This window comes from Paramormyrops kingsleyae, chromosome 12 (assembly GCF_048594095.1).
Source record: "Paramormyrops kingsleyae isolate MSU_618 chromosome 12, PKINGS_0.4, whole genome shotgun sequence".
Taxonomy (NCBI): domain Eukaryota; kingdom Metazoa; phylum Chordata; class Actinopteri; order Osteoglossiformes; family Mormyridae; genus Paramormyrops; species Paramormyrops kingsleyae.
Window position 1 is genome coordinate 24,474,773 of NC_132808.1, and position 144,179 is coordinate 24,618,951.

The 144,179-nt window shown below is 42.9% G+C and overlaps 5 protein-coding genes and 1 long non-coding RNA gene across 12 annotated transcripts in view; 3 read left to right on the plus strand and 3 right to left on the minus strand.

Annotated features, from left to right (window-relative positions):
• Positions 1–7,963: 7,963 nt before the first annotated feature.
• guf1 (GTP binding elongation factor GUF1) lies at positions 7,964–15,481 on the plus strand. 2 transcript variants are annotated; one of them, XM_023822218.2, is made up of 17 exons: positions 7,964–8,408; positions 8,552–8,663; positions 8,788–8,936; positions 9,162–9,242; positions 9,495–9,572; positions 9,736–9,819; positions 9,902–9,966; positions 10,352–10,555; positions 10,811–10,950; positions 11,065–11,188; positions 12,753–12,885; positions 12,980–13,123; positions 13,508–13,641; positions 14,207–14,308; positions 14,611–14,730; positions 15,011–15,047; positions 15,141–15,481. In XM_023822218.2, exons 1-17 carry the CDS (start codon positions 8,214–8,216, stop codon positions 15,273–15,275), a joined length of 2,037 nt encoding a protein of 678 aa, XP_023677986.1. In that variant the 5' UTR covers positions 7,964–8,213; the 3' UTR covers positions 15,276–15,481. The 2 variants fall into 2 exon arrangements, with proteins under 2 accessions (XP_023677986.1, XP_023677987.1); XM_023822219.2 differs by having other exon boundaries at positions 12,980–13,063.
• gnpda2 (glucosamine-6-phosphate deaminase 2) lies at positions 15,399–18,791 on the minus strand. Of its 2 annotated transcripts, XM_023822221.2 has the most exons (7): positions 18,675–18,791; positions 18,292–18,462; positions 18,073–18,174; positions 17,566–17,748; positions 17,165–17,349; positions 16,573–16,747; positions 15,399–16,321 (listed from the first exon to the last, which is right to left on the minus strand). In XM_023822221.2, exons 2-7 carry the CDS (start codon positions 18,413–18,415, stop codon positions 16,257–16,259), a joined length of 834 nt encoding a protein of 277 aa, XP_023677989.1. In that variant the 5' UTR covers positions 18,416–18,462; positions 18,675–18,791; the 3' UTR covers positions 15,399–16,256. The 2 variants fall into 2 exon arrangements, with proteins under 2 accessions (XP_023677989.1, XP_023677990.1); XM_023822222.2 differs by lacking the exon at positions 18,073–18,174.
• Positions 18,792–20,081: 1,290 nt separating this feature from the next.
• On the plus strand, positions 20,082–50,948 carry LOC111849390 (BTB/POZ domain-containing protein KCTD8-like). Of its 2 annotated transcripts, XM_072697753.1 has the most exons (4): positions 20,082–21,513; positions 21,765–24,624; positions 49,060–49,488; positions 49,874–50,948. In XM_072697753.1, the coding sequence occupies exons 2-4, from the start codon at positions 23,823–23,825 to the stop codon at positions 49,945–49,947; spliced, it is 1,305 nt and encodes a 434-aa protein (XP_072553854.1). In that variant the 5' UTR covers positions 20,082–21,513; positions 21,765–23,822; the 3' UTR covers positions 49,948–50,948. The 2 variants fall into 2 exon arrangements, with proteins under 2 accessions (XP_072553854.1, XP_023677988.1); XM_023822220.2 differs by having other exon boundaries at positions 20,082–24,624.
• Positions 50,949–80,448: 29,500 nt separating this feature from the next.
• Positions 80,449–115,512, minus strand: LOC111848730 (interferon-induced very large GTPase 1-like). 2 transcript variants are annotated; one of them, XM_072697754.1, is made up of 5 exons: positions 115,378–115,512; positions 115,140–115,203; positions 114,950–115,011; positions 89,794–89,844; positions 80,449–89,184 (listed from the first exon to the last, which is right to left on the minus strand). In XM_072697754.1, the coding sequence occupies exon 5, from the start codon at positions 89,012–89,014 to the stop codon at positions 82,004–82,006; it is 7,011 nt and encodes a 2,336-aa protein (XP_072553855.1). In that variant the 5' UTR covers positions 89,015–89,184; positions 89,794–89,844; positions 114,950–115,011; positions 115,140–115,203; positions 115,378–115,512; the 3' UTR covers positions 80,449–82,003. The 2 variants fall into 2 exon arrangements, with proteins under 2 accessions (XP_072553855.1, XP_072553856.1); XM_072697755.1 differs by lacking the exon at positions 114,950–115,011.
• LOC140577675 (uncharacterized) lies at positions 92,044–99,724 on the plus strand. The gene is made up of 2 exons (XR_011981826.1): positions 92,044–92,644; positions 98,514–99,724. It is a non-coding gene; the product is annotated as an uncharacterized lncRNA (long non-coding RNA).
• Positions 115,513–130,235: 14,723 nt separating the features above from the next.
• The window catches only part of LOC111842474 (interferon-induced very large GTPase 1-like), a 100,911-nt gene continuing 86,967 nt past the window's right edge, over positions 130,236–144,179 (minus strand). For 2 of the 3 annotated variants that reach the window (XM_072697757.1, XM_072697756.1), the window contains exons 2-3: positions 142,903–143,019; positions 130,236–138,533 (exon numbers count right to left, since the gene is read on the minus strand). In XM_072697757.1, coding sequence (XP_072553858.1) covers positions 131,791–138,533; positions 142,903–143,002 — 6,843 coding nt within the window. In that variant the 5' untranslated portion in view covers positions 143,003–143,019 and the 3' untranslated portion in view covers positions 130,236–131,790. Of the gene's footprint in view, positions 138,534–139,851; positions 142,843–142,902; positions 143,020–144,179 lie in introns of those variants that run through there. The other variant, XM_072697758.1, reaches the window with a different exon arrangement.

Consider the following 144,179-nt stretch of genomic DNA (forward strand, 5'->3'; position numbering starts at 1 on the left):
TGTAGGAATATTCACGCACTCAAGTTCTCAGCACTGCTGATATTAATTACAGAGATGTTCCTGGTATATAACTGAGCATTAATCACCTCTGTTCATGCTGTGACGCCTGTATGCCTTGATTTGGACATATACCAATACATCCTAAGTTACCTCACACTGCCGTTCATGTTTTCTGATTCATGATGCCATCACCCACCCACAGGTGAGACAGAGAGGTCGTCACATATTTAGGCAACTGAACTTCACGCTCATAACCTCTCTGGATAATTTGATGAAAAATCTGGGGCTGACAAGCTAATATGAAGAAGCGTCCAATGGGCCATAATTGAATCACCGTGCTGATGCACCTAAACCACGAAGCAGTGCTTGTCCCAGGATGAAAAGAGGCAGCAGACTCTTCACAGGGCTGCTGAACTGTAGCTATTTTCACGCTTCATTAAAGTTATAATGGGCGAGTGGGTGTTTGTTTCGTGATTCCTTTCGAAAGGTAGAACATGTACTTCATTAAGCTACACCCACACCAAAGATATTTTCTAATCGTTTCCTGAGTGGGTTCATTCGCCGGCTCTCTGTGAGAATATATATTTCTATGGGTTTCTAGCCTTCTTTGGGTTTATGAAATTGTGCCCTGTGCCTCAGATGAGAAGGCACCGAATTCGGGCTGACCCCCCCTTCAGAGCCACTTAAGACAACTCCAGCCTGACACCCAAGCATGTCTGTTATGCATAATTCGGTTCTCCGTGGACAGAGCTCTGCATTTCATACTGCGAGACAGAAGAGATTCTGCTGGGGTTTTTTTTTTGTTCACAGTCTTGCCTTCAACCTCCTGGATTTTGGACACTTAAAAGGTAACAGGGAAATGCTTTTCCACTCCAACACGCCCACAGTAGGATGAGAAAAACAGTAGTAAAAACAATGATATTGTTTTGGACACACTTATAAAGTGGGTACTGTGTTTACCTCCAGAATAGTGTGGAGAGGCCATGTCTTATCATCCAGGCATGATGAATCAATTCAGCACTATTCCATGGCCCCGGACGATACAACATCACTGTTATTCAGAAGAAACAGGGAAGATAAAGATGCCTTGAAGACTCTATTTGCATATAATACAAGTATATGTATTTAATTACTTCTTATTTTGTATTTATTAACCATTTCATTGTCTCATCTTGTGTCGTTTCAGTCTCCCGTTGTCTCCTGAGGGCTTAGCTGTGATGACTACTCTCCGTTAACATCAACTATGAATGTGTTACATTGTAAAATAACAAAGCGGAGGTTTCACAAGAAGCTCTGCAGACAGCTTGTGTTACTGTGGTATTCCTTTGTGCGTTTGGAAGGTGCCAATGACAATAAATAAATACATTTTTTATTGACGTTCTTGAACTTTAACACCAGCTATATATATTTCTCTTCATTTTCCCTTGTGTCAGTTTAGAAAGTATAATCTGTTTGTTCCGGTCTTCTCCTATCTCTTTATTCTGGAACCAGTATGTCCTGAAAACAGAAGAAATTTGAAAATTATGATAAAAAATATTCCAGCAGACATTTTATGTAGTTTCATACCAATAAAATACTGCAATACAAATAAAATGATAATAGTATTTTTTATTACAAGAAAAATGTTGCTTACAAGATTGTATTAAACACAAAATTGTAAATTGTTTTATGAAAAAAAATTTGGATTATATAACATTTTTTTTTTTGTCTTTGCACTATACCATATAGTATGTTTAAGCTAAACTTACTCTACAGTTAATCTCTGCAGGGTGGTAGGGTTTCAGGGGAAGATTGGGCAGCCCTGCACTATACTATGCATATAACGCCAATCTCTGCCAGGTTCTGCTACATATATTCCATATTATCTTTTATTAAGCAAAATAACTTTACTATTATGGTATTTATATACTCAAGTGAAGTGCCAGACTCAGTTTTCCACAAACCCTATGTATAAAAGAGTAGCATGGATGACACCAAAATGCTCAGTGGGAGGTTTATGGAACAGCCAAGTGCTGACTGTGATCAGCGCACCAGGAAGCAAAACACGATGACGCCAGTGTTATTGTTTAGAAGAATGTTCAGTTGAATTGGTTTCACGTTAAAACTGAATCTGTGTTGCCACTGGCCACTTGCTGGCAAGTGTATCAAAAGCAGGTCACAGCCTTAATTTTTGCCCAGTGGATTGTCTTTACCTGGGGAAAGTACTTTCCTTGAGAGTACTACAGCAAGATACTTGTAGTGGTAATCTTCAGGAATCTTCGTTCACATCCTATGTGTATGTGAATTTTTTCGTTAATACGCTTAAATGGATCATTTTTGATCATTTCGATAATTCCACATGCTTGAATAAAGGAATTAACATGGCAATTAAGGATAGACTCCAAACTGACTAAGGAACGCATGGATTTGGAAGCAAACACTTCACAATACTTTAAGACAATCTTCAGTTGGAATTACAGGTAAAATCAAAGTCACCTATACTGGAAATTGCACAGATTTTCCCCCCCCCACCTTATATAAGTAAATGGAGTACTGGTAGACTCTCTCAACGTTGCTTTCGTTTTTTACAGCTCGTTCAGTCAGTGTCACGCGGCTATTTGCATTTTATTGATCTGCAACCCTACCGCAAGCCTCGAAGCGCTTATGCGGCCTTGCCTGCTTTACCCAGTAATGTGGGGCTGCCCTCGGTGCTGACAAGCATGCCGCAGTGCAATTTTCCTCTCCATTAAGGCTACTCTCCTTCCGTTTACAGACTTGGCATAAGCGTAGTGCACAAATAAAGAGACTCTGAGCACATAAAGGGCTGGAAGCTCAGGGAACCCAAAAGCTGCAGTCACGTTCCCCAGACCCGGCATGGTCGCTTCTGCAGCTCCAGACTGCAGACATTGATACTATGTATTGTGATTGTGACAAACACAGACTATTACCAAACTGTCAGATACTGGGTTACGTGTAAGTAATGTTATAGCTAAGGTTTGATCTATGGTTAGAGGTAGGGTTAGGGTTGACGTCAGGGTTGGAACTAGGGTTTATCAGGATTAGAGCTACTGTTAAGGTAGCTATTAGTATTAGTGCTGGAGTTAGGCTTAGATTTATGCCTAGGATTAGGCTTTGCCTTAGCCTTGGACTGGCTATTTTGGTTTTGGAGAGAAAACATTGGAAAGGTTGGGTTTAGGGAAGTTATAGTCTAGTGCTAGGGGTTAGGTTTAAGGGTTAAGGATTATGTTTAGATCCAGGTGTAATGGCTGGGGTTAGGTTTAGGGCTAGGAGTTGGGTTTAGGATTAGTTTTAGGGCTAAAATAAGGGTTAGGCTTATATAAGTGGCTCAATTCTGAATCAGGTATCCAGGTTCTCAATCCATTTGCATTCCCCAGCTTCCCTTTTCTATTTAGCTGAACTTATTTGTATTTCTGGTCCTGAAAGTCCTGCTTATGTTCTACTCCCTATCTAGACAAGTGATTAACCAAGTGCTTGTTTTTGTTCTGTTTATCATATAGACGTTGTTTCAGTCTTGTCTTTATTGTGTTGCCCCAACATACATTTTGTCACAGTGTGTACATGTAATGACATACACGAAGGGTATTTTTTGTTTCCGAAGACATGCTTTGCTAGATGGGAACATCTTTACCTGCAACAACAACAACAACAACAAATTTATTTTTGTATAGCGCATTATCACAACATTACATCGTCTCAAAGCGCTTTACAGCATCCCCACCCAAAGCCCCCAGTGAGTAAGCCATAGGCGACAGTGGCAAGGAAAAACTCCCTAGAAGGAAGAAACCTTGGGAGGGACCAGACTCAAAGGGGGAGCCCATCCTCCAGGGGCCGGCAGGGAGAGTCAAATACAGTAAATTTTGAGACACAAACGGGGAGCAGGGGGAAGTTGGCAAGCCGGTGCCAATGCTCCCTCCAATCGCCAGGCACCTGCACTGAATAGGAGTCTGGGTTGGTGGAAGTTTCTGGTCCATGGAAGGGAATCTATTGGGGGTAATGAGGAGAATTTTGACATGACCAGGAAATCTTGTAGATTGTTATTTTTTCTGTAGGGCAAAATTATTTTGCAGTTGTTCAGTTGTGGTTGTGTGAGTAGGTTGAGTTTAACGGTATGACTTGTTTGGAGTCTGGCACTTTGTGTTGCTCCTCTCCTCTAAGATTGTTGAGTGTGGATGCTTTAAGACATAGTTTTGGTTCCTCTATTATTCCTCTGAGAAAAGGCAGTAAAAACAAGTGAGTTGTGATTTAATTAGACATTTGAATGTGCATTTTGGATGATAACGATTTTTGTGAAGCGGGGACATGTATCATTTTGTAGGCTGGTCTTTAGTAGTTTATGACCCTTTTGGGGATCTGCAAAGTAAACTGTGTATCCAAAGAATTACCGGTATACTTTTCAGTGCTGCATTTAACCTTAATGAGTGTATAATGTGTGTATTTCCTGTGTCTGAGAGAAGAGGGAATGTCCATGTGGCCAGACTGCAGGTACCTGTACTACATGAATGGAAGATGGGTGATTTTTCAGTCAGCCATATATATATATTAGAATTTGCTGGGCCAATTTTCATACCAATAACTGTTCTCTTTGTCCGTGAATAGGCTTGTGAATCAAATTGAAAGCCATTTTTCATTTATAGTTAGGGTTAGGGTTGACTTAAGGGTTATCCCTCACCCTTGCTGTTACACTAATAGCAAGCCTAAGCCTATTTGTAAGCTCAGGCTTATCTCTAAGCCTTAGCTTTAATCTAATCATATATTTTAGCCCAGCTCTAAGCCCAAGTCATAATCCTAACCGCAACCCTAACCCTAATCCAGGCTTCAACCCTAAAGGAAATCCTAACCCCCTAAACCTAACCTTAACCCTAATAGCAACCCAACCCCAAACCCTGAACCTTAGCTCCAGCCCTATTAGCAATCGTAACCCTGATGCCATCCCTAGCCCTTTCTGTAATGCCAAACCTTCTATCTTAGATCCAACACTAACGTCATCTCCATCCATAATGCCAACCCTTAGCCTAGCTTTAATTACTTATATATCATGCACTCTAAATGGAAAAATAAAATAATCTGTTTATTATGAATTCATGTGTCCAAGTGTGTAGCACTATTAAATCACACATTTAATCCCAGCTTCGCTCTTTATATGTTAACTTGTTAAGCGTACATTTTCTGTCAGTGCCATAGCAACTTTCTACCCCAGTTGTGCCTAGAGTAATTTTTTTTCCAAAGGGTAATAACAATAAAGGCTGTATACAGGAGTTCAGTCTGTCATTACTTATTTTTGTTCGTGTGCTACACTCAGTTCCCTCTCATTCCTACACATAGTGCCTGGTTTGCCACTTATAATCACCACATCAGTTACAAATGGTATCTTTCACTGTTACCCTCTAATAAGCAAACTTTTTGTTGAGAAATGGAAGTATGGTGGCAGTTTTGATGCAAATAATATGTTAATATACACTTATCATTCTGAAAGTAAAATTGCCTTATCTGCATATGGATGAATCTGTCTGAAAAATAATGAAATTCAAGTGATCCCTCATTTGAACAAAATTCAGTACAATTTAAGTTTTAACTACAGAAAACTCGATGATTTATACAGCTGACACAACAGGAGTGATAACCAATAATGTATCCCATAATACATATATGCAGACTTTGCGAGATGGACATATTTCTCATTAAATCAGTCAGTCATTTATTTTCCAGCTAACACAACTCATTCTTATTAAATATGGATACAATCTTTAATAGCAAGTGAAGGTTAGCATACTCTCTTGAAATAGCACCTTATGTAGAAGTGTTGAAGTCGTAGCATGGAAACTGTAGACCCATCTCAATCAAAGTTGACGTACTCTGCTCACCCACTGACTTACTGAACACAGGCTGAATTTCACACATCCAAACATATCCTTCTAATCACCTTTTCATAATATTTCCATTGCAATAAAAATACACTGAGATGGCCAAAGTTCCAACCTCAAAAACATGTGCGAAACGAGAAAAATTTTAAAACTCAGTCACCAATTTTAACTCAGTCATCTATCAACGACACACGTTATTGTAAACACCTTCAGACTCAGCCCAGCTGCTATATATCTATTCCGCATTTGAACTTTACCCAAAATGCAGCTGGCTGTCCTTTGCCCATTGCAGGTATTTGGCAGAGATGGAAGGTCCAGGTGCAGAAAGTACAAATCCAGACCAAGGTTTTGTTTCAACCAAGTAGTTGGTTGACTCTTTATACTTACCTGGTTGGTGGAAACAAAACCATGGCCTGGATTTGTACTTTCTGCACTTGGACTTTCCACCAATGGTTGTTGTTAGCTTCTATATAATTTACCCATCTACAGTATCATACCTAGATGATGTATGGATTATGAATGTCTCTGAAATGTGTCTTAGTTTCTTGGTGTAATACATACAGGTCCTCAGAGGCAAGTATGGACCACTATGCACACTTGGTAAGAAAAGACTAATGTACTGAACCACACATTTCTTTTCTGAGAAAGCTTATAATCAGATCAAAGACTCCATTTTAGCACAAAGCAGTCATACCAAAAAATAACAGTGTACTGTATATGAAACAATAAAGGTTAAGCATTGGTTTAAAACGTGAAGAAAATGGTTTCTGGATATTTTTTTGACACTAAGACACTAAGAAATGTGTTTGGTTGAATTTAAGCAACATGGTGTACTACATTCATTTCATTATATAAATACTGTTAAAACACAGTTTTTAGGCTGATCTAATACCCATCGCTTTGCAGAGGGCGACATCGTGTGGACAGGACAGATATTGCAAGATAAAGACTGCAATATCCCGTTTAAAGAATGTAACTTAACTGAATGAGAGCTAATTAGAATGTACATGCACAAATCCCTTTGGACAATTAGACAGTGTCATTTACATGCACAGTCCTAAGTTTAATGTACTTGCGTAGCTTAGTGGGTCAGACCTACGTGCTCATGATTTGAAGGTTGTTGGTCCGAATCCTGTCACCTGCAGAGTGACGACTGCAGTTTGGGCTGAACCCCAACTGATACAGGGATGCTGGCAGACCCTGAGCTGTGACCCCAAAACTGCCATGAAGGGCAAGATGGTAACCGCCTTACTAGAAAGAGAAATGTCATATCGTCATGTCATTGTCATTATATATGAAACACAGATGAACATTGTTTTCTTCTCATCAATATAAAAGCCAATCACCCTGTTAAAGATGATCTTAAACTGAAAAATAAAAGACCCTAATATATATATATATACACACACACACACATCATAGGATTTATCATTTAAAAAAAAACTAAACGAATCCACTGCCACTTCAGAGTTTTTAAAAATATTAATATAAATATTTAACGTGGTTGGATCAAGGCTTGAACACTAGCATCAGAAAGCAAAACCCAAGGTCACTGACTTTTTCCTATCACGTGAACTTATATGTCTATGAAATTTAATTGACCATTCATATAATTAGTGCAATGAGAAAAGAAATAAAACGTAGTGTGTCTGCTCCTGCGTTTCCTTTAACCATAACTTTGTGTAATGTTGCACTCTTTGTTCATGGGTTTTGTCTTGAAAGGGTCTTTTTAAACAAATAATTTTCAAAAACAATGATTTCCAATTGGAGCTTTCATAGAAGTACACGTTTTACTTATATTTCATGTTAAAATATTCTTTAAAATGAAAAACAAAGCAGAAAGGCATGCACGCATTTTATCCATATGATGACTACTAACCATATACTACTACGCGTTCCTTTGCTATGAACTACTCGTCCCAGAGTGCAATGCTACAGAGAACAGCCAGATGGAAAAAAAAGCAATTTAAATGTATATGTCGTTTTCGTATTTTTAGTATAATTTGACTTAGTATTTAGAATTTAAGAATAAGAAGTCGGTACCGAAATATACAGCAGACATTTAATATAATAAATTACAGTGTAACCTTTGACCCCAAGATGGCTGCGCCCACGGTAGTGTCATGCAGTCCTAGTCGGACTTTGATGAAGTACGCTGCTGTACGCTTAAGGCTAAGCAGAAAGATCCAGAATTGAAGTAACCATTTAAATGCATATTATACAACAAAACCCCAGTCTGTCATCCTAAGGAGATGCGTAAGGTTGGAAAAGGTCCAGAGTATCTACTCGCAAGATTACTGACTAGTAATCGCGGTTGACAGACTACTGTGGATTTACCTGCCGAACTCCAAGATGCGTCTGCCATTAATAACATATCAAGGGCTTGGGTTCCCTTTAGTCGAACGTCTTTTGGATTTAAGGACATGCAAAATACGAAGGAAGCAGTTATACAGCACGACCTTCACTTTAATTAGGCATCGCTGGATGAGAAACATACCTTCAATATGTGCTTTCACCTCCAAGCAGTTCAGCACACAATCAGAAAAGGTAAATTATGGAGGCTCAGTAATGTATGGTTACAGCTGGTGTCATTTTTTCGAATTTAAAGGGTACCTCTTTAAGTGTATATATAGATGTTTTCGATTTTTAATGGTAAACTGTATGCTTATCGAATGTGTTTTCCTCTTCAGGATAAAATTGATATGTCCAAATTTCCCGTCGAAAACATAAGAAATTTCAGCATCATCGCCCACGTTGACCATGGTAAAAGCACTTTGGCTGACAGATTATTGGAGTTAACAGGTATGTTGTGCTAATTAATGAACTTAATGTAAGGACATTTCAGACGAATGTCAGCAGTTATTTAATAAATGGGGAAAAAATACAGCACCCCTGGCTTAGAACACTGATATTCCTGTTATTGCAGGAGCCATTGCTAAGACAGACCGCAACAAGCAAGTGTTGGACAAGCTGCAGGTGGAGAGAGAGAGAGGGATCACCGTGAAGGCCCAGACAGCCTCTCTGTTCTATACTCACCAAGGCCAGACATATTTACTCAACCTCATTGACACGCCTGTGAGTTCTGCCCACTCTGTGTTTTGCCAGGCATTACAATATTATATGTTTTATGTAACATATTTTATATATTTTATTATTCGTATATGTGAGGGTGTGGGGAAAACAGTTGCCATTTGTTTTTATTTAGTGTTCATACCTTCATAATATGTTCTCTCATATCCCCCAGTTTTTTTGTTTTTTAACTACGTTAAGATTGATTTTGGGTGTATTTCTCTTATGCAGGGTCATGTTGACTTCAGCTATGAAGTTTCCAGGTCGATCTCTGCATGCCAGGGGGTTCTGCTGATAGTCGATGCAAATCAGGTAAGATTTATTTTCTTTTGTGGTCAAATGGGCAAATCTGTCTCCACATTTGTTTATTATAGAACATATTCGAACAATGTAACAAACAGAATCTGTTAGATTCCCTTTTAAACAATTATTTTGGGATACTATTGAAAATTGTTCTTATACAGCTGCACGTCACATCAGACATGACGTTGACTGCTGTTTGGTTGACTGCTGTTAATTAAACTAATGATGCGCATGTGATTGTTGTGTCCAATCAATTTGAAGGGGATTCAAGCACAGACAGTGGCCAATTTCTACTTGGCCTTTGAAGCTCATCTGAGTATCATACCCATTGTAAATAAGGTATGTGTCAGCTTGCTGTTTGTACACTTACTGTAGTGTAAATTAGTTATCCTACTTTTCTGAAAGAAAGTAGTTCCCATTTGCATTTCTTTGTTTGCTATGTTCTTATGGCCAAAAGTTCTGTAGATTTGTGTTTAATTTTTCTCTCTGCATAATATTTTAGATTGATTTGAAAAATGCTGACCCAGAAGGAGTCGAAACACAGATTGAAAAAGTGTTTGAAATTCCAAAAGAAGACTGCATACGGGTATAAATCTTCAGGCCGACCAGAGCAAATAGTGTGTGGTTTCATGGTACTTGATAAACTCAATGACTCCCTCTGTTCTCAGATTTCAGCCAAATTAGGCACAAATGTTGAACGAGTGCTGGAAGAAATCGTCAATAGAATTCCTCCGTAAGCTTGGTTATTCTTCTTCAAACCCCTGAATTCCCCAGATAAATTGATTACATTTAATTTAACACACAGATGCATGTTATTAATATGCATTATAGATTATTCTTTACAATTATGCATTATACAATATATATATTTTTTTTGAACTATTGTTTTTATGCTAATGTTCTTATTGTGTGCTCCCTTAAAGTTCTTGAAGTTACCACTGACGTGCAAGGATATTTAGACAAATCTGAACCATAAATACAAACCAGAGCTTTGGTGATATGTTGTTATGGTTTGTATGGTTTACACACACACAGAGTAATAGTGTTTGTCCAGTGCTGATGCTTGTCAGTATATGTGCCTATATTTAAAATCTTTCATTTCCCTCCCCCCATCTCAGTCCCAAGGCTAAGACAGATGACCCCTTTAAAGCGCTGGTCTTTGACTCTACCTTCGACCACTACAGAGGAGTGGTGGCCAGTATCGCCGTGTTTGGGGGGCAGGTGCGTAAAGGGGACAGAATCATGTCAGCACACCTGGGCAAGGTGTATGAGGTCAACGAGCTGGGAATTCTGAGGCCAGACGAGCACCCTACAGATAGACTGTAAGTTTGCCATGAGCTCTGGGGCACTTTGGCTGTGATCGGCATGGCTGACCGTAACAATGTTTTATTGATTAAGTACTTCAATTGCATAAAAATGGATCCAGATCTTCCTTCATAATCCTAATAATACCAAAGTTGTCTGTACTGAGCTTTGTACATTATTAAAAAAATAAAACCAGTCCTTATTGAACAGTAATCTATTGTTATGTTAGCCCAGATGTTTGGCTTCATGTGAGTAGACTTGTTGCCCTGCAGGCTCGCTGGGCAGGTGGGTTACATGATTGCAGGGATGAAGGAGGTGAAGGAGGCTCAGATTGGGGACACCCTGTTTCTCCAGAAGCATCCCGTCGAACCCCTGCCGGGATTTAAACCCGCGAAAGCGATGGTGTTTGCCGGTATGTATCACAAGCGCGATGACTGCACTTGGCTCTGTAAGAGATGACCAGTTGCGGATGTACAAGTCGGTTAAGGTGAGATGCCTGCCTCTCATTCCGCTTCTCCCTGGCCAGGCATGTATCCGACAGACCAGTCGGAGTATAACTCCCTGCGCAGTGCGGTGGAGAGACTGACGCTTAACGACTCCAGTGTGACGGTACAGAGGGATAGTAGCCATGCCCTGGGAGCCGGCTGGAGGTAGGGATCTGTCTGAAAAAGGTTTCACGTTGTGATGTCCGAGTCACTCCTGGCAGTGATGTCAGAGCATGCGCTGATTAGCACGATACTTTGGGTGTTCTCGCACTAGGTGATCCGTACCGTACCTCAGCACGATTCACCCCCAAATCCAGTTTATTCGATTAGCCTAATCGCTCCATACCGTGTTCAGGCCCACTTGAAGAGGCGGGCCCGATCACAGTTAGTAAGTATCACAATACTGGTACTGCAACAATTATGGAAAAAGTTAAGTATTTTTCATGGTAAATATTGCACTTGCGCATTTAAATTGCTACTGTTTAAATTTTCATTAATTAATTTTAATTAAGCTTCACTCCACTACTGCACATACCCTAATATTGCCAAGAATCGCATTATGATCGCTCTGATTCATTCAGTTGCAAGAAGAATGATAATACACTTTATAAACTGAATGGAATGTATGTCCTCCACGGATTGTTATGTACGTCTGCCTTATCGTTATTAAAAATGCATGCAGGAGGGACAGAGCATTGCATGTAAGCAGAGTATTGGGGGCTGGGGGGGCGATCACTATTTTGAGACGGCATTGCGCTGACGAATGGGAGAAAAAAACCCGCGGGCATGTAAAACGTATTTCTGCCGTGGTCAGACTCATCACCATTACTCTCCGCTGTAAAAAATAAATACATAAATAAGGGATCGGGTAATATGAGAGAAGCCCCCATAAATAAGGGATCGGGTAATATGAGAGAAGCCCCCATAAAGTTTACAGCAGTTTCTTTTGCTTTCTGCTGTTCATCTGCTCAGTAAACATATATAAAAATTCCCCACAGCACATTATGCTCGATTGATTAACTGATTGATTAACAGCGTAGCATAACATCCTGTAGGTATAGATGCTAGTATGATGATGTTAACGTAGCCTGTTTGCTGTATTATAAAGTCCCTTACATAAATCACTTGACGCTAAGCCGATAATTTTTAACTAGCTGATATTTTAGTAGCTTCACGTATTTTTATGCACAACACTTAGAGCAGGTAAATCAAGTTTGTATGATGCATGCAATTCCGACTTAGTATAGACCTAGGGTATAATTGAGTTTCGGCAATGGTTCGGACATACTGAGTCCATGATTCTGATTCGAGTTTTAACAGTGTTTGCAATAGTGTAATTAGTACTGGTACTAAGGAGTTGTAATACCGAACAGCTTTAAAAATTTGGTACCATTTCAGTACCAGTACCCCATATAACATATAATTTCCGTGCTGCATACTGGATAAATCTTTGTGTGTCATCGTGCCCAAAACTTCTCCAAGTTAGTCACACAATGAGGACATTAATCATGAATTCCATTGTGCACTTTTCTTCCTATGTCATCTTCAACACAAAAAGTTCCACGGGGGTGATGAAAGTGTGCTCAGGCCAGGATCGTTAAGCGCGATATGAGCACAGACCAGTAGGGGGTGATCATGCTTGGGCACAGTACAAGGCAACTGGGCCAAGTGCGAGTACAGTCTTGAAGTCATGCATTGGGTGCATTTTTTTTATTATCTCCATCTACAGGCTGGGTTTTTTGGGGCTGCTGCACATGGAGGTGTTCAACCAGCGTCTGGAGCAGGAGTACAACGCCTCGGTCATCGTGACGACGCCCACCGTCCCGTACAAAGCCATCCTCTCATCGGCCAAGCTCATCAAGGCAGGCGCCCATCCTCGGGGGGAGCTGCTGCGCATTACCTCCACTCAAACCCCTGTAAACAATCACCCTGATCATCTTCTCTGATCTAATACAGGAATATGGGGAGAAAGAGATCACCATCATAAACCCAGCCCAGTTTCCTGACCGCTCCGTGGTATCGGAGTATCTGGAACCCATGGTATTGGGGACCATCATCACTCCTGATGAGTACATTGGCAAAATCATGACCCTGTGCCAGGTGTCTACACAGGGGTCTCCTTGGGATTTTGGGTTGCATGGAATGACTATGGTTTAAGTTTACTAACCTAGTAGCCCTGATGAGCATGGATGCGCGGCCATCACAAGGCACACATGGACACAATCACATACTCATTGGGCGATACTGAGATGCCAGTTTATCGCACTTCCATGTCTGAGGTTTTCTGGAAGCCAGCCTACTCAGGAAATGTGCAAAGGGGACCATGAAAATTCCACACACTGCCCTGAAAGTATAATATCAGGATACACATGCACCGTGCATTATTTTGCTGGCTGATTAAGCACATTTACTCTGCGTTAAACCCAAAAAACCAGCCAGTTAAGTTCACACCAGTAAATAGTTTTGTCTGATGCATTCTCTCAGAATCACAGGGCCATCCAGAAGAACATGTTGTACATTGATGACAAGCGTGTGATGATGAAGTACCTCTTTCCCCTGAATGAAGTCATCGTGGACTTTTACGATCACCTAAAGTCGCTGTCTTCTGGATACGGCAGGCAAGATGCCACTTCTGTTTTCAACATTTACTAATTCTGTCACCTTACATATTAGCATAGTCACTGATCTCAAATTATATTTTCCCTGAAATCAAGAACTAAGTTTGAATCAAGTACAGTCACTCCTCAGTTAATGTCCCCTGTTTAACGACGGCGCAGACTTACGACCAGCTCTCGAATGCTGCACGAGAACTTTGGTCGTGGAAACAGCAGCGCAGAATCTCAGCGTCACCCTTTCTCAGTCTGTCTCATTCTCACAGTCGCACAGCATTCATTATATTACCTCCCACATATTTAAAAATAAATGTATAAATAAAATGTCAAAAATGGTGCAAAGGTGACATTAAAACAATATCTAAAGTTGGTCGACACAAATCCTCTACCAGTACAGTATGCTTGAAATACTGGTAAAGGACGGCTCGTCATTAATTGACTAGTCGTAGGAACGGAACTCGGTCGTCAAGTGAGCAGTGTCTGTATTGAATTGTATTGGTGATTGATAAAGAGGAAAACGGGTTTAATTACAATGGCATGTATGATTGTTTATGATGATTGCTCTTCGTAGCTTTGACTATGAAGAAGCAGGCTACCAGCCAGCAGACCTCATAAAGATGGACATCTTGCTGAATGGGAAACCAGTCGAGGAGCTGATCACTGTTGTCCACAAGTAAGGCTTCCACGAGATCGCTTTCAAGTCAGAAGAATCGAACTATGTAGGATTAGCGGAAAGCTGTCACCAGATTTGAAATAAAAATGTCAGACTGCTGTTTGTAGCCTTGAGACAGATACCAGTTCAGTAAAAAAAAATGTAGCTGTATCGTAGATAGAGTGGAATAAAATATTTGGTACTGTAAACAAACTATGATTCTGGTGACCCAAGACAGAATTAAAAAGACCGGATTCTGATGAACCTTTTTAAAAGGAACCGGAAACTGTAACCTCAGTCTGTAAACATTTTTTTGTTTCTAGAGATAAGGCATACTCTGCTGGCAAAGCCTTGTGTGAAAGGCTGAAAGACTGCATACCCAGGCAGCTGTTTGAGATAGCTGTACAGGCAGCCATCGGGAGCAAGATCATCGCAAGGGAAACGTGAGTATTTGTATATACACAATGCATATCGATGTGTACATACACTAGTGTTTTACCGTTTTTGGAATGGGTGATGCACGGGTTAAATAACTATGATTTATTTGTAGCAAATGAATGCAATTACAGGTTTATTCACTTACCAGCAAAAGTTGCCAGTCAAATTAGTAAGAGGTTGTCTGTTCATACTATGAGTGAATCTGCACAAGAATTACATTTGGACTTTTGTATGTTTTTTTTTCTCCATAATATAGTCAAAACTAATCTATATGCCCTCCAACAGCATCAAAGCCTATCGGAAGAATGTTCTTGCGAAATGTGTAAGTATGGTTCCTTCTTAATGATCTAGCTCTTCTGGAGAGCTGGATACCATCCTCTGTCCAAGGCAGTGAGTGGTGATATGTTTTCCCTAGTATGGGGGTGACATTACTCGGAAAATGAAGCTGCTGAAGAAACAGGCAGAGGGAAAAAAGAAGATGAGAATGATTGGGAATGTGGAAGTCCCCAGAGACGCCTTCATCAATGTCCTAAAGAGAAAGGACAAGTAAAGAAGTGGGTTCTAGCACAGAGCGAGTCCATAAAGAAATTCTCTAATTTTCACACCAAAGTGGAGACTAGATGGTCTGATGATACTTGAAGCTGAAGATCAACATGTAAATAAACAGTATTGGTAAAATACAAGAATTCTTTTTTATTGTAAGGACAGCTCAGTGGTCAGGCGCAATCAGCGAATGACATTCTCTGTGTCATGCAGCCTAATTGGCCAAAAGTCAACACAAGGAAGGCCATGAAAAAGGGGTGGAGGAGAGAGGATTACAAAAAACGCAAATGGTCCCCTGTGTGCTCAGAGAAGATTAAACAGGTACACATGCACAATGTTGGTAACAATATCTCCCATTTCACTTGCTTACTGTGGTCTCATCATGAACACAGAGGAAAGGCAAGAGTCTTACCTCCCAGGAATAGAATTAGCAAAATGTAAGACAGATATCAAATGCTGTTGTGTGCAGTATATTAAACAGGAATGACCAGACTGCACCAGCTTAGGAGCGTAGAGTAAATGACCTCACCATGACACTGAGCACCATGATACTGAGCACAGTGCAAGAAGGTTAATGGTAATATGCCAGGGTATGGACATACAGTACTGACGCCTCAGCACGTCCTGTTACAGAGAAAGGTGATGGAGTGTGGAGACCCAGTTCTGACAATCTGAACCAGTAACAGATGTGTAGTGCACGAGCCCTACCACTGGCTAAGTATGTTGAGGTCTAGCTGAAGAGTTGGACCTACAAAGAGATTATAAATGAAAACATACCAACTTGCTAAATGTCTTTTTTTGAACTAAATGTAGAAAGATGTGCAAGTCTGAGCCTCAAACAGATCTCAGCACCTTCACAGTGACTGAAGGAGTCCCTTCTACAGTACAGAATCGTTTGTGTTGACAAAGTGACTGATATGCATAGGTCATAATGCGCCTTCAGACGTCTATAGAGTGTTTCCCATTGGCCAGCCTTAGGTGCACTTCTTCAGTCTTTGTAGGCCCTGATGCTGTGGAGAGGATCCACCAACTTGTTGTGCACGTGCATCAGCCCTTAAGGAAGAATGACAATCAAGGTAGGTGGAAATTCTTTTAAAAAAAATATTAACTACATTCTTATCTACACTCAATTTTTAACTTAATATTGACCATCGGAACCTTGAAAGGGGAACGAGACTTTGAACCTGCAAAGAAATTCTATATATTGAGTCCTTTAAAAAAAGAAAACAAACTTCAATTGGAAATAGAACAAAACACGGGGATTATTTCATGAGTTTTGTCAATTATGCCCTTTGTCTTCTCACCTTGAAAATACTTGACGGTCTTGACTCTAAGTTCAAGGGTTGCATCCTCATCGCATACAAAGATGGTCCTTGGGTGCTGCTGGAAGGCAGAGACTGTCCACATATGATTCACTCCCTCCTCTATGGCCTTATACAGGGCAAACGCTTTGTGGGCTCCTGTGATCAGGATCAGAACCTTGGGGGGGGGGGGGTACACTGTTTACATGCAACAAAACTATTTGCAAAGAGAACAGCCTTATCTAGACCAGCTTCCATTGCAGGAAACTGCGTCTTAAATATTTGAAGCATGTATAAAGGAGCACAGTAGGGGCATGGATACCCTGGCAGATTCAGGGGGCCCAGCACTTTACTGGGGCCACAGTAGGGGCATGGATACCCTGGCAGATTCAGGGGGCCCAGCACTTTACAGGAGTAAGGTGACATTTTGTTCTAGGGTCCATAATTTCTACCTAAGCTCCTGCATGTGGAAACAAAGGGCAATATTACCATCCCTCCTGGGAAGTGAACCCAAACCCTAGAGTTGACAAGTTCCATGCCTTTATATTACACCTGTTGCTCGAAACGTTTATCAAAACAAGTAAAATAGTTTTACCTCTCTAGCATCCATCACTGTTCCGACCCCCACAGTCAAAGTCATAGTGGGGACTTTGGATAGATCATTCCCAAAGAAACGGGCATTAGCAAGTATGGTATCCTGAGCCAGAGTCTTCACTCGAGTCCTGGACACAAGGCTGGAACCAGGCTCATTAAAGGCAATGTGCCCATCAGGTCCAATACCTGCAAAGCACATGTCACACTAAGGGCCAGCAGAAAGCTAAGCAGGCAGTACATTTTGTTTAACTGCACAACTAATGCTGAAATCCATGGGCTGTAGAAGGTGACAAATAAGACAGTTTCATCATGTGACTCTAAAAATCAACATTCAACCTGGAATACGCCATGACTAACCCAACTGCAACCTGGTTTATTAATGATTTGAAACCTAAAACTCGCCTCCAACGAACAGCTCTATCCCTCTGGCATCTGCAATCTTCTGCTCAAACAGCTCGCATTCCTTCTGCAGGTCTGCGGCGTTGCCATCCAGGATGTGGGCATTCGCGGGATCAATGTCTATATACTTGAAGAAGTTGTTCCACATATAGGAGTGGTAGCTCTCTGGGTGGTCTCTGGGTAGCCCTGAGAGAGAGAAGGGAAGACTTTTCTTTGACATATTGCACAATGAGGTACTACTTTAGAGATTAAAGAACTAAGAAAAACCTAAAACCACATTTTTTTTTTAAATGCTTTACTTCAAAAGACATAGTATCTGCATGAGTCAGAATGAAGGGTGAGTCACGTAAATCTGACAGTGAGCAACCTGCACTTTGAAATGAGCTTAATAACAGATCCCTCTACATCCTCTTTCCACACCCTATGAGTCTATTCCTGAAAATTTGCTGACACACCAGTTTTCCCCCCTTCCTGTACCACAGCAGCTGTGGTCAGCACATTAAAACTTACCAACATACTCATCCATGTTGAAAGTTTTAACATATTTGAAAGACATATCCCCATTTTTGTGGTATTCGATTAACTTTTTGTAACAGCCAAGCGGGGTGCTTCCTGGGGGGGGGGGGGGGGAAAGGTACAATTTTTTAAATAATCATTAAATCTAGATTTAAAAAAAAAAGTTAGATCAGTTATTTGGTAAGCTACATTAAACAATGTCCACTCTTTTACCTGTAGGTAAACCTAGTGTAAAGTACCTATCGGCACTAGGCTTGAATTGGACAATGCGATTCCTGATGTACTTGGCTGCCCATTCACTGGCCAGGTCGTAATTGTCAAGAATTACCAGCCTCATTTTTCTTTATTCTTACAGCCAGCTGCTGGTGGAACGGAGTAAGAAAGCTGGAGATACAACGCATTCACATAAATCCGTTACATTACAAGGTTTGAAAACGCACACCAACTAGCTAGTCATTCAGCGAAATATACAAGTTATCTAAGTTAACAGGTTCCTATCAAAATTCAGAGGTCTCAATTGTAAGGACAAAAGATAAGGCTATTAAAATATTTGCAAATGCAATCACATTAACAGAGATCCCCGCGCAAACACTTACATGAGCCGCTTTCTTCCGGCTTTCCTGCCAACAAGCGGAGAAGAAAACATTCGCTCACGTGATAAACTTCCAGTCACGTGTCACCGGGCGATGCTTTCATTGGCTCGTTCACAAACTTTCTGCTCGCAATTTAAATGGTAGTATGTATGTAATCATTACACCAATTATAATAATAAAACCCAACGTTTTTTAGCATCGAAAATTTGTAGCGTGATTCATACTTATTAAAATCCCCGTGATGCTATTGAGTGAATATTTTTTAAAGATATTTGCGAACGTGGGAAGTTTGTAATGAAACATGATTTGCATTATCTTTTATTTTATTAACTATAACCAGGCATCTATAATGCAAACAACACAGTCCGCCATCCCCAAGGTTGCCAGTTTTAGTCCGCTGGCTGGAGTGAAACAAGTCCGCACACATATGCACACGCATCGACATGTATGTAATTAGTTTTATTACCTTGTAAGTATAGGTTTGCAAACATCCCCAGCGCTTTTGATGTTAATTGCTGATTTTAGGTTTATAATGGAATAATATAGATTTGCCGTAAGATTTCTTGCGTGAGCGTCTGAAAGCGTGAGTGTCACACCAGATGCGTGAGATCGGCAGCCCTTCATTCCTGTTATTGGGAAGCATCTATGTTTCGCAGAGCACGTTTCGTTTACCGTATTAGGCGTTACTGTGCCTTATAGAAACCCATGGATTAGTCGCTGTTAATAGTTAATACATCAATATACATTAGATGTGCTTTAAGAGAAAGCGAAAACTGCGCTGAACGTACGTTAATTGCCAGTAAATACATCCGTTAATGTTTACCCAGTTCGTCCTGGTAGATGGTCGCAGTCGAAGTGAATAATAATAATTTAATTGTTCTTACTTAAATGAAAAAATCGATAAAACATGCCCACGTGTTGTGTTATAATACATAACCAAAGGCTACTGTATTCTCTGCTTCTGAAGTGGGCGCAGTAGTTAATTAGGAAAGTGAAAGAACGCGCTGCTTGGGGAGTTAAGAAGGAACTTAAAGGTTCTTCCAGGTAAGACCGGTGAGTAATGAGCTTGGTGCTGTAAAATCATTTGCATTGAGGTTTATTGAATGTGGGTCATTTTTGGACGGACGGACGAACGGATGGATGGATGGATGGGTATAGGTGTCGCTCGCTTAGGGCTGCCGCTGATGAAAATAGAAGGTTAGATGGGAATTGATTTCTGTGACGAGGAGAGGATTGATAGTCTCCTGTAGGAAGCCCGTATCTGTGGTCAGTGTTGCTTTATTTCTCCATCCCCCGTCGTCACTCCGGGTTCACCCCACCTATCTTGATTTGTGCCTCTCGTTAAAGCAGCCCCAGATTGCTCAATTGTAAACTATTATGTTGTAAATATCTCTTGTAAAAATTGGCAGGTTTGGAGCAGGAGATAGTTAGGTTTGAGTGGATCACTATGCTAATTCTCTGGGTGTCCTTTTCCTTACTTGTGTTTAGAGTCTTAGGTACAAATTCTTTGTGAAATAATCGGTAGGCCTATATTCTTTTCCAACAAAATTAGTAGATGCATGGGCGTCGCCGCCATTAAATCATAATTTCATAATTATTCATTTGGACCTTTAACATAAAATATTAGTTCACCCAGTGCTGTGTCGTTCCCCCCCCCACATTCACAATGCTTCTGACACCCCTGAGTAAATGATAAAATGAAAGCCTACAAGCACAGATGATGGAACATGCTAGAAAAAATCCTGAAAATTATATAATTGCAATCGTGTGTAGCTGGGCACAAAGTGAGCCGCAATGTCATGAACGTTCACAGCATTCAGGTCTGGGGACTTTCTTTTACTAACTAAACGTTGTTTGTGGTATTGTACCTTGTTTTATAGACCCACAGAGAGACCAATGTAAACATAACTACAGAACAAGTGTTTTAAGAATATTAGCCCTTAAGGTACTCGCATAAAAATGTCAGACTTGTTGTGTAATACGGATTTACTGGTTTTATTTTTATCGAGCCATTGAAATGCAGTATATAGCCTAATAACATATTTCATACTTTACGGTGGTATCATTGTGAAAACAAATTACCACTGTTTTCGTATCTGACAATTCAAAGTGCATTTACATTTGTTTATTTTACAACTTTCAATTAAAACAGCATTAGAGGAAAACACATTCCAGTAATAGTGTCTCTGAGACCGATATCATTCTGCCACAGGCATCCTGTGAATTTTCGGTCCCTTAATACCTTGATGAATTATTCAGCTCCCTCAAGGCATACATGTAAGCAATCTCAGTCACTTGTGCATGAACTTCTGCTGTTTTGTTTCAACTGAGTAGAAAAAGCTCTTCATCAGCGATATCCATTAAACCTTATTTGACACATCGATAAAGGTTGTCTCTACAAAATAAGTCAGACATTGTTATTCATATAATATTGTCCCAGACCTCAATGCATGACAACAATGCCCCATCTAATTGTTAGAAATTAAGTCTCCTCATATTTGAAACAGTTAACAAAGACCTGAAACTATCTTGATGCTGAATATTTGAGGTGATTAATGATGCAGCTTCCTAAAAATTGTTTTTAATGACTAGGCCCAGTATGATGAATTTGTTTTAGTCTATCTAATTTGACTAGCCACATATTCTAGTAAACTGAACTGAAATGCATGTATACGTCCACAGACAGGGTGAAGTAAGTCAGAAGATGAACAAACTATGTCCTAATCCTGGATAAGATAAGTGTTTTCAGTCAAGACTGGTTGGACTTCACCCCCTCCCCCCCAGTGCAGTGTATTGACAGCGGTTTAATTCACGGAAGCAATATGTCCCATGGCTTGACAAGGTAAATCATCCTTGAAGCACCCAGAGTAGCAAAGTAGGTCTCGCTCCTCCCTGAATAATGTCATGTGTTAGAGTGATGGCTTCTGTTTCGTACCGTCATTGGAATCGTCGGGTGGACGGGTTGTGCAGGATACCACAGCAAGCTGTCACACTACAAAAAAAAAAATCACTATGACAACGTGTGGAGGCCGACTCTCCAGCCATCTGCATCGCATACGGGCCAAAATTAATTATTATTTTTTTTCTTTGCAGAAGTCCCTCTGTGGTCACTTGCATGAGTTCCTTCAGAAACTTCAGCTCAGTGTTTAAGAGGGTTATACAGCACAAAATTCAGCTTCAAAATTTAGCCTAAGAATGATATGTTATTGTGTTATTCATACAGTACTTTTAAAATACTCTCAGATTCTTTGCTAAGTCTAAACCAGAATATATATATATATTATTTGCATTATAATACATATATATTTATATAAAACGACTCTATATACACGCCTCTATAGCTAAAAAGTAGTTATCACCTTTGATTGCTGCACCATCTTTTGCATGCCCCATCCCCCCTCCCTATATATATAATGTGTGTATGTGTGTCATCAAATATATGCATTATATTGTGGAGACCAAATGTCCTCACAAAGTGATTTAAAAAAGCTGTTATTTTGACATTGTGGGGACAAGGGGAAATTCCGCCTTAAAAAATCTGTAACTGTGATGAAAAAACTAAAAATGGCCAATTTCGTGTATTTTATTTGGTTACCTATGGGTAATCAAAACAGGTTAGGGCTGGGTAGAGGTTAAGGGTGTCATTGTTGGGATTAGGGATTTGCCTATAGAAATCAATGGACGGTCCCCAGAAAGATATGAGTCAAGGTGTGTGTGTGTGTGTGTGATTACATTACTACACAGGGTAAACACACGTCAGCAACAACAAAACATAAACATGGAAAAAAGCACATCAGTGTGACGTGAATTTAACATACGCTGAAAATGGCCAGTGACGATCTTTAAGCATACTGGTGGGGGGGGTTGTGCCTTTAGCTATAATCCTCCAACTGTCATCTCAGTTTATGCACAAATGCATTATCTTAGTGGGAATTGTAAAGGAATTGGAGTGCAGAATGATATAAGTAAGGAAAAATCAATTTTACAAACATCATAATAGTGCGGTTCAGAATAGCACCAGCAGGTGGTGCTGTGGACCTCATCTAATTTTGGCAAAGTCGTGGATATTATTGAATACTACAGTATGTGCTGTATAGCATAATATTATGTGCTTGTAAAGTGTAATATTTAAATATGTGGTTTCACCTATTCACCTATCCCTGTTAAGCACTTGATATATGCTGTTCTCATAAAGGTTGAGATTTATGTCTCCTGTTCCTGTCTTATAAGGCAGATGGAATTAAACCAGTAAAGCTTGATCCATTTCGTGATTTTTCATTTAAAATAATAATATATATATTTTTTAATTATTCAGGTTTTATTTATTATTCATCATAATTGAGGATAAGAATCTTACTGTATGATGCCACCAGGGATTGGATCCATCAAATTCCCTTCTTATCCTACAGGCTAAGTGCTAAAGCCTGATTTCTGAGCTGAACCCTGCTGTAGTTGTGCGGTTGTGTTCAGTGTTACCCAACATTTATTTATGCAGTCATTGATTTCTGCCCACAGACCATTGTTCTGGACCTTGTATGTTTATTCTGTCCTAAATGAAAAGAATTTATCCTTGTGTAGCTGAATTATTTAAAAGCTGACCGCTACACACAGACCTGAGAAACAAAAGCCCCTTTTAACTGTCCTCTGTGGTCTGTGGGTTTAATACAGCTGGAGTGTGTCAGCTATAAAGGCGAGTACTGTTCCTTTAAAAGGCGGTGCCACACAGAACATTATGTCACCATGGCTTCCCCAGTCCTTGGACTAATGATGCTGAGAGTTGCTCAGCTTGGATTTTTTTTCTGCCTCTCTCCACTCCTCTGCTCACTCACTGCTAGTGTGACTTCTCTCCCTCACTCTTTCTGTGTGTCTTCCCTCTCTCATTCTCTCTGTGCGCCCTCTCTCTCCCTATCGCTCTCTCTCCCCTCTCGTCTCTCCTCCAGCAGGGATGTAGCACTCTTTCCCAAACTTGAGCCAGTCCCCCACACACCAGGAGATTCTCAGGCAGCCGCTTGCTGCGTTTTGGGGGCACTTTTTACATTTAGTTTGTGATTTCAGCAAAAAAAAAAAAAAAAGGTAAAGAAACTCCTCCATTTTGGACTTTTTGGTTTTCTTTCTTTCCTCCTGGGGGGAGGGGTGGGGGCAGGGGAGGTCATGGCTTTGAGGGAGAGCGTCCTGCCCATCAGCGAGGTGTCGGGCTCCTTCCCGGAGGTGGTGGAGCTCAACGTGGGGGGTCAGGTGTATGTCACCAAGCATTCGACGCTGGTCAGCGTCCCTGACACCACGCTGCACACCATGTTCTCCCGCCGGCCACTCCGCGACCTGCCGCGCGACAGCCGCGGCCGCTTCTTCATCGACCGCGACGGCTTCCTCTTCCGCTACGTGCTGGACTTCCTGCGCGACCGACAGCTCGTCCTCCCTGAGCACTTCCCCGAGAAGGAGCGGCTCCAGCGGGAGGCCGAGCACTTCCAGCTGGCCGAGCTGCTCCGGCTCCTGGCCCCACGGGTGCCCAAGCAGGGCTCGGTGAACGACGAGGGCTGCCTGAGCGACCTGGAGGAGAGTTCTCAGAGCAGCGAGCCGGCCCGCTCGGCCTCCGGCGCCGACCGGTGCTCAGGCTTCCTCACCGTTGGATACCGCGGCTCGTACGCCGCCGTCCGCGACGGCCAGACCGACGCCAGGTTCCGGCGTGTGCCGCGGATCGCCGTCTGTGGCCGAATCGCCCTGGCCAAGGAGGTGTTCGGCAACACGTTGAACGAGAGCCGGGACCCCGACCGACCGCCGGAGAAATACACGTCTCGCTTCTACCTGAAGTTCACCTACCTGGAGCAGGCCTTCGACCGGCTCTCGGAGGCCGGCTTCCACATGGCGGCCTGCAACTCCACCGGGACGGCCGGCTTCGTCAGCCAGCGGCGGGACGACAAGATCTGGAGCAGCTACACTGAATACATCTTCTTCAGTAAGTGCTGGGGTTCCTTCAATCTTCCAGGAAATAAGTGACAGTATTTGGGGCTCTTCTCTTCACATCCAAGCGATTTCATTCTGAGTTGTGAAAGTGGTCTGGATGGGATATGGGATACTGGGGGTAATTTTCTGGTGGGAATGAGAGTCTGGGTAAGTTGGGGGGGGGGGGGGGGGGTACGCGAAACATGGTGCGGGTGATCAAAAGTGATGTCTCAGTTTTTGCCCATGGAGGTGTCTAACCCCGCCCCCCAGGGCCATCCGCCAAAGCTACGCTCCACCCCCTCCCCGATCAGATGCCACATATCCAAACAGTCTTCTGTCTGCATCTGCTGCACCAACAGGTGGAGGAGGATGGAAAAGTGGGGTTGGGGGGGGGGGGGTTCACCTCCGACTCAGGGACCTTATTTCTCTGGACACGCTGCCACCTCACTTGCCCGTCGTGTTGAACTGGCTGGTTAAATGAACAGCCGACTCACTGCACTCACCGCACCTGTCTCACCTCACTGTGTGAGACAGGTGCAGTTCAGCATCAGACATACACTTCTGCTCTCCTTTGATGTTCAGGTTAGTCTCTTCACCATAATGGGAAGCAGGTCCTGGGAAATTAAAGCTCAATGACCCTGAAGGCATTTGCGGGCTCACAGAGACAAGCTCCGCTTCTCCTTCCTTCACAGCAGCCCTCATTCAATTCATCTTCACAGAAACGGCTTATTTTCTGAAGGCTTGGGAAAAACCAAGGGAAATTATAGACATTTGAGCACAAAGAAACTGTTCATAGGAAATAGGCACATGTGCAAAATGGCGCTCTTAGAAATGTGTGCGTCTGTGTGTGGTTTTCATGCTGCGTGCATATAATTTAGAACGTGATAAAACAATGGCATGACAGTCATTAAGAATTTGCTCTCGGTGAGTAATGCGTCCTCAGTTTGTTGCAGCTGATGTACAGAACTGTGCAAAAGATTTTAGCAGTCAAAGGAAATGTTTAGAGCTATTTATCAGGGTAGCAAGTGTATATTTCCTCAGAATTTGCTCACAATTTAACCTTAGAATATGTGCCATTAAGAGTAACACGATAAAAACTAGTAAGAATTTTTTCTGTTCTCCAAGAAGCTGCTGATATATAGTTGGATGGCTATATGAACACAGCTTCAGTTCCCTAACCTCTCCTCAGGGGCACCTCAGCCATTCCATATATTTAGTAAATTTCACCACCAGCTCATTTAATTAATTAATCAGTTTAAAAAGCCAATGAGATATTGATTAGCTATACGAGGTCTGCTAGCGGTTGGATGGTTGTTGCAAATTCTGGGTGACTTTAGGAAAGGTCCCAAAACGGCTAAGCTCACACACTTTGACGTAAGAACATAAGAACATAAGAAATTTACAAACGAGAGGAGGCCATTCGGCCCATCAAGCTCGTTTGGGGAGAACTTAACTAATAGCTCAGAGTTGTTAAAATCTTATCTAGCTCTGATTTAAAGGAACCCATGGTTTTAGCTTCCACTACACTAGCAGGAAGACTATTCCATACTCTAACTACACGCTGTGTAAAGAAGTGCTTACACCAACAGGAAGATCATTTAAACATTATTTTCTTTGACAGCATAAGACTTTTGCACAACAGTGTAGTTTTCTTCTTGATGAAGATGAGGATTCTGGGAAATTGCCCTAATATGAAACAAATTACATAAAGCTTTATTAGCCTTTTGTATAAGACCAGCTACTTTGAAATGTGTCAGTTTTTGCATATCCCATCTTGCTCTCATTTGAGACATATACACTCATACTGAGGTTAGAGCAAAGCTTGGGGTCTGAACACAGGGTCAGCCGTCCACCCAGTGCCCCGGAGCAGGTTTTGGGGGTTAAGGACCTTCCTTAAGGGCCCAGCAGAGATGTAGGTACTCTCCTGAACGTGGCATTAGTGTTTGAGAGAACCTTCAAGCTGGTGTTTAGATCTTTGTTTGTTTCCTGACCCGGTCTCTCTTCATCAGTTCTGGAACTTAGAGCCGTCAAACTGGCGGGAATGAATGACCTAGCAGTGTGTCCCCCGTTCACGCGATGTGGGACACCCATCACGTGAGGTCCCAGCAACCTCAGGGGTCCGCGGGTGCTGCCTGCTGATTTGAAGGCTCTGACCAGGGTGAGAAAAGTCAGTGGAATAGGGGGGGTTGCTTTGTTGCCTGGTTTTATTCCATGGGATGCTGATGTTTCATGAGTCCAGTGCTAGTTACCCCTGGATATGCCTCACGACTGGGCTTGTTTTATATGCAGGGTTGGGGGAGATAATTATTTTCAGTATCACAAGAATGAATTCCCTTGAGGAATCAGTTGATTTAATTGTCTCACACAGGCATTCTTCTTATATCTGTCATTTTGATTGAAATCATTTTGTATGACTGTGTATGCATGTGGAATGTGCATCTCCATGTGTACATGAGTTTTCATGTAAAATGACAATTGCAAAGTAATCATTGTAAAAAAGTCTCATTCCACTTCCCGTCTACTTCCTGTCCACTTCCTATCCACTTCCCGTCTACTTCCTGTCCACTTCCCATCCACTTACCGTCCACTTCCTGTCCACACTTTCCCCATCAGTCCTTTCAGCAGTGGTATTAAGAGAAACTGAAAAGCTTGTTTTCTTGTTGTGTTGTCAGCGATTCAGTACAGATGTCTGTCCTCCCTGCTCCCTGATGTAATTAACTCTCTTCACAAAGATGCTGCTTTTTTCGCTTGCTGGTTATGTGCTGTCCGTGACCCAGCGTGCCAAGATATTTCAGAAGCTGGCATGAAATAATCAAGAGCATCCTTTGGCGAAGCGAATGATTAAGCACATTTCGAGTGGCCAGTCAGCAAACCAACGGGATGCACATACCATATGTGTGGAGACCTGTCTTGAATAGCCAGGGATTTGCTTTCTAGGTGTTCCACACCATTAGATATTCAATCTTCCCTCCAGCAAAAGGGACTGGAGTAAGGCTATCAGGCTTGGGTTCCTCTCCCATTTATTCCTGTCCACCGTTCGTCACAAACTAAGCCGTGTCCTTCCCTCGTTCCTCAGGCGTTCATGGAAACCCCCACGACCTCATTTTAGAGCGTCCCACGGCAGGCCAACCGCCGGTCTGTCTCATATTCACTTGGCACTTGGCGCGGCCCAGAGAATGAGAGACACCAGAGGAGGGAAGAGCCTCGGCTCGCATCGATTTCGCCTCTGATTATGTCTGGAAAAAAAACTTCAGCTATGGTTGCCTTTGGCGGTCAATAAAAGCAGTTGATGTTGAAAAAGAAATAAATCTCTAGGATTCCAGGTTCTGAAAAAGGTGTCGATCTGGAGGTGATCTTCTATAATGACGACTGAGCAAGTAGATGGAAATGGTGGATGCTGATGAGCTCCGACTTGACCTAGTCCATCATTGTGATGTCCATTTTTGCATCAGTAAATGTGTCTTTGGTCTAACTTTCATGGTAGGATTACAGGGAAAAGCATTGTGCCAAAGACAGTGGGTAACATCCAACTGCATTTAATGCAGCTTAGCATCCAGTCACCTGGATAATGCTACAGCTGCTGTAACCCAACAGCAGATGTGAAGGACACACATCGAGGAGATCTGTTCTTCATGGGGGAAATGGCGCGTGACTCCTGCTGTTTCATTTGGGCGACATCTGCCAGAGCTGGATTTTCAAGCGAACAGGAAATCCAAAACAACCACCCAGTCTGCTTGACCCAGATTGACACACCTGTCCGCGTACGGTACTGTCACTTACGGGAAAATAATCAGAAGAGATTAGGACCCGTCTCAAGGGCACCTCACCCTTACTAAACCATTTACCTCCGCTCCCCCCAAAAGGAAAGAATAGATATCTAGGAACTGATGCTGCAAAACCATGTGAATTATGAATATTCTTCTCGACTGCCCTAATGTTGTCAAGGTGCAGCGTTTTAGACATAGCTGCCAAATATCAGAGCGCGTGGGTGGAGATGCTGGCTTATAATTGATCAGGTTATTACATACTACTGCTGTGACATCCCACTCTTCCTCTAAAGCCCACTGGCTTATGTTATTGTTCCATATTCATGAATAATTCATGAGTCAGCCTGCAACTGGTTATTATAAGAACATGCACTGTTTCCCGACCCAGCCTGAGCCTTTATCTGTGGCAACACACAAATACAACAACTCTAGTAAAGCAATTTGTTCCATTTTGTAGGTCTTTCAAAGTGGCTTTGGCAGCTGTGACGTTAGATAACACCCTGTTTCTCTGTATAGAAGAATAAAATATGTTCATATTTAAGGATGAACATGTACATTTGTGGATTTTTTTCAGTTGTGGTGTTAGCGTTCTTTGTGTGTATCTTTTTTTAAGATTCATGCTGAATTTGCTAAAATAGTCTTAGGAGAGCGAAGCAAGGGTCCAAAAATGCCTTCTGTGTGTTTTTAATTTGTTTTCAAGTTCTGCTTTTCTGTGGATATTAATTGGTTTCCAATACCTGTGTACGGTGAGGAAACTGTAGAATTTAATTCAGTGGCTAACACTGAAATTCTCATCAGTATGTCCCAGGGAGAGCCAGGTGTCTTTTGGCAGAAGGGGATGGGAAACTCTGTACTGCAGCTGAATGAGATGTTTGCTGGTGTAGGGTTGCTGAATTCATAAGAAGAGGAAGGTGAGAAGGTCTGAGTTGAGGGTGGGGTGGGGGGGGGCATTTAGGTTCATTTCTTTGTGTTCTTTTCACTTTTTCTGAAGTTTTAAAACCACTTCTGCTTCTGTCTAGAAATAAGCTGCCGGATGCCTGCGTTGTGGAGGTATCAGGCTGCGCTATTTTAATTACTGGCTGCCTTCCTTGCAGGATTTACCGCAGCCGTTATGTCAGATGTCTGTTTCATCATAACAGTGATATACCACTGGGGCTACCATTCAGCCAGTATAAATTCCCGTCCGACGAAGGTCACTGCTACAGGGACAGCGCCAGACAGGCCAATCTGAAAACCATTCTTCCTGAGACATGAGTCTCCGTTCATCCTGACTCCGCCTCCCATGGGATGCAATCATACATTTTTCATTCAATCCTCCTGGCTGTTAACAACTTAAGGCCTCAGAGGAAACCAAATGAAATTCTGCAAGAATATTATTACTCAACATTGGACATGAAGTGAAATATATAGAGACACTGCACATGAGACACAACAAAACAGTCCTGGCTTCAGGGTTGGGAATTAAATTTTCGAATTTAGTATGTTCAATTCCTTAACCTCTGCATGACTGTACAGGGAAAGAGTCCCTTCTGTATTTTCTGCCGACTTTATTAATCTCAACTTTGGATCCCAGTAAAACTGACAGCAGTATTTCAACACTCTTGGTGTTTGAGTCCTGTGGAATCAGTGTCAGTGTTAAATTAATTTCAGTCAGCGCAGTGTGTGGCTCATCAGATTAGACGTCTTTGCTTGTGAACTGAAAGTTGTCATTTCAAATCCCGTTACTGGAACATTAGCCATACCTCCATTGAGTCCTAGTGCAAGGTCCCAAATTTCTCTCCCCAATTTCATTAACTTAACACTGTCAGTTTTGCTTGCTGGTTACTTCGACCGACAGCCACAGTGGAGAGCAAGTTCTGCACAATAACATGCAGCTCATGAAGCCATAGCTTAGTTTCTCTCCAGTGTCCTGGAGGGAATTGAAATTTACATGCATGACCCATGAAGTGAAAAGGGAAAACACAGACAGGAGGCAAGCAAACAAGCGACAGTTTAAGCATGCAGTGACCTGACAGGTCGCAGTGAATAAATAAACACTGCCAGCAGTCCATGATAGGAAGAAAGATGCTTCATGAGGGATAGCAGCATTAGTCAAAAACTGATACGCCAGTGGCCTAAGCTAGGCTAACGTGTTAGCACTCTTATACCAGGATGACAAGGACAGCAGTGCCCTGACGATCATTCTACCTCAAAATAGCCAGTGAGAGACACTTGGACCATAACTGCTATCAGGCCGGAGCACAGTTTCCATGTCTAAGTATGATGGCTGCACTGTTTAAACAATAAGTAAATTCTCCAAGCTATTTTGACACAAATCCAATAGGGGAGGGAATTCAGGGGCTTTGGCTCCAGCTGAAAACTGATTTGCGCCCAAAGTGCCCCCTCCCCTATCATTCATTGATTCAAAATATATTATTGGCTAATGATAAGGTCGACTCCTCTCTATGAATTTTGGCCCTTTGGTTCGCCCCTAAAGGTGATTTTTCTCAGAGAAACTGGGATGGTGGTTCAGGGGGTCGTGCTTTAGCCAAGAACATCCAGGGTTCAAGAATGTATGTGTGGGATTTGCATGACTGCCCAAGTATCCTCTTACCACTAAAAAGCATCCACTTAGGTGCAGTGGTATCTTTAAATTGCCCATCATGTCTGAGTGTGTGCCCTGTAGCGGACTGGCATCCCACGCAGTGTGTGCCCTGTAGCGGACAGACATCCCACGCAGTGTGTGCCCTGTAGCGGACTGGCATCCCACGCAGTGTGTGCCCTGTAGCAGACTGGCATCCCACGCAGTGTGTGCCCTGTAGCGGACTGGCATCCCAAGCAGTGTGTCCCCTGTCTGCCCTGAGCTCCCTGGACAGGCTGCGAACTCAGCGTGACCCTGTACTGAAGTGCCATGGAAGATGCGTGGACGATCAGAGAAAGGAGAAAGCCTTTGGAGAATGCCAGCCTGTGCGAATACCTTCAAGGTGGTGCACGGATGGCAGATGTGTGCTGAGAGGAATGAGGAATTACAGGCAAAGATGCGTGTGTACTTTCAGTGGCTACAGTGAAATCAGACTGTATTCACGCAATGCTATAATGTATATAATGTGGATATAATGATTCTGGCAAAAAAATATTGTAATAACATTAAATGGAGGCTTTGATTAATGCTGAGATTAGCTTTTGGATTAGTATGTGTTCATAAGCAGAAACGGGGTAGTGGTGTGTCTGGCATGATACAGGGCCGATTTAGGGACACTAATATTTTTTGTTGTCAGTATAACAATATTGTCAGAAATTGTTGTATATTGTTAACAGATGTATCAGTAATACCTGTAGCCTGTGGAGAAATTACATACAAATGAGTGCCTTTTGCTGCACTATTTTAAAGGAGCAATTTGCATTTTTTAAGGATTGATCAAAGGCGGGGGGGGACGATGCACAGTTTACTTTCCTCTGCTGCTGTTTAATTGATGGACAATCTATCGTGTCTTGTCTAGAAATGCTTATTTTACGGTTTAAAAGACACAATACTGCTAATGGTGACACGGCGTGCTTTGTAGTCATTAGCCTGATCAAACGTTACAGGAAGCGGGAGATTTAAGATGCAGCACGTTTGGGAACAAATTAAATCAGCTATTAGTCATGGAAAATTACTCACTTCTCCGCTGAAAAACTTGAGTGAAAGACTTACACACTGTGATATTCGACTCATGAGTTATTTTACTATTGTTATATTTCTAAATGTTTTGTTTTTTATGTAAATTCTAGAAAAGGCATGTGTTTAACATAAATATAATTTGAGAAGCATCCATTCATCTCTAAGGGGAAAGTGGAAAAAATTGAATAGAAACAATTTTTATAAATTTTAATTTGCAGAAAGATGGTTAACTATTTGTGTGGGATGAGAAGGCAAGATTGTGGCATTTAAGACTGAAGTATTATGAATAATTTAATTTGCTGTCTCTGTGGTTACATCTGTTTATATGTTGTTGGTCTACCTTCCTAAAAATATTGCAATGATAAAACTAATTATTAATCCCACAAATAATTCAGAATGTGTGGTACGGATCCCCGTGCAACTGAGTCTCACACACCTGTTTCTGCACGTTGCACAGTGATTAGATATGCCCTTGTTGACAACTGGTATAGCCTGCATATATTGAAAAAATCAGTTATTTTAATGATCTTTTAAAATTAAGGTCAAGGGACCCTACAATGCTAAGCCCAAGGATTATCAATTACACCAGTATGTCTCCTAGTAAACAGCTATTGCTCTGGAAATCTAATTTCAGAAGCAGCGTCCAGGTCTGCTTGGGGTCCACCTCTTTCGAAGCTGCCATCTTGATGGATCTCTCTAGGGTAAAGTTGACTACCTCAGCAGTTATTGAAATTTTTGCAATGCTGCGGCAATAGTTAGCATTTGCATGCCAGGCGACACATTCACCTCATCCCGGCTAGTGAATGATTATGTCCAGGCTGGTGACTTGAAATTAAATGGGCTTCACTGGCGTTTCATCTCTTTAGCATGTAGCATTCTGTACCAGGAAAACCAGTCTCGTCCGGCTTACATTTACGTCCTTAGAAACGTGTTACGATGACTGCTTCGATGGTCTCAATTCGTTGCCTGTCTAGTATTTATTCATACATGATAATGCCACAGTTTGTCACAAAGATAAACAAAGGAACGAGCATTTGGGCAAAGGTGATGAATCTGAATGCCTGTTTTAGACTGAGCAACTGAGCAAGAATGATGTTACTGTGTCCCTCATACACATTATTAGGGATTGTATTATCAAACATATTAGTGCAGAGTCCTCCATTTAAAAAACAGGTAACGTTACTTTTGAAACATACATTAGAGCTGTTAGCCATTCAAAAATGCCACTATTCTCTCCATTCTTAAGTCTCATCACAAAAAAAAAATAAGTGGTATTTCTTACTGTGTAAATTGACAGAATCATTCTCAGTTGACCCAGGAACAAAATACATTCATCCATCCATCAACCCTGCAGCTGCTTATTCAGGACAGGATCATCCTGAAGACTGTCTGAGGAAGCATGAGGCACAAGGCAGGGGACACACTGAACTAGCTGACAGTCCATGACAGGGGACGCACACACACATACACGCACACACACACATACACGCACACACACACACATACACGCACACACACACAGGCACACACACACGCACGTACACACACATACACGCACACACATACATACACACACACACATACAGGCACACACACGCACATACATACAGGCACACACACACACACGTACACACACATACACGCACACACATACACACACACACATACATGCACACACGCGCACATACATGCACACACGCACATGTAGGGTAAACATACAGTATCCTTATGGGGACTGCTCATTCATTTCAATGGGAAAAATGCTAACGCTAACTATGACAACCTTAACCCCTACCCTGCCCTAACCATAACCATAAGTAACCTAACAAAATACAAGAGTTTTTGCATTTTTAGTTTTTTCATAGCAGTAACCGATTTTTATAAAATAGTTTTCCCTTATGGGGACCAGGAAACCGGTCCCCATATGGGAAAAAAATGGATATTTATCACGTTATGGGGACATTTATGTCCCCATAAGGATAGGTAATCCAGCTCGCACGCACGTACACGCACATACACGCACACACAAACATACGCACGTAGACACACGCACACACACGCACACACACACACACACACACACCAGTACACTCATAATCCCTAAAACGTCATGTCCTTAAAAATATTTATTTTTTATTGTTACATGCATGTCCTCCTGAGATTCGGGGAAATGTTTCTTTTAATATTGATTAAAATATTGATTTGACCAGAAGAAGATGTTGTCAAGGTCACTCCCCCACACCTGTGATGTCATCTTAAAGCCCTAACTGTCTTCCTTAAGGGACAACGGGACTTAATTGAGTGGCATGTATAGTGTGAGAGATACGAGCCGAGGACAGAAATCTCAGGAGAATCAAGTAATAACTTCAGCATCCAGGTCCATTCATTTCCAGCACTGCCTTCATCAAGAATGTGATAAATAACACCATACCAAGGAAAGATTAACCCCTCTGATCAGCTGAGTTTAAAATAGTCCTCGAGGGGCATCTTTTGTGGGTCTGCTGATCTTGGGAGACTTTCATAGCACCAAACCTCTTCTCCGTTTATAGTGAGCCAAATTATCTTGACATTTCCGTTGACTGAAATGATAAGCTGTAAATTAAATAACACCCATGAACTCATTACATAACACCGTTTCATTGGCAGGCTTTGCTTATGCACAACTTGAGTTAATAAATTCTAAATTCTTTAATTAATACCACTTAACTGCTAATCTGTGAAAAATTTAATGTGGAAAAAAATGGTTCAGTTACCCCCCTCCCCCACAGAGAGACCTATGAAGAGCACATTTAATTGCATGAAATAGACTCGGCATAGGCGGGATGCACAAGCGTCGATCAATAAAATGAATCAGTGCCACAATGGGAGCAAACAGGCCCATCTGATTGATGGACAAATCCTGGATGTGCAGTGCACATAAGAGTTCATTTAGGCAGTTCCAGGCAATTATCTTGGTGGGAACATCACAGCAGAACCACGGGACTTGGCAGCAAGGAGCAGGTTTGCTGGCAGAATTCACGTTTTTGGGGGGGGGTTTTGAAGGATGGAGTGAGGTTAGGCCAACGTGCCACAAATGTAGACGTGAAATCAGGGGACCAGGTTTTGTAGAAATTAGAAAATGCACCGAAAGGGCACTCGGTTAGGCAGGAGGAGAATTCAGACATTAATATGTACACTGTATTGAGAATGGAACAATTTAATATGAAAAAAATGGTTAGCCCAACCATAACCATCTCCTAACAGCCAAAAGTCAAATACAAAACAAATTTGGTAATTTAATTACATGTCAAAATGACCCATAATGACCCAAATTTCAATATTTTAGCCCTTAGTGTGACCACATGGTTCCAGGTCATGTGATCGCTTCCTGCTGTAAAGTATGCAGGTAGGAACGGGGACACTGAACTCGTGCTCGGATATTTCCTCGCGTGTCCTTGGTGACCGAATGGAAATGTGTGAACTGACATCTGTGCAGACCAGTCAGCTGGGCCAATGATGGAGATCTGCACGGGCAGGAAATGCGGCATCCATGCAGGAGTGCACTTTATGTCTGTCCCCTTTACTGCTTTTATGACTGTGTTGCCCCCCCCCCCCCAAGAAACAAAGTGCCATCTGCCTCCTCTCACACAGGATTCATGCCAGCGTCTCATTTAGCCGCGCTGCTGCGTGGAGACGTGCATGTGAGATCCGGATCCCACTGCGGATGCACAGATCAAATCTGGTGAAGATTAAAACACCCGACTGTCTCCTGTTAAGTTTGCCCCTCCTCCTCCTCCATCCCCCTTTCCCAGGCAGGGTGACTACCCTTCTGTCCTGGTGGCTTAAAACAGACGCCATGTTTAAGGTCCCATAGTCAGGGGGATTCTAGGATTTTTTTTAGGGTGGAGCCATAAGAGACGCTATAATTCATAAAAAGTGGCCAGGCTTATTATTAACCAATGATATGTTTTGAGTTAGTGAGTAACGGGAGAGGCGGCACTCTGGGAGCCAATCAGCTTTCATCTGGGGCCAGTGCACCTGAAGCCCCGCCCTTTTATCCCCCTGCTTCACAGTGCCAGTATTATGTTAATGGTGGGTAAGTATTTAGATGTGAATTCCATTTCCATTTACATATTTATCCAATGCTTTTATCCAAAGTGACGGACAAGCGAGGCAAATAGAACCTTGCAAACATTCATGCTGTCAAGAAGTCGGCTAGGCATAAGCTCAGCTAGGCCGAGCTTCCAGTGGATGCCCAGGTACAAGTGTAAGCAGTACTGAAGCAGGAGCTGCACAACATCTCCCAAACAAAGCGAGAAGCTAATAAGACTATTCAAGGACCATTAGTACAACTAAAGAGCATTCAAGGAACTTAAAGATGCATCAGACCCCCTCTGCACCTTCAAGAAACGCCTCAAGACCCATCTGTTCCATGAATTAACCTGATGATTGGATGTGGTTTGGCAGCTCATTCCACCATCAGGGTAGCACACGAGGACCTCGCAAATGAGTCCCAGCCATTTATGTATTTTATTCTCATTACCCCCAGAGCCTTCCAGCTATTGTTGAATCCTGCGGATTAAACATGGCAGGTTGATGGGAGATAATGTTCATCAGTCGTGTTTCTTTGGTCATCGCAGAGCCAGTTTCGTGATGATACTGCATTACGCCTAGCAGTAGCAACAAGGACTGAGAAATGAGTGACTAATTATTTGCAACTGATTTTGCCAAGTGAGATTTTGATACGTGCTAGTTTCGCGCATGACTCATAAGTCAATGTGCATATTATATTGACGTACTGCTGGAAAGTTTTATTTAAAGTTTTCCATTTGAGGATGTGAAGAGCAACGAGGGAATACAAATGACAGTAAGTCCTCCCTGAACAGTTCAAGATGGAACTCGTATAATCAAGGGAGGGCAAGTTTAAGCAAACACATGATGTATGCAAATAACTCGAGTTCACAGTCTAAGTAACACTTCATTGTCACGCAGTCACAAAGATAAATATGGTCTGAACACCATAAAATGCCCTAAAAATATGATTCCATGGACCAGGAGTAAGGTAGCTCATGGAACCCATGATTTTCAAGCAGACATAATACTTTGGTGTTTTAGTGCTATATAAAAGTTCTCATCTAGTCAATATCTTTTAATACATCTTGAAATCCCACTAAGTTTCTTCTCCTTGTAAGAAATGAATAGACGTTTTAGTCTTTGCTTTGTGCTGGTACTATTTCTTCATCATTCTACCTTTCATATAAGACGTCCTTGACCTCCCACAGTCAACATCTTCAGCCATTCTGTTACTGAAACATCTAATCATACCTCATTCTTCTCTGTGAGGAGCACAGTCGCCTCTCTTTTTACGCACTCTAGGGAATATAATTTGTTGTCCTTCTGAAGTTGTTTACCTGACATCTGTGGCCTGTACTACGAAGCGGGGTTACTGGCTTATCGGGGTAACTTGTCAGATTTAAGGTACCACAGTTTAAATGGACTTCGTATTGATTCACTTACATTTTGCCCAGACTACCTTAAATCCGACAGGTTACCCCGATAAGCCAGTGACCCCGCTTTGTAGTACAGGCCTCTGATGTTATTATTTCTGGGTCTTTGTTGTAATTTTTTCTCTTTGTCCTCCCTTGAGACTATTTGTTGCAGTGTGACTACAGGGAATGGAGTTTTCACTTCATGTTTTGACTATGCGCTGTACTGGAGCTGTGTGGTTTGAGTATCAATTTAAATGGTGTTTTGTTGTGGAATATGACTTTTGTGGGAGGAAGTTTGTAAACACTTAAACAAACATGAATGGCTACATACGCAGAGTAAATATTTGCTTTTGAGTCTTATGTCCGATGCAAATTTATGAAAAAGTATTCCATTAATTTAACAAAAAGAGTTTTATACACGCAGTAGTACAATGTAACAGTAGCAGTGTACATAGATTAAAGTTGGTCTTTAATATAAATTATTCTAGCTACATAAAAAGGCATAATTGTTCATCAAATATGATCTTCCCATTTTATGACTAGTTATATAATCCATGGAAAGTTTTGTCTGGAATTTTACCCTAAGCTATGCGAAAGCTGTCGCAGCCATAATAACACATAAACATGTTGCAAACATGGCAATTGCAAACATTAGGACATCAATCCCATGGAAATGGAAATATAAGAATTCCTTTATAATTCAATAAGAAATATGTGAACCAATAATTCAATCCCTGCTCTCTGGCTTCCTTTAAATAGGGTTAATGAAATAATGCTCAGGATGAGCAACTGGAAAGTGAATAGATGGATGGAACAAAACTTTAGGTGACCTGCATTAATCATCTCTATTTGCACATGGCAAACACAATGGAGCAACAATCAAATGGTTACAAAAAAAAAAAAAATTGTACATTTTCACTAGCCCATAATGTACAATGTAATTTTCAATCATAAAGGGACCCAAGGCCATCACATCTTACAATAATAACAGTTATTTTCAGTATGTCATTTATTAATTAAAGAGCACAATGAACTCATTCACTCATCATAAATCACTTTATGCTGTTCATTGAATTAATGTTGTCAGAAGTGTGGCAGAGATGAAAACGCAATGTAATGTGGTTTTTTGTTGCAATTCGACATGCATTTTCTTTTACTAGCCAGCAGACTAGTGTTCAGTTTTTTCCATTTGCCCTCTGTCTAAATTACTCTCCTCAGTCATGTGGTTGAGCTTAATTTCTAGCCCTGAGCATAATGGATACTTTGGAAGACAGTGTCCTTTTGCGCAGTTGTTTAGAGTCAATGGGCAGTAAGCAGTAATGAACACCAGCACTGCATTTCACATCCTTCAGTTCCCACACACACTGCAGCAGGTGATTAATCACAGCGATGGGGAAGCGCGTAAGATCTGCACATGAGGTTATCCCCCTGCGTGATGAACCAAGCAAAAAAACTGCCTGCTTGTCTCTCTGATGGTTAGCGTAAGCCTATTTGTATGCTTAGCAGAATCCTTCATCAAAAACATCGTACAAGGGTGGTTCCAGGGGGGTTGCCAGTGACCCCGCGACAAGTAGGTGAAAAGAATAGTTAACGGAAGAAAAAACAACATCTTGTGGCAGCAAACAAAAGTCTAAACAAGCAATCAGAGTGAGTTACGTATTTATTAAAACTGTAAAAGCATTGCATAAATAACTGTTTTCAAAAATTTATTTTGCTTCTTAATTCTGTCTAGTGTAAATAATGCTTGGAGGACATTAAGGTCAAATGCACCACACACCTGCCCCCCCTGCCAACAGAGCAACCGGCCCCCTCCCCTACAGTTGAAATGGTCTAGAACCAGAGCAGAGTTTTTGCCCATTTTCACAGAAGCAGAATTATCAAAACAATGCAGACTTAAAGTATCTTTGTGTGGATAAAAGCACCTCTATCTTTAGGCTGAACAGATCCCTGGGGCAGAAAGATCGATGCGTTGTGTGGGTCAATTTTATTGGCACGCTCAGAAAGAGAAAGACAAGGCGACCGTGTGACACGCGAAACAGCCGCTATTTAAAGAAGCTATATGAACCAGAGCACTGCCTTCCGACATCCCCTCTCTGACACACACAGAAGTGAACTCACTTTGTATTCTTTTGTCGTTCGTCGCAGGTGAGCCGTGAGCCTGAAGCTGGCTGTCTTTGGTTCGCCGGTCTGTAGGATCAGTTGGGATGACGAACATGCACGTGGTATTGGATGGGAGACACGGGAAGGTCATTGCAGTTTTGGGGTTTCACAAACGGGGAGCGGAATAGCACAGCCATGATTTCAGTTTTTAGCAAAGGGGGGGTGGGGGTGCAAGAAGGAAGGAAAAATAAGACAGGCATCCGGCCTACAAATGGGACACCCTATCTGGGTCCGTCCCTGGGCATCATTACCGTCTCACGCTCCTCTTATGCCTGAGATGATCTGCAGTCTGGGTTTTGGACAGGCCAGTATCATTGTTCTTCAAAATCAAAGCACCTTGCCAGTATAATATTAGGTCATATGAATGACAAGTTGAATTAACGCCATATTAGATTAACTGAATGCGAAAACTGTTTAAACGATTATTGTGGAAGGTTATTAAACTGGTCATGCGAAAATTTATTTTGTAATATGCTTAGGAACAATGCAAGAGTGTGATACAAAACAAAAGGACATAGCACACAGAAATATAGTGCAAACAGTACACATACTGTACACAGAAATATAGAGCTGAGTACATAGGGACATAGAACAAAGAATGTACACATTACACAGACACAAAGGTAAAATAGTACAGTACACAGACATGCAACAAAGAATACACATATCAGACAGAGATATAGACATTGTACATAGAGATTGAGAATGCATTGAGTACAATGAGTCAGTACACAGCAATAAAGAATGCACACATTACACAGACACAAAGGGAAAGGAGGACACACAGTACACAGACATACAAGAAAGACTATACTTAATATACATGGTTTTATATTGAACGCAGTTTATTCCCCCTGAAGTCTTACAATGGTGTTTACCGGGTGATTTCATATATCGACCCAAGTGATTTTGTGCATTTACGTGATGGCTGTTCTTCCTGGGCGCATGGGCGCTGCTCTGTTGACGATGCCGGTTACCGGGAGAGTAGCGCGTGCTGAGAATCACAGCCTGCACACCCCCCCCTCCCAGAGAGACTGCCCGTGTCTCTCTCAAAGAGCTCCAGCCACGGAACAGTTTGAAGAAACGCTTTTATGATTGCAATCGCTCCACTCCGAAAGGGAAAGGCGGAGTGAACCTTCCAACAGAAAGCCGTTAAAATAGCTATGGACAATCTGAAAATAATCACACTGTATTTCTGAATTGTGTTTTATTGCTGCCACATTTATAATTATAAATCACAATAGTGTATTTATTTGTTTGATTGTTTATTATAAATTACTGATTTATTACCCATTTCTTAAAATTACATACAGCCTTTTGCTGGATCGGTGTTATGGAAGAATGATGAAAGGATTACTGGTCTGATATGTATTTTGGGAAACACAAACACAGATCTACGTTGTGAGTGTGATGGAATGCACGTCTTTGGTGCCGCAGTGTGGGGGGTGGCACAAATGGCCAAATTCACAACTAAATATTAAGTAATTTCTGCTCCACATCTACAGTCCCCAGCAGAGTACACCTACACTCTCCTGCTCCCTGGCTCAGTGGTCACCATTGGGACGTGCTGCACTGTTCCCCATGAGATAATCCGTAATCGACCTATTTGATCTATTTATCGCACGTTCCTTGTCATTCAGTCCCATTGCTCATTTGCACAATCTTTCCCCACCTAAATAGAGGTTTAACTGTATTTATTATCATTTATTATGTTCATGTCTTAATATGTTATATGTTTATGTCTGACATGTTTATCTTCTATTTATAAAGCTAAAAAAACAACACATGTATTCTGCCATAAGACAGAGAAGTATATTAGTTCACCTTCTAAAAATTATAATTTATGATCCAAAGCTTGATATAATCAGGAGAGTGATTGAAAGACACATGAATAGACCCTAGATGATTCAAGCTGGAATTGAAATGCATTCTACACTCTCCATGGGACGCATATTAATTGCTGCACTTTATCGAAGCCAAAAGACAATTTGATATTTATCAAAGTGCTTATAATTAATTTTTGAATGGGAAATAAATAAATATATAGAGAGAGGGGAATTAAATTCTAAATACCACCATGCAGGGATGTCAGTCTGCTTTTGGTAAATGCTAATGAAGGCTAGTCTTTCAGAAATTCAAAAAAAACCAAACAACAACAAATTTAATACCATTAAGACAAAGAGCTGGTGATGGGGAAAACTGGAGAGAGGAGGACAGGAGGGACAGATGATGATGATCCTAATCTAGTGAGGTGATGTTGCATCCATGTGCTCCTCTATAACATGTTACATTTCAAAAGTAACTTTGCACGATGTAAAATAATCTTAAAATAAAAATAAAATTTTAAGCCTGCCTTTCAGGGAGAAAGATCAACACTCACCATATAATGGCTGCTGGACAAGGATGCACATCCATCCACCTTCCAACCTTGTCCTGATCAGAACGGGCCCAAGGCCGTGGCAGGATGCCAGCTCATTACAAGGCACATATAGAGTGGGACACTCAGTCACGCACTACGGGCAATTTAGAGAGGCCAGTAAGCCTGACTGCGTGTCTTTGGACGGTAGGAGGAAAGAGGAGGACCTAGAGGAGACCCACATAAGACCGGCAGGACATGCAAACTCCATGGGTGGGAATCAAGACCCGCCACTCTAAAGGTGTGAAGAAACAATGCCACCCACTGAGTCACCGCTGAACGAAGATGTATTTATGCATTTCCAGATCCCAGAATGCCTTATTCCACACTAATCAGTCTGTCTGTCTCGTGTCATTGGTTTTCTTCTTCAATGTATGTGATAAAGAAAAAATAAAATCACACCAGAACAGTTACTGCTGAAGAAGAAAAGTATGCAGGTGTACATCCTCGTACACTCGCATGAGAAATGGCAAAATTAGCCTGTCAGTTGCACAGTGCAGTGGCATATTGAGCTGTGGCAAAATTGAATTGAAGTTGCCCGCATTTAATCGCACAATGCATGAATTAACAGCTCCGGCATTGACATGCGTGAGGACATTCAGTGCGTGCAATTCAAAAGCTGGTGGGGGCTGTCGTTTTTTACAGAAAAAAAGGAACTCCAGCTGGAGGAAGTGAAGTGTAAAGAAAGATTTTTATAATCGCTGAGAAGAAAGTACAGCTATTGTAATAGTTGATGGCTTAAGAGATTTCACTGCAGCCTTATAATAACCTGCTTCACCTTTACCTATTCAACTAGCAATGAAATGAGCAAAAATCTGAGATAGCTTGAGTTGAAGTCAATTCTTTGAGTCTTGTCGGTGCTAGTAGACTGACCTATCATATCCATCATGTGGTAACCTCACCCACCAATGGCTGCAGCCCTATCATATCCATCGTGCGGTAACCTCACCCACCAATGGCTGCAGCCCTATCATATCCATCGTGTGGTAACCTCACCCACCAATGGCTGCAGCCCTATCATATCCATCGTGTGGTAACCTCACCCACCAATGGCTGCAGCCCTATCATATCCATCGTGTGGTAACCTCACCCACCAATGGCTGCAACGCCTTTTATGACTCATCAGAACTGTTAGAAATATGTGGCAATCGTCACACAGTGTTTTCTTTTATTTTTGCAAGGCTTATTAAAACCAAATCAACTGGTGTACTGAACGAATCTTCTAACAGAAGTTTCTGGAAACATTCACAATAGATTACTCCTCTCCTTCACAGGCGGACTGCAGTTTTAGGTAGATGCGACTGCTCTCGGTCTTCCACCATGAAATTCACACATTTAGTGAGCGCCAGTATTCTGGATAAATGTGTTATCTATTAAACTAAGTGTGAGAAAATTTTAACACGTCATGACGGTTAATGGAGACTGACAATTACACTTGAAAAATGCTTAATCCTCCAAAAACTTCTTCATACACGGCAATAGCTAAAATTTGATTGCTTTATATATCACAAGGTCCTAGTTTAGTTCAATCTGTGGGTTAGTATAAGTTCACAACTGAACACCCAAACAGCCATAAATCCATCCTATAACCACTTACGCAGTAAAGGCTCAAATGGAGAGCCAGAAGCAGAGGACACACGGCAGGAGAACATTCTGGATGAGGTGCCAGGCTTTAAAGGGCCACACACCCACATGCACTCAGACTATTAGGAGACACAGGGTACACGCAAATTCCATACTTCCAGAGCACCGTGGAACATGGTGTGCGACAGCAGCTGCATGCATGTATCCTATCCAGGGTATAGCCCCATATCTCTGGCTGGGATAGACATTTAGAAGATGGATGGATGGATGACATGTGGGGACCAAAACTGGAACAAGTAAAGGAGCCAGTATGGTGGGCTGTGTGTGTAGTAGAGAGTTGGTCAGTGGCTATTTGTTCTTCTGATCTGCTTTTTGTGAGTCCTTTGAAGTGCTGACGACTGAAGTGTCTCATGTGTGAAGTTGCTGCCTCACTTCTTGCCTGCTTCTCCGGAGTCTGAGTCCCCTGGGCATCACCATACTGTATGTAATGACTATCGTGGAAAACGGAAACACTTGCCAGGGATATCGGAGTTGCCTTCCGCCTGAGCTGCAGGAACACGCCGTAATGTCATGTGACCTCTTTACAGCCATTAAGAAGCTTCTGCCCTGACTGAGCATGTGGGCATGTTTTATCTTGGCTGTGAGGTCAGTGTTACTGTGATGTTAATGAGTCTGACCCCAGGTTTCCCGCTTTACCCCACAAGCCCCTCCGGCTTCCCTCACTTCCCTTCTCACGCACAGATGCTCCATGGCCCACGAGGTCAGTTGATCAAAACAGCTCAGGTTCCCAGACACGCTATTAATAGGTCCGAGTTTAATTAAGAAGAGCAGTGTTCTTCCAAGATTTTTCGCCAAGAACTACATTAATGCCAGACTTCCATCATAATGAAGAGCTATCAGCGTGCAGCCAGTGACTCAGTAGACATCACCGCTGTATCGTGAAGCGTCTTACGGCTGAGGAATTAAGTGCTGACCAAAGCACTGGGCCTTGGTGTCACAGTCTGGGCCGTGACAGTTATATTCTGTAGTAATTTAGGGCAGTATGTTCCTGATGTGTGTTTTTAAGTGAATAGTGCTTGTTTACCAGTAACTGAAGTCTTCCCCTAGAAGGAGGTATGGGTTACCGTCCTGGTTAACAGAAAGTGGGAAGCAAAATAGCAGTAACTTTATCCACCTGTATATCATGAGAATCAGTATTAGTTTAAAGTTGCTCTTGATAATCATAATAAAGTGCTGTGTTTGTTTTAATATTTATAAGATAATATTCTTTAATGTTTATTTTTAGGAATCGGCAATAGTACAGTATAGCCCAAGGGCAGAGCTGCTGTTATATAAGGAGGGAGTTGGGTAGGTTTTTATCTCTGTGTTCCGTTGGCCTTTGGATGCGCAGAGCTTTGCAGTGACGGCACCGACAGGACTGCAGTTAGGGTTTGGTTTTGTTTTGTTATTTTTGATGTACGTCTTTGTAATAACACTTTACTAGAGGGGCAGAAATGCGTAGTAGTAATTCAGTTAAGGACAAATATGATAGCTATTTAAGATAAAAGATGCGTCATGATTGATTAATCGTGAACAAACATGAGATCAGTGTTTCACTTGTGTTATTCATTACTTTTTCCTCCAGTAATTCCTTCAGTAGTTCACAATGATTTGCAGATATAGTAACAACTATAGTAACTGCTTGGGATAAAAGATGTGTCACAATTCATTGATGATGACTAAACATGAGATAAGTATTTTATATGTTATTCACTATTTGTTCCTTCAATAGTTCACAAAGGTTTACAGAATTAACAGATATAGTAAGAAATATAGTATTTGCTTGATAAATGATGTCACTATTCATTAATGATGAATGAACATGAGATCAGATGATGAGATGTAACTAAGACTTAGTTTGAGCTTAATTAACACGTACACAATAGCATAATATCACTGTAATTGTGCCCCCTCAAGCATAAAGTGTTAACATTTTTGTTAGAGGTTTGGTTATACAAAGTTTTTTTCACTTATTCTTTTGTACTTTGTGTTTAATAATTTGAAAATGGTGCAGTGGGAAAAAATAAATCACCTTGAGTAAGACCTGACCTCAGACTTCCTGCTTCTCCACCTGAAACTCTGGGTCCCATATTAACACAAAGCATCACAGCTGACATCCTTTAAATTGAAGATGCAGAAACGTGTTTTTCCCTATTTTATTTTAATCCATGTAGCCTGCCTCTTTGCACAGGTCTCAGTCAGATGGCACTGAAAGGCTACAGAGTTAACTAAGACTTGGGGGGTCAGGTGGGGGTCACATGCCATCCGCAACATCTGGTGGTCCTCCATCCAGGCCGGGTTACATCATCCAGGGAAGCTCCTCCTCTTCCATCACTGTGCTGGAGGTACTGTAGGCTGGGCTGAGGAGAGCAATCATTCATGAAGCGCAGCTGACTGATATATTTCTCGTTAAAAATAATGATCAGTTATGAAGGCTGCTGTATCCTAATTGCTAATCTGGTCTTAAAGGTGCAGGAGTTTTTGTCTTTTGGAGTCAAGCTGAAGGCTTCAGGTTTGGCCTAGAAGGCAGCGAACAGCTTGGGAGCTCATTATCTTCAGGACATCATCAGCCCCCACGAAGACACCAGACTGCCCCCCCTCCCCAACAGCTGGCCAGTTAATAGCCCCCGTCACCCAGCACTGTCCTTCCAAAGCTGCTTTATTTCCTTCCTCTATTACTACCATCACCGCAAAAGTAGGTTGAGACAGGAGCAGTGACCGGATCAGTGGGCTAAGCCTCTGTGCCTGTGATCGGAAGGTTGTTGGTTCAAGCCCTGGCCTTGATGGATCAGTCACATGTCCATAGGCCTTCGAGCGGGGCCATTAACCCCTGGCTATAAAGACTGTGATGGGGTATGCAAAGAGAAGAATCCCAGTGGCCCTCTACTTGTACAAATGGTAAATAAAGGGTTTGTCATTATAACACCAGTCTGCTGGGACTGGTGAATCATTTCTCCTGATGAAAACACATGCAGAATGTTCACCTCTCCTGGCTCTGGTCTGTTTTTGAACCAGAATTGGCTGCTCTGAGTACGACTGCTGATCTTTTTCTGTTTAGTAGATCCTTTCATCCAAGGGGAGGTACCTTTGAGAAGGCAGAGTCAGACAGTCCGTAGCCCCCTAATCCGCCCCCATGCTCACCCCCGTTTATGTTCTGCTCTGGCCCCTGCTCGGAGAATTAAATGCAGTGTAATGTACTGTAACCTGCAGACATCTGCCTTTCTGTTACACTTAGTGGGGCTGAACTTATTAAAGTGGGATGGAGTAAAGCAGAAGCCTGACTAGTCAAAATGCAACTGGCCTGGCTTATATGCAGAAATGAAGGATAACCTTGGAAACGACACAGAATAAAGAGGCTGAAGATGTACTAACAAAGATGTACTGATACTGACACTCAGATTTTGCTGTAGTTACTTCTGTGATCACACAGTCAAAGTCTAGCATTTGCTTCAGAGAAATATCCTGCGGTTTAACCCAAACTCTATCCGTAGCTCTCCGATGAAGATTGTTCCCTGGGAACCGTAACGTCTGGACCCTCAGTCCCACAAAGCTGCTTAGCACTTTGCATTGTGTTTGGTGTAAGATATGCAAACTGAACATTTCAGCCACTGACTGGCATAATACACAGACTTCAAAGCTTAGTAGGTTTTGTGTACCACGCTTTTTCAAATCCCACTTTTATTTTCAACTTATGGTTCATTCACTCCTTTGTTTCTGGTGGATATTTTGGTCTTTTTAAGTGTAAATTTAATTCTTTACTGGTTGACAGTCTGAAAAAGCATGTTGCATAACTTAATGTGTGTTGCTTATGAAAGCGACTATTGGCTCTGAGCTGAGAAGAGCATGAAGAACTTCCTGTTTCATCTTAATTACAATCCTTGCTCCTTTCAACGTGTCGATGTTATTGGCAAATGTGAAACACGTCATAATTTTCACTGAACATGAGCATTCATTTCAAATTCAGTCCGGTTGTATTCATATCCTGGAGTCATGAATCTCATGTTGGGTCTGGCAACCCAGTACACCTTCCGTACGTGTTAAAAATGTGCAACATTGAAATAGCATTTGTGTGTGTGTGTGTGAGAGAGAGGGGGGGGGGGGGGGGGTTATAACCCATTTTTGTTGACTACATTTGTGCTTTTGTTCACCTTGATTTCTGGCAGTCACCAGTCAGGCTTTACCGCTCTCTGCGAGCTACATCTACAGTTTAATGAGTGTTTGCGGCACCAAAGGACAGCCATTCTGTTAATCAGCAGCCTCATAATCCTCCCATTTCACTATAAGACGTTTTAAATCAATGTTTAAAGCTCTCCCTTGAGCAACCAGGCTGTCAGTGGTGACACTTCTGTTTAAAATCGCATCAAAGTTACTGCTCATTATCAAACCACGAGGAATGCCGTCATTTACGCTTCCCATAAAAGGACAGAAAAGACACAAATATGGTTTCTTAATGGCTGTATTTGTCCCCCTTTGGATGGAACCTGTGTTTTATGGCATGAAGCTGCAGTATCTGACTGTATTTCTCCCTGAAGTGTGCAGGTGAAAAATCCACGGTGAGCAGCGTACAGTAATGGCCTCATAATGGAGGCGTCTCTGGAGTAAATCACACGGCGTCGGCTTAATTATTCACTTTTGTTTCAGTGTTATTTTCCTTGCCCAAAGAATCTGATTTGCACCATCACATTGCTGCAGTCTGTCCTTCTTTCTGACCTTTACTGGAACATTGCTTACCTTTGAGCGAAATATTTCAAAATTACACAAAATACATATTTTCTATTTATTGTCTTTATATGACTTTTCCTTTATATGATGTTCCAGTGAATATGATGCTTAGCGTCTTTTTTTGAATTTCAAAATGTCCTTGTTATCGAGTCTGAGGAAAACACACATATTTACTTAAACTATTTTTTACCAAGAGCTGGAGTATTTCGCTTGCTGAAATCTCATCATTATTCCAGCAAGTCTACCTGGGATTAATTCTGATCCATAATGACTATCTGATAAGGTCTTATTTTGTCAGCATTTAATTTCAGATGGGAACAGGGCCCAAAATCATTTTAAATGTGAAAATTAGTAAAGAACTGGGTTTCAAACCCAGTGGAATGGCACACAAGAGGTGTTAGAAGATTATTTATCCACGTGACAGTCAAAATATAGCTTTAAATTAACGATGTCTATTTAATTGCGTCATTTAATTTGTTTGCTTGTTTTGCTGGTAACCATTAACATTCTGCCGGGTGAGTCATTGACATTGATTGGTGAAGGTAACAAGGTTTCATGGTTTCAATTTTAAGAATACATTTTATCTGAACAATCTACATGGAAACAGTTTAGATTTCATTTTTGCCACCATGTCTTCTTGTGCCAAAAACAGGGCCCCCCACCAGGACATCGTACCCCAAGCAGGAATCAGAGGAGCACAAGGACGGGAAGCTTCCAGCCAAGGGCAGCGAGAGCGGCGCCTCCTTGAACGAATTGTCCACCTCCAGCTCCGAGACGCACTCAGAGATCACCTCCCCCCAGGAGGACCCGGCGGACGGCGGTGTGCTGGCCCCCGGCCACGGCCTCCAGCTGGCCTCCCGGCAGCCGAGCACTCTCACCCTGGGCCGGCCCTCCAAGAAAGGCTCCGTGCAGTGGATGCAGCTCCCCGACAAGCGACGCAACAGCGAGCTCTTCCAGTCGCTGGTGGGAAACGGCAGCCCGCGAGAAGGAGGCCTCAACCGGCGGAAGCTCACCGAGAAGCTGAGCAGCGAGGAGGAGATGAAGCAGTGCATCCAGGACTTCCACAATATCAAAATCCCATGTGAGTTCCCCGAGCGTAAGCGCCAGTGGCAGTCGGAACTTCTCCAGAAGTATGGCCTATAGACCCTAACCCTCTGTCGTTGCTGTGGTCGTTGTGATGGTTTTTATCCAGTGAACAGCGGGGTATTCCATAAAAGAGGATTTCTTGCTTGGATAACTTCTTGGATTTAAGGTAGTCTGAGCTAAATGGACTTTATTTTCATTCCCTTACAACATCCAGCTAAGCAAGAAATCCTGCTTTGTGAAACAGCCCCCAGTTTAAATCAGGACACCCTACTACTCTGGTCCACTTTATCAGCTGTCACTGTATTAAAAATTAATTGATGCTTTATTGGCATAAGTAACCTGGATTTTTTTTGTTTGTTTCCACATACTTGTTTTCGCAGTTGAGAGTAAAGCTTGGAGCCAAATCACAGGGTTATCCATTTATACGGTGTCCCTGGAGTATTTCAGGGGTTAGGGGCCTTGCTCAAGGGTCCAACAGACAGGTGACTATTTTACCACCAACAGGATTTGAACCAGCAACCTTCTGATCACAGGCACAGAGGCTTAGCCTGCTGAGACACACACCACTCTGGCTTGAGGGCTGCTTCTGTCTGAAACTTCATCACAGTCAGATGTTTGTATTCAAGACCTGACTAATCATTTTACCACTAAGTTGTAGACCCGAAACAGAAACTAAGTATCAGTAACTGTGTGCAATTTTTGAAGGGCATGTTTCAAACAATGGTATACTGGATGTAAAATCTTTTGCATGAACAATGTCAGAAGACCGTAGCGATAAACCACAATAATGTGTTATGGTGGCAGAATGAACAGAAAGAACAAGTGTGTATAAAAAATGTGTTTACATTGTTAGGTCAAGACGTTTGTTTGGGACGGGAAGTGTGCAGGTAAATTGCGTAAATAATCCAATTAAAATTTATTTCTGGATGCCCAAGAGCAGTGTTTCCCAATCCTGTCCTCGGGGACGCACAGACTTTGTCCAAGTTTTTGCTCCCTCTCAGCTCCCAGTAGGAGAAATTTATTTATTTACTATTTAAAGGAACAATTTCATTTATTAATTAATTTCAGCAAAAATGTGGACTGTCTGGCAGGGAGCTGGGAGCTGGGAGGGAGCAAAAATGTGGATTGGCTGGGAGGGAGCAAAAATGTGGACTGACTGTGGGTCCCTGAGGACCGGATTGGGAAACAGTTCCCTGAAGTGCAAAGAAAATGCTTTGATTGTTCAAATATGTACTGAAGTGATAAACATTCATTTTACTTATATGTCTAAATTGCCATGTTCTGTCTTATTTAATCATCTACTGTTCCAATTTGACAGACTTGTTTTTTGTGTGATGTAATCAGTGTGTTATGGACCATGTAATACAACAGTGTCCTATTCTGAAGTGTTTTGCAATTGTGTTGCCTGTTAAAAATGCCAGTTTATATTAAACCATGATGACTAGTATGAAGCCATTCCGGTGTGACTGATGATTGAGCAATGGGATTTGTCTTATAACTGGTAATGATGCCTAATAATCTCTGGTAAAGGAAAGAATCTTGAAGCAAATGTAGTCCTCTGAATGTTTAAAATCATTTAGAAAAATTGGTGAAGTACAATATAGTTTATTGAGCCCCGAGGAGAAACTTAGGCTTGTAAAAAAAAAAAAGCTTCTCCAAAAAGATTATTTTCTTGTGGATTTATTTTTTACTTTCTTGTGGATTTCTTATTGCTTTTTAAAAAATTTAATTAACCATAAAGATGAAATCTCTCCCTGTTGACATAAAAGGCAAAATTCCAGCAAACATTCACACCCTATTGCAGAGATGATGGACTGATTTCTTGCATACTTATTAGCTAACTTTCAGTTCAGAAGTATCTCACAACAAAAGCCACCGACACTGTAAAATCCTCATACTGGGAATGAAATGGCTTTGTGTAGAGTTTGAGGATGAAAACATCCCAAGCACAGCCAGTGAGAGACACTGCAAATGTTTGTGTCATGTCCTTAAACATAGGCTTCAGTCTGGGAAAGTGGAGAGTCCATTAAAACTGAACGAGCCAGACAGAAAGCTCTACAATTCTGTTCCACAATAAGCCATTTTCAAGTATTTTCGGTCGTACACTTCAGTACAATTACTAGTGACAGTAGAGAGGACCAAGGACTTGAGTAGAATAAGCATTTTGAACTAGGTAGAACCCTAACATTTTAAAGGAAATAGCATTTTTCTCTTTCTGTCATGACAATAATTGTCTACAAGGGATGATCATGAAGTATTTCCATGTTGTTTATTCAAGCAAAGTTTGCTGGTGAAAAGTGAACAAGTTATATTCTTCGTTTGGCCGCAGTGGTGATTGCAGTCATCATTGTGATCACATTTAGTAATCAGTTTGCCTGAATGTAATCCCATTTATGGCTAAAGGCACTTCCATAATTTGCCCGTAGCATTTTCCATTTAACGTTTCTGAGAGTGTCAGTCAACCTTATGTTTTGTTTTACGAAACAGGAGGATATCTGTTTCACAAATATTTGCAGTGAGAAGACTGATGTATATCCGCTGTTACAGTATATCTCTGATTTTCTGTTGAGCCTCATGAAGTAATCATCACAAACAGATGCACTCGTTTGTTCTGCAGCTTGCAGCTGGCTGACACAGGTACTTGATCTTATGCCCAACAATTTTCTGCCTTCCTGCTACACTAACACTGAACACCTTAACACTGTACAGAGTGACATTAACTTTCTGAAGCCACTTCAGTCAGGCCCATCTCCAGTTACATTTTAGTAAATCTTATTATTAGTTTAGTTTGACAATTGCTGCAGAATGTTTTTCCACTTTGTCTGCCATTCGTCAAAAAATGAATTTTGTTTCCGTCCATCTGTCCAGTTTCTGAAACCGCTTGTGCTATTCAGGAATTTGTCTAAATCAGCACGTAATCACAGGTGATCTGTCCATCCATCCAAATTATCACTCTTTCATTTAATGGCATTACTTCAGAGATTATGTAATTTTAAAACGACGTTTGCACACACGTAATTAAAGTCCCTTATCTGAAGGAAGCGCCTGTATTGTTTCCAGATAAATGTAGATATTGAAACTTTAATTAAATGTGAAGCATTTGGTGTGTTCAAAACCTTTTCTCCTCAACAAAGCATCTGATAATATAAAGGATTTGAGAACAACAAATGAATGAGTCCCAGCAAAACGTATGTTTTTGTTTCTTGGACTCATGGTTTGACTCAGACAGCATATTGTAAATTTTTTGAATTGCAGATCTACCATAAACAGCCTTGAAACGGCCAACCTGTGTTCATAATAAGAATTATTTAAAGAAAAAGGGCATCTTATTGTAATAGGGATGTATGGAACGTACTTCATGCAAATCTCTAGTGTGATTTAAACTGATCACTTCATCTTGTACAGCTAAGTTTCTTTAAGTCACAGCCGCACATCTTTTAAAGGAGGTAACATTTATGGGATCATGATATTTGCCGTAAAAGTTGGCTTCAGAAGCTATCAAAACTTTAACGTGATGAGTTGCAGTTTATTCATGTTTTTATCTGTATTCTAGTTTCGAGACCAAGTCATGCATGGAAAAATGAACTTTACTGGGAATATAAAAGCATAGCTGCTGGATCCCCATTGTTTTCATTTCTAGTGCAAATAGAACTTCGAGGCCATGCGACAGGAGATGCACTGAGCTTGTGAGAATTAAGAAACATCTCGTATTTGTATTGTGTTAATCTGTCAGTTGACAGTGTAATTTGATTCCATGAAATAAATATGATTCATCCACGAAACGATCATTCTTCTGTATTCTCTCTAATGATGTTTAATGTATCACAACACATCCATGTAAAGCACCTTGGGACGACTCTGTTGTGAAAGGCGTTAAATAAAAATTAATTGAATTCTGCTGGTTCACAGGTGGGTTCTTATTTTAGCGAAGAAGTAAAATCTCCGCTGACATTAGCTAGCTTGCACACAGCAGTACGACACGAACGCTCTCTATGTTTCCCCATAGCAACCATGCTGAAAACATGTGAGAGGAATAAAAAAGAGCCTGTCGGGATTTAACTTCTATACCTGTATGTGACCAGTTCAGCTATCACTATAAGCCTAGCAGAGACATTCAGCTGCACATAATATTTAGAACTTATTTAAGGTCTCAAGAACAAAATTCATATATAAACTTTACACTGTACGCATACCTGTGCCAAAAATGTTAGTGAGGAAATGTACGCTAATCAGGGCTAACGCGACGGGTCTGCTGCCACCTGCTGGCGCTAATGGAAACAGCATGACTCTGTCGCAGCCCCACAAAGCGGCAGACAGCTTGAGCCCTCTCGCCGTGACAGTTCTGGCCTGCGGTGCTGCATGTGAAACTGTCACACTGCAGGCGATCAAACTGTGTGCGATATCTCAGGGCCTGCTAGATAAAGAGTGTGTATCAACAGCAGAACAAAAGAAGAACCAGAAACTAGTTTTATATTTATACGGTAGCTGTATAATTTATAGGTTTTTATAGATGTTATATATACAGTAAACATCATGAGTATAATATATAAACAGAATATTTATATATATATATACACACATGCAGTTCTGGAAAAAGAGCAGTGGCAGTGAGCAGTGAAAGAGACCCCAGCACAATTGTTGGGCTTCATGGGTCTTCAGTCCTGCTAGTAGGAGCTCAGATACAACCTGCCCTGCACTTCACGCCACTAAATGCTTCCCTGAGGTCATCCTCTGATTTATGAGGCTCTGCCGGAGAAGTGGATGGCCATCCCTGGCATTAAAAAGTCGCTTCCGCCCTTTACCTGGCTGGTTTATGGTCTTTCCCAGTGTCTCCTGCTTCGCCTTGTTCTTGTGCACTGCTGTGTTACAAATTTTGAACCTGGAAGCAACCATGCTGCTCAGCTCAGCCTTCTGCCAGCAGACCCGGGACTAAATCAGGACTAAAAAAAATGCAGATTTTGCACACACACACACACACACACACACACACACATGTTGAGGATCAGTCTGGAGGAGGAGGTATCTGACCACCTGGCACCAATCTGACAGGAAGCCCGGGATCCAGCTGCACAGAGAGCTGTCCAGGCTGAGAGCTCCACAGGAAGTTCTGTACCGTGTCCTCTCTTGCTCTCCCTGTACACCCACCAGTGCGTGGCCACAGACAGCTCCAACATCACTGCGAAGTTTGCGGATGACAAGATGGTGGCGACAACGGCAACAAGACCACAAACAGAGAGGAGGTCAGAGTGCTGACACATTGGTACCAAGAAACCTGCCCTCAGCATCACCGATACCAAGGAGCTGATAGTGGTCTTCAGGCAGCGGGGAGGAGTACAAACCCCCATCTCCACCAAAGGGACCTCCATGAGAGGGAGCTACTGCCCCCTGCAGGCGAACTTCACCAGGCGGTGCTGAAGGAAAGCTGTGAAAATCACCAGGGAGTCCAGCCACCTCAGGCTCACCCTGCTACCGCCCCCTGCAGGCCACCAACGGCAGGTGGTGCTGAAGGAAAGCTGCGAAGATCATTAGGGACCCCAGTCTCACTCGGCTCACCCTGCTACCGCCCCCTGCAGGCCACCAACGGCAGGTGGTGCTGAAGGAAAGCTGCGAATATCACCAGGGACCCCAGCCACCTCAGGCTCACCCTGCTACCGCCCCCTGCAGGCCACCAATGGCAGGTGGTGCTGAAGGAAAGCTGCAAAGATCATTAGGGACCCCAGCCTCGCTCGGCTCACCCTGCAACTGCCCCCTGCAGGCCTCCAACGGCAGGTGGTGCTGAAGGAAAGCTGCGAAAATCATCAGGGACCCCAGCCTCACTCGGCTCACCCTGGTACCGCCCCCTGCAGGCCACCAACGGCAGGTGGTGCTGAAGGAAATATGCGAAGATCATCAGGGACCCCAGCCTCACTCGGCTCACCCTGGTACCGCCCCCTGCAGGCCACCAATGGCAGGTGGTGCTGAAGGAAAGCTGCGAAGATCATCAGGGACCCCAGCCTCGCTCGGCTCACCCTGCTACCGCCCCCTGCAGGTCACCAACGGCAGGTGGTGCTGAAGGAAAGCTGCGAAGATCATCAGGGACCCCAGCCACCTCAGGCTCACCCTGCTACCGCCCCCTGCAGGCCACCAATGGCAGCTGGTGCTGAAGGAAAGCTGCGAAAATCATCAGGGACCCCAGTCTCACTCGGCTCACCCTGGTACCATCAGGCAGATGGTGCCACCGCATCAAGAGCCGGACCAGCAGGCTCTGGAACAGTTTTTTCCACCAGGTAACCAGGATGCTGAATTCTAACTGATATCAGCCATCCCCAGGTCATCACCCCCACTCCCCATAGGTTTAATTATAATTATATCTTTGTGGGGACTCTCCTTTCTATGGGGGAAACTCTAATCCCAACATGACGACCTTAACCCCTACCCAGCCCTAACCTTAACCATAAGTAATCAAACAAAATATGAGACTTTTGCCATTTTTACTTTTTTGATTGCATTCACAACTTTGTGGGGACCAGAAAAATGGTCCCCACTACATCAAAAAAACTAATTTTTATTACATTGTGGGATACACACACAGACACACACACACACAATGACCTGGTATATATTCAATGAATATATACAATGAAAGCTAATGAAATCAACATCGGTGAACAGAGTGACCTATGAGACCTGCCTACAAAGAAATTAAATATTTTTTCAATTTTCTTTGGTATCTAAACGATAAACAATTTCTGTTTTTACGCTGAATGTCTGTATAGTCTATATTTTGAAGAACTGCAGCCTGCACATTAAAGACTAAGATGAAATTGAATGACAAAATGATAAATGTACAATGAACGTGAAATTACAGACAGGCACTTCTTTGGTCAACTTTGCTGGGCCTTCCACTACAAGGCATGCGATAAGGGGGCGTGTCACTGGGATGCCAAAAGTTTGAATACGGCAGAAAGAGCAAGAGGTGTACTGCAGTCTCTCATGAACAACTGCAGCATCAGCTCTATTGTTACTGTTCCTAATGCACAGCCATCATTTGGAGAGTAGATGATGGTGTTTGTACCACGGTAAGGTTAGCCTCATATTTATTATTCAGGGTGCACTATTTGTTCTACATGGAGACATCACTGCCAAGGACAACCAAACTATTCTGGATGACCATATTCACTCAATGGTTCAAGCATTGTACCCTGAAGGTGGTGCCGCGTATCAGGTGATAATGCAGCAATACAAACTGCAAGACTGCAGACAGAGTGGTTTGAGGAACATGAAAGTGAAATCAATCATCTCCCATGGCCTGCACAGTCCTCAGATCTGAACATTACTGAGCCACTTTGGGGTGTTTTGGAGGAGCGAGTCAGGGAACGTTTTCATATTTTTTATTTGTCCTAATACTCATTCTATTCCCCACAACATTTAACCCCTTGATGTAACTAGCAGCCATTACCCTGTTGCAAACATGACCTGGTAGGAGACCTGTTTTATATGCGCATCGCAATAATGACCTTTTTATCAATATTCAGAGCACTAGTCATTATTTTTAACTTCCTATTGTTGAGAATAAAACTGATAGATTAATTTTGTTGCGGCAGATTCTATAAGCATATTTCTACATTTTAATAAGGCATTAATCACTTACATTGTCTCTGGAAACAAGTAATTATATGCCACAGTTTATCAGCTAGCCCAGAAAACCAAAGAGATGGTCTTAGAGTTTCCACCTCACACATCTTCTTATCCGCTGTCCTACATCTGTTTATCTAGTCCAGGGTCCTGACGCTCCTGCACCTTTCAAGATTCAAGATTTATGGTCATTTCATTTAGCAGATGCAAATATCACGTTACAAATATACGTGCTGTTGAGTGTTGATTAGGCATAAATGCAGCTAGGTTGGGATTCCAGTGAATGAACAGTTACAAGTGTAAGCAGTATTGGAACAAGAGCTACACATCTCACCAACAAAGCAAGAACCTAATAAATAAAAAAGTGCACATGAATGTTTGTTTGTTCAGCCACATTTCTTACAAAAACATTCAAGACAGTGCAAAACTACACAAGACAGTGCAAAACAACAATTAGTACAGATGACCCAAAACAGTACAAAATAGTGCAAAAACAAAACAATCTGCCGGCAAAGCGCAGTAAGAGTGTCAGGGGTGTGACTGTCACAAGAAATGAGGTCATTGGAAACGCGAATGGCTTCCAAGGATGACAAGGCAGGAGACCACCTGGATGGGACGGCAGCCCCCGCAGGGCACACAATCCTCTGTACGTCACACCGAATGTAAAAGGAATCCTACACTGACACGGGGTGAAGTCCCCTAATCACACCCCCAGGCCTGGAGGTGTGAGGCCACAATAAACTCCAGGTCGGCCTTCTACCTGACAAATTATTCACATATGTGCTACATAAATCGAGACATAAACTAATCTGAGTTCCATCTAATTCTGATTTATTTTGGTGATGCACATAAAATAAAACTCTACTGAACTACAGGCAGTTACAAATAAGATTCATTCCCAAAGTCAAATTTGTAGGTAAGTCAGAAAAAGTATTATTATTATTATTATTATTTGTGTACCTCAAACTGATGAATTGCTGAAGCTGCACAATATTTTCATGAGCCTCGCACAGTGAGTTCATTCATTATTACAAACCACTGTATTTAACTCGAATTTTTAATATAATAGGCTTTATGGCAGTCTGTTCAGAAGTACGACTTAAGTCGGATGTTCTTAACCTGGGGACTGCCTTTGTTTGAGTTCTTGCCAGCTAACGATAAAGTAACGATAATTTTAAACAATTAACATAAAGAAACTGAAAACGAGAAAGCTCAGTACAGGGTAACTGTCACCCATGAGTTGGGTTCAAACACCCAAAATTCATGCAGAATTCAACGCACTTCATCTTACAAACACAATTTTGCAGTATCTTGTGTTACGCGCAAGGTCAGTCCCGCCCTTAACTGTGTATATACTCACACTGTAAATATACTTATAATGAATTATGAAATTATTAAATACTTCATTAAGGTTGCTGCTTGTTGATGGTTGATGATTGTCTCGGATCATTGCAGCTCCACAATAATAAGCAAAAGGCAGTCATGTAAAAAGGAGAAATGTCAGTAAAGATCATTATAATTACTACATTTATTAGAGGGAAATAAGCAAAATGGTTCCCAGTCCTTAATTGCTTATCCAGATGGAAAATGTGGCTTCAAAGGATAATGAAATTTTCCAAGGCTTTTTGTTTGTTGTTTAAATTCCAATGGAAAGGATGAAATCAATGTGGCGTAAAGAATATGTAACCCCCTTTAAGGCCCCCCATGACAGAACATGGTATCATTGCTAGGTTTTGGAACAATGTTTATTAAAATGAAGTGAATCTGACCTCACAACTAAAGCTAATGATTTCCATGCATTATGCATTTTATGCATTGTTATGTCAGAGAGCCAGGATATGTGTGCTAACCTATAATTAAAATGTATAGGGCTTATATAATTCATTACTTAGCAACATTAATGGGTCTCTAGCAATGCTTAACACTTAGAAATATCCATTTCTTGCATGACTATTGTAACATCTGGTCAGTGTGAAATTAATTTAACTTTCAGTTTTCGCCATAATATGAGTTCTAAAGGTTACTATCCCACTGTGTTTAAGTGAAGCATAGATCTGACTTTATTTCATTAAGGCATCATTAGTAAGGCTACTAGCTGCCATATGTCTACACAATAATAGCTTGTCTTTCTTGTTTCAAACGCTGTGTGAGTTGTGGATGTTGCTGATAAAAAGCCCGGCACCGGCCTGACAGCCCGGTGTCGGACGACGCGAGAAGCCAAGGCTGCGACGGCGCTGCTGATGAAGGTGCTGCCAGCGTCCATGACCTGCGTCCATAAATCACGAAGGACGACTCCATTCCTGGAGAGCCGTGGGACGTCAGAGCTGCCACACGCACCTCTCTGCATCGCCTCCCCGAGCGAAAAGAGGAACTTCTCGCACCAACCTGGACAAGTCATTTCTTCTGTGGAACATCTAGAAGGCATTACATCATTTTAATGCTTGTATGTTAACCGGCAGATGTTGAACCCAAGCAGATAACGGACGCGCATCCTGTACTTTCACACCAAAATTATATACTTTCGGAAATTTCCCCAGAAGTAACGTGACAAATGCAAAGGATGGCATTTACTCTGCACTTTGCAGTGTTAGACCCAGTTGGATGTTTGCTCATTTTGGATTTTAGATACATCGCCTACATCCTAGAATATCCTCAGCGTAATTAGAGCTGCAGAAATGTGCTCATTATCACATTCATTATCCTGCAGGACAGAGCAGTGATTACACCGCTATTCAACAAGAAAGCAGGAATGATTTATGGACGGCATGATGATCAGTCCTATTGGATAGAAAACCAGTGCAAAATCTGTTAATTTATTTCCTAACACACACACTGCGTGACGCTTTGAACAGCTCTATATATCCGCCTTACACACTATCAATTTAAAAATGCCATAATTAACTATTAACATTAATGACTAACATGTCATCCTTTTACATTAATTTCGGTAAATATCTTTAATGGTACAAAAAGGTTGGAAAACATCACATACAAGCATTAAAAAATTACTTTAATGCAAATTCCAGCTTTTATAGTCTTTTATTCCTTTCATGGCTGATTTAGCTGTATGTTTTATTATTCTTGTGAATCATAGCTATATATATTCCTTCTGAATCTCTAGTTGTGGTCTCACGCGTACAGGGCTGCTTTAGCTCTTAGATGCCTGCCAATTTTTTTTTCCCCATGGGACAGCAGGACACACCAGCTGAAAAGCATGTACTTAACCCCAAATTTAACAATGGCAGTTATTCAATAAGACAATAAGAAAAGATCTCAAAACTGTTTCATTTATTTCTCCTAGACAACTACTATATACAGTTATCAATGTATTGATAACTTGGAACTTGAAAATTTGCAACTTCCCACTTACTGTAAAAACGTACTATAGAACAGCTAAGTTGAATGTATTTGTAATACAAATATATTTCAGCACAGGAATGCCTCAAATGACACCAAGCGAAATTAAAATGTCACCATTAAAAGAAAAAATCTAAATTTAAGTGAATCTGCTAATAGTTTTCTCAACTTCTTCACCAAAGGAGCAATATACTGAGATTCGTAAATGAAGCCAAAGGTCAGATTCATAACTGCATGACTGATCAATAAGTAACACAAGTATCTAGCAGATGCACCAGCTGATTGGTCCACATTAGCAACCTTGCTAAGACTCGTTCAATGATTAAAACTTGACATATACTGTATATAATGAAGAGGAGTATTACAGTTCTTTGTCAAACCGGTAGAGGTACACTGTCATAATACTCAACATACTGTATCCTCTTTTTATAGAGACTGGTATAAGTGCATATGAAATCTGTCCTTGGGTATGATGCATTACATCATAAATTGGAAACTGTCAATTCATCTAAGAAAGCCTAGTAATAGTTGCGATTATCATAATCATTACATACATCCATCTTAACATTGTAATGACGTATTGCTTTAATTTCCCAACTGGAAGATGAATCATTTCTTATGTGCAAGTACTGCTTAGTCACAAAATGAAATGGATCTGCTGGGATGAGGCATCGATGGTATATCCTTGTAAAGGTGCAGCTATAAATTGAAAGGATGATTAAATTCCACCAAAATTAAGCAAATTCAATGCTGTGGATGAGCTCCCAGAGGAAGCCTCTCGTCCAGGGACACTCCAGAGGCCTGTCAGAGCACGTCCATCCTAGCAATAACCAACCCATTTTACAGCCTTGGAGAGATCTCCACTGATAACACACTACTGTTTGAAACATTGTATTTCTTTGTAATTTATGTCAATGTAGTTATTGACCCAGCTGACCCTGAAGAGCATAAGCTCCATAACCACATGCCATCTTCACATCATAGAAGTTTGAATTTACACCGCGAGTCTTCCTCGGTGCCACAGCTTGAGACTTCGGCCGGCTGTTCAAACAGTCATATCACCGCGAGTCTTCCTCGGTGCCACTTCGGCCGGCTGTTCAAACAGTCATATCACTTGGAGCATCTTGCCATCATCTATGGAAAAAGTGCACAGGAGCTTAATTTCTTCATAAACCCTCCCCTAGAGTCAGTCGCTGTTCTGGTGCATCATCAGTCTTCATTGTGCACCGCATAAAGTGCACCATGTTTTTGCTGATTTGAGCTCTTCATGGCGGATTTAGAATTAGCAGATATTTGCAAATATCAAATAGCTGGAAGGAAACCAGACATCTATACCGGGCTTAAAAAGAAGACATGAGTCACTTTTGCAGTAAATGTAGATGCTGCATTTGAGGAACTTCTGCTGAAAAGACAAGCATCAAATAAAGGAATTAAACATCTTGTTGACAAAGGAATGTTCTTGTTGACAAAGGAATGTGAATGAGGTCAGATTTCCAATTGATGCAAAGGCCTTTGTCCTGTGTTAGTTATCCCAGTGCCAGAGTGAGGCTTCATTCATGGCTGACACTGATACTGGGCATTCTCCCAGCCCGCTAAATGGAAGTGGCGTCACCAGACTCTCTCTGACTGAGACTTTAACCAGCCTCCAGGGGTCACAATCACATGAAACTTAGTCACATCTGCTTTGGATCCCAGCTGCCTTTTATGCTAATTCTAATAAAAGACGGTAGAAAGATTTAACACTCTGCTCTATTACAGATCTTATGCAGAAAGCTGCAGCTCAGTCGTCAGCATCTTCATAACCGTCACAGATGTGACGCACAAATCCCGTAAACTATGGCACATTCACTTTTTGCATGGCTAAGTGCTTTACGAGTCTAAGCCTGCTCTGCTTAGACTCACAGTGGTGCTGGAGTAAGCATAGTGCTTGTTAACAGCAGACTGATTTTTGGTCTTGTCTATGAACATGTAGTTCGGCTAAAAGGATAAAACTCCTCACCAGTCACCCTGCTGGAGGCTTGCATCCCACCTCCTATGTGTGAAGGTCCTGCCAACCAAGGTCAAGTAGTTGGGTGCACTGGCATCTTTAAATTGTCCACAGAGAGTGCATGCCCCAGGATGCACTGATACCCATCCCAGGGTATGTCCCTGCCATATGCCCCATGCTGTCTAAGATTCCACATTTACACATTCCCACATTTGGTGCAGTGGTTAGCACTGTTGCGTCACATCTCTGGGACCTGGGTTCGAGTCTCCGCCTGGGTCACGTGTGTGGAGTTTGCATGTTCTCCCCGTGTCGTTGTGGGGTTTCCTCCGGGTACTCTGGTTTCCCCCCAAAGACCCAAAAACATGCTGAGGCTAATTGGCATCGCTAAATTGTCCTTAGGTGTGAATGGTGTGTGTGTATGTACCCTGCAATGGGATGGCCCCCAGTCCAGGGTTGTGCCCTGGATTCCATTATCAAATTTACATTCATTTAGTAGATGCTGTTATCCAAATTAAATACAGAAAGCAGGCTCAACCTGTGACATACTCAGGGAAGGGCAGACCCACAATGCAGTATTTTCGCAGGTGAAATCCTACGCGGGGCAGTTTATTCAAGAGGGCAGCACAAGCACAGGGGACCGGGCAAGCAATAATGACCAGATTTGTGAGTACAGGCCTAGGGAGCACTGGACCTAACACACAACAGCTGGGAGTAATTAACTGGGGGGCAGGGACGTGTGATGAGGCTAATAAACCCCGGGTGGAGACCTGGGGGGCAAGGCTGGCCGGAAGGGCTGGGCGTGACAGCCAATGCCTGGAGGGATTCTGGTTAAGGGCCTTTACTCAAGGGTCCAAGGGCAAAAACACACTCCTCCATCATGAGAGGAACTGAAGGTTTAACTTTAAATTCAATCCTAGCTGGGGAAATGTAGCTTTTCCTTTTCTTTTATAACTAAATGCCTTTTTCAGTCATTTCTTCTGTAATGCATTGGCCTGTAATCTATCTGTTTGCTTGTTTGTTTCTGGATTTGTTCATTCATACAAAAAAGTGATTTTTTTTAGGCGAGGCAAGGAATATTGATTGCAATTTCAATTTTACCGGTCATCTGTATTTTATACTGTACAGGCCTATGTAATGTTACTTCATTTTCAGCATTGGCCAGGTTCTCAGGCAGTGTAAAAGTTTTTTAATCTATTTTTTTTCAGTAACTTTATTATGAAATTTGAGTGATAAAGTACCTGCCTGTTTCCAGTTAGAATGATGGAACCAAGAACATAAGACATTTCGATTTAATCTGTTCATAGTTGACAATACTTGGGTACTGTCAAAGACGCACTGAAACGTTTGGAAGCGCAGAGGCATTTTGCCACTAGGGGGCAGACTTACTCTTTTATGATTCTGCACTCTTCATGAACTGATGCCCCATCATGCCTTTAAAACTGCTGTTAGATAAGCAAAGATGGGAAGTTAATGTGCTGTATTTATCAATTCCTGAGCCACTGTGAAGTAAAAAAGAAGGCATCTTATTAAACAGAAAAAAAACATCAAAAAAAAAAAAAAAAGGAATTAAACATAGAAAACGTAACACATCTAATGATGAAACATGCTTAGTCATCTGGACAGCAATAACAGGCACAGGATCAAGGACTGAAGGGTAGGTACAGAGATTGAATTAGCATCCTTGGGATGTGAAAGGCAGGTACAATGAGCACAATATATACAAACCAGATATTATGCTCTCCAGCTCAGGCAAAAAACAGAAAGCCATGAGATCTGGTCGTTGCTCCCCAATCGTTCCCTCTGTAACACATACAGTATAACATGCTTGCTTTGTACTCTTGGTTACAAGTGACAAAGTGTTTTTTTCTACCCCAAATCACACCTATTTTCTAACCTTGGGATTTTTATAAGAATGTGTCTCAGTAAAACCAACCAAGAGTCAACCAGCCGGTAACTTTCACCAAGGGGCCAAGTAACTAGTCACTCTTCTGCCAAGCTAACTGAGCCCTATGCTAATTTAGTTCCCTTGGCCAAAAACAGGAGAGGGAAGATAAACGAATGAATCTGTGCCGTGAGGAGGTTGTGCTCTTTAGGCTTATGGATCACAGACCAGGCTGCTTCAGTCTCAAAGTGTGACCGTGCTTAAGGAGTCTGAGGGCGTGTGTTCTGAAAGTGGCAGCTGTTTGTTAACAATGGGCATCTCAAGAATGCATTAGGTCTTAAATTATGTAATCTACTTTTCCGAAACTAGATTGAAGTATTTCTTGGTGATTATTGGAATACATAGACACTGGAATGGCAATTTAAGGGAAAAACAAACATTTAGAAAACATTTGTTTTTTTATATATATATAGTGACACATGCCCAGCTATAGTGTTTTATTTAGGGTCCTTAGTTTATTATAGACAGCATGTAAATATGTGTCAATACAGTGTTTGTGGGTTGGTTGTGTATCATATTTTAAGATGTTAGTTGTTATTTTTATCATTGATGATTTAATGCTTTTGCTTGGGCAACATGGGTAATATCTCTCTATAAAATTCCCATAGAAAATCACACTGATTTTCGTAATAATTGTCACTGTTGGCAAAGAGCCGGTTTGAGATCTTTCTGACTACATCTTGTCTTCTGATTTACGCATCTAAGACCTTCTTGTAAGATTTATATATCTAAGAGCTTCTGTCAGAGACATGCATCATCAGTCTTGTCCCCCAATTTCAGCTCGAAATAATTAAGTTAAACAGATGCGACTCATCCGATCATTACATTGTCTGTGGTTCATTAGCTGTATAATCTCATTTAGAAGAGGCTCTGGGAGAGCTGTTAATGGGTATTGATCAGTTTTTTTAGCAGTGAAACAACAGAATTTCTCTTTAATGAATGTGCAGTGGCAATTCGTGGATGGAGATGTAAGTGGAATATCTAGAGAATCACGGGCATCTCTTCAGGTGAATGACGTGGAGATTTATACGCCACCATTAGGTTTTTAAATTTGTATTTTAAAATCCTTCAACCTTTAGGCTGATTTAAGGAAACTGTTTTTGGGAAGAATGCATATCTCCAGTTAAATAAAACTCAATGTTCAGCAGCACAGACTGATGTTCGGTGGAAGCTTTCGTTGGTCAGAAGCAGGCGTGTCATCACTTCTTCTTCTTGCTTCTCCTGGCATCCAGGATGATGCCGTCGCTGCATCCCGGCTCCGTACCACTGAGAAAATGTGATGCTCAGCAGTGAAACGAAGAACACGGCCCATGACAGCTAAAGAGGTACGAAAGCTGAAATATGATTGAATACAAACATTGATTCATGATGTCATTTCCTCTTAGCAAAAAAAAATAAAAAAATACATAGACAGAGGCAAGTAGCCTCTATTGAAGCTGTCCTGTGTGGTCTCTCTGGATATGCAAACAGGGGAAAGACCGATGTAGCAGATAAGGCTCGGCTCAGGACTGACTGGCTAATACAATGACGACATATTTTAAGGCTGTCAGAATGCTTAAATTTCTAGGTCTCTTTCCAAGGAAATGAATGCATTCCAACCCAATACTCTTGATGAATGAGTACATGGGAAACTGTACACTCTTCAGAATGAGTATACAGTGCTACTGCCAAAATGTTTTTAGTCCGGTTCTGCTGTAACTGATGCAAATTAAATACATCACAATCACCATTTGTAGTGACTAATAACTCTTTGGGGATCCCCTAAAAATCCTTAAAAACTATCCATCCATCCATTTTCTTCCACTTATCCGAGGTCGGGTCGCGGGGGCAGCAGTCTCAGCAGGGAAACCCAGACTTCCCTCTCCCTGGCCACTTCTTCCAGCTCCTCTGGAGGAATCCCGAGGCTTTCCCAGGAGTAAGCTCATTTTGGCCGCTTGTACTCGCGATCCAGTTCTTTCAGTCACTACCCATAGCTCATGACCATAGGTGAGGGTAGGAACGTAGATTGACTTTTAAATCGAGAGCTTTGCCTTTTGGCTCAGCTCCTTCTTCACCACGATACACCGATGCAGCGCCCGCATCACTGCGTACGCCGCACCGATCCGCCTGTCGATCTCCCATTCCATCCTTCCCTCACTCGTGAACAAGACCCCAAGATACTTAAACTCCTCCACTTAGGGAAGGACCCCCTCCCCAACCCAGAGAGAGCATTCCACCCTTTTCCGTCTGAGGACCATGGTCTCGGATTTGGAGGTGCTGATTCTCATCCCAGCCGCTTCACACTCGGCTGCGAATTGTCCCAGTGAGAGCCGAATGTCACAGTCAGATGAAGCCAACAGAACCACATCATCTGCAAAAAGCAGAGACCTAATCCTGATGTCATCAAACCGGACACCCTCAACGCCCTGGCTGCGCCTAGAAATTCTGTCCATAAAAGCTATGAACAGAATCAGTGACAAAAGGCAGCCCTGGCGGAGTCAAACCCTCACCGGAAACGAGTCCAACGTATTACCGACCATGCGGACCAAGCTCTGACACCGGTCATACAAGGACTGAACAGCCCTTATAAGGAAGCCCAGCACCCTATACTCCCGGAGCACTCCCCACAGGATTTCCAGAGGGACACGGTCGAATGTCTTCTCCAAGTCCACAAAACACATGTAGACTGGTTAGGCAAACTCCCATGAACCCTCCAAGACCCTGCTGAGAGTATAGAGCTGGTCCACTGTTCCACGGCCGGGGCGAAAACCACACTGCTCCTCCTGAATCCGAGGTTCGACAATCCGACGGACCCTCCTCTCCAGAACCCCCGAATAGACCTTACCAGGGAGGCTGAGGAGTGTGATCCCCCTATAGTTGGAACACACCCTCCAGTCTCCTTTCTTAAAGTGGGGGACCACCACCCTGGTCTGCCAGTCCAGAGGCACTGCCCCCGATGTCCATGCGATGCTGCAGATGCATGTCAACCACGACAGCCCCACAGCATCCAGAGCCTTGAGGAACTCCGGGCGGATCTCATCCACCCCCGGGGCCCGGCCAATGAGGAGCTTTTTAACCACCTTAGCAACTTCCGCCCCAAAGATAGGGGAGTCCACCCCCAAGTCCCCAGACTCTGCTTCCTCATTGGAAGGCGTGTCAGTGGGATTGAGGAGGTCTGTGAAGTATTCCCTCCACCGACCCAAAATATCCCGAGTTGAGGTCAGCAGTCCCCACCATAAACAGTGTTGATGCTGCACCGCTTTCCCACCCTGAGACGGCAGACGGTGGACCAGAATCTCCTCGAAGCCATCTGGAAGTTGTTTTCCATGACCTCACCAAACTCCTCCCACACCCGAGTTTTGGCCTCAGCAACCGCTGAAGCTGCATTCTGCTTGGCCTGCCGGTACCCATCAGCTGCCTCTGGAGTACCACAGGCCAAAAAGGCCTGATAGGACACCGCGACAGGCACCGACCACCTTACGGCCACAGCTCCGGTCAGCCGCCGCCACAATGGAGGCAGGGAACATGGCCCATTCGGACTCAATGTCCCCTGCCTCCCCTGGAACATGGGAGAAGTTCTGCCGGAGGTAGGAGTTGAAGCTTCTCCTGACAGGGGATTCCACCAGACGTTCCCAGCAGACCCTCACTATACACTTGGGCCTGCCAGGCCAGGCCGGCTTCCACCCCCACCAGCAGAGCCAACCCACCACCAGGTAGTGATCAGTTGACAGCTCTACCCCTCTCTTCACCCGAGTGTCCAAGACATGGGGCCGCAAGTCCGATGACACAACTACAAAGTCGATCATTGAACTGCGGCCTAGGGTGTCCTGGTGCCAAGTGCACATATGGACACCATTATGCTTGAACATGGTGTTCATTATGGACAATCAGTGATGAGTACAGAAGTCCAACAACAAAACACCGCTCAGGTTCAGATCGGGGGGGGGGGCGTTCCTCCCAATCACGCCACTCCAGGTCTCACTGTCATTGCCCACGTAAGCATTGAAATCCTCCAGCAGAACAAGAGAGTCCCCGGGGGGAGCGCTCTCCAACACCTCTTTCAAGGACTGCAAAAAGGGTGGGTACTCTGAACTGCCGCTTGGTGCATAAGCGCAAACAACAGTCAGAACTCATCCCCCCACCCGAAGGCGAAGGGAGGCTACCCTCTCGTCCACTGCAGTAAACCCCAATGTACAGGCACCCAGCCAAGGGGCAATAAGTATATCCACCCCAGCTTGGCGCCTCTCCCCGTGAGCAACTCCAGAGTGGAGGAGGGTCCAACCCCCCTCAAGGAGACTGGTTCCAGAGCCCATGCCGTGTGTCGAGGTGAGTCCAACTATATCTACTCGGAACTTCACAACCTCACACACCAGCTCAGGCTCCTTCCCCGTCAGAGAAGTGACATTGTCCCTAGAGCTAGCTTCTGCAGCCGGGGATCGGACCGCCAAGGTCCACGCCTTTGGCCACTGCCCAACTCGTACTGCATCCGACCCCTATGACCCCTCCTATAGGTGGTGATCCCATTGGAGGGGGGACCCACGTGCCTTGTTCGGGCTGTGCCCGACCAGGCCCCATGGGTGCAGGCCTGGCCACGAGGCGCTCAACATCGAGCCCCAACCCCAGGCCTGGCTCCAGGGGGAGTCCCCGGTGACCCGCGTCCGGGCAAGGGAAATCATGAATCCAATGTTTTTCTTTTCATAAGGCGTTTCCTGAAAAACTAGCATGCTGCTAAAGTTTATTTCTGATTGGGGATTTTTAAGACCATTGGGGTAAATGTGGGCATTTGGGAGGAAAAGACGCATGATTTTATTTCCACACAGAACACAGCAAGGTCGTACTTCTCATATCCATCTCATGATGTAAAGTTCGGAATAGCCCAGGTACCATGCAGCCACTGGTATAACCTGTTATTCAATCAGTAATGACATTGCAAAATCAATTTATTTTGGTGTTTACTATTCTGCTAAGGCAATAATCAAGTGATTGAGCGATTGAGTTTTCTGTTGGGGATTTTTTTCTTGAGCCGGTTTTGGGGACGTCAAACCAGCTCTTGCTTGATACATCGCCCAAAGCTTAAGCTTGTTAAATCCTGCTGCAAGTATTTCCAGCCAACAAGATTTCTGTAAGTTAGACACAACGGATCCAACAGCATGGGAAGAGGAAGATAAGCCTTCCTGTCATGTTTGTCATTGATTTCTTTGACTTGATTCCGTCTTTCGTTTTTTTTCCATTACTCATATTGACATGTCCTTTGTGGTATGTATTAATGTTTGTCCTTGGTTTTAGTGGATCTACGGATCTGGTTGTATCCTGGATGCATTATAGTAAATATTTGTGATTAAATTGCAGGACACAAACTTTGCTTTTGAAGAAGCACAACATGGAAACATGAAAAAGTCAATGTCAGAGCAATTACCTATAGGAAATTCTGTTTTATGTGTGAATAAAGAGTCAATAAAAAAACCCAGTGGACGACTATAACAAAGTTTGATATCTGAACACCGTTCCTCTCTCTTAGGAATTGTACGTTTCCATGGTGGAAATTCAAAGCATAATTTTTCATGATTTTTGATTGGCTTTGGTTGTAACAGTGCACAGCCCATTCACTAGACTACATACAGTATATAACTGGAAATTTTCTGAGAGCAGACTGATTACCTCATGACAAGCACCATGCAGTATAAAATCTTTGAGAAGGACTGAAAGCAAATTACGCTAATCACACAGGTGGATCAAGTAAGTATTTCTTAGGCAGGAAGTTGAAAATATCAGTTCACCCCACATAAAGAGTGGTTGTTGCATGGCTTGATGCAAAATTAGATATATTCTTGACCAAGTTGGCATATTCAACATCATCTGACTGAAAATTAACCATGTGAATATATTCAAGCAAATTATCAGTCATCTTTCTAACTGAATTTTCCTCATTACTCTCGCCTACTGTGCCTATCCCCTTTGTTACATTACATTAAAGTCTGAAAGGTTTTGAAGCTGTTTTTGAATTACACTTCATTTGCTCCGTTGCCAAGCACATTATAAATGAAAGAGATCTACCATAGAGAACAGGGAATGTGTGGGAACATGGAATGTCAATGAAAATATAATGAGGGGCTGAACGCATCCAAAATGTAGAACTAAGTTAAATGATATCTCCAAATTCCTTTTGCACTTCTTCCCATTGCTCTCTGATGAAGAGCAAATAGTTGCAGGAAGTAAATTTGAACCCCTGTGTTAAATGTCTCTTTTCACCAAAATTGGTAAAATAAAATAAACATTAATTTAACTAACAATATAAAATATTATAATTGCCACGCCTGGGTGAAGAAGGGGGTGAGGATGGGACATGGATGGGGGGACTGAAGCACAGGACAGAATATAGGGGCAACATCTATGACTGGACTGGGGAGCACCTGACTGTGAGGCACTTTATAACATCACTGATGAGGGAGCGAACGAGGAGCAGCTGGAGTGATTAACATGAGGGCTGAAACGAGAGGTAGGATGAAACAAGCAACAGGTTTGCCTCAGAGTCACACTAGGGAGAGAGTGAGAGGGGCAGGGCATGGCAGTAATAACATTTTCTAGAAACAGATCTAGGGACACTGCGGTCATTGTCTGTATAAAATCTATTTACCTAAAACATTGTTTATACTCATAAGATTCAAGCAAAGTATTTCCAAATCAGCCTGTTTTAATCTCTTCCTAAACCTATGCAAGCACTATAATGTCTGTCTGTGGGATAATGCAATAGCAGTGGCTTAAACTTTAGGGAGAAATCAGGCATGTGAAGTGTTTTTTGGCTGCCCAAACATTGGCTCCTGTCCAGACTTTTCAGTGTGTGTATTCACCAAACAGAACAGCAGGCACATGTTACATCATGTCCTGTTCGCTGTCACATCCAGCTGATATGTATATTTAGTTTTATTCATACTGCAGCTTATGACCAAGGTTAACATGTAGGGGATCACTTCAGTTTAAGGGAGATTTATGCAGTTTGGCACGTTGTCATATGCTTAAGAGCAAACGCATTTTCAACATTTTAAATAAATAAACAAAACAAACGAATGAATAAATAAATATTTAATATTTTAAAAATACTTAAAGCCACCATTTTAGTTCAAACTTGTGCTATTAGATGCCGCTGGCTCTCCAGGTAGCACTGCAAATCCTACCCTAGGCTGTGTGTGTGTGGAGTTTGCATTTCCACTGGTTTCTTCCAGGTTCCATGTGTTTTCCTGCAGTCTAAAAACATGAATTTAAACTAATAAGTGCAGGGTTGCCAACTTCAGCTGGCTGGAGTGAGATTTTCAACTCGAGACAAGCCTGCACACACACGCACAAGCATTTACATGTATGTAGCAGTTTTATTACCTTGTAAGTAGTCTGTAGGGTTTGCAAACTACCCGAATGCTTTTGATTTAGCTACTTTTAGGTTTATAGTGAAATGATTTGGATTTGTCATAAGATTTCTTGCATGAGTGTGACAGTTTGACAGTGTGAGTGTCACACCAGATGTGTGAGAGTTGGTAACCCTGTTTCACTAATTTTTCTCTTTGCTTGTTTTTCATGGGATAAGTTCCAGGTTCAAAATAAATTTATACTGGATAAGCAGTTATGGAATAGCAACGGACAGATTAAGTTATTTTGGAATGGGTTGTTCTGATTGCAGAAGGTCATACCTGTCAAGAGGGTGCTTATAGACCGGTATCAATAGGATTTTTGATATATTCAAAATAGGAGCGTTCCTATTTTATATGATCATATTTGAAATGCAGCAACTTCACAGGGAAATATAAAAGCCAGATTTATTATGAATAGCTGCAATGTAAACATTGGCCACCTGGGGTCCTAGGGGCCCTGGCCTTGGCTCGTGCTGGAGCGGCCGTCCCCTCACAGGGTCGACTGCCTGTTGCCTCTGGTTCTCTGGGGCTCATGCCCTTTTGGCTGCAGGGGCTGCGTCTGGGACCTCCCTCATCCCTCAGCTGGGGTGGGGGCGCGGCTGTCGTTAGGGCGTGGGGCCCCGGCTCTTCCGTGCTCTTCGGGGGCTGCGGACGTCCTGGGCCTCCTGTGCCTGTCTCCACCAACCTCCGAAGTGGTTTCCAGTGTGTTCGCAGACACGTCCATGACAAATAAATACATGTATTTGTAATATAGATTATACACAGGATGAAACAATGGACAATACATGCACTACATAGAATGATGTGTGACAGGTAAACAATAACTAAGAGGGGAAAATTTGATAGAAAATCCGGAGGTACACTCTCAGAAAAAAAACGTTACCGATTTGTAGTGTGTATCACTAGAATCCCGTACAACGGAAAGGGCCAGAGCTTTATTCAGTATGTAGCTTAAAAAGCAATAATGAACCTAAATTCTAATGCTAATAATATTGGGATTGTACTGTGCCTTTTCACTAAATGGCAGGTTTGATAATTAGACTAAAGAAGAAATCATTAAGGAATCAAGATCCAAAATTAAATTGGTATGAAGAACCAGAAAATGCTACTTCATTTTAACACTGAAAACCTCTGAAAGTAAAATTGTGCAAAGGCAAAATCTGTCTGCTTGCTTGACTGTCAAACCACAGGGCTATTCAGCAGGGGGCGATAGAGAGAGAGGAAAACGTTCCTTCAGTGGTATCTTAATGCAGGGCTCTGGATTAAGAGCGTTTTTTGTAGCTTAGGAAGATGACTAATCTTTTGACAGCAAACTCAGAATGTCAACACCACACTGACAAGCAGGTTTACCATCCTCTCCCCCAAATGTATATTAAAAAATTCTTCTCTAGAGTCCTTCATTTAAGAAGAGTCAAATTCTCAGCCTCGAAGAATATTTACTGTAAAATTGATTCAGTGTGATTATAGACTGATTCTAAATTTATAATCAAAAACTTACAAAACTAACCACCAATGCCTGGATGACAAGGCAGGGGTGCACCCTGGACGGGATGCCAGTCCACCACAGGGCACGGGGCATGGACACCTTGGACGGGATGCCAGTCCATCACAGGGCACGGGGCAGGGACACCCTGGGCGGGATGCCAGTCCTTCACAGGGCACGGGGCAGGGACACCCTGGACGGGATGCCAGTCCTTCACAGGGCACGGGGCAGGGACACCCTGGACGGGATGCCAGTCCTTCACAGGGCACGGGGCAGGGACACCCTGGACGGGATGCCAGTCCTTCACAGGGCACGGGGCAGGGACACCCTGGACGGGATGCCAGTCCATCACAGGGCACGGGGCAGGGACACCCTGGACGGGATGCCAGTCCTTCACAGGGCACAGGGCAGGGACAAACATGCACGACACAGTGAGAACATGCAAGCTCATTCTGCCACTATGTACATATTATCTATGAATTAGTATTTCATTGGTGTTTGTATGACCCCTTCGTTATAATTTTGAGCCCTGTCTTGCATTGCCATACTGTTTTTTTTTCTTATTAAATTCCGGATTAAACTTGCACCCCTGGATTTTACTTTGGACATCCTGTTTTTTGTGTCCCACCCACGGCCGCCTGTGAAATAAAGATTGAGCCCTTGCATGTGCCCCCCCCCCCCCCCCCCCCCCCCCACCTCAGTTACACTGAGTGATGTCGAGCACAGAATGTGAAGCTCAGTTATCCCAAACGTCCGTAAGTGATGTGACTGTAATTTTTTAGTACCTGCCAGAATTGCAGGCATCATTGATGATTGTGAACTTTTTAAAATATACTGTTTTAATTTTGTGCACTTCGTAAAAAGAAGTCGGTTACAAATTCCATTTCTCCTCTTTGCCCTCCATTGGACCTCTACATAAATAGTTTGGAGCCTCCATCACTCCTGAGTCCTCCCACGAACATCTGGGATGTTATTAGGCAGCAGCCCATGAGTAGCTGTCCATGGCCAGACTATTAGATTTGCATTTGGATTATTAGACATTCTGATGTTACTGCGCACAACATATTAGCCCTGAAGGGCCAAGAAACTAGGCAGAGTCACCCCAACCAATTGGAGTCTAGGGCCCAATGGTGATATCACTTTGCCAGTGACGGGATTTGAACAACTGACCTTCCAATCAACTGGTTATATGGGGCCAAAGCTATTGCAGCTCTTCCTCCTTCCAGCTCCCTCACTCAGTAGCCGGTGCCTATGGTCGCCCCCCCACAGCCCGTATGATGTCAGACAGCCTGTGCCTATGGCCGCCCCCCCACAGCCCGTATGATGTCAGACAGCCTGTGCCTATGGCCGCCCCCCCCACAGCCCGTATGATGTCAGACAGCCTGTGCCTATGGCCGCCCCCACAGCCTATATGATGTCAGAGGGAGCCTGTGCCTATGGCCGCCCCCACAGCCTATATGATGTCAGACAGCCTGTGCCTATGGCCGCCCCCACCGCCCGTATGTCAGACAGAGCCTGTGCCTATGGCCGCCCCCACAGTCTATATGATGTCAGAGGGAGCCTGTGCCTATGGCCGCCCCCCCACAGCCCGTATGATGTCAGACAGCCTGTGCCTATGGTCGCCCCCCCACAGCCCGTATGATGTCAGACAGCCTGTGCCTATGGCCGCCCCCCCACAGCCCGTATGATGTCAGACAGCCTGTGCCTATGGCCGCCCCCCCACAGCCCGTATGATGTCAGACAGCCTGTGCCTATGGCCACCCCCATAGCCTATATGACGTCAGAGGGAGCCTGTGCCTATGGCCGCCCCCACAGCCTATATGATGTCAGACAGCCTGTGCCTATGGCCGCCCCCCCCCCCCACAGCCTGTATGATGTCAGAGGGAGCCTGTGCCTATGGCCGCCCCCACAGCCTATATGACGTCAGAGGGAGCCTGTGCCTATGGCCGCCCCCACAGCCTATATGACGTCAGAGGGAGCCTGTGCCTATGGCCGCCCCCACAGCCTGTATGATGTCAGAGGGAGCCTGTGCCTATGGCCGCCCCCACAGCCTATATGACGTCAGAGGGAGCCTGTGCCTATGGCCGCCCCCACAGCCTATATGACGTCAGAGGGAGCCTGTGCCTATGGCCGCCCCCCCCACAGCCCGTATGATGTCAGACAGCCTGTGCCTATGGCCACCCCCATAGCCTATATGACGTCAGAGGGAGCCTGTGCCTATGGCCGCCCCCCCACAGCCCGTATGATGTCAGACAGCCTGTGCCTATGGCCGCCCCCACAGCCTATATGACGTCAGAGGGAGCCTGTGCCTATGGCCGCCCCCACAGCCTATATGATGTCAGAGGGAGCCTGTGCCTATGGCACCCTAGAACGCTAGAATAATAGAACCCTATTGTTTCATCCTAAAATGTTTCCTCTACCAGAAAGAATAAGCAAAATACATAAGCAAATATGTCACTCATATTGCATTTCAAAATAATAATAATAAAAATGCTGAGTTACATTTCTGGATCCAAACGTGGACCATCTATGTAACTCAGAGCTCAGGCATTTACTGTGATTGGGTGCCCTCTGGTGGTGAAACAGATTGTCTGTGATCACTTTTGATTCAGTCCTTAGCTCCCTGTACTATACCACGTGATCTGCAGTGTACAAGGAAATAAGAAACAGAGAGGCTTAAACCAGAGGAACACAAATTGTTTTCCTCAGCTTTCTAGGTGTAGATTAGTCAGAGACAAATTTGGTGATCCATTTGTGGGTGAAAAATGCAATTAGAAAGAAAAGTCATACTAAACAGTAAATCATATATTAATCTTTGTGTAATATAGGAGATGCCTATGCTTTATATTTAGACTTTATTTGTATAATTAGTCAGGCATTCCTTATCAAATCTTTAAAGATGCAAGCATGTGGTCCCCAAGTGAATATCCAGTTGAAACTGGAGAATAAAACAACGATGTTTTTTAGGATTGATTTTTAATTCATTTGAAAAGAAAAAGAGAGAAAGGAAGAGAAAGGAAGAGGAAGAAAATAACTTATGAATAATAATAATAATAATCATAAAATTTATTTGAAGCGCCTTTCAAAGTACCCAAGGACACTGTACTGTGATGATACTATCATGAAGTGTTATCATGCAGTATATGCAGTATGTGTAAACTCTGAAGGAACACACTGTACTTTACCCTGTGTGTGTGTCTGTGTCTGGATTAGGTTTATATTACATTGTGGGGACCAAATGTATATGTGATTTTGTGTGTTGAGAAAGGTAAAAGAGATGTATTGGGAGGTATAAATGAGAGAGAAGAGAAGGAGGAATCAAAAGGAAATTAACCTGGGGGGGGGGGGTATTAGTTATTATTTATCCAGGATATCTCTGTATCCAGCAAAGGCCCAATGAGTCACCCCATGTCCCCCAAGGGCACCAGCAGGCTGGGCCCCCCCACACACTGCCAGTGGGCTAGAGGGGGAGGCATGGTGACCCCCCAGGACAGTTACTCACCTGTGACAGCCACCCACCTGTTAGGTAGTACCAATGTCCTCAAAACGGGCCACATTCCTTAATGCTTATTCTGTCATATAGTAACATGGCTATTATTATATTTTGTTATATCCTCCTGAGATCCAGGGCAATAAAGGTTTTTCAATTTTGATTTTTTGTTTCACATAAATGGCTGGGAAGGTAAAAATAATACCCCCAGATGTGATGTCATTTTAAAGCCCTAACTGTCCTCATTAAGGAACAATGGAACCTAAAAGAGTAGCATGTATAGTATGAAAGATATGAGCAAAACTTTGTCCTCTTGTCATGCCCCGCTCCGTCCGATCCTAATGTGTGCCACGCCCCCTCGTTAACCTCATGTGGAATCCCAGTGTTTTACAGCTGTTTCGGATTGTTGTCATTAGTTCAGTGTATTTAGTCCGCGTTCCTGTTTGTATCCCCAGTCCGGTCATTGACGTTGTTGTGATGTGCTTTGTGTGCTGTGATTAAAACCCGTATTCCCCGATCCCTGACGTCCGTTCGCCTGATTCCCCGCTCCGTGCGGCACGCGCCGTAACAGAATGACCGGACTCACTAAAGCAACACCAGGTACTTCGCCGGCGGACTCGCTGAGGGACGATCTACCCGGGATTCCCAGGATGATCCCGGCAAATTTCGCTTTCTGCGACCCCCGCCTGTACTGGCCGGATGCTGACCGGCGACGAAAGCCGGCTCCCGAGGTGCCTGGCCGCACAGCCGCAGCAACGCGGAAAAAGCGGAGAGGCAGAAAACCAGAAGACGCGCAGGAGGTCTGTTTGGGTGCCGTCTACCTCTCTGCCGCTTGCCCTGCTGCGCATACGGAGAATCCCAGCCCGATTCTCCACCCGGCGGTGTTCGCTGGTGACGTCACAGCCGCTTCGCCTAGGCGGACGCCCGAAGACCGTCCGCCCACTGCTTCGCTGCCCAAGCCAGCTTCTCCCTTCATCTGGACGCGCCTGGCCCTTAAAGGGGCCAGGTCCATTAAGGACACTATCCCGCGGGTTCCGCAATTTCGGAAGCGGGCAGCGCCCCCCGTGGTTCCTGTGACGGCTGCAGCGCCCCCCGTGGTTCCTGTGACGGCTGCAGCGCCCCCCGTGGTTCCTGTGATGGCTGCAGCGCCCCCCGTGGTTCCTGTGACGGCTGCAGCGCCCCCCGTGGTTCCTGAGTCACGGCCCAGTCTGGAGAAGGCTGGGAGATTTTTCACCCTCCAGGGCCTGTACTGGCGGGTGGTGGGTGAACCCGCCATAAGGGACTCCCCGGAGGCTGTAGCGCTCCTGGAGCAGCTCCGGAGGGAGTTTGCTGCCGTCTCTCCAGCGGCTCCATCTCCACAGCTGGAGAGGGCGGAGGAGACCCTGAGAAGACTGCTCCGGTTGCGGTCGGAGCTGACCCCTCCCGAGGCTCCTGTGGCGCCTGCAGCGCCCCTCGAGGTTCCTGTGCCGCCTGCAGCGCCCCCCCAGGTTCCTGTGCTGCCTGCTCCAGCTGCACTACCCCCTGATGGCCTGGAGTGGGTGGCCCCTGCCCAGTCCCCTGTGCAGACTCCAGTGCTCCCCGTGACTCCAGTGCTCCCCGTGACTCCAGTGCTCCCCGTGACTCCAGTGCTCCCCGTGACTCCAGTGCTCCCCGTGACTCCAGTGCCTGAGCTCCCAGCTCAGTCCCCTCCTGCTGGCCGCACGCCTGAGGCGCCCCCGGTGACTCCCGCGCCTGCTGAGGCGCCCCCGGTGACTCCCGCGCCTGCTGAGGCGCCCCCGGTGACTCCCGCGCCTGCTGAGGCGCCCCCAGTGACTCCCGCGCCTCTGCCTGAGGCCGCCGCTCTGCCCGCGGCCCTGCCTGAGGCCGCCGCTCTGCCCGCGGCCCTGCCTGAGGCCGCCGCTCTGCCCGCGGCCACGCCTGCTGCCCGCACGCCTGCTGCCCGCACGCCTGCTGAGGCGGCCACGCCTGCTGCCGCCGCTCTCCCCGCGGCCCCTGAGCTCCCCGCGGCCCCTGAGCTCCCCGCGGCCCCTGAGCTCCCCGCGGCCCCTGAGCGCTCAGCTCAGCCCCCCACGACTCCCGATGCTCCTGTCTCCGAGGAGGTCCCGGACTGCTGCCCTGATGCTCCTCCCTCCATAATGGAGTCGGAGGGGGAGCTTGAGTGGGACCCCTCGGGGATGACCTTGGTTTCCCCCGTGGCTTCCCCTGTGACTGCCCCCGTGGCTTCCCCTGTGACTGCCCCCGTGGCTTCCCCTGTGACTGCCCCCGTGGCTTCCCCTGTGACTCTTCCACCATCACCCCGGTGGGAGAGACCCCGGCCAGGTCCCCGCCTATCGGTCTCCCGGAAAGGGCGGGGACACCTGCGTCGGGCCCGGGTCCCGCCCGCCCTGCCCCCTGGCTCGCCCGTTCGGCCCCTAGCTGTCGCTCGGTGGCTGCCTGCGGGTCCTCCGGCTCTGGGTCGGTGGTCCCCTCCGGGTCCCCCCCCGGTGCCTCGGTGCCGGTCCTCGGCGTCGCCTCCGGCTCCATGTCGGTCGCCTCCGGGCCCCCCTGCTTCGGCGGGGCGTCGGACGGCGCCTTCGCCGGCTCCGGCTGCGCCGTCGCCTGCCGCGGCTTCCCCCTCCTACCTGCCTTCGCTGGTGTTCCCTCCTGCTCCCTCCGTGTCCCCTCCGTCTCTCCCTCGTCCCGTTCCCTCGGCCCCTGTGTGGTTCCCTCCTGCTCCCTCCTCCCTGTCGCCTGCGGTCCCTCCGGCCGCTGCCCTTCGCCCGCCTGGGCTCCTTCGGGCTCCCCGTTTCCCCCCGCCCTTTGCCTTTGTGCCCCCTGTGTCTGCTCCTCGTCCTCCTGTTTCTCCTTCGTTCACTCCTGGCCCCTTCGTTCCTCCCGTTGGTGTGCCCTCTGTGTCTCCCTTCTTTGTCTGTTTGTCTGCGTTCCCTGTCCTTTGTCGGGTTTTGTCTTGGTTCCTGTCCTTGTTCCTGTTCTGTGTCTCTGTCTTGTTTCCTGTTTCTCGTTGATGTTTTTTGGTTTTTGTCTTTCAGGTCCTGTTCCCCGGTCTCCTCTCATCCGTCGCCTCCTCTTGGGCGCGCCCGGTGTGCGCGCCTTTGGGGGGGGGTTCTGTCATGCCCCGCTCCGTCCGATCCTAATGTGTGCCACGCCCCCTCGTTAACCTCATGTGGAATCCCAGTGTTTTACAGCTGTTTCGGATTGTTGTCATTAGTTCAGTGTATTTAGTCCGCGTTCCTGTTTGTATCCCCAGTCCGGTCATTGACGTTGTTGTGATGTGCTTTGTGTGCTGTGATTAAAACCCGTATTCCCCGATCCCTGACGTCCGTTCGCCTGATTCCCCGCTCCGTGCGGCACGCGCCGTAACACCTCTACAGAGGACAAACATGAAATGCTGGATCTCAGGAGGATATAGTGATAGCTAAATTATTAAGATTAATAGATGCTTTCAAATTCTACAAAAAATGGTGTTGTATTGACTGTGTTAAATTTAAGCATGAGATTTTGATAGATTTGACACTGCATTAATAATGCATTATGACATACTCTACTAATATACATAAAATGACTAAGAGAACGATCTTTCTTAAAATGGTGGTTTTCTTTGAAAAATCATTGTGTATATATCAGTACTGAATGTGTGAGTATGTGCATGAAAACTACTCCCCTTGAAAATTACAGCCTTGACAGAGGACCATGTTACACAGAGTATGGGAAAGACAGAAGCACTTTTATTATACTACAGGGTTTTCCATAACAGCAGTATTAATACAACTTGCATTACTACAGTGATACCTTGGAACACAAACTTATTGTTTTATTCCAGAAGGCTGGTCGAGTTCCGATTTGGTCGAGGTCCAAGTTAAATTTCCCCATAAGAAATACAGAAAATGAATTTAATCTGTTCCAGACCTACAAATGATTGCCTATTTAAACGTATCTACCTACCTAACTAATGATAATAAAGAATTAACAATCAATATAAAACTAATACACATACAAACGCAATAAACATCAAATAAATGACAATCCCACACTCCGAAGTGAGAGCAGACACACGTGCACCACCTTCAAGTCTTGCTATCATTTCCTTTTAAGTTCTACAGTTACTCTCACTACTTTCCTCTTTGGTTTGCTGCTATCACTGCTCACTTTCTTAGGGGGCATGATTACTGTATCACTAAATGTACTATAGATAAAGCACAAAAAATCACACTGAACACAGCAGCACAGCTTTCGTACGTCAAACTCGGCCGAGTTACGGCGAGATTAACAGCGATTCAAAAGAATCAGCATCTCAGTAGGTCCGTCTGCCTTTATTTAGCCCATCAGAGACGTGTCTCGATCCGTAATAGTTTCAGTGGGTCTGTTTCTTTGTATCGTGTTTGGAGTTTTCGATCGACTTGTAGCTAGGTGTTTCCTGACCAACCCATTCACGATTCAAATTGATTTAGTTGGACACGTCTCGACTCATACAAATTTTAGCAGGAACGGTCGAGTTCCAAGATTTCAGTTGAGGTACAAAAAATCTGACCAACACGTTTGATGTCCAAGTTGGTTGAGTTAAGAGACGTTCGAGTTCCAAGGTTCTACTGTATATTTCACTGCAAACACAGATATTACACACAAGCATTGTAGGGGCACATATAATATCAAGCAGTTTAAGCAGTAATATATGTCACTACATATTAAAGATCAGTTACAATGACAGCAATAATTAGAATGTTTGTGTTTGGAATAATAACTAATATAAAACAGAATCTAAGTTGTCTAAATCATTTTCTTTCCACTAATATCTACATTCAGGTATTAAATGGTAATTAGATCTAAAGATATTTATCTTTTTTTTTAATCAGAACCTAATTTCAAGAATTAACACTAAATCAAAGGTAATACATGCTTTGCTAACATACATAGGCTGTTTTTATTTTCAATCAACCTTACTTTATATAGCACTGTTTTAACCACTGGGTTTACAAAGTGCTTTACAAACATTTTAAAACATGAAAAATAAAGAAAATTACAATAAGAAAAAAAAAGAAAGAAATAATGAAAAAATACAAACAGAACCGTGGGACCGTAACCCCCACAACACCAGGATTTTAAAGATTGATGAAAGCCATAAGTATTGTTTAAATTGAATGTTTACACTTCTTTACCCCATGATAAATGATAATGATAAATCATTTATTTGCCATTTGAACTTTTTTCAAAAAAACTTTTCCTTGTGAGATTTATCTTGCATATGCATAATTGCAGTAGTTTTAGTCTCTTATGTTTAATTCCTCCAGCACTGATTTCTCTTTGATTTTTTTCCAGCTGTCAGGAATCGCACCTTTGCCTTTAAATTTTAGTTCACATCTATGCCCCCACTCCTTCTGAAACCTGCAAACAAACCATTTCCAGTAACCCTGTGTGCTCCCATCTGCGGTGATGCTCCACTTATCATAAGGGTCACCACCATCTCTGTAGAACTTAAAGGGGATCCAGTTTCCACTGGAACGACACCTGAATGAAAGATCACTGCATACCTTGGTTGAGCAAAAATCAATTGAAAATTCATCTGTTTCAGTATAATGCCTGTGACCTATAGCACCGGACCGGTGAAACTGAACACTGTGGTCACCACTATGGTTAGTTATAGTATTTGTGCAGATGGCCTTGCAGAAAGGGCACTGAGCCCAACATCCTTCAAGCTGATTAAAAAGAATCTCTGTTATTTTCTCCTTTAAGAGGCGTAAATGCTGAGAAGATCCATCAACCTTTTCCATATTTTCACTTTTAACCACCTCTTCAAGATACTTGGCCATCATGTCTTTCAGAAACTCTATGTCACTAATGTCTTCATCCTGAATGCTTGTCAGACTCTGCCTGTTTATGACCATGTGGGCCCCAAGTTTTGTACAGAAATGATCGAGCCACATGGATGCATTGCCGTTCTTCAGGTTCACTTCATCAGATACCTCTTTGCTGGTGCGTAAAATGTGCAGTTTAATTTCTTTTAGGTTTTCACAAAGCATCACCTGCAATTCTTTATAGTTTCCGCAAAATGTTTCCACATGTTCACCAATAAACCTTTTAAAATACGACTTTGGGTTGTGAATGTATTCATCATAGAACTCAAATTTCTTCTGAATGGCAAGATGTTTCAGTATATGATTTTCAAGGTTGCATCTGTTGCCACTGATTGCTGGGTTGTTGCATTTCATATTATCAGCGATTTGCACCTTAGTTTTATTGTATATTGCCTCTCCAACTGCAGGCAGAATGTTTTTGAATAAAAATTCAGAAAAAATTCTCACTGAGTTGGCTCCTTTGCAATAGTTTTGGAACATCTGGAAGTACTGTTCCCTTTTACTTTGCAGGTAGGTTACCGGGTTGTTAGCTTTCTTGAATGACTCGTGCATTTTTTGAAACCTCTGGACAGAACCAAGGCAAACAAGAACTGACAAGTCAACTCTGTATTCATATGTGAATTTCACATTTTCATTGCTCTCAAATTCCTGAATATGTCTTTCAACATTACCTAGTATTTCAAATATGAAATTGTTATTGAAATCTGTCTTTTCCAATTCTTTGTTCCTAATGTATTCATCAACCATGTGATTCACGTTTCGGTGGAGATTTTCAGCAAACTCCTGGGGAATCCCCTTTCCAAATGTTTCTTTAAACCATCCTTTAAACCAAGACTGGTTGATATGTTTTGTCTTTGTAAATTCAAACGTTCCTTTTTCAGATATTGTTTTAATCTTGTTCATGATATCTGCCTGTTTTTGGAAGCGAGAGCACAGAATCCCTTCCACTGTAGCTTTTATATGTACTGGCTTATCAGGCAGCTGATCTTTTGCTATTTCAGCTACCCACTCAACCCAGAGTGAATTGAATGCTTCCTCCACTTGTTTATCAGTGAGCCTCTTGTCCTTCAACTTCAAAGAAGTTGCCATGGTTTTGCTTTTTTGCATCAGATTTTTTTCATAAAGTGATTTTTTCTGATCTAGTTCTGACATACCTCTCTTAACTTCAGTTAGCATTTTGCATTGTTTATGGGTTTCTTCAATGAGCTCATTCTTCAGGCTCTCAAGTCGGTTTTCAACATTCCCTTTCCATTTAATGAGCATTTCAGCATGTTTGTCTTCTTTGAAATGTGCCTCAACCTCCCTTTTTAATGCAATATAAATTTCATCAAAGTCAGAAATCAGATCTGTGGTATTGACATCCACAATTTGGTTGCTTCCAATTTGGTTTTTCAACTTGGTCTGTGTTTCCAAAGAATATTTCCTTAACTTCCATGACCACTGACCATACTTCTCTTCCAAGCTGCTGTACACCATAATTTCCAATGTATTTCTGAAGCTGAAAACAAAATTTTCCTGCAAAAGTGCATTCCAGAGGTCATGAACTCGCAGTCTGAATTGTGACAATGACGGGAATCGAAAACCTGTGTGCCACTTTGCCACTGAAAGCAGCTTAGATTTCAGGTCCTGAACATTTTGGCTGTAGGATGGATTTGGGGGAGCCATAGGTGGATCCCCCTCCAGGAGATTTTTAAAGTAAAACACTTGAGATTGCAAATCAAACTGTATTACATCACTGAAGCTGTAGACATCGTCAATGCCCTCCTCCTTTGCTGCAGTCTGAGCCATTTCATCCAGCTTCTCCTGAAGGCGCCTCCTCCCCTCCATGTTTTTATCACCAGCTGATGCTTCTGCTACATTCTGGTGCACAAATATGCAGCTTGGTTTGATTTCAACCCGTTTCATCCTTAAGAAAGCCTGCACACAAATCTGTAGGATCTCATGCACCTCCGATGGATTTTCTCCCATGATGTTGATGACAGTCATGTCACCAATTCCAATGATGAATGTGGCAAGTTCATTATCATGATTCAGGGATGTTTTAGTGCTGAGTTCTGGAGAGCGAAGACCTTCGGTGTCAACAACCAGTAAAAAATCAAAGCCAAACTCCTCTCTGATTTTCTCGTCCACCTTTATCATCTGCATAAAAGCACCACGCGTACACCTCCCTGCACTTACAGTGAACTGAAGACCAAACATAGTATTCAGCAAAGTTGATTTACCTGAGCTTTGGAGCCCCAAGATAGACAGCACATACACCTTTTTGTCCCCAAGCTTATCAATGAGATTCTTCAGGACAGCTTGTATCCAAATAAGGGGTACTTGTGATTCGTCCCCATCCATCAGCTCTAGTGGGTATCCTGAAATTAGCATTTCAGCTCCTATTGCAGGGAGAGCACCAACAGACTGGTTAACAGAACATTCATACATCTGACCGACCTCTCTCATGATGTGCTGTAATCCAATTGTACTTGCAGCCATCTTTTCAGATATGGAATTAATCTGTTTTCTGAGCTTATCAAGTTCTTCTGCTTTCTCCTTAGTCTTGGGGACATTTCTCATTTGGGACCAAGTTGAGTGGTAATTCTCCTCGAGTCTTGCAAGGTGGTCAGAAGATAAGTCATCGAGTAAAACTCTGAGCCATTGCAGCATGTAGAATTTTGTATCTTCTGAATGACCACTTGATGTTAAACAGTCCAAGAATGATCTCATGAAATCATTAAGTGGCAAAGCTATTTCCCTCTGTTTTTGACGTGTGGCTTTCATGTCACTGACAATCACACTTTGTTGTTGTTCAATGCTTACATTTGTCTTGCAACTCAGGCGATATTGCTGCTTATTTTTCAAGCACCAGTTATGCCACAGTTCACCATGCAGGGGCAGAAACTCCTTTTTGATATCTGAAATGTGTTTATCCTTCAACAAACAAACTAAAGTCTGTGCCAGTTCATGTCCATCTTTGAATGACTGCTTGTCTTCATCAACTTTGAACTTTAGTTGTCTTGCTTCATTAGAACAGTTTTCAATGCTCTGTTTCTTGTTATATTTTCCAATGCATCGCTTGATATTGGTTATAAGTTCCTCTGTTAACTCTGCTTCATTCCTGTTCTTGGCAGCTAGTTTCACTATGAGTGGATTTTTTGAACCCTGAACCCTTTCACTTCCAGAAAATAGGCAGATCAATGGGGTAGAAGACTTAGAGAGATTTTGACAAATTGTTTTTGTTTCTTCATGCTGTGGCTGTTCTGACAGTAGAAGCACATTCACTGTACTCACTTCCTGCAGAAATTGAAGTTGCTGTTGATGATCTTTTGCGTCACCATGAAGGTTTAGAAATGCAACACAGTCATCAAATATGTCATCTTTCTTTCCTCCTGGACAGTACCAGGCGATCTCGACAACCCCATTCATAAGCTTGCTGTTTGGAGCACTGCCTTTACAATGCCGATTGAAGAACACATTGTGTCTCTGTTTGCTAATGACAGAATTCAGAATTTGAGATTTGGAGGTGAAAGAGGTTCCCAACCTTAAAAAGGAGACAACTGGCACCGGTGTGCTAAACATTTGCCTGGTTTGGTATTTTCCAGGGTTGTCTGCGCTTGTCATACTTTGCCATGATTTTTTGATGTGCCGTAGAGGCCAAAGAGGGAATTCCAGGTCTTCTGTACCTGGGTTGGGGACTAAGAAAGGTAGTGCAAACTGGCAGGCAGAGAGTTTTGTGTACATGTACTGTCTTAGAAAGTCATTGGCACAGTGGAAGACCGCCATGTGGATATCCATGGGATGGATGTGCGACTCTGTATCTGCCAGATCTGCTTCTCTAGTTGGTTCTTCTTCTTCACTATTGAACAAATCATCAAAATCATCAAAGGCTGTACCATCATCCCCTAGAGGTGGATCAGTTGCTGCTGGTTTAAAAGAGAGATATCTGACATTGTAATCTAAAATCATGAGCTTATACAGATATTGACACTTCAGATCTTCCACTGTATCTGGTTCATTTAGGCAAAGAGACAAACTGTCAATAATAAGAACATCATTCAGTTTAATCTTTTTGGGAAAAAGGTCACTGAGGCCAAGTTTTTTGAGTAAACTTGTACAGCCATTCATTGCTGTATCACTAGCTGGTATATTTGTAAAATCAGTTGTGTCCTCAGATAAAGACACTTGGTTTGCTGGTAAACTACCCAGCTGTGATGCTGTATCCTCTCCAATTGTATTTTCTTCTTTCAAGTTTGATTCCCTTATAAAGGAATTTAATTCTTCTTCAAGGAGTTTCCAGTTACCATGATATTTCTCATCTATTGATTTAATGGTATTTGAAATGTTGTCCTTCAGGTGAGATTTAATTAACTCTAACCGTGCTTCTTTTTTCTCAGAGGAAATATATTCTTCATCTTTGGATAAAGTCAGCATTTTCAGAAACACATAGGCTTGAGCTTTTGATACACTTTGCTCTTTCAGAGAGCAATATTCCTTGTAAGATCTTTCTATCTCATTTTGCAAGAAGTTGATTTCATTCCAGTCCAGAAGATGATTAAATGTCTTCCTCTCACAGCAGTATCCCAAAGCATCAATACTGGACAGAACCAAGAGTTCGGCTTCATGTTGTTGCTGGTCACTTAGGGTTTGACACAAGGAGTTCAGTGAGTTGGTAACAGTGCATGTGGCTTTTACTCTGAATGAATGTTGTTCACTGGAATTTAAGGTGCACTGACCTTCTAATTCTTCTTTGTTTTGTTTGAGGATCTTTATTAGTTCTGGAATATCTGACACTGGAATATGTGTGTCTACATTTTCCTCAGGCTGATATGCCCACTTCATTATTTCACTTTTGTCTGGGAAGTTTTTCACTGCATCGTGAGGTTCTAGAAGAGCACGCATCAAAAATCTAAGATATATAGCCTGTTCATTTTTGTTTTCTGTAACAATGTCCAACAAGAAATTTTGAAGTATTGGATTTGAGAGGCATGTTTCAACCCAAGTTTCGTCTGATCCTGTTTCATTTTTCAGTTTCTTTTTTAAATCTAGTAACTCCATCAGGTGAGTATCACCTTCTGAGGTTGTCCAGTCCTTAACAGTTTGAATCATTTTCTTTGCACTTTCAACAACAGCCAGAATATTTTCTCCCCACATTTGTTCCACACTTTGTTTTGTAACATCACTGAATATCTCCCTTAAACAAGTTGCTAAACTGTATGCATTTTGGAAGACATCACTGTGAGCTGCCATTATTATCTCCCATACTGGAACAAAGGTGGTTCCTCTGTCAATTACACTCCAGGTTTTGTTGCTGGTGTCAAGATGTGACTTCCACTGAAAGTGGTCATCAACACTAGCTGGACCACCAGTCTTTTGTATTGATAAGTTTACTTGACTCATGAGGGCTTCATTGTAATTTCTTTGAAGAGCACCTTTCAGCTGTGTAGATGTGGTTGTTACTCCAGTTGAGAAGTTCAGTGAAGGACCTCTATATGCAGCACCAACATACACATTTAGGGCATCTGATGTTAAGCTCTTCGCCTCTGAAAGCTCACTAGTTTTAACGCCTTCAGCAGATGCTCTCCACCAGAATACTCCCCCAAAATGTATAGGGCCCTGATTCACATGTGAGCCAAATCTTTTAAAAAAATTTACAACTCTGCGTGTGAGCACTTCTTTATCATTTGAATTTAAAAGGATTGTTTCAACTGATTTTAGTTCCTGAATGGCTCCATCAAGCAATTTCAATTTCTTTTTGTCTAAGAAGCTGGAAGCCAAAGGCACATAGTTGTACTTTATGCAATATACATGAGACTGTTCACATGACTGTTCATTTGATTTTTCTTGTTCTTGAGACTTTTTCACATTTGTTGTATTTTCAAGGCTGAAGCCCCAAAATCCAATATTCAAGGCACTAGTTAAACTGGAGCCCAGTCTTTCCATGGCCTTTTGAAAAACTGACTCTGACTTGTGGGATGAAAATTCTTTCTGTTCATAAACTACACTCTGCTCAGGTCCAGAAAGTGAGAAAGATTCAGGGATCTCAATCAGCTGCTGTCTCCTATCTAACAGGTCTTCCAAATTCCCGGTTTTGTAGACACCTTGGAGACACAAACCTCCAGATGCACTTTTCAGAACACCCTCATCAGAAATGTTCTCTAGTGAGAATGAGGAGCTTTCCAAAACATTGAGTTTACTATAAATATTCTCTATGAGATCTTTCAAATTTTGACATTGAGCCCAACTTTCCTTTGGGACATCCAATGCTACTCGGATCCGATCCTCAGCATCTTTCACCATAGGATCATTTTGATCTTTGTCTTCCTTTAACAAGTTCTTAAGCTCATCTAGAGTTTTCATCAGATTCTTCTGTCTCTCCTCAAATGATTCCTTTCTCTCCTGTTCTGTCCCACTTTGAATTTCTTGAGATGACTCCATTATCCTTTATTCAACAAATACTCTGATTTCTTGTTTTACAAATCAACAGTATGTGTTACTCGAGTTAAACACCTTAATTTATCTTCATAGTGAGCTTTCAAGTGAAAAAAACAATCCAAGGTTTCACTTCAAGGTGTATAAATTTTGGTGTCAATTCTTCCTTTTGCAGCCTGAAAAATAAAGAAATAAAATAATTTCAGTCCACAAAGATTCTGCCGTATTTCTGCTATGAAAAATAATGAGAACCGGTGGATTGCAAACCACCCTGACTGACACACCAGCACTACAGGGAAGAGAATAAAGGTTAAATATATATTTAAATATTATCTGTCTAAATAATCTTTATTGAAATCTTTTTTATTTTTAACTGATTTCGATAAATACAAGCAGTGCCTCCTGCAGAAGATAGGAAGCAGGTACAAGGAAAGTTTGGTGATAATATTTTCCCTGCATTTTTTTCATAAGAGCCACATAATAGCTACATGTTTCAGAACTATTCTAAATAGCATCTGCTACTGCTAATGCGCCTAAAATATGACTGTCGCCCATAAGTGCAGAAATCAGATTCGTTTAATCTCAGCTTCACCACCAGCATCTTTATTGCTAATGTTGCGTCATTTTCAGCAAAAAAACAGCTCAAATGGCCTGAAACACTGATACCACATAGTGAGCAGTTTAAATTGTTGCGTTTTCTCTGAACAAAAGCTAATAAAGGATAATGATGTACTTGAAGGACACCAATGAAAAAGCCAGAATCCAAGTAAACCGGGCCATCGTACCTTCAAATTTGGAGAGTGAGGAAGAGGACATACTGTGACAGATAAGAATTCCTGCAAGAAAGAGGAGAGAATTAGATACTGATAAATTCTATACTGCTTGAAAACAGAGCATATCATTGGATCACATTACAGTTTGTGCTTCAATGCCCAATACTGCTTCGGGGTTATCTTGCATATTTGCCAGTTCTAGTACATAATAATGAATATCTTAGTGGATTTGTATGTATTGTAGATGATTTAATGTTACCTAAAGAGTTTTTAATGTTGCCTAAAGAATTTTCCTAACTAGATGAAGATGATGATGAACGGCCAGCTCCAAAGAATTCAAAGATTGGGATAGAAAAATGATAATACTTCATAAACTCCGTCATCACAAAAGATCATAATCATTGTACAAATTCTACAAAAAATGTTATAAAACATTAAACATTTTTCTTCTTTTTGTTACAAAAAAGCATTAAGTTTGTGGTTAAAGTGTGCCATGATGCTAATACCAACATACAGAGCGCTCGTCAGATGCTCCAAACCGGTCCTGAGACAGGTGAGAACCTGGTCTGCAGGAGCTGTCTCTGCTCTCAGGACTGTTTTGAGCACAATGACTGGATCATGTTCAGGGAGGCTGCAACAAATGGCGACAACACCAATTTGGAGGAGTACACATCATCTGTGACCAGCTACATCACCAAATGCATTGACAATGTCACTATCTCCAAGACGATCACACCACACTCCAATCAGAAGCTGTGGATGACTGCAGAGGTGCGCGAGCTGCTAAAAACTCGAGGCTCCGCCTTCAGAGCAGGTGACAAGGCAGCCCTGAGAACAGCAAAATCCAAACTGTCTCAAGCCATCAGAGCAGCAAAGCCTGTATATGGCCAGAGAATACACATTAATTTCCAGGACAGTGGCAACACGCGGTGCATGTGGCAGGGCATCCAGGCCATCACCAACTACAGGACGACAACACCTGCCTGTGATAGTGATACCTCCCTACCAGATGCGCTGAACAACTTCTATTCAAGGTGTAAAGGACCGCAATTGTCCTTGTATGTTTTTTTTGTCATTTTGTTTTGATAAAAGGATATAAACATGTCTAATTCATTTTCTAATTTATTCACGAATATTTTTTATTTTGTATGTGCTTTAGTGTGGTTTGTGTGTGAATTTATGAACGAATTTTGAGTGTACCTGCACTATTGAATTTTGTCCTGTGGGTGACACCGTAGTTTGCATAAAGCGGAGGTCTTTTTAAAAGTAGCCTGCAGGCGTAAATGTGGGGGAAGCTGCTTTGGTTGTGCTTAAGCCGCATGAGTTTTATTTTTAATTTTGTACTTCATTTACATAACGAAAGGATTATCATATCATACATTTGCATTCCTTGGTGAGCGCAGCGAGGTACGTTTCTTTATATAGTTATGATTTGTAATTTGTATCTATGTATGAGACGTATGGTTATGTATATGAATGTTTGTGTTTATTGAAGTTTGTATCCGTGGGAACTAGATTGTTAAATGTTTGTGTGTATGTCCTGATATAGTTTTCATGATGCTATAAGATATGGGATGAGACGGACAGAGTTGACGCTGCTCTAAACTTCAAATAAAAGGAAAACTTAAGCACCTGTCGAGACTCTCTTTGGGATCCAAGGGCTGCAACTGGTTTTGATGCTCAGAATGACGTGATGGTGAGGAATTCCACCCCTCCTCACAACGACCAGGTTCTGTGTCTGACCACGGCTGATGTGAAGAAAACTCTTTGCAGAGTTAATCCACCGAAGGCTGTTGGTCCAGACAACATCCCTGGAAGAGTGCTCAGAGAATGTGCAGACCAGCTGGCAGATGTCCTCAAAGTCATCTTCAACCTCTCCCTGTGCACTGCTGTCGTTACAACGTGCCACAAGGCCACCACTATCGTTCAGATTGTGTATAACGGTTTCGGTTTATTTGTTTATGATTATTCACTTTGCCCTTACCTGTACCTTTGCCTTGATTTGTTTGCTTTTGGTTTCGATCTCTCGCCCAGTTTTTGGTTTACGGCACCCGCGATATCATTTCCCAAAATGAAAGTTATTCTCAAAACAGGGAGACGAGGTCAAATAGCCACTTTAACAAAACCCGAGAAATCTTCTGTTTTTAAATAAACCTGGTGAAGAGGCACTCTCACAGTTCCCAATTCAATACCTTGTACAAGAACATCACAACCAGAATAAGTTGAGTCGGTAAAAGGTAACACATTGTCAAGTATTGTTGGGTTGAAATTGTATATATATTATCACTCACGTGTATTCTTAAGAATGTACAACTTGTTCCATGTAGTAACAGTGTAAGTGCTTAACAGTAATTTTCCATCACGTGCAGCAGATGAGCCCACCTCTGCTGTACGCTCAGTTGTTCCTGTTCCCACTCCCACTTTCCCATTGCATCCTATCCCATTCCAAATGTTGTTCACACCCACAATGTAACCTGATATCAGTATGTTTACCTTATAGTATAAATAAACTCTGTCGAGGGGCCACACCTTTGTAGCTCACACTGAGGTGGGGTTACCCTTGCAGCAAGTAAATCAGCACGTGTCTCATACTCTGTGGGCCGGCAGCCGGGGGAGCTGATCACTCTCCCCGACATAAATCTTGGTCCTCCGAGCCGGATTCACAAACCAGTGATCCGTGCGGATCGGGAATCCTGAGGATATCACTGGGGCGCCGAGAGGAGCGACACCGAAGTCTGTCGACAGCCGCTCTTCTAAGACGGGTCGAGAAAGTCCTGGAATTCGTGACCAGGCCGGTGGTTAGGACTGCGCTCGACGACTGGTGATGCCTGACGGACCCCGATCGTCGTGACTGACCCCAGAGGTGAGACGTTTGGTTATATTCCGCAGAAAGGAAATAGTTTGGTTATATTTCGCCGAAAGGAAATAGTCTAAATTTGGTTATATTTCGCCGAAAGGAAATAATCTAAATTTGGTTATATTTCGCCGAAAGGAAATAATCTAAATTTGGTTATATTTCGCCGAAAGGAAATAGTTGAATTAGAATTTAATTGACCTGTTAATTGACAAAGGCTAGAGTTGGCCGTAATCAACCGGGTATGAATGTTTGTGTGAATGTGGAGGACTAAGTGATTTATAGAATAATAGGCTGATTCTACCAGTCCTGTTGTTTCTTTGCCTGAGAAGAAAGACGTACTGGTGATTGGGAGATCAAGGACGGGTTCCATCCCTGAAAACTGACACCGCTGCACAGATAGTGTGCAGTAGAAGGCCGTGTTAGTGTCCTCTCCCTAATCTCGTGCCAGAGAATTTCTGCTCAGGACCCTTGTAGTAATAACAATAGACAAGTAAAAGGATTGGAAAGGGGCAAAGTAAACAGCCATCCTTAGAGGGAGATGAAAAGTTTATGGAAGGATATATAGGAGGAGCAGGGACTATAAGTAATCAAAGGTGGAGAAGAAAGCACGGGTTTGGAGGAAGCCTCCATACGACAGACCTTCTCAAGTTACAGAGCGATTTAAAACTAGAAATGCTGCGCACTAAAAATAGCGGAAAGTTGGACAGACGGAAGGAGGAGTACAAGCTGTCAGAAAAATGGTTGGAACAAAGTAAATTAAGAGAAGCAACTAGACAGGAAAAGAAAGGAAAAAGGAAAGAAAAACTTGCAGCCGTAGCACTAGTCACTCCTGATGAGGAAAGTGCAGCAAAGACCCCACGTAGACAGAAAACACCTACCGCTCCTCCGCTGTCGCAGCTGACATCGGAAGCAGCACCAAAAGACAAGCTGATAGCAGCGCCTAGAACGCTGACACCACATGCTGCTCCATTAGCGTCATTGGCACCAGAATCTCCTTTCCATCCAATGGTGACCGGAAGCAGGGATCCTTCACTGTATCCAGTGAAAGATTTAGAGTCATGCAAAACTAAATTCCACCCCAGTAGCGGAGATGGGGCATCAACCCCAGAGTTCCAATGCCCCATGGTGGAAGTCGCGAATCCTGATAGGGGGCAGGACGGAGCAGGTCCCGAAACAATGTTAGTGTACAGACCTTGGACAGCAGAGGATAGGTCAGCAGCTTTAAAAGGGATACCCCCTGTTGAGGAAGGTGTAGGAGAATTTTGGGAAGCGGTGTTAGAACTTCAAAGCAGCTTCCACCTAAACGGGAGAGAAATGCTCCAGTGCCTGAGGCAACTGTTTAATCACAAATGGGGCAGAGTTGCAGGAGATTTCATAGGGCATGCGTCCGACGGAACACCCCTCCCGCATGATTCATCCGCCCTGAGACACAGCCTAAGGCAGCTAGAAGAAAAAGTCAGAGAAAGATTTTCAAGGAGAGCAGATTACGGTAAAATCTCACAATGCAGACAGAAAGAATGGGAAGAGCCAGAAGACTTCCTGGACAGATTGAGACCAGTTTTCAGAAGTAATTCAGGCATTCCCCTAGATAGTGATGAGGCCGGAGTATACCAACAACAATTAAAAAGGGCATTCCTTGCCGGCCTAAACCCTGAACTTAAACGGTATATAGATAAACATTGGGTCCATCAGAATACAGGCTCAGTGCAGCAAGCTATAGAGTACGCCCAGCACGCACAAAAGGCACAGAAACAAAAGGGAGAAGCGACCTTCGTGGCCTCTGCCGATACAATCGCAGTAGTCTATTCAGGCCCCCAGAGCAGGGGAAGTTACAGAGGCCGAGGAGGTAGAGGTCGAGGTCGAGGAAGAGGTGGTAGGCCAGAAAACTCGCCTCAGTATGATAACAAATGCTGGAATTGTGGAAAACCAGGTCATATAGCTAAGCAGTGTAGAACTAAACGCGTAAATAACCCAAACTCGACAGAAAATTATCAGTGACGCCAAGCTGAGAAACCGCAGGCACCACTTCCCCCACCCCCGCTAGGGCCCCCACTAGATAGGGAGGAGGAGGAGGTTGACCTTCAAGCGGTGTGCCAACTGATAGCGCTTAAACAGCCTGCAGAACTGCCTAGGCGGCGGTTTATTATAAATGGAGAGACATATGATTGTTTATGTGACACGGGAGCCTGTAGAACAGTATTAACTACAACTCCGCCAAAAGCAACATTCTCTACTTCAACAGTATATGTGAGAACGGCCGGAGGGCAATCTGAGACCCATCAATTAACTAATCCCATAACGGTAAAAGATGAAGAGACAGGGACAGAGTGTGAGGTCCAGGTTCTGGTGAGCCCGTCATGCCCAGTAAACTTACTAGGAAGAGACCTTATGGTCCGGATGGGCATAAGCATTGTTGCCACGACCACAGGCATGAAAGCAATAATAGACAGGCAAGCTCTAGTGGTCCATGGATCGTCAGTTCCGCAGTATTATTGGTCTCTGGACCTAGGCCAAACACCACAAGCTCGGGAGTTGCTAAGGAAAACTAGAATAAAGCAGGGAGTAGATAAGGTCCAATTTATGCCCGACGATGGCCTTCATGTGACCATGTGGTACAAACCCACACCTGGCCCCGACTACCGATATGATCGGCAGTTTCACGCTATGGGACCACCCCAGGTGACATTGCAGTATCTGTATGTTAATCCCACGACTGGCTACGCTGCAGCCTCAGTGTTATTGGATCCTAAACAACAAAATTTATTTAGGGAAAAGGTGCCCCATGTGTCATTATCAAAGCCACCCCAGGGTAGATGGCAAGATCTCAGGTATTTTGTGGAAGATGCCTCTCACAGCTCTGCATCTTATCAGCCAGACCCAAATTCAGATTGGAAACATGATAGAAGCACAGGGGTTTGGAGGTTCCCCCTCGGATGGAGAATTACAGTCACACCTGTGACACATTTAGACGAACCTGAATGATAAGATCTATTATCAGCTGAGGCAACGGAGGACCCAGAACTGAGCCACATCCCTGAGGGATTGTGGTCCAACTCCCCTACGGATGTAGGTTTGATTAAAGGGTTCCCTCCTTACAAAGTGACCCTGAGATCAGATCACCACCCAGTGGTACGTCAGTACCCATTAAAGCCTGAAGCTGAACAAGGCATAGCCCCAGTAGTGCAAGATATGCTGGCATCAGGGATACTGAGGGGGGTGCCAGAGTCCACGTGTAATACCCCTATTTTCCCAGTGCAAAAAGCGAATACGGGTAAATGGAGAATGGTACAGGATCTGAGACCAATCAATGACATCGTGCAACATGCAGCACCAGATGTCCCAAACCCCCATCTCCTACTCAATTCATTGACACCAGACAAAAAATATTTTTCAGTAGTGGATCTGAGCAATGCGTTCTTCTCAGTACCCCTACATCCAGAGTCACAACATTTGTTTGGTTTTACCTATAGGGGACAAAAGTATACATATACCAGACTCCCACAAGGGTTCTCAGAAAGTCCACATGTGTATACCATGGCCCTCAGGTACTCAATGAGCACATGTCCCACACCAGCCCATAGTCAAGTGTTACTATACGTGGACGACATACTGATAGCCTCAGACACAGAACAACACTGTAAAGAAGCTACACTACTGTAACAGTATTAAGGCATCTGTACGAAACCGGACATAAGGCATCAAAACAGAAATTACAATACTGCCGGACTGAAGTAGTGTATCTAGGACATAGACTTTCCCAGTATGGTTGTTCACTGCTAGAATCCAGAAAAAAGGCAATACAGGAAGCACCCAAACCACACACGAAGCAACAGATGATGTCCTTTTTAGGACTCTGCAACTACTGCAGGGCATGGTTTCCAGATTATGCAGCCTTGGTCCAACCTTTACAATCCCTAATATACGGAAAAGACATGGCCCTAAGGGACAAAATTGAGTGGACCAGAGAAGGGGAAGCAGCATTCACAAACCTTAAACTAATGCTGCAAACTAACACCACATTGGCTCTGCCAGACTACAAACAGCCCTTCACCCTGTGTGTTGACGCGAGTCAAGGCTACATGAAAGCCGTATTGACACAGCCTTTCGGGTCTAAAGACAGACCATTGGCATTTTACTCCAAACGCTTAGATGCGGTTGCAGCAGGTTTCCCCCAATGCCTACAGGCCTGTGCAGCAGCAGCGGAAGCTGTAACAATGTCAGCAGAATTAGTGTTATGCCACCCACTCACTTTGAAAGTTCCACACTCAATTTCATTGATACTGTTACAGACACCACTCCCTTTCCTGACACATGCCAGACACCTCACTCTAGTTTCATTTTTACTTTCACAAAAAAAATATCACATTGCAGAGATGCGGCCCTTTAAATCCAAGTACTCTTCTTCCATCAGCTATGGATGGTGAACCACACTCATGCAAAGCCACAGTAGAGGAACAAACAAAACCAAGACATGATATTTCTCAAACGCCATTATCCAACTCAGTAACTGTATTTGTTGATGGTTCGGCGTCAAAAGACAGTACAGGGAGAAATAAGGTCGGCTATGCTGTAGTTTTAACTGATAAAGTACTTGAAGCTAATGCACTTCCCCCGACATGTTCAGCCCAAGCAGCAGAATTGTATGCTGTCATCAGAGCATGTGAATTGCACAAAGACAGATCATTGACAATATACACTGATAGCCAATATGTGTTCGGAGCGGTTCACCATCACTCCAAAGTATGGAAGAACAGGGGATTTAAAACATCGCAGGGCACCTCTCTAGCACATACAAACCTGTTATTACGATTATTAGACGCTGTACAGCTACCATCTGCTATTGCAATATGTAAATGTAAAGCCCACCAAACTGACACCACCTTCACTACAGTAGGAAATAGTTTCGCAGATGCAACAGCAAAGGCAGCAGCACAGAAACAACCTACATTGAAAATGACGGATCTCCTACTGATTGATGCAGATATACTATGTGATTCTCAAAAACATGCGCCGCTCTCAGAAGTAAAAGCCTGGCTCAATAGAGGAGCAATCCAGATTAATGATATCTACCATATCAATGATAAGCCCGTACTTCCAAAAAATTTATACAAAACAGCGGCATTGGTGAGACACGGGAATACCCATGTCTCAACAGGAGGGATGGTACATATAATACATCAACATTTCTATACTATAAATTTTTCTGATTATGCAAAAAACTTTTGTAGATCATGCCTTATCTGTTGTAAGCATAATTCCCAGGGCAACCTGAGACCAAAGAGAGGGCAGTTTCCGGTAGCTTTATAGAGCTGTCATGGTCACAGGGAAAAAAGTACTGTTTGGTAATAATTGATACATTCTCAAAGTGGGTCGAAATATACCCAGTAAAACACTGTGATGCGATAACGGTGGCAAAATGTCTGGTAGGCAGTTATTTCCCTACATATGGCATTCCCCAAACCATCAGATCAGATAACAGTACCCATTTTGTAAATCAAACAATGGACCTGTGCTCTCAAGCGCTAGGGTTTAAACTAAAGAATCATTGCGCATACCATTCTCAGAGTGCAGGATTAGTGGAAATAACCAATGGTACCATAAAAACTAGGCTAAGAAAAACAGTGGAAGAGACAGGGAGGCCATGGCCAGAATGCTTATCTCTGGTAAAATTGTGGATGAGAATTACGCCAACCCCAGCAGGTCTTACGCCGTTCGAAATGTGCATGGTAGGCCTTTTCCTCTAGCTACAGAGATGAGTGACATAACAAAGGCGCACAGGGAAACAACACTTGCGGATTGGATGAGCAAACTGCTGCGCACTCAAGAATTACAAAGACCCAGTAGTCTGCCAGTAAATTCTGCTTCTGTATTACAGGACAACCTCAAACCTGGGAATTGGGTTCTCGTCAAGGTCCTCCTTCGGAAGGACTGGAGCTCTCCCAGGTGGGACGGGCCGTATCAAGTGCTCCTCACGACCCCGACAGCCGTGAAGATAGCGGAGCGGCCATCGTGGATTCACAGAAGTCACTGCAAGCTCATTAAACCCCTACAGGAGCCAGTACAACCGACGGAGTAGCAGTGGAAGTCCGCTACAAAGGCGCGGTAACCAATAGGGTGCCGACGTCTCAACCCGGTGAAGAAACCAACTGATCTGCACTCACTTTTAGAATGGCTCACTGTAAGCGGTTCCTTGTAACATGGCTTCTGGTCCTCCTGACTGTAGTCAGCAGGTTTGTGGACGAGGTCCGCATCGGATAACACTCGCCGCGCCCCCAGGTGGACGCACGATGGCTCCCATTTGAGACCTCTTACAACTAACCACTCACATGTTTGTGTTTTATTGAACGATACTTGTTGTACATACATTCCAGACAATGTCCATTCCCCTAACATGACTGACGCCATGAACTGTCTCAGAGATCTTCGGAAAGCCATGGCCGAGGACTTTCACCTTAGCACATCCTGGTTTGATTGGCTATTTCAAGGGGGATGGCTCGGACTATTCAAATTTGTTGTAATAATGGTTATCACATGTTTGATTTTTCTTTGTATTCTTTCCATTTGCATTATACCATGTTGTAAAGCTGTGATTAGCAGAATGGTTGTTAATTCTTTTGTTGTAGCATACACTGCCCTGAGCCAACAAGAGTTCCTCGCTGGTGAAAAACATGATGACACCGTTGTTTAGTGATGCCGCACACAGAAAATGTTTAGACAAGATGTGGATGTCGGATGTAAAATACACGGTTCATGATAAACAGTAGGGACTGTTGGGTTGAAATTGTATATATATTATCACTCACGTGTATTCTTAAGAATGTACAACTTGTTCCATGTAGTAACAGTGTAAGTGCTTAACAGTAATTTTCCATCACGTGCAGCAGATGAGCCCACCTCTGCTGTACGCTCTGTTGTTCCTGTTCCCACTCCCACTTTCCTATTGCATCCTATCCCATTCCAAATGTTGTTCACACCCACAATGTAACCTGATATCAGTATGTTTACCTTATAGTATAAATAAACTCTGTCGAGGGGCCACACCTTTGTAGCTCACACTGAGGTGGGGTTACCCTTGCAGCAAGTAAATCAGCGCGTGTCTCATACTCTGTGGGCCGGCAGCCGGGGGAGCTGATCACTCTCCCCGACAAGTATAAAGGACTGAGCAGCCCCAGTGTCACGCGAAATGGTTACGGGGCACTTTACATCAAACTCATTAAGCGAAACAAAACCAGTAAACACAAACAGTTGGAAGGCGAGTTGGACAGTGTGGGTTGGCAGCGAGACATCAACAATACAATCGGCAACATGTACCTTTTTAACAGCCAAGCGAGCATTCATGCGCCGGACCGCAGGGCAAACAGAAATGAGGTGACCAACTTCATGACAATAGAAACATTCTCTTATTTCTACCGGCGGGGTTGTCGGAGCAGCCTTCTCAGGAGGCGGCACCGATCTAGGATAGGGCTTGCGGGGCAAAGGAGTAGGGGTGAACACAGTTCTATGGGTCAACACAAACTCAGCGAGGGTAGCGGCACCCACAAGAGACGTAACCTTCTGTTCGTTCAGATATATAACCACACGGTCAGGTACACAGTTTTTAAACTCCTCAAGCAAAAGCAGCTCCTTGAGTTGATCGAAATCAGTCACACCGCTAGCGGTGCACCACTTATCAAAGAGGAGTGACTTCTCCCGAGCAAATTCCACGTGGGTTTCAGAGGTGGATTTACAAAGCTTCCGGAAGTTTGCCGGTAAGCTTCAGGCACTAACTCGTATGCCCTCAAGACAGTAGCCTTTACAACATCATAATCGAGGCTCTGTTCCAAACCAAGAGCCGAACAAACCTCTTGAGCTTTTCCCACGAGTTTGCACTGCAGCAAAAGCGACCAAAGGTGCCTGGGCTAATTCAGAGTGGTCACGATGCGCTCAAAGATGGGGGAATATGCATCTACTTTGTTTTCTCTAAATATAGGCACAAGTCCAATATGGCAACTCACATCAAATCCGATATTCTCCCTCTCAGGGGACCGGGGTGGAACTGTCGGAGACTGAGTGCGAGGATGCGAAGCATCGTCCAGCGGGCTAGTATCGGCACAAGCCAAGGAAGCGGTGGAGCGAGCAGCTCCAAGGGGCGAGCTTACCTTACAAGACTGAGCCAAAGTCGCGGCCTATCCAAAGTTACTCTAACATTAAGAGAAGACATGTATTCTAATCATACATAAACTTCAGCAGTGAAAGCCATGCCACATCACAAAATAAATGGTTTAAACAAGAATTATGAAGATGTAATGCTCAGGGTGGTCACAGGACAGGATGTTTTCTTTAGAGCGTAAGCAGTGGCAAGAAAAAAGCGATGTCCTAATGTGCACCATATACTACAAAAATCTTTCATAAGTTAAATCCTTAAATCGCTAATGTTTATGCCGATTAGTGCATTCCTTTCATGTAGTTTCACATACAGCATGGTGGAAAGTTATTTAGTACGTGTTTATTTGCCTAAGAACTAAATATTACGGAAGTCTGTAGAGGACATGCATAAACTAAAACCAAAACTCGTTATCTCGAGATCACAACTTATTTTTCTCGTGATCTCGACATAACCAAAGTCGTTATCTCAAGATCATGACTTGTTTTTTCTTATTTTTTTATGCTGACATCTTTCAAACATCACCCGGTAACTTGCCATCGAGCCCCACCCCCAGGCCTGGCTCCAGGGGGAGGTCCCGGTGACCCGCGTCCAGGCAAGGGAAAACGTGTTTCCATATTGTTTTTTTTCATAAGGGGTCTTTTGAGATAGGGTGAGGAGCTCGGTCATTCGGGAGGGACTCAGAGTAGAGCCGCTGCTCCTCCGCATTGAGAGGAGTCAGATGAGGTGGCTCGGGCATCTGATTAGGATGCCTCCGGGACGCCTCCCTGGTGAGGTGTTCTGGGCATGTCCCACTGGGCGGAGGCCCCGGGGAAGACCCAGGACACGCTGGAAGGACTATGTTTCTCGGCTGGCCTAGGAACGCCTCGGGATTCCCCCAGAGAAGCTGGATGAAGTGGCCAGGGAGAGGGAAGTCTGCGTTTCCCTGTTGAGACTGCTGCCCCCGCGACCCGACATCGGATAAGCGGGAGATAATGGATGGATGGATGGATGATATTGGTGCAATATATTTTTACTTTACTGTGCAATATACACTTTTACTTTTCCTGTAACTTTTGGACAAAGGTACTTTAGATTCCTGTACAGAGATTTTCTATCTTATTTTATTTTTATTTTATTTATTAGAATGTTTAACAGTGCCATAATTTGTTTTACACTTCATTCCTATTTTTTATATTGTTCTTGTCTTCGTGTTTATATGTGATTGTGCAGTCGCAATGTGAGCAATTTCATCCGGGATTAATAAAGTCTTCTGATTATGATAATGATTATGATTGGGACAGTCCACCATCAAAATAAATTCTGATGCATTCGTCCATAAGGATAATACTAAACCTCGAGATCATGGGAAAATGACATGGGTTATATCGAGATCACAAGAAAAAAATAAGCCGTGATCTCGAGAAAACGAAAAGAAAAAAAAAGTTTATGCATGTCCTCTACAGACTTCCGTAAAATATGCAACGAAGTAACAAAAGATATTCTATGGTATCTTGAATACAGCATATAGCCACTAGATGGAGCTCCAGTAGAGCTACTTACCTCTTCCAGCTCAATGCTACCTTAAAGCTACCTGCACTTGGTTAAGGTTTGAAATGTCTGAGGCATTTGTAGTCACAGACAACTAGTATGCCTCACCCGAGAAGGAAAAGTTTAGACTTTTAAACTGTGGTGCACATTGCAACATACAGTCTGGTAGTATGTATTGTGGGTTCTTTAGTGAACTTCAAATTTGCAGTATGGAATGGGTAGGTCAATATCTGACAAAATGTACTCAACATAGGGCTTATTAAAGGTATAGATCTATTTACTATCCCACATCTATACACTGTTATGTCCTATTCACATCTATACACTGTTATGTCCCATACACATCTATACACTTATGTCCTATTCACATCTATACAGTAAAACCTCAGATTGCGAGCATAATTCGTTCTGGAAACGTGCTCGTAATCCAAAGCACTCTTATATCAAAGCGAATTTTCCCATTAGAAATAATGGAAACTCGGATGATTCGTTCCACAACCCAAAAATATTCATTAAAAAATTATTAATACAAAATATAAAGTAAAGTTACATAAAACAAAGTAACCTGAACTTTACATTTGAAAAGAATCGTGGATGGTGTGAGGGAGATGAGAGAAAGGAGAAGAGGGTTATTTTGACTTTCACTATAACTAACGGAATCACTGCTATCTGTTGGCTCAATGGAATCTTTTTTCTTTTTGAGCGACTTTAACAAGGAACCTATCCAATGACAGCCGCTTTTGCCTCCTTTTCAATTTCGATTTGGGGAGGGTGCAGGAAAACAAGCAATCAGGGTAGAATACACAAGGACTGGCACAAGAAAACAGGCATCAGGTGTAACTAATTATTAACTCAGGGAATCAAACAGGGAACTTAAGAAACTAACGAAAACGGGGAAACCGAATCTAACACGGGAATAACAGAGGTAAAAACACAATCACGGGCACATAAGCAAAAACCCAAAACCGAATACCAATAAAATCACTGGAACTAGAAAACTGATACAAATGAAACGCTAGGGAACAAAATACAAAAACAGACAAGGCAGGATTCAAACACAAGACTGAGGGGTTGACAGTGTAGGATCACACACACACATACAACAGGGCTGAGATTCCAGGTTGCCTGAGACAAAGCCTAGCCTGGTATTAGAGGTACTTGTTGGCCTAGACACAAAAGGGGGGTCAGTGATCCCCCCCACACACTCTCACATATACACACATACACACACAGATAACAAGGGAGGACAGCATTCCCTCTTTTATGGCCCAAAGATTTAGGAACCTACGGACAGCAGAATGGATCTCAAGGATAGGGGTCCCTTGGCACACAACCCCCTCCCCTTTTCCACATTCCTCTGTGGCCTTTATCAACCTCATACTCCAACCTCATACTCCATTTCACTTACATTAAACTAAGATATTCCGCTAAAATTTGATTTTTTTGCAAGCATATTTATAAAGATATGAGCTTCTTTCCCCACACCGCTAGCCATCTTTTATTTTCTTGTTGTGTATTGTAATGCATTGTGGCAATTTTCTTCTTTCACTCGGTTTTGAGTCAGCATCTGAAAAATCTCCGTTTCGAGGGCTATCTTGAGGGCTGAACACCACTACCCATCGCTGCTAAAAAGAAATGGGACTAGGGATGTGCGGATCGATCCTAAAGTATCGATATTTTCGATACTGGCATTGTATCAAACAGATCGATTCTCAAATAGAAATATTGATTCTATCTGTTTTTTTAACGAGTGATTTTAAGACATTTTAATAATGGTAGTACGCCGTATATTGTTTAAATATTTATTTAAATAGGAACGCAATGAGAACTACATCTTCTTCCGCTGTGTCTCCGCTTGTCAATGCAGCGCTCGCTCACTCTGTCAAAGGCGAACACGCGCAGCGCGGGCTTAAAAAGGGAGGCGAGTGCGCGGTCATGACTGAAAGAAAAAGAAGCATGATCTGGAGTTATTTTACTCCAGTTAACAATGATGAAGCTTCATGTGACGTTTGTCAAAAAACAGTACGCCACTGTGGCAATACCACAAATATGATAAAGCATCTAAAAGTAAAACACCCTAAAGAGCACGACGAAGTACACCTGAGGCGAACAGAGGAGGTAACAGAGACATGACCCCCATCTTCTTCTGGTTTGAGGCAGAGTTCTTTAGCAGAATCCTTTCAGAGAGGTGGACATTATCCAGGTATCAAGTGGTGATTAAGTTATTTGATTACAAAAAGTCAAGTAACATTTATTTATATACTTTATACAATGCAGATTATTTCATATGAATATATTTTATTTCATGGGGAGCAGAATAGTAAACTGCATATGAGTAACTTGTTAGGCTATAAAAGTGATTTGTTTGAAGTGATTGATAAATATTTAAACTGGACATTTTAGTTTAAACTAGGATTTTTATTAAAACATTTTATCCTTTTTTTAGCCTCTCTATTTTTGTTACCTAGTGTCTTGTGGATATTCTTAATTGAGTAGTTTATATATTAATTATATAATTTAAAACTTAAATTAGTTTAACTGTCAAGTGTCACGCCCCGCTCCGTCCGCTCCTGATGTGTGCCACACCCACCTCGTTACCTCGTGTTCATCCCTGATTGTGATCACCTGTGTCCTGTTATTTCTGCTTAGTTTCATGTATATTAGTCCACGTCTTCCTTAGTTGGGTGTCCGTCATTGATGTTCGTTCGTTGCCATCTGCCCAGTGTTTCCGTCAATAAACCCATTTGTCAGAGGATTATCTCCTTCCTGCCTCGTCCTTCCCCCACGATTCTGACAGAATGACGGACCCGAATGAAAGACCGCTTCTTCGGACCGAGGAGCAACGTCTCGGTCTGCTTCAGGAAGCGCTTTTCTGGCTGAAGCAGCCCGAGGTCCAAGAGGACCCAGTGGCACTGGACTTAGCCAGTCGGAGCGGCGACCTCCTGATGGAGATGTCCCCGCCCGAGAACATGCACCTCATGGCGGAGGTGCATGAAAACCTCCGGCTCCTGATGCAGCGCGTGACCGACAGGAGGCGGCTGCTGGTCACGCCGCTCGCAGCCGACGTGAGGGAGCTGCCGCCCGTCCCTACGGAGACAACGCAGTCTCCCTCCGCAACCGCGAGCCGGAGGAAAAAGAAAAAGAAGCCGAAAGAGAGACCGGAAGAAGCCCCAACAATTCGCCTGGGAGCTGCCTTTCTCTCCCCAGCTTCTTTCCCTGCCAGTCATCGGGGGGAGTCCCTGTTCGCCCCGGACATCACCCCCATCACAAAGTTGCCTTCGCAGGCAGCTTCCCCCTTCAGGGGAACTCGTTTGGCGCTTAAAGGGGCCAGGGCAGTGCTGGACGCTATCCCGCGGGTCCCGCAAGCCCTTAAAGGGACAGCGCACAGCCCGGAAGCACCGATCCTGGAAGCCCTAGCTGAGGTGCTTGACCTCCTGCCTGATGCTACCTCTCTGCCTGCGGCCCTCCTGCCTGATGCCGCCGCTCTGCCAGCGGCACCGCCTGCTGCAGCTGCCACCGCTCTGCCCGCGGCACCGCCTGCTGCAGCTGCCACCGCTCTGCCCGTGGCACCGCCTGCTTCTGCTGCCGCCACTTGGCCCGCGGCAACCCCTACTGCAGCTGCCGTCGCCGCTCTGCCCGAGGTGCCTACTGCGGCGCCCCCTGCTGGCCACGTGAAGGCGGCGCCCGCCGAGGCGCCCCTTGCTGGCCGCACACCCGAGGTACCTGCTGAGGCGCACCCTGATGGCCACGTGTTGGCGGCGCCCGCTGAGGCGCCCCCTGCCGGCCGCACGCCCGAGGCGCCTCCTGCGGCGCCCCCTGTTGGCCGCACGTCCGTTCCTGTCCTGCGCGGCCCTGCCTGAGGCCCCCGCTCTGCCCGCAGCCCTGACTGAGGCCGCCGCTCTGCCCGTAGCCCTGCCTGAGGCCGCCGCTCTGCCCGTCCAGCCCTGCTCGTCGGTCCAGCCTGCTCCGGACCCGCCTGCTCCTGACCCGCCTGTTCCCGTCCTGCTCGCACCTCCAGCTGCACCGCCTGCTGTAGCTGCCGCCGCTCTTTACGAGGCGCCCGCTGAGGCGCCCCCTGCTGGCCGCGTGATGGCGGTGCCCACCGGGGCGCCCCCTGCTGGCCGGCAACTGAGGGTGCCCGCTGCAGCTCCGCCCGAGGGCCTCGCTTCGCCTCCGCCTGCAGCGGAGGAAGCCGCTCTGCCCGTGGTGCCCCCTGCTGGCCACATGACTGAGGTGCCTATCGAGGCGCCCCCTACTGGCCACACGGCCGAGGCGCCTGCCGAGGCGCCCCCTCCTGATCTGCCTGTCTCGCCTGTCCTGCCCGGCTCTCCCGTCCAGCCCGGCTCGCCAGTCCTGTCCCCGGCTGCACCACCTGTGGCCAAGCCCCCTGTTTTTCCCAGGTCTCTACCCTCGGGGTCCTCCCTCGTGACTCCCTTGCCCTTGCCTCAACGAGCCCAACCCAACACCCCGCTGGACCCTGCCTTTCTGTGTCCCGTAAGGGACGGGGACACAAGCGTCGGGCTCGGGTCCCGCCCGCCCTGCCCCCTGGGTCGCCCGTTCGGCCCCTGGTGGTGGCTCGGTGGCTGCCTGCGGGTCCTGCGGCGCCGGTTCGGCTCTCGCCTCCGGGTCCCCCTCCAGTGCCTCGTCGCCCACCTGCGGTCCCTCCGTCGGTGCCTCGTCGGCCGCCTCCGAGCCCCCCTGCTCCGGCTGGGCGTCGGACGGCGCCTTCCCTGGCTCCAGCTGCGCCTTCTCCTGCCGCGGCTTCCCCCTCCTGCCTGCCTGCGCCGTGGTTCCCTCCTGCTCCCTCCTCGTTTCCTTTGTCGGTCCCTCCGTCTGTCTCCTTGCCCCCTGTGTGGTCCCCTCCGGCTCCGGCCTCCCGTCCGCCTCTGTGGCCCCTGCGGCTGCCTTCCCTCGCCCGCCTGAGTTTCCCCGGGCTCGCTTTTGTCCTCCGTCCGTTCCTGTCTGGTCTCCCCTCTCTGCTCCTCCGCCCTCTGTGTCTCCTCTGTTCCCTCCTAGTCCCTCTCTTCCTCCTCTGTTCACTCCTGGCCCCTTCGTGTCGCCTGTGGGTGTTCCCGCTGTGTCTCCCTTCTCTGTCTGCCTGTCTGCGTTTCCTGTTCTTTGTCAGGTCCTGTCTTTCTGTTGGTCCTTGTTCCTGTTCTGTGTCTCGGTCCTGTTTCCGGTGTCTCGTTAATGTTTTTGCTCTTGTTTTCCAGGTCCTGTTCCCCGGTCTTGTCTCGTCCGTCGCCTCCTCTCGGACGCGCCCGGTGTGCGCGCCTTTGGGGGGGGGGGGTTCTGTCACGCCCCGCTCCGTCCGCTCCTGATGTGTGCCACACCCACCTCGTTACCTCGTGTTCATCCCTGATTGTGATCACCTGTGTCCTGTTATTTCTGCCTAGTTTCATGTATATTAGTCCACGTCTTCCTTAGTTGGGTGTCCGTCATTGATGTTCGTTCGTTGCCATCTGCCCAGTGTTTCCGTCAATAAACCCACTTGTCAGAGGATTATCTCCTTCCTGCCTCGTCCTTCCCCCACGATTCTGACATCAAGTAATACCTGGGACAGATTTACCAAATTCTTACTGCATGAAACACAGCTTTAAGAACATAATGTGTATATGTTATATTTCATAGATGCCTCTCAGAGAGCATTGGCTATCACAAGAAGCATAGGCGAGATGATTGTGAGAGACCTCCAGCCAATCTCAGTGGTAGAAGACAGAGGATTTATTGCACTTGTCAAGACTCTAGATCCACGCTACCAAATCCCTAGCCGGAAAAAGCTAATGGAGGGTATAATAAACAACATGTATGAAAGCTGTAAATCCAAAGTAATGGCAACATTACAAAATGAAAACAATGTGATACTCACAACGGATATGTGGACCTCAAGGTCCACAGAGGCATATCTAACTGTGTCCTGTCATTTTATTAACAACTGGCAAATGCAGGAATTTGTGTTAGAAACCTGCCATTTCAGTGCACAGCACACAGCTGACAATATTAGTGCAGAGCTGAAAAGAATAGCTGAAGAATGGGGCATAACTCAAAAGGTGCTTGCAGCTGTCACAGACAATGGTGTGAATATGGTTTCTGCAGTGCACAAGGCTGGGTGGAAGCATTACCCATGTTTTGCCCATACATTAAACTTGGTGGTCAAAGATGCAATAAAAGTATCACCTGAGATCTTTGACCTGCTGGAAAAATGCAGAACCATTGTATCATTTTTCCACCACAGCACAAAAGCCACAGAGAAGCTTAAACAGATCCAAAAGCAACTGAAGGTGACTGAACATAAACTCATTATTTCAGTTGAAACCAGGTGGAATTCAGCTTTCTACATGTTGGAGAGGCTACAGGAACAAATGGATCCAGTTACAACAGCACTCTGTCTACTCGGGAAGAGTGAGCTGTGCTTTACAAATGAAGAGCAGTCTGTTATCCATCTGACCATTGAGGCCTTGAAACCTTTTGAGGGGGCAACACGTGAAGTATCAGCAGAAAAACACGTTTCCATCTCAAAAGTCATTCCACTAGTATCATTGCTTCTTAGAGCAACTGCTGCCAGTGAGCGTCAAGGTTGCTCTTTTGCCGCACAACTGGCACATCAATGTCTGCGCAGATTCCGTGGAGTTGAAGCCATAAACAGCCTCGCTGCCAGCACTTTTCTTGACATGAGGTTTAAGCACCTGGCATTTCGTGACAAAGATCATGTAGAAGCCGTGAAAAAGCGACTCTTATCTGAAATGCAGAATGTCACCTTGCCCATATCTGAGTTAGCTCCTGCACCACTAGAAGGTACCTCAAGATCTGTCCTATGCTCTGTGTCAGCACCTACAGCAAGCTGTGCCTCATCAGTGACTCCAATGGCCGCACATACTGCATCGGCTACATCTAAAGGAGGCATATGGGAGGATTTTGACTTCCAGGTTAAATCAGCACAACAACAACAACAATCAGGAACCAGTGATTCTATAATTGAAATGCGTCGCTATGCTGAGGAAAAAGTAGTTCCCCGAAACGAAGACCCACTAGCTTGGTGGAGAAATCATGAGCAAACCTTCCCAAATCTCAGCAAACTAGCAAAAAAATATGTTGGGATCACTGCATCATCTGTTTCGTCTGAGAGAATTTTCTCAAAGGCAGGGGAGTTGATCAGTCAAACAAGAAATAGGCTAAAGGGGAAAAATGTTAACATTCTCTTGTTCCTTCACAAAAACCTATAAACCAGTTTTCATGTTTTTTTCATGGATTACACAAATATCAGTATGCACAAATTAAGACTGTGACTTAAATGTAAGATTCAACCTGTTCAGCTGATTTGACATTTAAATTATTTGTGTTTGTAGCCTCAAAGACATCCCTGGTTTGATTTTCAGTGCATTCCAGTCCATTGACTGTTATCAGAGTTTTGTTTATTTTTTTATTATTTGTGAAATTTTTATTTTTTATTTGTCAAAAACAAAAGATTTCGATCAGTTAAAGGAAAACTGACTGAAGAGGGAAATGTCAGCATTCACTGTAATGGGAAGAAATGTAGAAACATTATGTAACACTGAAAAAGGTTTGTGTGATGTGTTACATTTTTTGTTATAGCCTACAGTGTCATCTATGTTCAATATCTTTTAATAAATGTAAAAGAAAAAAACATGGCCATTGCAGTTTATTTTATATTAATGATGGCTATCAAAAAACAATACAATAATAATTACTCACATACTGTAAAAATATTTTGCCTTTCAGCTACTGTCGGTGTCGGACTTTAAACGTTTGCTGGTTAAATGCTTTCTTCAACCTAACAACGAAATAAAAGTTTTTCCTCCTCTTCTTTAAACATGTTGGTTAAATATGAGTGTAAGTGCTTTCTTCTTTTTAAATACATAAATACCGCTAAAGTTTTTCTACTTCTTTTAACATGTTGGTTAAATATAATGAATTTAGCCTAAGTGCTTTCGTTTAAAATACGCAAAGTGCAGGTGTTCCGGGCAATTCGGTTTCCCTATGTTTCCCCTGTCTATCGGGAAATAATGTTTCCCCTAATATTAAAGCAAAGAGGTATGTGAAATGTCTGAAAATCACTCAAGTACATAATTACATGTGAATATACTGTATTGTTATTAGTACCGAGGCCCAGAGTTGCTGTATACCTGTTTTAACAGGGGGGAACCAAATATCCTGGATGTCAGGAAATAATGTTTCTCCTAATATTTAGCCAAATATGTATGTGGGATGTCTGAAAATCACTCAGGTACATTATTACATGCGAATACAGTAGATCGTCACGCATAATATAGTCTTATAAGCAATACTATACCGTTTTCATCAAGAAATATCTCTATCCAGCGAATTAAATACTTTCATTTATTATCAGTAAAAACAAAAAACATGTGATGTTTTAAAATACGTGGCTTGTTTACCTCAAGAGCTTCGTAAAAAGACATGAAAACAACAGCGAAACCGTGTACAAATCAGCGCGCGACAGGGGAAACATAGGGAAACTGAATTGCCCGGAACACCGGGACGCTTGTGTCTACTCCTAACAGCACGTGGCTGTGGCTGGACCCCTGCTGGACGTGTCTGCGATAGTTTACATTCATCCTGCTATATGTTTTATTATTCCTTAAAACGTAATTAAAAAGAACACATTAATTAATACATGTAATGTATTTTTATTCTATTGAAGTTTAACGGTCCCCCTTTATCTCCCAAACCAGAGGTCACTAACAGGCGGACCGCGAGCCGGGTCCGGACCCAGAAGCTGTCACATACGGACCCGGACCGATAGCCAAAACATTAAGTTATTATTTAAAACCTTCTGTTTTAACCGGCGCAGCGTTTGTAGTCTTTTCGGTAGTGGTTTAGCAGTAGAGCCGCCGTTTCCCACGCCAATGAACGTCAAACGCCTTTGAAAGCCAAGCAAGATGTAGTTCGGCGTATGCAGATCTATGTCTGCGCTAATGTGCCGTTAGTGTTAGTAGTAGCATCGAAGCTAAAACCACAACCAAAAAGCCGTAATGTTCCAAACAGAGTGACTGGTCTGTCCTGAAATCGTAAAGCTGAACAGTTTTCAAATACAGTATGTATTAGGCTATATAACATATTGGATAAATAGACGTAGTTTATTGTTGATTTCATGTTCGTTGAAGTTTCTGCTTTTTAACATATGTATAAAGTAATGTTATCTGTTATATAAATAAACTCGGGTGAAACAAAAAATATATATTTTCATGGCTGCCAAATCTCAAGCATTTGGCATGACACTCACGCTTTCAGACTCACGCTGGAAATCTTACGGCAAATCTATATTATAAAACCTAAAATTAGCTACGTCAAAAGTGTATTTACACGGTTAAATACAAAAGCAGACTATTTACAAGGTAAGAACTGTTACATGTGTGTTAGAGATGGGGAGTCGACTCCAAAAGAGTCGATTCCTCGACTCTCACTAGCCCTAGTGTCGGAATCGACTCCAGGTCAGGAATCGACTCCCAGTGTCGAGTGTTTTTTTCAAGTTCAACACAGCAACAGTTCATTATAACGAAAAGATTATAATGAATGTAAAGATACAGAAATTAAAACAAAAAGATAAAGAAATGAGAGGAAAAAATAAGTAATGCCAGGAAAACAAAGAACAATAATGTATAGATAGTTTTTTTCTGTTGGGTCTGTTTTGCGGCTCAATCAATCATGATGTGGTTCAATACAGTCAATTGGTTGTGATTGGCACAAAACACTGCAGTAGGTTTTACGAACCAATATGATTTGAAGAAGCTGCGATGTGAAAAGGAGGGGGATTTATAAGGTTTAGTTGATTAAACATTTTAGTATAGGAAACATTTGTATCCTCGCTCTTGACTCCTCAGGAAGCATCTTCGTTCCTCGCCCTCCTCCCGGTGGAATTAAAGAATTTAGATGTCCTACATGAGAGCGGAGCTCAATCGGTTTCAGGGTCGTAGGACATACGAGCGAGAAGTGAGGAAACGAGGAAGCATATTGAGACGCACCTTCTGAATCCTGACCCTATTTTAATTCAAAGTAAATGGAGTCGAGGAGTCGATTCCACCGACTCCAAAATTAGGAGTCGGGAGTCGGAGTCGACTCCAAAAAAAAACGGAACCGAACACCCCTAATGTGTGTGCAGACATCTCGAATTGAAAGTCTCACTCCAGCCAGCTGCCCGAAGTTCTTTGTCACGTGACAATAAATATTGTCAAAACGTTTTTGAATTGTACTGAATTAATTTGGTTTGACAGTCAGGTACTGATTACATGCAATGTTGGTACAACTAATAGGCTACTTAAATATAGATCACACTAAATAGTTAGACATTATGATCTTCCGGACCTTTGCTTCAAGAAGTTTTCTCTAACTGGACCTCTTTAAATTTTAGTTGAATACCCCTGTCCCAGACCATGTAGTACGGGGCCCTCTATCCGCAACACGTGGCATAAGCATGTCTGATACCTTAAATGTATGCTCACGTTTTGATGTTTTTCTATAATTTGTATTTGATTATTTATGTTGTGAGGAAAGTTTGTTAGTTATGTGATTTATTTATTGCTGTATACTGTTTGGCTACCCTTGAACCCCTGGATCTTTGCCTTATTGTATGTTTTGTTGCATTTGTATTTCTGAGCAAATCTTCAATAAAAAAAAAATAAAAAAAATAAGCATGTCTGATACCATATGTGGACATAACCCCTCAACCAATCAGAATAAGGATACGCCACCTCCCGCTTATGACGTTTTAAATCTCCGCCCAAGGTACCACGTAACTTTTTTTGCCTTGTACTACAGTCCACTGATGAAAACACACTTCACAGGACATGGCTGTCTCATTTTGTTTTATAGCTATTTACCCCCTAGTGTGTTGCCCCATTGCAGTTTAAGTGGATGCAATATAATAACTATTACAGACAAAAATAATCTGAAAATCCAAGGGTTGTGCATTGCTCCCTGTTGTCCACTGATCAAAGCACACGTCACTGGGTGTGCCTGTCTTGTCTAGTTTTAATGTTATTAATCCATTCATGTATTGTCCCATTGCATTATATGGATACATTATAACATTCAAAAATTAATTCAAATGTGTACATAAAGCAATCTGGGAAACAGAGGGGTGTGCAACAGTCGCCATGAGCCCAAAATGCTAAACCACCATGTCATTACAGCTTAAAGGACCTATTATATTAGCTATTAACATGATTTTTTACAAATCACAAAATGATTTGAAGCGCAAAAATAATCAATGTGCATCGTTGTCTGTGTACTGGACATCACAATTCTGTGCACTTTGCGAGCCTTCTGTAAAAAGCCAGAAAACTGAATATCGAATATGCCACGCAAAGTCCTTTTATGATTGTGAAGCTTTTCGCATAGTTTTGAATGACTTTATTCTTGAAACATTGCAGGTTTTTTTCTCGTAACTTTATGACTTTATTCAGGCAAATTTCAACTTTAATCTTGAAAGTTCCGACTGAATTTAGGTTTTATTTCTTGCATAAAACAAGGTAACTGTTACTCTAAACCACAATGTAATTGTTGAATTTCCTGATATTTAACATGTAATTGTTAAGGCTTTTACTCAAACTTTTACTCTATAGCCTAATACCGCAGTTTAATTTACTTACAAAACACTTGTGCAAAAACTTGCGAAGATATTTTAGTCAATTCTACGCAGCCTTTTTCAGTGGACGCTCCCTTCATGATGGTCAACATCAGGCACGTGCAGAGGGGGGGGGGGCGGAGGGTGCTCGAGCACCCGCCCTTTTCCTCCAGGATGCCTCAAGTGCCCTTTTCTTGTTTTTTTTTTTGTTGTTGTTGTTGTTTTTTTTGTTTTGTTTTTTAATGTGTATGTGCGTATGGAGCCCTGTCTTTGCCCCTCAACAATAAAATGTAACTATTAATCTCAATTTTGCTAAATAAAAGGATCTGGCTTGCATCAGTCACATGACTGCCATTAACCAATGCTCGCCCTTGAGGGCAGAGCGCGCTCGTTACGAGCCGGGTACGAGCTCGCAAAGCACACGCGCATTTTCTGCAGGCTGGGTGGTGCGGAGCTGGAGGAGAAGCAGGCAAATTAATTGGAAGGTGCAGACTGCAACAAAACAGTAAATAGGGTGTACACTATAGTCTATAACAACAATAGTCTATAACAACAAATGAATTGAAATAAATGAGCGTGCTGTTTGTGCAACAGCGCGACAAACATTACCTGTCCTTTTTTGAACTGCACAAGTAGTGGTGGTCATTAACTGCTAGCTAACTGGGTAAGGGTGTTACAAGGGGGTCTGTAGCTCTGTCCACCGTTTTAGGGAACATGTTTTGTTTTAAAGTAAGTTACAGCTAGGACTTTTCCCTTCTTTTCTGGAGGGCTTTATTTCACTAAAAACGATCTAATATGGATATCCACATAATTCCATATTAGATTCGTCATGAATGTGAGTTGTTGTTATTCAGCCTGTTGTATCTTTTTTAACTTTGAGCACCCGCCCCTTTAAACGTCTCTGCACGGCCCTGGTCAACATTCATGCGACATAAATTGCAGTAACACAAATAACGTAACAATTGACATTTTCTTAATTAAGTTTTCTTTTATTACAAACCCTGTCTAGATTCTTTTAAAAGGTTTCTCCACTTACTGTAAGTTTCCTTCACAACCATCTTCTATAATGTTGTATGATGGACCAAAGACTCTCCCTGTCTATATAAACCAAAAAAACGTGTTTGCACACGATGCCGTTTCCAGTTAAATTTACTTTTACATAAAATTCTGTAAATGCTTCACTAGAGAGCACGATATTAAGTTTTGTAACAGACACTTAGACTTACCTCTATTTTCCTAATGAATTTCACAGTCACCGTCTGCACTCCTTTGTGACTTTACTCCTCATTTCTGTTGGAAAATGTTTGAATCTAAAGTAACTATGTAACTTTAAGTATAAAATCGGAAATAGTATGTTTTTTTACTTACAGTATATTAGTTTTAAGAATTTTTAAATCCCTATGATTCATAACATTCATTATATTAAACAGCATTCTTTAGCATTTTGCCCGTAACTCCGATTACCGTGATCCTGTGTTATTCTGTGTCCGGCAGCCCGTCCGGGAGGAATCCCAGCCGTGTGCTCTGGGATAACTGTTGGCTGGATAGACTGCGATGCAAATTTTTATTTCTGTAAATAAACTACAGACCGCATATGAGGGTACGGCTGGACTGAAGAATGAGCCAAAGAGTGAGCCGTATAAATACTGGAACGTTGTACTTTCAGTTTCACTTTCCTAGTTTCATTTTGACAGAATAGGCATTCAGCCATATTTCAGCCGGGGCGCCACCCTCATGAGTGAGATACAAACTGGATCCAGACAAGTCATGTGTCTCATACGCTGACCAGTGGTGTGCAAAACATATTGAGCAACACCTTTCCCTGTCCCCAGAAAGCCCCTCAAAAGCCAGAAAAACCTGGTAAGCGTCCTTGAATAGGGTAAGCACCCCAGAACAAGGGTATTTTCGAGTAAGATAAGGATACTCTGAAACCAGTGATTTGTGAAAAACAAGTTATATAAGTGATCAGTAAGAGAGAAAAAAACATGCTTATGCAGTTTAACCTTAATACAATAATATTATACAGGTAGGTGAATCATGGACGACATATTTAAATCTCAGGATGATTAGTCCACACACGATCAGAATCAATCCACACCTCAATCACCTCATATGTATGTCTGCTAGGTGGAGTTGGAGGTACTCCACCAAACTGTGAATAGTGGTGTCGAACAATTACAACTTCCTAAATCATTACAGTGACAGGGGGACACCCAACACATTGCTTTAATTCTATAATACGTGGGCGATGTGGCCAGTTACGGGGCCACCTGGGGGGTCGTCTTAATCCAACCTGCCTTTGTTAGATCACTCGTGTTGTCTTTTGTTTTTTGGTTTCTTTTGAGTTCTGTTTAAAATAATGTTTCCTGTGATTTGTGACCTGCTACTTGGATCGTCCCTCCATCATGCTCTGCTATAAAATGAGTGGTCCCGGGATGACCTCTTAGTGAGGCAAAGAGGAACACAAAGTGGCCATTAGTGTCTGCAGATAGAAGGCAGACATTGCTCTCATTTACAGAGGGTTAGCAGCTGTATGTCAATGGAAGTCACCAACACAGACAGCCTGGAATGATGGAGGGGAATGGATACCCTTGCAGATTTGGGGGCCTACTATTTGACAGGGGTCCTTGAATATGTAAAATTATAGACCTATATGAAATTGTGTGGAGGGGGCAAGGTGACATTTTGTCAGGGGGGGCAGAGTTTCTAGGTACACCCCTGCAGACAACATGACATGAACACAGCAGACGTGCAGCGATCAAGAAGGTGGTCCATCATGGTGAAATTACTGTCTGATGCAAGTAATTGCTGGTGTTCTCTGTTCAGTGACAGTCTTTAGGAGTCATGGACAACAGTCTTAATTTTGTTAACAAAAAATCTTCATAAGTTTATTTTCAGAAAAAAATGAGATGATAACTAAATAAAAATGATTTTGCGAGGCCTAAGACTATGATGAAGTGTATCGACACTTTCGTCAACGAATAAAAGCGAGACGAAAATGTTTGCCACAGACGAGATACAGTCAGAACGAATGTAGCTCACGTAAGACAGGGCTATTCAACTAAAATTTAAAGAGGTCCAGTTAGAGAAAATTTCTAGAAGCAGAGGTCCGGAAGATCATAATGTCTAACTATTTAGTGTGATATTTTTAAGTAGCCTATTAGTTGTATCAACATTGTATGTAATCAATTCCTTGTCACGTCCAGCTCCGTCCGATCCTGGTGTGTGCCACGCCCACCTCGTTACCTCCTGTTTCTGCCTGATTGTGATCACCTGTGTCCTGTTATTTCTGGCTAGTCTTGTGTATTTAGTCCTCGTCTGAGTCAGTCTTCCCCAGACTTGTCATTAATGTTTGCTGTCGTGCTTCCCCGGTCCTGTTGTGCTAATAAATCCCCGTTTTACCCGACTTCCTGGCTCCTCTCCCCTGCTTGCCGGTTTGCCAGTGCCCGATCGTGACATTCCTGACTGTAAAATCTAATTATTTCAGTACAATTCAAAAACTTTTTGACAATATGTAATGTCACGTGGCATAGAACTGAACATATAGTGTATGTATGACTGCCGATATGTATCATGTTTTCTCATTTACTAAATGAAAGTAGGGCTGCATTTCAAAATAAGAGAAAATAAATAAAATTTGAAAAATGTGCATGTTTAAATAAAGTGCTTAACTTATGCCGTAAAACCCTAATATAGTTGTGTTTACATAGCGCTGGATTAGTATGTACCGGCTAGGGGTGGAGCCGAACCCGAATACGGTATTCGGAAAGGCACAAATAATGTGTTTTTTACGAATACTTATTTCGAACAAATACTTTAAAAAATATTTGTATTCGGGAACAAGAAAAACTTTATATTAAAAAGCTGCGTTTCCTCTTGAGACCGCAGTGCATGCCCGGATGAGTGAGTGAGTTCAGGAGTCGGGGAGGGGAGTAAAAGAGGTGACTGACACAGGCTGCTCCACACAGCAACAGAGAAGGCTCGGCTGAGCGAAAAAAAGACTTAACTGTATCACTATTTTTGTTGAATAGATTTTTGTACCTTAACTGGGTTCCGGAGGCAGTTTATAACTTTCGGGAAGCGGAGTTTGATCGGGAGATTATTCAATTACGCTGCATTATTGACGTCTGCAGTCAGGTGCTCTCATGTTCACTCTGTTTACGTAGCTCTGTTAGCTCGGTAATTTAGACAATAGGCTGTTGACAGACTTCCGTAATAACGTTAACGTTTGGTTAAAAAGGTTAAAACAATGCTTGTGTAGTTGTGTCGAATTGTATGCACTTGTAGGAGTTACAGTATATGGTACGTTTAAGTTACTCTGTCTACTGCATATCCATAATTATAATTAAAGAATACTTACACTATAACGTAAATTAGAAGTGCAACGCAAAAAAACTGGATTTTTACGCCTATTTTGAATTTTACTCGAATACGAATACAAATACAAATACTTTTCCCCCCTCAACAAATACAAATACAGATACAAATACCGGCTGCTTTGCACACCCCTAGTACCGGCATGCTCGCTAGCCAAGTACCGAGCCCTGTTTGTCTCTGGTGTTGTAAAAACTTCGGCTGTGTCTTCAGTTTACCTTAACTCCAACAAGTTATCACTTTAATCGCTATTAAAGTAGGATATGGGTGGTCTTATTATTTCAAAAAGATATAAAACGTGACAAAACGTGTTTTTCTCATATTAATTTTATATTTATCGGAGTAACAACGCAAACGGAATGACAAGTCGTTTCAGGCGAAAACAGTGCATTTTACTTTTCATTTCAAATAAAATTCAGGGCTGCCAACTTCGGCCAGCTGGCTGGAGTGAGATTTTCAATTCGAGATGTCTACACACATATGTAACAGTTCTTACCTTGTAAATAGTCTGCTTCTGTATTTAACAGTGTAAATACACGTTTGCTATAACTAATTCTAGGTTTATAATGGAATAATATAGATTTGCCGTAAGGTTTCCTGCGTGAGTCTGAAAGCGTGAGTGAACTGAATTGAAAACAAAATGGGGTCGCAGGGGATCAAAAAGGGAGGCTAGGGCGTAGACAACAGGACAACATGACTTCAGTGACGGACCTGGGCATCAGTAGACTGGGAAGCACTTAAATACTGAAGGAACGAAGGAACAGACAGGAGGCAGCTGGGTGTGATCAACAGGAGGACATGAGGGTCCCTTCCCAGGTGAGGTGGACCATGTGCCCCGGAGGGCTGGAAGGCACCAAGGGGCCCACAGCGTTGGGGAGGCCGGAAGGCATTGTGGAGACTGCAGGGCAGGAGGAGGATGAGGGGACTGCAGGGCTGGAGCCGGAGAGCAAAGAGGTACCTGCAGAACTGGAGAAGACACAAGAAGACTTATGACCGGGTTGGTGTGACTGCTGGGCAGAAATGGGGATCTACAGAATGGCACTAAGGCAATTGTCTCTGTGCTAGGAGCAGCCAGGGAGTCGGGCATAGGCCTGTCAGCAACTGCGAAAGAGCTCATCAGCCAGGGGGCGGCTGGGGATTCAGGTGTCAGCCTGGTGGCAGCCAGGGAGTCAGGTGTTAACCTGGGGGCGAATGCGGAGTCAGGCATATGCCCGATGGAGACTGGCAAGGGAAGAGGAGGCTGCCTGGGTGATGGCAGGCCGAGTCCGCCTCCCAGAGGCCATTGCGGACAGTGAGGGTGAGCTTGGAGATGAGGAGCCGACAAGGAGTCAGAAGACGAGGTGGAAGCCGATGTGATAGCTGACAAAGGCAAGGCAGGAACTAACATGCTGGCTGGTGATGGTGAGGCAGAAGCTGATGTGACGACTGGCGACTGTGAGGCAGGAGCCAACACGATGGCTGGGGGCAAGCAGGGTGAAGCTAGGACACCTTGAGGCAAGCGGGTTGAAGCCAGGTCACTTTGAGACGAGCAGGGCACGAGTGTAGACTGTAGCAGCCCTCTCTGTGTTAGGAGCTGGGAGTGCGGGCAAAGCAGTCCTCTCTGGGTCAGGCTTTGGAGGCTTGGAATGAGCAGCAGCCCTTTCTGGACCCGTTTCTAGAGACTTGGGAGGAATGGCGGAGGTCTCTCTGGGCCGTACACAATATTGGCCTCTACAGGCCCGAGCACAGCAGGGGCCTCTCTTGGGCTGGGGGGGGGGAGAGGTGAAGACAGGCTTTACGGGTTTGAGAAGAGCACCTGCATTCTCACCTAGGCAGGCCTCGGGCTGAACTGGGTTCTGTGAGATGGGCTCCAGGGCAGGTTCAGTCTGCTTCCTCCACTTTTGCTTTGTGAAGCTGGAGACAGTGAACAGATGGGCGGCGGGCTGCTGAGACCCAGTGGGTGGATCGACGGCTAGCTGTGGGGAGCCAGTGGACATGATGGAAGGAGAGATGATCCACAAAGCACCTCCAAACTAAGCAGGGTTTATTAACAATAATAAAAAAAACAAACACAAAGGGTGAACCACAAACACTAAGGACATAAATTCTTAATGTCAGCAACTCTTCTAACAAATAATGTATTAATCATTACATTAACAATGTTATTTCTTATCATTAGTATCCATCTATTGTCCATAAGAACATAAGAACTATACAAACGAGAGGAGGCCATTCGGCCCATCAAGCTCGCTTGGGGAGAACTTAACTAATAGCTCAGAGTTGTTAAAATCTTATCTAGCTCTGATTTAAAGGAACCCAAGGATTCAGCTTGCACTACGTTATCAGGAAGACTATTCCATACTCTGACTACACGCTGTGTAAAGAAGTGCTTCCTTAAATCCAGTTTGAAATGTTCTCCTGCTAATTTCCACCTATGGCCACGAGTTCTTGTATTTCAACTAATGCTGAAGTAACTATTTGGTAGAACAGCATCCAAACCTGTTAGAATCTTATAGACTTGGATCATGTCCCCCCTCAGTCTCCTTTGCTTGATTCTGAACAGATTTAGCTCAACTAACCTTTCCTCGTATGACATTCCTCTAAGACTAGGAATCATTCTTGTGGCCCTACGCTGCACCTTTTCTAAGGCCGCAATGTCCTTTTTAAGATATGGTGACCAAACCTGCACACAATATTCTAGGTGAGGTCTCACCAAGGAATTGTATAATCTTAGCATTACCTCCCTTGACTTAAACTCCACACACCTGGAGATATACCCCAACATCCTATTGGCCTTTTTTATTGCTTCCCCGCACTGCCGAGAATGAGACATGGAAGCATCAACATACACACCAAGGTCTTTCTCATAATCAGCTACCTTTATTTCAGTAGGACCCATAAAATACCTGTACTTTATATTTCTGCTCCCTACATGGAGTACCTTACATTACATTACAAAATACTGGAAGAAACTTTTAACGTCACCCTTAGCGTCCAATGCAATCTTCCTTTCGACATTCCTTTTAGCTCGTCTAATGTCATTTTTTAATCCATAATCACTTGTCCAGTACAGTGGAGTGGTGAGACACCCTGAGTGTGATACCAGTCCATCACAGGGCTCACTGACATTCACTCATACATACAACCACACATGGATCACTTTATTACAAGAGAAAAGTGAAAATGAAATCCACACATATCCAACATGGGGAAAACATGCAAACACCACACTAACACACACACAGTTGTGTAATTTTATCTTTGTGGGGACTCTCTATTCATTTCTAGGGGGGAAACCCTAAGCCCAACATGACGACCTTAACCCCTACCCAGCCCTAACCTTAAACATAAGTAACCAAATGAAATACAAGACTTTTGGCATTTTTACTTTTTTTTATTTCAATCACAGATCTTGGTGTGGACCTGAAAAATGGTTCCCACAAAAATCAGGTTATTAATACATTGTGGAGTTCAATATAAAGTTAATCCACACACATACACACAGACACAGACACACACACACACACACACACAAACATATATATTCATATCTTTATGGGAACTCATCATTCATTTCTATGGGTGGTGTCAAGTGAGTAATTTAATAATAAAGATATTGAAAGGCAAATGAGAACATTAATCTTACATTGTACTTTAGATGTGTTGGTGACTGCAGGGATGGAGCTGGGACAGGTTTGGTGCATGCGGGGGCAGGGTGGGGCTGGTTTTGGTTTTGGAGGTTTAAACCAGAGGACCACAACACAGTTGTCTCAGCTTACTAATGTGGAAGATAAATAATTAATACTACTAAAACGACCCTCCTTCCTTAATTAAATCACTTGCTGAACTTCTTGACAATAATTCAGAGTGAGACTTAAGGTAAAGTAAGGAAAAGTATCTTTTAATCAGCAGGAGAAGCACAGATGCAGGGTATCCCTGTCCCAAGGAGTAACGCACCCAACAAAAGAAATACAGTTTATATAGTTTTTCCTAACTTCATCAAAAAACATTTCAATAATAATTGGCTCCTTCTCGGAAAAGTAATTCACCTATCAAAAGCTGCTACTACCGCTATTTTAAGCTTACTGCCCCCTATGCATACAAAATCTTCTTTATTAGCACAGTTCATCATAATGCAAATACAATAACATAATAATGCTATAATACTTCCGTCTAAGCAGCAGCATTCAAAGTATTTTCCAGTAACTCTGGTTTCTTTTCTTGTAAGTGCTGCGCCTTTCTCTTCTGCACTACAAGCCACAGACCTAGGCCCAACCACAGGTTTCCTGTTGTCTCGTTTTGCTAGCCTACTTGCTTTGGTGTGACCCAATCACATGTGACTGAACCAACCGTTACTTCCAAAGAACAGACACCTACGCACACATAGTTTCACATAATCTTCTTGCCTTTAACAAAATCCAGAGTACACATCAAAAATCAAGCACACACACACACATATAGTTTCACATCATCTTCGTGGCAAAGGCCTAAAACGTTTGACAACAATCCCACAATGCCTCCCTCCTGACCTAACGCATATCCCGCTTTCCTAAGTACACTTAGTGTGCTTCCATGATCCACACTAGGTGTGGAGTACAGACAAATTTGATGATCCAAGTGTGAGAGAAAAATGACAATACAAAAGACAAAGTCATACTTGCAAAAGAAATATATTAATCTTTGGGTATTATAGGAGATGTGTTTACTTGTTTAATAATTTGGGCACTCCTCATCAAAACAAATGAGCACAGGGTTTTTAAGGGTGTAAGTATGTAGTCTCCAAGTTTATCCATCCATCCATTTTATGAAACTGCTTGTCCTATTTAGCCTTGTGGGGAGCCCAGAATCCTACCCCAGAAGCTGCGCGCGCAAGGCTGGCAACAACCCAGGATGGGGTGCCAGCCCATCGCAGTGTAGTACCCAAATGATCACTGTATACACTCACCTAAAGGATTATTAGGAACACCTGTTCAATTTCTCATTAATGCAATTATCTAATCAACCAATCACATGGCAGTTGCTTCAATGCATTTAGGGGTGTGGTCCTGGTCAAGACAATCTCCTGAACTCCAAACTGAATGTCAGAATGGGAAAGAAAGGTGATTTAAGCAATTTTGAGCGTGGCATGGTTGTTGGTGCCAGACGGGCCGGTCTGAGTATTTCACAATCTGCTCAGTTACTGGGATTTTCACGCACAACCATTTCTAGGGTTTACAAGGAATGGTGTGCAAAGGGAAAAACATCCAGTATGCGGCAGTCCTGTGGGCGAAAATGCCTTGTTGATGCTAGAGGTCAGAGGAGAATGGGCCGACTGATTCAAGCTGATAGAAGAGCAACTTTGACTGAAATAACCACTTGTTACAACCGAGGTATACAGCAAAGCATTTGTGAAGCCACAACACGCACAACCTTGAGGCGGATGGGCTACAACAGCAGAAGACCCCACCGGGTACCACTCATCTCCACTATAAATAGGAAAAAGAGGCTACAATTTGCACGAGCTCACCAAAATTGGACAGTTGAAGACTGGAAAAATGTTGCCTGGTCTGATGAGTCTCGATTTCTGTTGAGACATTCAAATGGTAGAGTCAGAATTTGGCGTAAACAGAATGAGAACATGGATCCATCATGCCTTGTTACCACTGTGCAGGCTGGTGGTGGTGGTGTAATGGTGTGGGGGATGTTTTCTTGGCACACTTTAGGCCCCTTAGTGCCAATTGGGCATCGTTTAAATGCCACGGCCTACCTGAGCATTGTTTCTGACCATGTCCATCCCTTTATGACCACCATGTACCCATCCTCTGATGGCTACTTCCAGCAGGATAATGCACCATATCACAAAGCTCGAATCATTTCAAATTGGTTTCTTGAACATGACAATGAGTTCACTGTACTACAATGGCCCCCACAGTCACCAGATCTCAACCCAATAGAGCATCTTTGGGATGTGGTGGAACGGGAGCTTCGTGCCCTGGATGTGCATCCCACAAATCTCCATCAACTGCAAGATGCTATCCTATCAATATGGGCCAACATTTCTAAAGAATGCTTTCAGCACCTTGTTGAATCAATGCCACGTAGAATTAAGGCAGTTCTGAAGGCGAAAGGGGGTCAAACACCGTATTAGTATGGTGTTCCTAATAATCCTTTAGGTGAGTGTATATGTATTTGTGTGTGTGTGTATATGTATATATAGCGATATATAGGGTCGTGCAGAGGCCAGGTGTGTGTGTGTGTGTGTGTGTGTGTGTCCATAAAGGAAAATAAACCACATGGTAAGGATAGAAAAATGTGGCCGGTTACAGACTTTGATAATATAATCAACAATGGGCATCTATAGCCCTGTAAAAATTAAAGTAGACAAACTGGACCTTTCAAAATGAAAGCAAACACACACACCTGACCATCTGCAGCTCTGAATCGGATAACATGGAGGAGTTTAGGTGTAGTTTGCACAGTGACTCAGTGGGTAACACTGGCATCTCACACCTCCTGACTTGGGCTACTGGCAGAGTGGTGTCAGCAAAATGTCTGGAAGTATCATGGCAATTACTGTAACTCCAGGAAGTAGAAGGCAGATGATGCTCCCAGGTACAGAGAAGCTGTGAAGAGGGTTAGCAGCTGCAAGTTACTGGGAATCACCAACATGGTCAGCATTGCATAAACACAGCATGTTTCCCTGAGGGTGATCTGCCTCACAGGATCCTCATTGCTGAGGAGCCGAGCGACTGGCCCAGGCCGAGGGGATGCCCACGTAACACCTGGCTGTGGCAGATAGGCGGCATTTTCCAGAGGGTGGCTCCTGGAACGTGTGTCGGCCTGGGGGGGTCGCCTACCAGGGTCCTGAGGTGTTTCATCGTGCGGTGGGTGTGGCAGCACGTTGTACCGGTGCATGATCACCAACCTGACCTGACCTGACCTGACCTGGGCAGCTTTTGAGCTCCCCTTCACATGCACAGGTGCTGCTGGAATAGACAGGAACACCCATGCAGTTGTACAGGTGGGGGAAGATGCTTGAGTTCTCCTGCCAGTATGCAACTGAATCTTCACCTCTGTGTGTTTGAGATCCCAGATCCTTTGCCCCGGGTGCGATCCCCCACTCTGCCCCCGGTGTGAGTTTGCCTCCCCAGGTCTGTGCAAGTGTTTCCTTTTCCCATCACCCCCAAGACAGGTCTTTTGACTTTTTCGACCCTTGCAAGTATTTTCAACTATGATTCTTGTCCTGCGATTCTGCAATTATGGAAGTGTAAGCTGGCCCCTTTCTCTAACCAGCATGTCAGTGAAAAAACTTTTTTGAAGTAGGTAAGCTGCTTCCCTCACAAAAAAATAAAAAACCGTCTTTAACAACCAAACAGTTTGCAGGTGGTACTGTCCATAGGTTTGGGTCATCCGGGATAACTGGGAAGTAGCCGATAGCACCATAAAATTAAAATGTTTTTTCTTTGCATGAATCTTCCAGAAGATAAAAGAAAACACCCTGCATCAAGCTGACATCTTGTCTTGACATAAATAAGAAAAAGATAAACAGATCGGAGGTAACATAAAATTTGACACGTTGTATTCTGATTAAAGAATCTTAAGAAAAGTTAAAACATGCATACATCAAATTGGCATTTTGTCTTTTCCACGCATAACCTCCCCTAACAGAAAGACAACCAGCCACAGATATCTATTACGGTCAGCGGTCTGTAAAGAAGCAGAAATACCCCAAGTACGTGCGGCATATCTGCGGAAAAGTACACGTCTTCTTTGGAGTGGGTATATTTTTTTCTATACATGGTTTTTGCTAAACGGCATACATTAAAAATAAAAAAATTATATACACATATATGTGTATTATATAGAGACATAGACCGTTAGAGCGACTGATTAAAAGTGGATCGAGACGCAGCATCAGGTGGGGGGGGGGAGGGGGGGGGGTGCCGGTTAAGAGACAATCTGTATAAGACCTTAATCAGCAGGTATAGACGGAGCATCACCATCACCTATACCAGTAATGAAAATAGGAGACTTTATATCACATGACATCCGCCTTGTGTACTGTACCTGTTGTACAAAATCCTTTGTTATATGTATGCAGCATGGTTGTGTTTTTAAAATGTAACATAGATACAACAGATTTTGAAAACCAGATGTAATTTGTACTATTTTTTTGGGGGGGGGTGGGGGTAAAGCGTATTTAAAGAGCCACCTCTGGTAGAATCCACCTTTAGCAACTTTTGAACCCTGAGCCACATGGGGACTGGGGCTTTTAACCACAAGACTCCACACCTACGCATTAGATCCTTAGGTCAGCAGTGGTCCCCATGTGCCCAGTGCATATAGGCTCAGGTCCATCGCAAAGAGAAAGAACGACCCGCCAACATTTTGTGTATCTGTACGTATCTGCAACCATTCCATTCATTATATGCTGAGTTTTCCAAAGTGTTTTTTTTCTGAAGCATAAAATGCTGAAACTGCTAGTGCACCTGGTTAATAGCATCTAATTTATAACAGGAGCTAGTAAACTGCATTTAGCAGTCGTATTAAAACACATAAAAAACTTTAAAGACTAAAGCCTTAGTTATGTTTAATAAAGACGCCTTTTCAGTGAACATTAACAATGGTAACTGAGCTGCAGCATGTTTGACTCTTAATGAAACGCAGACCTAATTCAACAGAACCAGTCGTCATCCACTTTGCAGTGAGAGTACCGAGCGAAAGTGAACAAAGTTTTCTTTACCTCCGACTGGTAAGCAAGGGAAGTATGTCAGACACATTTATTCAGACGGACACCCAACAGCGCTTTTAACAGCTGCCACTCTCCTGGGAAGGCTTTCCACAAGATTTTGGAGTGTACAGTATCTGTGGGACTTTTTGCCCCTTCATCCAGAAGAGCATTTTGAGGTCAGGCACTGAAGAAAAATCACATGGTGAGGCTGGAAAAATGTGGCCTCTTATAACCCCCTTAAATATAATCAACAACAGACATTAGCACTATCAGAACAAAAGTTATAGACAACCCTTACTGTCAGAATGAAACTAAAAGTAAAAGTATTCCTTTGTTTAGATTGCTGTTCTGTTATTTCACTCCCATTCATCCAGAAGAGCATTTTGAGGTCAGGCACTGAAAAAAAATCACATTAGTGAGGCTGGAAAAATGTGGCCTCTTATAACCCCCTTAAATATAATCAACAACACATTAGCAGAATGAAAGTTATAGACAACTCTTACTGTCAGAATGAAGCTAAAAGTAAAACTATTACTTTGTTTAGAGTGCTATTCTGTTTTTCAACTTCCCTCAGTGAAAAATACTCTGAACACTATTGTGTGCCTCTGTGTACAACATCTTTAAAATGTAATGGCAGTTCAAGTTTCTTCTGCTTCCGAATTCAATCTGAGCTAAGAAAGCAGTGTCATATGTACAAAGTTAAACACACAGAGTTCAATGAAATTCTTACTTGAATGTCTTCTCCACAGACTACAGACAATTAACAAGACAGTGAAACATCACAGTATAAAAATACTGGGTAATGTGCCATATTAATATCAACATCGCAAATTATGCACATGCAATTCTCACGTCGCAGCTGGTTTGAGATCAGGCTTTTACATACCTTGCATACGGACATTACAGCGGTATAAGGTATTTTCATATTTTGTAGCGCCAGTATTTAGAAATCTTGGTGAGGAGGAATGATGCTACTCTGAGACAATTGCGAGACGGCGGGTGAGATCAAGTGAGCAGAAGATCAACAAGACGTCTCCGGATATTCTCAGACGTTCACCATTGTTACCAGAGTCGATACGAAAGTATCTGCCTCCTTAACTCTGGATCACCTATTCATCTTCATTGACGACTGCTTTTACAACCTGCGCTTAATGAGTTATTATTATTATTATTATTAGTAGTAGTAGTAGTAGTAGTAGTAGTAGTATTGTTATTATCACTATTACTTTATCTCGCCAACATATCAATGAATCCACTAAAATTTATAACCTGGAACATTCGTGAAGTTAGTTCACAGGGAAAACGAATAAAAAATTATAAACCACCTGATCCAATTTCAAGCAGACATGGAATCCGAAACTCAAAATTTGAAAACCCCACAATTTAGCTGAATATGCTCATCTACGTATAATTTTAAGAAACGAGGCGTATCAATTTTGATAAACAAAAGAATTACATTTACCCATAACACAACAATCACAGACCCCGAATGGCGATATGTCATTATTAACAACACAATCAACAACAAAAACCTCACTACTGCAAACATATATGGACCCAATTCTGATGACCCCACTTTCTTCCATACGTTTCTCGACTCACTATCCATTTCATCAAACCCTACAATAGTAGGCTAACTGGGGGTGACTTTAATACAGTTATCAACCCCACTTTAGAAAGATCATGCACTACTGTTAATCCTAGAAACTGGCACAGCACGGAAATATTAAAAAATAAAAAGTTAGGAAAACTTAAAGATTTATGGCAACCTGCTGCAAAGCATTTTTAAGTTTTCAACTACAAGCCCATGTAGTTGCGCTGACTTAATTTCCTAAGTTACACAGGGCAGTGCTTTGAGTTACCTCAACTTCACTTTGCAAGCACAATCAAATAATAAGTGTTATTTTGCTGAGATTGAAATGATAAGTTGGGTGAACTATTGTAACCCAAAGAAGAAAAGCAGGTTAGCACAACTGCATGGTGATTGAAGTTGAGAAAACTTAGAAATGCTTTGCAGCTGGTTGCCTTACATTTCTAAGTCTGCTCAAATCTCTCTAAACTTACTTTGTAAGTTTAATGAAATACATAAAGAATTAAAGGCAATTAATTACATGTTCATCTTAACAATCACGACAGAGACAATGAATTATTTAACTATTAAATGCAACTTTTAATTTCACTCCCCTTTTTGAACATTGTGTATACACATACACACATTTATTAGCCTTTCTTTAATTTAAATTTAAGTTTAAAGGAATATATAAAGTACAATCTCTTGCAGCACCACACTCCACCTTAAAAGATCACTGCTGGCACACACACTTCAGCAAAGCACCACAAGAAGGATGTGTGCCCTAATTATTAGGCTAACATATATACTAAACATGCCTGATTACATATGAACAGAACTTTTATGTCAGAAAAACATTACATCTTTGAACATGTCACAAAAAAGAATTCCTCTCACACTGGGCATATACAAGAACTTTTTGCATTTACCCGGGTTACCTGTCTTTACTAGGCCTACATCCATATCACGGATGGTCCAAACCTCCTCAGCACTTCCCTTTCCATCTCCTGCCAACATTCCTCTGCACTTTATTTCCCTTCACACTGCCATCCTATCATGCTCCACAGCCACAAACCTCTTAAATCTCCTACACTCTCTGCACTCCACTGACTCTCACCAACTCACCTTCAGTAGCAGCCTGCACTCCATCACACTACATCAGTGCCCAGACTGTCTGCTTTGCTCATCCCATAATTTCTTAGCCACTGTTAAGTGGGGCTCCTCGTCTGGTATGTTGTACCATCCTCCCACTATTCCTGTTTTCCACATCTGAATGGCTTCTCCCTCAGGGCCTAATATTGTCCCATCTGCCGTCATACGTATCCTTTCTTTCTCTCGGCCAGGTAGCGAATCTATCAGCTGATCCCACTCATCCTTCATTCCAAGATCACTGAAATCTCTCCATCGCAACAAACAAGTATGTTTGTCCTGTGTCCAGTTCAGCCTATTCCTATATTGTTCCTGTATAAATGGGCCCCACTGTTCTAGAGAATAAGGGGAAGCTATACTATCCCTGCTGCACAACAGATTTTGTCGCAGAAGGCTGTACTGTCCACTGAGCACCTCTACGCCCCCTTCTGTACATTTTATGTCTATCTGCAGCTGACACAAAGCATCTCTGAGTATGTGCATGAAAACTACTCCCCTTGAAAATTACAGCCTTGACAGAGAACCATGTTACACAGGGTATGGGAAAGACAGAAGCACTTTTATTAGACTACAGAGTTTTCCATAACAGCAGTATTAATACAACTTGCATTACTACAGTGATACCTTGGAACACAAACTTAATTTATTCCAGAAGGCTGGTCGAGTTCCGATTTGGTTGAGGTCCAAGTTAAATAGTTAAGAAATAATGAAAATGAATTTAATCTGTTCCAGACCTCCAAATGATTGCCTATTTAAACATATCTACCTAACTAACAAATGATAAAAACATTAACAATCAATATAAAACTAATACCCACATGAAAAAGCACACACACAAAAGCAATAAACATGAAATAAATGACAATCCCTCACTTCAAAGTGAGAGCAGACACACGTGCACCACCTTCAAGTCTTGCTATAATTTCCATTTTAAGTTCTACAGTTACTCTCAGTACTTTCCTCTTTCGTTTGCTGCTATCACTTGTCATTTTGTTAGGGGCCATGATTACTGTATCACTAAATGTACTGTAGATAAATCACAAAATAATCACACTGAACACAGCAGCACAGCTTTCGCACGTCAAACTCGGCCGAGAGGAATGACGAGACTGAGATTCACAGGAATCAGCATCCCAGTAGGTCCGTCTGCCTTTATTTAGCCCATCAGAGATGCGTCTCGATTCATACAAGTTTTAGCGGGTCTGTTTCGTTTTGTTGTGTTCCGAGTTTTCGGTCGACATGCGACTTGGTTTTTCTTGACCGACCAATTCACGGTTCAAATTGCTCATACAAATTTTAGCAGAAACAGTCCAGTTCCAAGATTTCGGTTGTGGTACAAGTCGAAAAAAATTTGTCCAAACCATTTGATGTCCGAGTTGGTTGAGTTGAGAGGCGTTTGAGTTCCAAGGTTCTACTGTATATTTCACTGCAAATACAGATATTACACACAAGCAAGGTAGGAGCACATATAATATCAAGCAGTTTACACAGTAATATATGTCACTACATATTAAAGATCAGAGACCAAACCAGGCAAATGAGACCAATAATTAGAATGTTTGTGTTTGGAATAATAACTAATATAAAACAGAATCTAAGTTGTATAAATCATTTTCTTTCCACTAGTAGCTACATTCAGGTATTTAATGATAATTAAGATCTAAAGATATTTATCTTTTTTTTTTAATCAGAACTTAATTTCAAGAATTAACACTAAATCAAAGAAAGCTAATACATGCTTTGCTAACATCCATAGGCTGTGCATTTTCAATTAACCTTCATTTATATAGCAATGTTTTAACCATAGGGTTTACAAAGTGCTTTACAAACATTTTAAAACATGAAAAATAAAGAAAATTAGAATAAGAAAAAAATAATGATGATAAAATTCGAACAGAACCGCGGAACCATAACCTCTACAACACCGGGGACTTTGATTAAAGATTAAATGTTTATACTTTTTTACCCCATGATAAATGATAATTATAAATCTTTTATTTTCCATTTGCACATGTACAGGTACACAATGTCTATAACTAAAACACTACACGTTTCCTTGTGAGATTTCCTTTGCATATGCATCATTGCAGTAGTTTTAGTCTCTTATGTTTAATTCCTCCAGCACTGATTCCTTTGTGATTTTTCTCCAGCTGTCAGGAATCACACCTTTGCCTTTAAATTTTAATCCACATCTATGCCCCCACTCCTTCTGAAACCTGCAAACAAACCATTTCCAGTAACCCTGTGTGCTCCCATCTGCGGTGATGCTCCACTTATCATAAGGGTCACCACCATCTCTGTAGGACTTATAGGGGATCCGTTTTTTATATGGAAGGATTATGAATGAACCATCACTGCTTACATTGGTTGTGCAGAAATCAATTGTAAATTCATCTGTTTTATGGTAAGGAACTTTACCTATAGCACTGGACCGGTGAAACTGAACCCTGTGGTCATCAGTATGGTTACTCATTGTGTTTGTGCAGATGGCATTGCAGAAAGGGCACTGAGCCCAACATCCTTCCAGCTGTTTAAAAAGAATCTCTGTTATTTTCTCCTTTAAGAGGCATAAATGCTGAGAAGATGTATCAACCTTTTCCATATTTTCACTTTTAACCACCTCTTCAAGATACTTGGCCATCATGTCTTTCAGAAACTTTGTGTCTCTAATGTCTTCATCCTGAATGCTTGTCAGACTCTGCCTGTTTATGACCATGTGGTCTCCAAGTTTTGTACAGAAATGATCGAGCCACATGGATGCATTGCCATTCTTCAGGTTCACTTCCTCAGATACCTCTGTGCAGATACGTAAAATGCGAAATTTAATTTCTTCTAGATTTCCATGAAACATGTCCTGCAGTTTTCTGTAGTCTTTGCAAAATGTTTCCACATGTTCACCAATAAAACTTTGAAAATACAACTTTGGGTTATCAATGTATTCTGTATATGACTTAAATTCCTCTTGAATTGCAAGATGTCTCAGTATATGATTTTCAAGGTTGCATCTGTTGCCACTGAGTGCTGGGTTGTTGCATTTCATAATATTTATGATGAGCAACTTAATTTGATTGTAAATTGCTTCTTCAACTGCAGGCAAAATGTTTTTGAATAAAAATTCAGCAAAAATTCTCACAGAATTAGCTCCTTTGCAGTACTGTTTGAACATTTCAGAGTACTGTTCCTTTTTACTTTGCAGGTAGGTTACTGGGTTGTTAGCTTTCTTGAATGACTCGTGCATGTATTGAAACCTCTGGACAGAACCGAGACAAACAAGAACTGACAAGTCAACTGTGTATTCATATGTGAATTTCACATTTTCTCTCTGCTCATAATCACGAATATGCCTTTCAACCTCATCTAGTATTTCAAATATGAAATTTTGATTGAAATCTGTCTTTTCCAATTCTTTTTTCCTAATGTATTCATCAACCATGTGATTCACATTTTGGTGGAGTTTTTCAGCAAACTCCGGGGGAATCCCCTTTCCCTGTATTTCTTTAGGCCATTCTGCTAAAGCTGCTAGTTTTGATCGGCTGATATGTTTTGTCTTTGTAAATTCAAATGTTCCATTTTCATTTACCTTTTTAATCTTGTTCCTGAGGTCTGCCTGTTTTTGAAAGCGAGAGAATAGAATCGCCTCCACTATAGACTTTATGTTGACTGGCTCATCAGGCAGCTGATCATTAGCTATTTCAGTTACCCACTCACCCCAGACTGAATTGAATGCTTCCTCCACTTGCTTGTCACTGAGCCTCTTGTCCTTCAGTGAAGTTGCCATGGTTTTGCGTTTTTGCATCAGGTTTTTCTCATAATGCGATTTTTTCTGATCTAGTACTGTCATACTTTTCTTAATTTCCATTAACATTTTACATTGTTTATGGGTTTCTTCAATGAGCTCATTCTTCAGGCTCTCAAGTCGGTTTTCAACATTCCCTTTCCATTTAATAAGGATTTCAGCATGTTTGTCTTCTTTGAAATGTTCCTCAATCTCAATTTTTAATGTAGCATAAACTTCATCAAAGTTAGAAATCAAATCTGTGGTATTGACATCCGAAATGTTGTTGCTTCCAATTTGGTTTTCCAACTTGGTCTGTGTTTCCAATGAACATTTTCTCAACTTCCATGACCATTGAGTATACTTCTCTTCCAAGCTGCTATACACCATAATTTCTAATGTATTTCTGAAGCTGAAAACAAAATTTTCCTGCAAAAGTGCATTCCAGAGGTCATGAACTCGCAGTCTGAATTGTGACAATGACGGGAATCGAAAACCTGTCTGCCACTTTGCCACTGAAAGCAGCTTAGATTTCAGGTCCTGAACATTCTGGCTATAGGATGGATTTGGGGGAGCCATAGGTGGATCCCCCTCCAGGAGATTTTTAAAATAAAACACTTGAGATTGCAAATCAAACTGTATGACATCACTGAAGCTGTAGACATCGTCAATGCCCTCCTCCTTTGCTGCAGTCTGAGCCATTTCATCCAGCTTCTCCTGAAGGCGCCTCCTCCCCTCCATGTTTTTATCACCAGCTGATGCTTCTGCTACATTCTGGTGCACAAATATGCAGCTTGGTTTGATTTCAACCCATTTCATTCTTAAGAAAGCCTGCACACAAATCTGTAGGATCTCATGCATCTCCGATGGATTTTCTCCCATGATGTTGATGACAGTCATGTCACCAATTCCAATGATGAACGTGGCAAGTTCATTATCATGATTCAGTGATGTTTTAGTGCTGAGCTCTGGAGAGCGAAGACCTTCGGTGTCAACAACCAGAACAAAATCAAAGCCAAACTCCTCTCCGATTTTCTCGTCCACCTTTATCATCTGCATAAAAGCACCGCGCGTACACCTCCTTGCACTTACAGTGAACTGAAGACCAAACATAGTTTTCAGCAAGGTTGATTTACCTGAGCTTTGGAGTCCCAAGATAGACAGCACATACACCTTTTTGTCATCAAGCTTTTCAATGAGACTCTTCAGGACAGCTTGTACCCAAATAAGAGGTACATGTGATTCATCTCCATCCATCAGCTCTAGGGGGTATCCTGAAATTAGCATTTCAGCTCCTATTGCAGGGAGAGCACCAACAGACTGTTTAACTGAACATTCATACATTTGACCGACCTCTCTCATGATGTGCTGTAATCCAATTGTACTTGCAGCCATCTTTTCAGATATGGAATTAAGTTGTTTTCTGAGTGTATCAGTTTCTTCTGCTTTCTCCTTAGTCTTGGGGACATTTCTCATTTGGGACCAAGTTGAGTGGTAATTCTCCTCAAGTCTTGCAAGGTGGTCAGAAGATAACTCATCGAGTAAAACTCTGAGCCACTGCAGCATGTAGAATTTTGTATCTTCTGCATGCTCACTTGATGTTAAACAGTCCAAGAATGTTCTCATAAAATCATTGTGTGACAAAGCTATTTCCCTCTGTTTTTTACGTGTGGCTTCCATGTCACTTAGAATCACACTTTTTCGTTGTTCAATGCTTTCATTTGTCTTGCAACTCAGGTGATACTGCTGCTTATTTTTCAAGCACCAGTCATGCCACAGTTCACCTTGAAGAGGCAGAAACTTCTTTTTCATATCTGAAATGCATTTTTCCTTCAACAAACAAACTAAAGTCTGTGCCAGTTCATGTCCATCTTTGAATGACTGCTTGTCTTCATCAACTTTGAACTTTAATTTTCTTGCTTCATTAGAACAGTTTTCAATGCTCTGTTTCTTGTTATATTTTCCAATGCATCGCTTGATATTAGTTATAAGTTCCTCTGTTAACTCTGCTTCATTCCTGTTCTTGGCAGCTAGTCTCACTATTAGTGGATTTTTTGAACCCTGAACCCTTTCACTTCCAGAAAATAGGCAGATCAATGGGACAGGAGACTGAGAGAGATTTTGAGAAATTGTTTTTGTTTCTTTATCTTGTGGCTGTTCTGACAGTACAAGCACATTCACTGTACTTACTGCCTGAAGAAATTGAAGTTGCTCTTGATGATCTTTTGCTTCACCATGAAGGTTTAGAAACGCAACACAGTCATCAAATATGTCATCCTTCTTTCCTCCTGGACAGTACCAGGCGATCTCGACAACCCCATTCATAAGCATGCTGTTTGGAGCACTGCCTTTACAGTGCCGATTGAAGAACACATTGTGTCTCTGTTTGCTAATGACAGAATTCAGAATTTGAGATTTGGAGGTGAAAGAGGTTCCCAACCTTAAAAAAGACACAACTGGCACTGGTGTGCTAAACATTTGCCTGGTTTGGTATTTTCCAGGGTTGTCTGCGCTTGTCATACTTTGCCATGATTTTTTGATATGCCTTAGAGGCCAAAGAGGGAATTCCAGGTCTTCTGTACACGGGTTGGGAACTAAGAAAGGTAGTGCAAACTGGCAGGCAGAGAGTTTTGTGTACATGTACTGTCTTAGAAAGTCATTGGCACAGTGGAAGATCGCCATGTGGATATCCATGGGATGGATGTGCGACTCTGTGCCTGCCAGATCTGCTCCTCTGGTTGATTCTTCATTTGTATTAAAAAAATCAAAATCATCAAAGTTTGTACCATCATCTTCTAGAGGTGGATCAGGTGCTACTGGTTTAAATGAGAGATATCTGGCATTGTAATCTAAAATCATGAGCTTATACAGATATTGACTCTTCAGGTCTTCTACTGTATCTGGTTCATTTAGATCCATAGATAAATGGTCTATAACAAGAATATCATTCAGTTTAATCTTTTTGGGAAAAAGGTCACTGAAGCCAAGTTGGCTAAGACATTCACTCTTTCGTTTTATCTTTTCAGCTACTGTTGAGGTTTCTGACAATGTTGAAATGGAGACTGTCAGACTTTCTTTGCTTTGACCAAATTCACCACAATTGCACATGATTCTAATAGAATATGCTGTGTCTGGCTGTAACCCAGTAATTTTACAGACTTCACCTTTACTAGTCTTTTTTTCCCAGTCTGCCTTATTTTCATTTGCTTCAGTTCTGTATTCAACAGCATAGTTTTCAATGTTGACACCATGGCCAATTGAATCAGGTTTTGTCCAAGTAACTACAATCTCCTCTGAGCCTACATATGTTTGTTTTGGCTTCCCAGGAGGACTTGTGGGCAAAGTTTTAATGCTGTCAGCTTCACTGGTTAGACTGACACCTGCTGGACACGCTGCCTTGTATCTGAACCTGTAGCCTGTGTGGGGAAGCAGCCCAGACACAGTACATTCTAGGTTAGATTTGGGTACTTTAATAAATTGCCAGCCATCTGACTCATTAGCACAGTATTCAACCAGGTAGTCTGTGATTTCACTGGATCCATACTGGGGGTGACTCAGCTTTATTGTCACACTGTCATGAGTGACGTCAGATGCATTTGGTCTTTCAGGCTTTGACGGAGGCTCAAAATGGTCACTTTTTTTAATCCCATCTTTGTAAAGGTAAATACTTGCCCCTTTGTGCTCATCGTTAGGTATGGATGCTGATATAAAGTGTGTTTTCTTATTCTCCTTGTTTGCCTTTACAAAATCTATGAAGAGGATTGCTTGTTCTTTCATTTTTCCGGACATGGCATCTGAGAAGTAAAACTCACACGGCTCGACATCCTTCCCATCTTCCTCTGTTGGTTCTGTTAGCTTTGCAGTTGAAAGAGCCTTTAAATGACTCTTTAAGCAGGACAGATACGGCTCCTCCTCACCCAGTGATGTTAAAGCAAAGCACACTACATTCTTATCTCTATTTTTCAAGATTTCACTTTGAAGCTCACTATTTGAAGCCAGAATTCTTGTGTCTTCCATCATATCAGTGTACACTTGGAGCAGGTTGATTTCTTCCTCTTTGCAGTCCAGCCATTCCTTAAGTTTATTGCTGTTGAAGGGAGACTGTTCCTTCTTTGTTAGGATGTTTGCAAGCACACATTCCTCTGTTCCACCTCCACGAATTAATGGTAGAATGCTTGACAAAGATCTCTGAAACACTGATTTGTATTCCAAGCACATATCCTTGAAGGATTTTATCTTTCGACCAATTTCGGGAAAGTATGAAAAAACCTTTCTGGTTGCAATATCATTGCATTGCATTTCTATTTCATTGAAGTCATCTATCACACTCTGTGTTTCATTTATTAATCTGACACTGATCTGACGCACTAATCTGGCAGCAGAAGAATCTAAGATTTCCAGGGGGAGTAACCACACCCTGACTGGCACAGCGTTTTTCCCATTTTCACCCAGCAGACCTGGAAGTGTTGTGTATACTTTTACAGCATCTTGGAAGGAAACAGGGTTCTGTCTCAGAGCAAAGTCCCCATAGAATTTACAATAAAACTTTTCAACAGTAGCTTTGTCAGTGTCTGTCAGCTTTAAGTCAACCTCCCCTTCGATTGACAAGCATGGTATTTTCTTTATCATCACTTGCAGGTTCCCCTCAATCTTCTGCTGGTCCTCACTTTCTGAAACTTCTCGATCAAAAACAAAAAATGCCTGAGCACCATACAGCACTGCTGTTACCACGTGTGTCGCTATTCCCTTCTCAAACACATATGGGTGTTTAACATTTCCCCGTCCAAGGTGACTCATAGACAGCTGTCTGAACTTCGTAGTTGTTTTATACGTCAGGGTGACACGTGCCTGTTTTTTCGAAGTCTTTTTGTCCTTAAGATATTTGGCAGATCCACCTACCTCAACCAGTCCCCCTACAAAACTTGCTTTTAGTGAAGCATCAACATCCAAAGCCCATGCCTTATCCTCTACAGAATCAGATGCAATGACATCAAATTCCGTGTTGTGCTGAATTTTTTCATCTGAGTCTTTTTTAAGGTCTTCAAGATCCCACATTGTAATTCCTGCATGGCAAAATAATCATGTTAGGGGTTTAAATAAAATGTATTTCAATAATGGAGCCAGGAATAGATTTTTCATTAAATTATGCTAAACTTTTATACTTTTTCCCCACAATTATTTTCTGTGTTATTCGATGAAGCAAATAAAGCACATAAAGAAGAATTCTTTGTTTCTCTGTGGGGTATTCCATGAAAGTAGCTAAAGAAAGCCAGACTTTCCCGCAAAAAGTCAGACTCAAACTAGCGGCATCTGTAAACTTAGCCCCATGTCATTCCACTAACGCAGTTCAGCTTTAACTAATCAAGGTTCATATAAGACAGACTTGCATAGTCTCACTTAGTGCACACAACCGAGATATTTAAGAAGCCCAGATGAATGGATGGACAATAGATCAATCAAATGAGTCGGAAATGAGAGCGGTGTTTTTTCCACTGCAGAACAAACGCTGCTGATGGAGCTGTATGAAGAATACAAAGATGTAATCTCTAAAAAGGCAATACTGTGGCCATAAATATAGGCAGGGAGGCGGCTTGGCAAAGAATTGCACACAGACTAAATGCGTAAGTTATGTAAATGATACAAATGCCTAAGACAGTGGCACAGTGATACAGTGGTTTATGCTGGTGCCTTACACTGCAAAAGTTCCTGGTTCGATCCCCATAGCCAACGGGGAGCCTTCTGGGTTGAGTTAATGTGTCATTCTTATTGTATGACGTTATTTTGTATTATTTGATCTCTAAAATATTTTCAATCGCATCCGTGTGAAATGTTCTGCAAAAATAACCATATCTTGTCTTTGCTTTTTACTAATAAATTTACAAAGAAGATTGTGACTAAACAAATTATAAAAAATGTTCCTCTTCATATTATTGTAACGGATTATTTTTCCAATTTCAGTCACTGCATTTCATGTTTGACCTTTTGTAATATAGGTACGCTTTTATTTGATTTATTTTGGAATGAATTGGAATGCTGAGACATGATTTTTATAGGCTTTATAATATTTAGGCTATTACATGACATGAGTAGTGAGAGCGTGGAATTTCATCCGACGGAACGATCTTTTGTTGAACAGTTCCCACACGTCGGATGTTCTTTGAGACAACGCTTAATACCCTCTGGAGTCGGCGATGCTGCCGGCGGGATCTGACAGAAATTTCACCAAACCATTTAAATAACTCACGTTTTTGTCATATACACATTTAAAAAACACCCTCAGAAACCTAGGACAGTCTACTTTTCATATATATATATATAGGTAGAAACTAAATATATTTTTACAGCTTCGTGATACGAATAGAAAGAACAAGAGTGACTTACTTAAGCGTCTGCGTCTCGAAGGAGCTCTGATCGCCTGCCCACTTGCAAATCGCGCTATTCGCATGATAATAACAATGTAATCAGAGAGTTAGTATTGGGTAAAGAAATATGTGAATACGCCCATTGTGACCGAAATAAACAAGAGCACATGTCTGGGTAGTGTTTACACTGATCGGCTACAATATAGCACACGGATACGTCTCTGCCGCTGAAGCTTTGTGCCAGTGTTGTCACTTTCAGCAACAAATCTCATACCTGTGTTCATGGCTCAGTGGGCTAAGCCTGTATGCCTGTAATCATAAGGTCGCCAGTTCAGACCCAGCCTATTTAGAACGTGAATAGCGGTCTTCATTTGAGAGCGGTACTATACGCCCCCAATGCAGGTAAAACAAAGAATAGTGACATGGTTTGCTATTTTTACCGATTTAACCTAATTTTAAAAAACTTTAATACTTCCAACAATGGAAGTTTTGAAAAGAAGACAGATTATGGATTTAGTCAGTGTTTTTTCATGATTCTACATAATGATTTCAGTGAGATATAAACTGAAATACATGAGAAAGATACGCGGTCGACCATGCCCTCGTCCCCCATAGCGTTAATAATAGTCACTGCATCATATTTATCACTTTCTATATTTCTATATTTACAATTTCTCAGCATGTCTGAAAATGTGTTTTTGAAAAGCATATAAAATAATGATAGAATAATAACATTCGAAGTGGTCTCAGATTATTGGTGCTGAGTTTGTGCTGAATAAAAGCAAATGTAATACTTTGGGATAAATGTTTTTTAGATAGGTGAAATATTTTAAAATGTCAGGGCACGTCAGACTACCCCGAAAGTGGCTGAGAGGCCTCAGACTACCAAGAGTTGCCGGGTAACTTCTGTGATATCAATGATAAACTAGACAGAAACAAGCTTGTATCTATAATTGTTGGAATGTGTATAATTAGTGTTGATAACTTTTGTAAATGCAGTTCTACTGTAGGTTTAGTTGTGGTGCAACATATTCAGTATTTGATGTCAGGTAATTCTAAGTAACTCTGTATTTGGTAGGGCTGGGTGGTGCATCGAGATTTTAAAACATACCAGGCTACAAATAGAGTGAGATATGGGTTGAGGAGGGATCTTCTTTATCAAGTTAAATGAAGTTAAAAGTTTTTAAATAAAGTTCCATTTCAAAAGTCTTTTTTTTCTTTCTTTTTTTCTTTTCCCTCACTGTCTGCTGCAGACTCCACTGCTTTGCTCTGCTGGCAACCGCGCCCCCCCTCATGTGCACGCATGCTGTGATGGGGTCAAACTTAACATTGCAGTGTGATAGTTATATGAACTGCAGATGGACACTTGTTTAATAAATTAATAAATTTAACGGTTGGTTGTTAACGGGTTGGACTGTTCGTATGAAAAGAACAGCACAATATTCTTTTTAAAGTGCCAGTATTGCAAGTTACTATATCAAATTAATTTTAACTTATTGACTTATAGTCAATAGCGGATGGTAGGGAAGTACTTACCAAACTGTTTAGGCTAGGATGTAATGCTTATAGATAAGACCACCGCAGCACGTACTTCACAAGACAGGCTGGCTTTACAAGCTTCTGTTTGCACATTTGTGTACAATATTTATAAAGGAAAACCTAAACATACTTGTTACAGGTTACAGCTTATTAACCCGATTGTTAAAACAATAGAGAGCATGTAAGTGACAGGTCATTATTTGCATATTTTCTTTTATTCCATACCATTTTTACATTTGTGTTGTAGGCTACCTTTTCATATAATTTCATATACATTTGCAGAACATTTAGGCTACGTTCACACTGCCAGCCACATCGTTCAGTTCCGATTTTTTTCTCAGATCGGATATGTCTACCTAGATGGTTCACATTTATAAATACAAGTGATCTGTATCTGACTGTAATGTGAACGCATCGGTCTTCCGAAACGTCACGCATGCGCACATTGATACGTTTTTACACGGGTAAAAAGCTGGTCGTAAAATCGGCATGTTGTGCAGCCATGACCTCTGCGCTGATTCGAGTCTTTTGCCTTCAGGCTCTTTATTTTTCTTTGGCATTGTAGCCACGTTCGTGTCCGCGCTGTGCCATTTCATTGGCAGTTATTTCAAATAGGCTACTACTCTATTACGAAAGGTTCCTTCCAGTTTAGCTTGAACAGATTTATTTCCCCAAATATCAATTAAATCCCCACCTTCTCCATCCTTCCACTGACTGTTATCACAGCTCTCCTCCATTTTTAGCTTCCTGCGCTGCCGGTGCAGGCTGATGATGTCAGCGCAATCGTATAAGCAAAAAGCCACATGAATTCCGATCTGAGCGTCACATTCAGGTCGCATGGCCGCGAATCGGATACGTATCAGATTTAGTACCACATATGAAAGTGACACAAATCTGATTTGAAAAGATCAGATTTGCGTGTCCACCCAGTTCTGAAAAAATCAGATCTGTGTCACATTAAGGCAAAAAATCCAATTTGAGTCACTTCAGCATGGCAGTGTGAACGTAGCCTTAGACCTGCTAGTTCTTGTTTACATTCAAATGTTTAGATTTGCATTGTGTTCTTAATCTGTAGCCTAATTGCATTACATTGTTGAAAGCACTTTCAGATTATAGGCCTGCTAGTTAATTCTAAATTATTTTTTGGTGGACAACCTTTATTTTGTTAAAGGCAATTCTAAGAGAATGTTAAGCAAAAATCGAACACTGAAGTAATGAAATATCGACGTGTATTGTGATAATTGTCAGTACTTGATATGAAAAAAATTACCATCATATTTGTAGTTCATGTATGTTCTTTGAGGTGTGAAATTATACTCTGTGTATTGTTAGTTCAATGCTGTACTTGTTGAGCTACAGGAGCTGAGCTACCCTCAAAAGTAGGGTGTCATGTACACTTAGTAGATCCTCTTCACAGTATGGATTAAACTCTTTAAAACATGTGGTTTCTCAATGAAAACTCTACCCTAGAGTTGCAGCTCTATGCAATCTGTTAAAGAACCAGAAACAGCTGTTTGATTTAGTGACTTACCTGGAATGAGACAATCATCACGACAATCATACAGCATCCCCAACTGGAAGGGTCTTCCAAGGGCTGCCACCTCCACGGACTTCCTTGATCCGGCTTCCATGATTTGAGTTCAAAACTCTAAAAATGTAGGTGTATATGCTATGATTAATTCATAATTGTGTTAATGTCATAAATTACATAAAATACTAAAGTACAGTATATCGTTTAAAATGAATAATTCTGAATTGACCTTTGGAGGCATATCAGCAACATTTAGGAAAATAAAAAGTAATTTTTAAATTTGTATTAATAACAGCTTGAACTTGGGTCCCAGAGGTTTGCGCAACAGTGCTAACCACTGCACCACCGTGCCGCCCCTATCATCATCATCATCGTCATCATCATCATCATTATCATCCATCCATCCATCCATCCAACCATTTTCTGCTGTTTATCTGGTGTCAGGTTGCAGGGGTACCAGTCTAAGCGAGGTGCCCAGACCTCCCTCTCACCAGACACATCCTCCAGCTCCTCTGCGGGAATACCAAGAGGTTCCCAGATATAATCTCTCCAGCATGTCCTGGGTCTGCCCCAGGGCCTCCTCCCGGTTGGACATGCCCAAAATACCTCCCCAGGGAGCCGTCCAGGAGGCATCCTAGATATCTGCCTGAACCAGCTCAACTGGCTCCTTTCGATGTGGAGGAGCAGCAGCTCTACTTTGAGCCCCTTCTGAATGTCTGAGCTCCTCATGCCATCTAAGGCTGAGCACAGCCACCCTGCGGAGAAAACACATTTCTGCCACTAGTATCCGTGATCTCATTCTTTCTGTCACTACCGAGAGCACCACAGAACGGTACAGCGTCCGCATTACCGCCGACACTGCATTACTGCCGACACTGCATTACTGCCGACACTACACCGATCCATTTGTCGATCTCCTGCTCCCTATTTCCCTGACTTGTAAAGGGAGCCACTTAAACTTCTCCACTTGAGGCATCAACTCATCCTCCACCAAGAGAAGGCAACCCACCCTGGACCTCTGTGATCCTAGGAGCTATGTTGTAGGGAACTGCCCCTGGTAGGGTCTCCCAAGACAAATTGGTCCAAAGTGAGTGGCCAGACTATGTGCGGTTCACAGAAACACCTATGAGGATCGACACTAATGACCATGTTACCCCACCCAGATTGGGGAGACGGGGGCTGCACCCTGGAGCAACGAAATATACATTTTAACAAGGAGCTTTAATAAGGAAAAGGTAACATCCCTCCTCCACTTTCACAGGCGACTACAAATGTTC

Coding starts and splice junctions, on each gene's coding strand:
- guf1 (XM_023822218.2), top strand. CDS start 8,214: ATGCGTCTGCCATTAATAACATATCAAGGGCTTGGGTTCCCTTTAGTC. Junction 8,664..8,787: donor CAGATTATTGGAGTTAACAG/GTATGTTGTGCT, acceptor CTGTTATTGCAG/GAGCCATTGCTAAGACAGAC. Junction 14,731..15,010: donor AAGATCATCGCAAGGGAAAC/GTGAGTATTTGT, acceptor GCCCTCCAACAG/CATCAAAGCCTATCGGAAGA.
- gnpda2 (XM_023822221.2), bottom strand. CDS start 18,415: ATGAGGCTGGTAATTCTTGACAATTACGACCTGGCCAGTGAATGGGCA. Junction 18,175..18,291: donor TACACTAGGTTTACCTACAG/GTAAAAGAGTGG, acceptor CCCCCCCCCCAG/GAAGCACCCCGCTTGGCTGT. Junction 16,748..17,164: donor CAGTGATGGATGCTAGAGAG/GTAAAACTATTT, acceptor CCCCCCCCCAAG/GTTCTGATCCTGATCACAGG.
- LOC111849390 (XM_023822220.2), top strand. CDS start 23,823: ATGGCTTTGAGGGAGAGCGTCCTGCCCATCAGCGAGGTGTCGGGCTCC. Junction 24,625..49,059: donor CACTGAATACATCTTCTTCA/GTAAGTGCTGGG, acceptor TGCCAAAAACAG/GGCCCCCCACCAGGACATCG. Junction 49,489..49,873: donor CCACAATATCAAAATCCCAT/GTGAGTTCCCCG, acceptor TTGTTTTCGCAG/TTGAGAGTAAAGCTTGGAGC.
- LOC111848730 (XM_072697755.1), bottom strand. CDS start 89,014: ATGGAGTCATCTCAAGAAATTCAAAGTGGGACAGAACAGGAGAGAAAG.